The 144179-nt window shown below is 46.7% G+C and overlaps 3 protein-coding genes across 4 annotated transcripts; 1 reads left to right on the top strand and 2 right to left on the bottom strand.

Moving 5' to 3' along the window:
* Nucleotides 1-26759: 26759 nt before the first annotated feature.
* LOC135400585 (uncharacterized protein K02A2.6-like) lies at nt 26760-28310 on the bottom strand. The gene has a single exon (XM_064632420.1). It carries the CDS (start codon nt 28308-28310, stop codon nt 26760-26762), a length of 1551 nt encoding a protein of 516 aa, XP_064488490.1.
* A 435-nt stretch (nt 28311-28745) lies between these two features.
* Nucleotides 28746-29744, bottom strand: LOC135400584 (uncharacterized protein K02A2.6-like). The gene has a single exon (XM_064632419.1). The coding sequence runs from the start codon at nt 29742-29744 to the stop codon at nt 28746-28748; it is 999 nt and encodes a 332-aa protein (XP_064488489.1).
* Nucleotides 29745-52303: 22559 nt separating this feature from the next.
* Nucleotides 52304-143681, top strand: LOC135400930 (protein henna-like). 2 transcript variants are annotated; one of them, XM_064632949.1, is made up of 13 exons: nt 52304-52427; nt 111989-112108; nt 114068-114248; nt 126382-126476; nt 126553-126620; nt 126695-126745; nt 128117-128262; nt 128790-128925; nt 129003-129129; nt 131090-131185; nt 131387-131520; nt 131611-131726; nt 143499-143681. In XM_064632949.1, the coding sequence occupies exons 1-13, from the start codon at nt 52374-52376 to the stop codon at nt 143537-143539; spliced, it is 1365 nt and encodes a 454-aa protein (XP_064489019.1). In that variant the 5' UTR covers nt 52304-52373; the 3' UTR covers nt 143540-143681. The 2 variants fall into 2 exon arrangements, with proteins under 2 accessions (XP_064489019.1, XP_064489020.1); XM_064632950.1 differs by lacking the exon at nt 52304-52427 and adding an exon at nt 52460-52564.
* The last annotated feature ends 498 nt before the right edge of the window (nt 143682-144179 follow it).

Raw genomic sequence — 144179 nt, 5'->3', positions numbered from 1 at the left:
TGCCAGGCGATATTTGAAAGAGATGCATAGCTGCGTCCATGCGCTTCGCATCTTATGCAAATATCGCCTGGCCCCATATCATCGTCATCATGTATTTCTCTCTCTCTCTCTCCTTGCGCTTCCTCGTTTCAAAGCAGACTAACTAAATTGCTGGCAGTTGGAATAAACGCCTCCACTAATGTACGATGGAATATCATAACAGGTTATATAATTAACAGTTTCAATAGGAACGACAAAACCGAGCAACCATGACTCTCCTACCTCAGAGGGATTATTCACAAACATACGAAATTGCACGAACTAGTTTCCAACACGGACGACATATCACTCTCTGCGGCCCGTCAGTTCTTGCTTCATGTTCATCCGACAGGGAAATATCCTTCAGCATTTCTTTTAATACTGAAGAGAATTTCGTGAGAAAGTCAGTCCTGTATGAATCACGCTGTTTTCTCATAGAAATCACAAGGCCAGACCCCGAATTCTCCCACAGGATATTTTCTCATTGGTGTGCCTGCGAGGATATGTCTACGAATCTGCATCGTCTGTAGGAAATTCTGAGAGGCGAGGACGCTTCTGTAAGAAATTCTGAGAGAATGCTATGTTTCTATGAGATTTTCTGACGTATTTTTCAATAGTGTGTACTGAACCGCGATAAGGAAACCTCTCCAAGCAATGTGACGCGACACCGACACCGAGGCCCCAGAACTGCGTTAAAGAAATGCTGTCGCATTTAAAAGTAGAGAAACATCGCCATGTCTCGAACAGAAGGGTGCTCGAAGTGCAATAATAATAATATTTTTAAAAATCGGCATTCTGTTCGAAATATCGACTCTCGACGACGATCCCGACGACGGATTATCCCTTGTTGATTTGCAGTATACTTCTTTCTCTGTTGCAGTTTTGTTAGTGTCGAAATCAACTTCGTAAGCCGAAGCTCTTTCAAAAATAAAACACCAAGCGCATGCTAGGTACGTTTCTATCGCTGTTGATACAGCGCGCTTTCACACAAGTGCTTTGCCCTTGCTCTTAAATGGGAGGGAGAAAAAACAGCTGTTCTTGTTCGTGTTCGGAAATCAATAGCAAGAAAGAAAGTGCACGTGTGGAGGAAGAAACACAAAAACCACTGGCGTATGGGGGGGGGGGAGGAGGGAGGGAAGGACACATTTCTACGCGTGACATTAGCGCCATCCTCTTTGTGCATCACTGCGCCAAAAGGAAGCGGTGTTGCCATAGCGGCCGAAATTCTATCGTTCATGACTTAATTTGTTCATATTTGATCAGAGCACCGTCCCAGGAAGTTGCTAGCGCTATCATGAGGTAGGTCACTAGAATATACCGTCGTTTGGTATAATTGAAACGAATGACATTTCCCTACGTTATGAGAACTCGTCCACGTAAACAAGTAAAAATGATCGAGACAGTGAACTAGATCATTAGTAGGTTATTACAAGTTAAGGGACACAATTGTAGGGTTACATGTCTAAAGCGGTACAAGTGGAGTCCCCGCGTTTGCGCAAGCTCCGCCTTCCCCAAACCGGAACGTCGACAGCATTTTTAACACACTCTCCTTTTAACTTCTTTAATAAGTTACTAACGTTTAAAATTATTGTAAACTTCCGCTTCGAGCTGGCTCCTTCATCATTACGCATTGTATTATATGAGCGGTCGTCTGAGCTCCTTCCTCGCATTCTAATGATTCTATTACATACAGGTGTTTCACTTAAACTGACAAAAAATTCTAACTGGCGACGTACTCGCCAGAGGATTGTGGGACTTTCGGCAATTACCTTCTGGATGCTTTTCCCGCCATTTAAATGGTTTTGACAATTTTTTATTGAGATAATTTTTTTTCTCAGTCGAACGTTGAAAATTGCCAAGCCAATCTCACTTTTTTTTTGTTTTCTTTTTTTTTTTACAGAAACTGAAACCCTCCACGGATAACCGCAGACCCAACGAAAACTATGCACAGTATAGCAACAGAAATAGTAAAATAAAATTTGTGAAAGTGCTGCTTTATACCCCTGTCAGACGTACTAATTTAGTGTCACTTAGTTGAAGTGCACTCCGTCCCGTAATGTCACTTTCACTACGCTCCTGCTACACGGTATAAGTAAGTGTCACTAAGCAGTCATGGTGATGACGATGGGCGAGCTTGAACTCCCACCAGACATCGGGGAGTGCACCATACTTTCTCGGTAAAATCGTTTTTCTTACGTTAAGAGACATTTCATAAAGATTTTCTTCGCAGTTGAAGTCGATTTAATGTCATAAATATAATTGTTGGGAACCAACACAAGTATATTTATTTGACAAATTTTCAATCTTCTTCTTCATCTCTTTGGTGGTCTTTACCTCTATGGTCTTTACTATGTCTTGCGCGTGCAACTGGCCCGTGATGTCAGCACACTTTCGCGTTTCGCTTGGTCCTCCCATGTTCTGATAGCATGGGTTTCTATCTCAGACCATGACGCCCTGTCTTTTTTGTCTTCCGCTATTCAGTGCTTCACTGCGGGTATTTCGCGATTTCGCCGGAAACACTTAACCACCGTGCAATGTCAACAAATATGGCTGCCGCGAAGTGGATTACGAACTCTACTGGGCAGTCTGTGAACGAGAGTACCCGTAAATCACGCCAAAAATCCTTACGTCTTTCTGATATAAATCAGCGCTGTCTTAACAAACTTGTCCAAATATAAATTCCGGTTGGGTTGTTTCTTTCCTTTTCCAAAAATAAGCATTTGTCACGCAATTCCTGCCGTGGAGGCTACGTACTTGATTGTTGCAGGCAAAGTGAAGTGAGTTTGGCGAACTCACTTCATCGTAAGTGTACTTTGCATCTAGTGTCACTAAAAGATGCTGTGTGACTCGTAAAGAATGATACTTATTGCAAGTGTACTCGCTGAAAGTGACACTAAATTAGTACGTCTGACAGGGGTCTTAGCCCCGTGTGCTTGATTGTCGTAAAAAAGCGAGGGCGAAAGGTGCGGCGATAGGAGGAAGTGTCCCCGTCTTCTTTTGTTTTGCTGATTTTAGCACTTTGACCTTGGTTCCGCGGACAGCACTTTTATCGGAAGTAGCGTTCCAGATAAATGCCCTTTTTTGGTTGTGACTGCAAATGTGAATGAAACAGGGACTTATCTCGTGAGTTCTTTGTGATAAGACGGTCGTCACCAGCATCAAGGTCAAAACGGGGAAAAAGGTGTGCGTGTGTGTGTGTGTGGGGGGGGGGGGGTAATGGCAGGATAGGCTCGCCGTTGTTGGCCACACAGAAGTAGGCGTCATCACGACTATAGCCAAAAAAGAAAGAAAAAGAACGCAAAGCAAAACAAAACACAAGGGAAGGACGGACGGTTGGAGGATAGAGGAGGTTGAAGGATAAGGATGCGGTGAGGTGCACGAGTTCATCGGGGAGAGACGAGGACACTTGCTCCTATCGCCGCATCTTTCGCGCGCGCTTTTTTGCGACAATCAAGCAGGCGGGGCTAAAGCAGCAGTTTCACCATTTTTTTTTCTCGACTATTTCTGTTGGTGTACTTTGCATAGTTTTTGTTGGGTGTGCGGTTACCCGTGGAGGACTTTAGATATCTGTTCTGGGAGGTTGGCTTGGCACTATTCAAAGTAAATTCAAAATTCAAAATAAGTAAATTCAAAAAATAATTTTTTCTCAGTTAAAAATTGTCCAGAGCCTTCCTAAATGGCGACAAAAGTTTCCAGAAGGGAGAGCTGTACGTAACACGTTACAAGGAATGCGTTACTGGGTAACGCGTTACTGTTTTTGGTAACTAAGTAGCAACGTAGTTACTTTGTAAAAAAATTAACTAATAACGTACTTAGTTACAAAAGTTGGTAACGCGTTACTGCAAGTTACTCACGCCTGTTTTTACTATCCTCACTGTCACCAACCACGACCGCCAGTTGTGGTTTTTGGTTGCGCCAGAGAGCAACGCCTTTCTCTTTGCTCTAGTGTCCACAGTGTTCCAGAACACTCAGTGCGTTCTTTGCGTTCCTCCTTACAAAGATGCATTGTGCTCAGGACGTTTAGCGCTTTGTCTCTCTGTCCCCTACTCGGGAACTCATGTCAGCCAGCTTTGACTACCAGTTGCTACTGAAGTGCAATTCATCACAAACGAGCTAAAAAAACATGAAAAAAAAAAACGAAAGGCGATGTTTTCGTATTTCTGCTGTCTAGTATGCAAATGTAACGTATAGAAGTAACTCCTTACTGCCAAGTAACGAGAACGAGTTCCTTTTATTTGGCAGTAACAAGGTAACGTATTTAGTTGCTATTTTTTCGAAGCAACGATTAATGTATTCAGTTCATTTTGTCCGAGTAACGTGTACAGCTCTGCCAGAAGGTAATTGCCGAAAGTCCCACAACCTTCCGGCGAGTACGTCGCCAGTTAGAATTTTTATCACTTTAGGTGTCTGAGACAGACGATTGCCACCGTGATCATCGTATCATCGTATCCCGCACGCTCGCTCGTTCCCGTTACTGCAAGTTCCCGGATCAATCCCAATAAACAGTTTTTGTGTGAATAAACATATACCCCCCCCCCCTCAATAACAGTTTCCCCGTTACCTGCTTCCTTGCCACATTTGGTGGAGGTGCGTTCCCTGCCTACAACCCAACCCTGGAGCTTCGTTCTGGCCGCTCCCTAGCGAGAATGTCAACTGACACCATCGCTGGGGACGTTCGTCCCGTGGCAAGGAAACGAGTAACGAAGATACTGTTTACTGGTATTGATCCTGGAACTTGCAGTGACGGGAGCGAGCGAGCGTGCGAGATACGATGATCACGATGGGAATCGTCTGTCTCACAGGTGAGACACCCTGTATATACAGAGTGATCTGGAAAACGTGCCATTGAATTATAATACGTCACCTAGAATCATTCGGTCAACGGTATTTGTTTTTACTGTTGTTTTGCCATGCACTTCCTGATGTGAATGTCATGTAACGTAAGTCTTATTATGTAAATTTTTGCGAACTGAACTCGGAAATTTGCAAAGTAAAGGTGACTTTTTTACCCCACCACTGTGAAGAGCGTGCCGAATTTACTCAAATTCATGATACTTGACAGGGATATTGATGAGCTATATCCCATCGAAAAAAAAAATAAAAAATACCCGAACGTCATGCTTTTCGGAGCACCCAGAGCACAGCGCTCGACGACTTTTGAGCGCAATCGTTGCTAGTCCTACGAAAGGAGGTAGCAAACCCAGTCCACATAAGGGTAGTAAACAAAGCGACAATTCTTGAACTAGGGAGAGGGAAGGCATGATCCCAGCGGAAACCGGATGCGGTAAGTCATACCTATGTGTTATCTCTTTATACTATCCGTGTGTGGGCTGGGTTTCCAACGTCCTTTCGTCGGATTGACAACGATTGCGCTGAAGAATTCGTCGCGCGCTATGCACTGGGTGCTCCGTAAAGCAAGATGTTCGGCTATTGTTTCCGATGTGATAGCTCCTCAATCCCTATCAATTATCATGAATTCGAGTAAGTTCGGCACGCTCTTCACACTGGTGGGGCAAAAAAGTGACCTTTACTTGGCAAATTTCAAAGTTCAGTAAATCTACATAATGAAACTTACGTTATATGACATTCACATCAGGAGGTGGCAAAAACATAGTGAGAACGAATGCCGTTGACCGCATGATTCTAGGTGGCGTAGTTTTTTCATTGCATTTCGATTACACGTTTTCTGGAGCACCCTGTGTACGAGTATGTACTGCTTGCGACATACTTGTCTGAAATCGGCAGCTCGCGGTTTATCCTGTCTGAAACCTACACGTGTTGCAGGTTTGTGTCTTCTGACTAATAAACTCGTACGGCATACTGCCCACCAGGGTTGCGGAGTTCCCACTCCGAAGGTGGAATGATTCCGGAATCATTCCAGATTTAGCAGAGCAGGAATGGAATGGAATGGCGGAAACTGTCCTAGGAATGGGAATGGAATGGTCTGGGTGCCCCGGTGGTTGTTTTGGTTTCAACGTGCTGGTTTCTGCCTTCGCACCCTTTGCACAGCGCCTGATCACGGTCAAGAGTGAAATAACCTTGTCTTTGTGTTTTTTGCGTGCATGGTAATGTCAATCTCCTCTAGCTGGACTTGCCACCATGGTTACCGGGCCTTTTCTTTTATTGAGGGAATTAACGGAATGGAATTGGGTTGCAAAGCCATTCCAGGAGTGAGAACTGACCATGCCTTTTCATTCCGAGGAATTGAAAGGAATGGAATTGGAACGGAATGGGAGACCCCCATTTCGCTGCCCACCTTGAGACGGACAGTAATGGTGCAGCCCCTTCAGGGTCGTTCAAGTCAATACGGGCAGCTGTACCTTTGAATGAAGATTTCAGATAAGTGTGTCGCAGGCAGTACAAATATTGTGAGGGCGAATCACTGTCGCCATCTTGAGGACGCGCCGGATTCAAGCTTCTATAAGAACAGTAATTTAGCAGTTATCCTTCAGGTTATAAAGCACATCCTGCAGCTTCCCCTATACTCTCATTATTTTAAGCCTAGGGTTTCCCGCCTTCGGCATTTATGGAAATTCACCGATAAACGTACGCCAATAAATTTTTACGCGACCGGCGAAGATAGTTTCTTTCTTTTTAATGCTGTTACGCTACATCGGCTTGCGTCATAGCTATAGATCGATAATCACCAGAACGGGCACTTGAGATTGTGTGTTGTATAAAAGTATCTGTTGAAAATGAAGCTCCTGCTTATAGCGTTTGGACCGCTCATGCAAAGCCTTGGCCGGCGCTTTCTGCTACAGCACTCAACTTGTAGTAGACCCCAAAGTTGTTTGTGCTATCAATCACCGTAACAAGTGCTATAGAGCAAGCATTTTCGACATTGTTGCAACGAAACCGATATTGCAAACGAATTGTTGCAATAAAACGATCGGTGTGATGTCGCTTGAATCTCTCAACAAATGCCTGGCAGAATATTACCAGTTCACTTTTGAGCATTTAGTACTGTAACAAAACAAAACAAAAAGAAACTAACACGCGTTGGCTGCATAGTAAACGCCGGTTTTGTTTCTCGACAATCTTCAACGAGTGTCTTCACGTTTAAAATATTTCTATCCGAAACAGCCGATTCGTGGTGAGCGAAGGAACCACCGAATTTCTGCAAAATTAAACACCATGAAACGGAATCCCCATTCATGTCTTTTATCATGTATATCGGATGTTCTCGCAATAGACCTCTCCCAGTTTGTAAACAAACGACGTCATAGTGTTCGACAGCGCCAGCAATTTGGTAGAGACGAACGACGCTCGAAGCTACGGGCGAACAAGGTCGCGCCCGAAAGCCACGGTCTTGAGGGGATTACGATAGTCCCTGAAAAAGGTCCTCCGGTCCTACTTTTCTTTCCGTATGAGACAGGAAACAAGTTCCCATGGGTTGAACCCAGCCCTCCACTTCGGATTTGTTTCGGTTTCAGTCTGTCTACCAACGTCATGATGACGTTTCTCGGGTAGAAGTCTATTGAACACACATTATTCCCGTCTCGTATGCAGGCGGTCCGCTATTTAATCAACCGACGCCTGTTGTACGGTTGGTGTGACGGAGAGCCATATACAGCGTGCCCTTCCTGACCAAAATTACGCATTCCTTCCAATTTAGATGCGCAGCGAGGAAGGTTTGCCAGACTTTATTAAATTCCTTGCCAGATTTACAGAAAGCTTTTACTCGCCCCGTTAGATGGAGTCATTACTTTCCAAGTTGCATTGTGCTGTCAAAGGCGCAGCAAATAGCTCTCCCCCAAGTTTTGACGTGCGCCAGTGAAGCAGTCTAGGAAATTCCATCTTGCGTGCCTTCCATGGAATCTTCTGGCGGGCATTATATCTGTGTCTTCTTTAATGAGCCATATTCACGCACATTCACGCACACAGGCTATTTACTCCGCTGTTTGCCGTGCAGCTGGTGCTAAATTATGCGAAAACATCCTAAACTCAGGATGGGATTTTCTTACGCGGGATATTTGAAATGATGCACTGACTGTACTTAAAAGAGGATGGGAGTACCCCGAACATATATTTTGTTTCCCGCGTTAATGTTCAATAGTAGCGGAACGAAGTGCCGCAATGCTGGATTAGCAGTGCCGACTTTACATGTTGCCGCTCCAGGCTTGACGCGTTCAATATGCTTTTAACTATGAGATGGGACGGATCCAGAATTTTCCGAATCCGAATCCACGAATATTACGAATCTCGAATCTGTCGAATCCTTTCTTTAAAAAGTTTAAAAAGCCAGGGGAAAAAACAATTCTACCGAAAAGTGCTTTGAATCAGAATATAAATCTTTAATGAAAAACAAACTAAATCGTAATTCAATTTCAGGAGAAAACATACCCATATACTTCTCCTTAAATGTAATTTATTTAACATGTTGCTCATCGACTGCAGGAAATACATAAACTCTCGAGTCTGAATTCTTTCCATAAAACTAAGAAACAATCAAATGCCAGCCAAACACTTGGCTTCATTATACGCAATTATTCAAAGGCACCCTGCGACTTAAAACGGCAGCTTTATGTTACATTAGTCCGCCCAAAATTGGAATACGCATCATCTATTTGGGACCCGCACCAGGATTCTCTCATTAACAAATTAGAAGGCTTACAAAATCGAGCAGTTCGCTTTATATTTTCCGACTACTCCCGACACTCTAGCGTAACGCTACTCAAGAAACAAGCCTCCCTTCCCCTTCTTTCTGTTCGTCGCAAAATAGCTCGCCTCACATTGCTTCACAAGTTTTACTACCACAACATTCTGCCCAGGTACCTCCTGCTCTCACCACCCCATCATATTTCCAACTACCTCGACCACTCAGAGAAACTACTTGTTCCATTTAGTCGCACAAATCACTTCGCCAATTCATTTGTTCCCAGAACAGCGAACGACTGGAACCATCTTCCCGCCTCCACCGTCATCGTCCGGGACCCTAACAGCTTCCGCAAGCTGCTGGACCAATTACTTTGTATGTAAATTCGTTGTATGTTCCTTTATTTTGCCACTCCCCTCTGTAATTCTCTGACCTGAGGGTAAATAAAGAAAGAAAGAAAGAAAGAAAGAAAGAAAAGCAAAACCATGTTACCTCTAAACTTGTAATGGAAGTGCTCCTGCATGAAATCTTTCAGTCCAGAGCAACGTAAACAAGCGCGAACCCCCACCCCCCCCCACCCCGCCCCGGTGGTGGTGACGAACCGGCTTGCCGTTGTTGGCCTCACATATGTGGGCTCTGTACGACTGTACACGACTGTAGCCAGCATGCGGTGATATTGTGTGATAACAGATAAAGGAGTGATGACGGCCGAAATTGAAGATTTAGGGCTGTCACTGCAGAGTTGCCGAGATGTCCGAGCAGTACTTATTGCTTTTGAGCGAGGCCAGATTCCTGGAGAAAGTAGACGAGGCTGCGAATTTTGGAGTGTCTTTTCCTGAAAGAGCCTTTGGGATGTAGGACATCATCCACCGTACAGTTCCTGCAATGGCCAAGGTATTTCTCCCGCACCGCAGCATATGCACAGCTCGATAGTTTCAATTTGTTGACAATGTATGCAGTTTGCGTTGTCTAGAGAGCGAATCTTGAATAATTGTGATTTTTTTTAAGCACTTCTTGTCCCCCCCCCCCCCCACCACCACCACCACCACCACCACCACCACCACCACACGCCCACACACAATCAGGCTTTCGGCGAACTCCGGAGGCGCCACACAAACGAGGCGACAAAAAGGAACAAACAAACGTGGTTGGTGGATTCGAAAGATTCGATTCGCCGTTTTGGGCACTGGGATTCGCATTCCAGAATCTCGAATCCCTGCCTAGGATTCGAGCATTCGGTTGGCCCATCCCTACTTTTACGATAGCATTGGTGCTAGCTTCAAGTGTTCATTTTTCTCAGCCTCATGCAGTTCACATAAAGTATTAACAGAGGCCGTGCGAATTTGCGCGTTTGGATCTGTGCCTCCTCAATGATGGGTCACCAACATTCATTCAGGCAATGCGCCTGTTTTCGTGCTTGGACCTTACGGCAGTGTCTTCATCTATAGCGCGACGCGTCTCGTGGCAAGTTGGTGCAGAACTCCTTGGCAGCGATCACCTCCCTGTGCTGATTAATATTCGTGGCGCGCAGCACTCTCCGTTTACACGCTGCATCAAGAGCTCCGACTGGAACGCCTATCGGTCCACCCTTGAGTCGGCCTTCAGAGACCAGCAGCTGGAGCATCTGACTTCTTCCTCCTTTGCTGAAGTCGTAACCGATGCGATATCTCGCACCACAACGGCGCGCCGTGTCCCCATCGCCTTATCAGCTATTGATGCAGAGTATGAACGGTTGCGTGCTATTCGTCGTCGGGCTGAACGGAGAGCTCGTCGTTCCGGTCTCCCGTGTCACATCGCTGAAGCACGACGCATTCAGAAGGCCATACAGAGACACCTGGCCACCCTTGAAAGAAACCACTGTCGGTGCTTTGCGAGCTCTTTGTCTCCGCGGACCCCACTTTCCAGAATATGGAGCATACTCAGGGCACTCTCCACACTTTGCTCAACGGCCCCCTTTTCAAGCACTGCGCCAGCAACCTCACGCTCGGAAATCGACGTTGCAAACGACTACTGTGCCCGTCTAACGACAGCTTCGATGTCGCAGGGATCGTCAGCTCGTGCCATTCCGGTCGTCCTGGAATCCTCGCAGGAGCAATGTCTGGATGTTCCGTTCTCCTTCATGGAGTTGGAGGCTGGCCTAAGGAAATCACCCCCTCACACCTCTCTTGGGCCTGATTGTATTACGTACAAGGCCCTCCAAAATCTACCCCTATGGCGGACACGCACTCCTTAGGCTCTACAATAATTGTTGGCGGGATGGTGTTTTCCCAGCAGAATGGAAGAATGCAATGATAGTGCCGCTCCTGAAGCCGGGCAAGTCTCCACACGCCAATGCTGCCTTTCGCCCAATTGCCCTCGCCAGCTGTGTCAGGAAGGTTATGGAACGGATGATATCCGCACGATTGAACTGGTATTTTGAGAGCACCCGATTCTTTCCTGAAGCTATGGCTGGTTTCCGGCAAGCGCGGTCCGCGATTGACAATGTCATCGATCTCGTCTCCTCCATCCAGCAAGCAAAGTCTGATCGGCTCTTAACGGCCGCAGTCTTTCTGGATGTAGCGACAGCATACGAAAGTGTTCTCCATAATGTTGTTGTCGCGTCGCTTCAAGACGCTGGTGTGGGCGGCTGTACCCTTGCTTGGTTGCAAGCCTTCCTCTCTGACAGGTCTCTGTTCGTACGCACAGCAGATGGTGACAGTGCCAACTACTTTGTGCATTGTGGAGTCCCACAGGGGAGCGACCTCAGCCCGCTCCTGTTTAATGTCATCCTGGCGCATCTCCCTTCTCTTCTTCCCAAGCATACCCATATCACTATCTATGCCGATGACATTTGCATATTGACCTCTGCAGCGCGCCGTGATGCCATTCAGCGTCGTTTGCAACATGCCTTAGACCTTATTGTGGCGCATCTTGCTGACCGTGGGTTGTCTGTCTCGCCGGCTAAGACAGTAGTTATGGCATTCACGCGCCGCTCCTTCACCAAATACCCCCTATACTGCTAGCTGGCTCTAAACTGAACTACGTCTGCATCATCGGTATTTAGGCATCATCATTGATAGGGGACTGACATGGTTGCGGCGGATCAACTCCCTTTCTGCTAGGGCACGCAACTACTGTAATGTGCTCCGGCACCTCTGTGGATCCTCTGTGACATTGCGCAACGTTATCCCGCATCTGCATTCGGTCAAGCTATTTGCCGTTTACGAAGCAACATCCCCTCAACCTCCGTCCGGGCCTCCTTTGCGCCACCCATGTGGACACTTCACTACCCCACTGTACAAACGTCCATTCCGGGCCTTAGGAAAAAGAATGTTGTGGCCTGCCAACTGACCTTGTACTACATCAACAGTCACCACCGGCATCGAACCCAAGTATACACCGATGCTTCAGTTTCTCAAGTTGGGTCGTCTGCATGCTGCCTTCTGCATCCCAGAGGATGGAGCTGAGCACGGCTTCAAGCTCCCTCTTATGTCATCTGCTGAGGCCGAGGCATTCGCACTACTGGCCGCTTTGAGACATGTCCCCTCGTGTGCGCCCAGGGCGTGGACGATCCTCACCGACAGTAAAGTGGCTCTGGAGGCACTGGCCTCTTACTCTGCCGCAGTCATCAGTGACACCTGCACCACGATCATCGCCCTTCACTCTGAACTTGTATCGCTGGGACAAAAAGTGGTGTTCCAATGGACTCCGAGCCATGTCGGAATTTCAGGCAATGATCGTGCTGACGCTCTTGCTCGGCAAGCCCACGACACTGAGCAACCAACTGTCTTTCCCCTTGCGCACTCTATGTGCCAGCTGAACATTCGACGCTTCACTGCCAACCGCACACAGCTCTTTCAGCAAGAAGTTGTGCGAACCAATGCCTTCCTTAAATCCATTGACCCTTTAATGACATATGCTGTGCCTGGCCGCATCCCGCGCATCGAGGAATCGTTGCTTCATCGGCTGCGGCTGAATGTGGCACGAACTCCTCTCCTCCTATTTAAGATGAATCAGCACCCATCACCTCTTTGCCCAACGTGCAACGTAGAAGCTGATGCGTTAAACATCCTGATTGCCTGCCAGCGGTACGAAGATCACCGATCGAGTCTCCGGCGCCGCCTTGCTCATCTAGGCTAGAGGCGAGAGCTCCCCCCCCCCCCCTCGCTGTGCTACTTGGCCCTACCCAGTACGCTGAAGTCACGACTGCGCTGACACGATTCCTTCGGGAATCTAAACTCCTGGGCATTCTCCGATACGTCCTATGCGCAACGATTAGTGAAGGAGCTGTTTCTTCTGTATTTTTTCATAATTTTCTGTATCTCAGCTGCTTGTATCTTCTTTTGTTTGCTTGAAACCTTTAGGGAATAGCAAGCCCACATCGTGGCTAACCTTTCCCTTTTCTTTTTTTTACTTTGCATTAAACATATCCCCACCCCCCGTGCGAATTGGTAGCTGTGGGTCAGAACTGCTTGGATCCGGAAAATATAACACCTCTACCACTGTTGCGCTGGTTTAACCAGTTGTTCCTAATGCATTTCAGCAATGAACAGGATCCAAAACAAAATAGAGGGCGCGAAGAACCAGCTAGATGCTGGTAGACAATGCTCAGGATTTGCAAACAATGGCATTGTTTTCGGTTAATGGAGTTGCTATCGGAGATAACGGCAATGACTTTGAATCCTAACAACTGTAGTTTAACAAGATTTTCAAGCTTATTAGTTTTAACTAACAAGCTTTTAGTTACCAGGGTTTTTACTAACAAGCATTTAGTTACAAAAACCAGGGTTCCACTGAAATGTCAGGTCCATGAACCTCAGCATCACTTGAGAGGGTTGCTCTACACAAAACGTTAACACGGGTACTACCGCACTAACAAACTGGTTCAATATGTGCGGATTCTACCTTACTGTTTGTTAGTGCAGCAGCACCCGAGTTAAAGTTTTGTGTAGATCAACCCTCTCAAGGGATGCTGAGGTTTCTGGACCTGACATTTCAGTGTAACCCTGGTTTTTGTTGGTCATATGGAAAGGAAAACTCCCTACTCAAGCGCGCATTCTAAACTTGTCAAGTTTTGTGTTTGTTCATCCCTCTCGAATGCCGCAAAGAAGAACAGCTGTTTTCATTTGGTCGGGAGTATTTTGTGGAAGCAATATGAGAGACTCCCGCAGGCCGGGTATGCCAGCCACAGCCAATTGATTGCAAAGAGGGCCATGAAATCGCTTGAAAGTTCACCGCGTAGACCATGCAATGATGTAAACAATCGTAATGTGGTTGTAGTTCGCTATTTCCACGCAGTTGCACACAACATCCTTGCTGTTGCTAAGTTCTATCACTGCACTTGTTCTATCACTGCACATCGTTGCACTTTCCATATTGGACCAATATTGGCAATCCAGATTCCCAATATTTGTCCATCTTGGTGTGCTGCCTGGGGGTGCATCATCCGCCATTCCACTCAAATTTCTAAGGTTACTCTTGCCGAGCCGTGTATGTTCGGCGCAATTTGCAATACACTTTCAATATTTTGCTATTTAAAAACACCGGCATAGAAAATCAGCTTTTCCACTTTGTCAGTGGGTTTTTTGAAACTCTTGTCTATAGGCAGTAACAACATAAGTCATACATTTGGCCCCGCCCCCACACAAGAATCGCTCCGCGCGCGCGAATGTAGTGCGGCACGGCGAAATGGGGACTGGACGGACTGGAGGAGGGAGAGCCGGCACTATATCGCGAAGCGTGGGTGTCGTGCAAAGGCTTGTAGCCAATCGCAGGAGCCTACCACGGAAGAGTGGGCAGTCCCAATTGTAGGACTTAAGTTGTCACTGACTATAGGTAGAATCACCGTTGCCGACAAGCCCTCTCAACAGTTAGACAGTTCATGCCGTGAAATTGTGTTGTCCACAAAATCCTCTGTGTCGGGCGCAGTCGGGCACAAGGTACCCTGCATTTGGGAACAACAACAACAACAACATATATATTCTGACGATGAAGTGCGATACTATACTATCGAAATTCCGATTCACTCGATAGCTGGACAATCGATAGTCAAATACTATCGATAGTATCTAATGTTTCGATAGTATCGCCCATCACTACCGGCCAGTGCAGCTGTGGTGGTCGCAGGTTCAGACGTGTCAGCGTGGTCGCGCCATGGGTTATGAAAGCAGTGCGTAGGCGCTAGACCTGTGCGCCGCTGACTCGCGCCGCCTTCGCCGCCGATTTGCCTCACGCCGGCACCGCCGCTGGTGCCAGTCCGGCGCGCCGATGCGCTCAATCCAGTTGGAAGGTTCTGCATACTAAAGCAATCCAGTAGCTTAATCCAGTTGGAGAGTTCTGTACTTGTGGCAGCGTGTCAATAGATGTGGACGACGTGCCTTGAGAGAAAAAAAAAAGTCTCACAACAACAACAGATATATTCTGATGATGAAGTGTGGAGGTTTTCCACCCTAGGAGTGAAACGCTACCCCATAGCTAGGGTGTCTAATATGAGTGGTGACAATGATGAGTGATGACGATGAGAGATGACGGGAATGATCGGAGCGGCGATGGCGATGCTGAACGCGATCGTGATGGTGGAAATGTCCGAGAGCGCTGCTGGGGTCGTAATGAGTCCTTTATGCCTGTCGCCTCAAAGAAGCCAACCGCATGACGTAAGGCCGCCCTGGAGTGGGCCGCGGTCTCCCAAGGGCCGAGGATGGACAAGTTGAAGTGGCGGCAGCCAAGGGTGGCGAGCTGTGACTGCAGTGTACGCCTCTCGTCGACATAGGTCCTGCAGCGGAGGAGTATGTGTTCTACGTTGGCAAGTACACCACACTCGTTGCACATATGGCTAGCATCACAGCCTAGCTGGTAGCGATAGAACGGAGTGAAGGCCACATTCAGACGTAGCCTGTGGGTGAGCGACTTCAAAGGACGAGGAAGCTTTGCAGGCAGCCGGTAGGACAGCGTTGGGTCTACACTTCCTAAAGAGGACCCAGTTGGAATGTCGTGTTCCCACTGTAGCGTAGACCAGGAATCGGACAAATGGGAAACAAATGCATTTGGGAAACAAATATCGTGGCTCAAAGGAAAGCCCAAGAACGGTGTGCAGAACGGAACGCTGTCACTACATAAGTACTGGTAGGTTCATGACTACGGTGTTGATTTTGGAAAGCCCAACTGATCGAGCTTGAGAGCAACGTGACCAGGGAGGCTAAGTTCCTTACCTTAATGAGTCGAGAAAAATAATCGGAACGCGTCTACTGATGGCGGTGGTGCTGCTGCTGAAAGAGCATGCCGTTGTCGGCCCAGAGAGGTGGCCAGCGTTATGACTAACGCTCTGGACATCTGGCAACACCGTGCGCGACGCTGTCCAATGGCGCGTTCCGATTACTTGTGTCGAAGCATCAAGTTACCTCTATACACTAAACGAACTTAGCCTCCCTGAAGGGTTGAAATGCAACTACAGCTTGCTGCAAATAGAAACGACAGACTGCTCAATTCGTGTCCGAAAAGTGTTGATTCACAATGGCATATTTTCGTCTGCTCTTGGGATGAGGAAATTGGGGATTACTGTAAAACTCCTGTTTATTTTTTATTTTTTTCATGGCATCAAATTTTCCCGAATCTGACAGAAGGCATATTTGCCGTAGGGTCTGACTTTTTCGGGGCATATTTTTCAGCAACATCGGGGGCTAAATACGGGGTTATATTTTGTTTCAATTATTCGGGTGTAATCGCGATGAACTGAACCTGATTCACCCAATTCTGGTTGAATCAGGTTTAAATCTTCGGTTTACTTGGCATAACACAACAGTAGACATGGAGTATCAATATGTAGTCCAGGCACATAAGAGGCAGCAGGGTCTCTGTTTTGACAGTTTTTTCCCCCGAGTTGTTTGAATTGACAGCTTGTATGAGCATATTTATGCATTCACAACACAGTTTCTAAAGTTCTGTTTTCAGTTGTGGTAACTTCGGTCCCCTTGGTCTAGCAGTTTTCCGGCAAATATCGGGTTACACCATGTTTTTGCTGATTTGAATCGGGGGGGGGGGGGTAAATATCGGGCGTACTCGGGTACAACCCTAAAAAGTTGGGCCCATATTAGCGACCACTAACATTCGCGTATTCTTCACGCCACGTTGTACATCCGTATGCGACGTCTCTTCAGCGAAATTTTCGAGTGCCCTCGAAGTTCACAAATTTTAGAGTTTGTCAACATTTGTTTGTTAAATTGCTATTAAATTGTTCCAAATTGACAGTATGATACGATAGTCCGGTTAAGCATTTTATTTTTCGATCGAATACACACACGCACGCACTTCCTTGTTTGGCTTTTCTTTTCATATGGATGTTTCTTCCCTGTGGACCTTCTTTCTCGTTTGGATTTTCTTTCCCTATGAGTGTTTCTTCCGTGGGGATCTTCTTTCGCTATGGATGTTTCTTCCGTGTGGATCTTTCTACCCTTTGGATCTTTCCCTCCGTCACGTGACCCCATTGGATGTTCTTTCTCGATTAATCTTTCTTCCACAAGCGCTCGCAGCTGAAATACAGCGACAGCATTGCTACGCATTGTGGGCACACTATAACACAATACTTTCTGTGTGTTTGAGATTTCTTAACATATACAATGTTAATATTTCCAAAATATATCTTACAAATGCACTACAACTGGAATCCTGTTCAGATGTTTAGGAATCTTCGCAATCTTTACTGAGCGTGTCAATCTTTTCGCGAGACAACTGCGCTCATGAGCGACGCCAGATTCGTCGACCTGTGCATTAATTTTTCCCGCCTGGGAGTTCTGTAACGTGCGCTGAAATCTCAACACATGGCACACCGTACTGAACGTCTCTCGCAAAACGTGTGTTCAAAGCGTACCGCGGACCAACCGCGGAATCCAATTTTCTGAAGTGATCTTGGAGCGTTGCGCCGAAGAGCCAATAAAATACTCTCAAAGAAAGCTCCATTTCGAGTAACGTCCACACGGCAGACACATCCACAATGGTGTTCTCCGGCACGGAAACGCCGACAAGGATGATCAGATTTACGTTAGTACGAAACTCTACCTCTTGATGGATCAGAGGCTGAAACCGGAATGGTTGCTATACAGTAGAAAAGGGGGGGGGGGAAGAAACGAGAAATTGTCGAAATATATAGACAACGCGATTTCTTAGCGGCACTTTGATCTTCGTTAGTGGATTGGCGCCCGCTTCCACATGTGCAGCCTGAGAACAGAAAGAAAAAAAAAAAAAAGAGAGGAAGTTCAGCCGCAAGCATTCGTCCCTCTCGGGACCACATGACAGTTTGTGCGAAGTTCGGAGACTATTTGCTGGGGAGTAGACTTCAGGGTCAGGTTAGGACATACAATCTAGGGGACTAAAAGCTGTAGTTGCTCCTACAAATATAACGCGCACTAAAGAAACAAGGGAAAGGGTGCAGGCTAGCTGGTATAGATCCATGAAGAAGACCGAGAGACACGGACACAGAAGACGACACACGTAGAGAACCTACGTGTGTCGTCTTCTGTGTCCGTGTCTCGCGGTCTTCTTCATGTAACGCGCACAGTCTAAGAAAAAAGTGGCAAAGTAACCCATTTTCCCTTATACGCGGTATATTTGTGTTGATTCTATTAGACCAGGCGCTTTCAAACTACATGCACACATGCAACTTATGACGTCAATCCCTCTAATAAAAGCGTCTAAGAGGAACGTTTACGGGGAGATGTGTCCTAAGAATATGGGAGCTATCTTTCCGCCATCGAACTTCTCATTTGCTGTAACTATGAAGGAGCAATGTAAGTAAAAAATAAAAAAAGAAATGATACAGCTGGTACCGAAGGGTGAAGCTGTCAGCAAACTCTTATTTTAGTGCTCGCAACAGACTGTTTCATAAAGGCTAAAGCATATTCATGACTTCGAATACAGTTTCAAGAAAGCTACCAAAGCATTTACGAAATGTAGCAGTACAAAAAAGAAAAGAAAACTAGGGGACTCCCCCTCGCTGCAGATGTCTGCGACGTTTTGGACCTACAATGTGCGTTGGTAACTTTCAATTTTTAGTTTATGAAGTAAACTAGTTAATGACTATGTTAATTACATGTTTAATTGATTAAACCCTGCACCAAACCGTATAACGCCAAAATATTACATCAAATTTCTTAAGTGTCAGTCACATAAATGATCACGAACACGTAAACCCTACGTCAAGAAAGAAGTAACTTAAAGCCATATTTTCCATTTATTTAAAGCCCACCAGAAGTATTTGAGTGTTGTGAAAATCCGTGCACTCAAACACTTCTGCTGGACCGGTGTTTAGTGTTCCTGCATGGTAGTGCCATGTACCCGTCGGTTACCGCAACCATGAGCAACACTGTTGTCTCCTCACACAGCAGGTTACGTCCACGTCGCACGTCGTCGTTATTTCAACACGTCGGAACTTGTTAAAGAAGAAAAAATCGGAAGTGTAAAAATGGCGCTACAGCTGGAAACACACGGCCATTGGGACGACAGAACAATAAGGCCGAAACAGCTGTCCAGTACTGACATGGCGACGTTTGACTTACATATATATCTATGGGTCGAGGGAAGTACAAAAAACCGAACGGCCACGAAGTTTTACAGGTGTGGAAGGAAAAAGACGCGGACAACAGATTTTAGGGAAGTTAGGAACACTAGTTCATTTAAAGGGACGGTAAAGTGATGAATAACCCCCATATTTTTGCCCACTATACCGTGCACAACATCATTGTTTGATAACACACAGAAAGCATTACTTCTCAATTCGGCATATTTTTTATGCATAAATATTTTGAAGATTGCCGGAACATAGACGGTGCTGCGAACGAACGGCGAAAAAGAGCAACTTGGGGTTTCGGGTCCAGGGCTCCCGGGGATTGGTCAACCCTTACCACGTGAGAGTTAATTTTGTAGAGAAGAAAGTTGACGCACATTATCTTACATTTAAACGCCATTTTAAAAATGACGCTCACTTCCATAGTTTCTACTTCGATCCGCCGCGCCATTTGCGAGGCCGTCTGTGTGTTATCGCGTTCATTGTCTACGTCGTGGGTGGTCATGTTGGTCGCGCGAAGCAGAGAATGGAAGTGAATGACATGTCTGTGGCTGCTGTGTCACGTATTCGAGAGACCTACATATTCCTGGTGTAGTTTTGGTGTTCGGGGATGCAAAAATCATCTTCGTTCATCTTCGACGACGGGCGTTTTCTACCACAAGATTCCACAGGAGAGTGCGCGAAAACGAATGTGGTTCGAAGCACTCGGCTCTTAGAAACAGCAGTCATGTCGTGTGTGCTGAGCTCATTTTACTGCCGATCACTACGAAGATGCCGTAGATGGCGAATTGCGAAGACGTCCGAAGCGAGCTGCCGTTCAGTAACCAGTGATTTTGCTTCACCGAGGTGAGGAGAGTTCAACACAACGTCTTAGGTATGTACAGGTGTCACACATGTATAAACTATAATATAGCGATGACATATTCCATTTAACTCATGTTGTCCTACTTGTCCCGTACTGAACAATGTCAACATCAACAAATTTAATTTTAGGGGCCTTCCAGTGTTGAAGTGATGCCGACTGCTCCGTGTGTGTGTGATCCAGGCGTTCCAAGTGACATGACAGAAATAGCTGAAAGCATGTATGCAAAGTCCACAAATGGAAGCACTATATTTGTTACGTGTTGCAGACTTTGTGACATTTTTTGAGTCTTTGGACAGGTGCAGAACATTAGCATGACGTCAACAGTAGGAGAAGAAACCGATGAGAACTACTAGCTTGTTTGAAGGGTAGAGGAATAATTCAAGTTGAGGTATCTTTATGACCAAGGAACGCTAATTATTTTTCTAGAGATGCATCCTCTACACTTGAATGCCCAGTGAAACAGCGAAAGTTCATTGTCGTTGAAGCCCCACTACTGGAATTGTTCAAAGTGTGTCACAGCTGCAGTGAGCCATGCAAGGTTACCACATCATATTGGTCCTAAATTTGCAGAGTTGCCCTATCTCGGACACAACGGTCGTTTCTCTTTATTGCTCTCCCGATCCTACCTTCTCAGAGATTAATGTGGTTCTCCATGCGTTGCATGGGCACTGCCTTTTTCTACTCTTGCTTTCGGTTTCTTATTCTGTTGAATAAATCTTTAATTGAGAGTTTGCAGCCATCACGCTGTCTACTGTGTTTGCCCCTCATCTATATTGATGTGCTATAAGAGTATAGCACATCAACATGCTGACAACCTACCAACAACAACCAAACAACCTTGCCTAGTCCTACTTTTGGATGGAAACTACACGATGTGGTGACATCCACATATATAAAATTTTAGTCGATGGAGATTTGTTGTTTTTGTACAACCTTCGTTGTACATTTCTTTTCTCTCACTTAGCACACGCGAAGAAAAGTTCTTATTTTCATCAAGATGACAGGTCATTGTTGGATCTATCTGCAGCGTTATTGTTCCTGTAATTTTCTCTTGAACAGAGAATACAAAAGTGCACAAATGGTAAAATATAACTTGCTTGTTAGATCCAAAAGGGAAAGACATAACTGTTTATACCTTTCTTGTTTATTTTGTTGCAAGTTTTACAACTCTATCAGGTACGTCAAAACATCAGAGGGCAGGAAGGCCTACTCTGTTTCCAAAATCCCTGGACAATAAAAAAGAAAGATATAGTTTGAGTTGTGACAAAATGTTGCTTCTGCTCTTATATTATATTTCAATTAAATGTTAAGATGCCTTTGTCGTAGTACGCTGAAGCCAGTTTCAATTTGCAGGACAGTCAAAAGTACTTTACAAAACTACGTCTCAATTACAGTAACAGAAAACTTATGCAATAAATAATTTAGCCATTTTGGTGTACTATTGCCCACACCAATGCTGCATGGTTAACTTTGAACCCAGATCAAGGGTTGCTAATACTTGAAGTCAGCCCTCAAGTCCTCCTTTACAAATGTTAGTTGGCGACATGATAATGGATCAGTTACAAGTACTCATTTTAGCAAAACAGAGTTAACTAAGTGTTAAATCCCAATCTCGGTTCAAATATTAATTGGCATTTGGAAACCTGGTCAATAAGAAGTACATTAAAAGGTTATGAACACAGTTCAGATGAATGACACTGATGAAAATTATCGTATTTACTCCTCATATATACAAGACACGAGTATAATCTACAAATACAGATATGCCCCCAGGTTACTTAACCCTCCAGGAACAAACTAATAATTATAATATGCTGTGACTGCAAAGAACAAGCAATGAGAAAACCTTGCAGCAAGCAGGAAATGAAAATTAGCTGATATCAATGTATACATTTCTACAAGTCTGCACATTGATTGGGAAAGCATTCCAATAGCATGCACGACGCAAGCAGGACCCCCCCCCCCCTTTTTTTTTTCACTGAACTTTTAATTTCGGCCCATTAAATGAACTAGTGTTCCTAACTTCCCTAAAATCTGTTGTCCGTGTCTTTTTCCTTCCACAACTATATCTATATACAGGGTGTCTTTTTTTAGGCTATACAGATTTTTCATCAAAACACTATAAGTGCTATTGACATGCTGTTTTCCCTTCTATCATCTCTGGACCGGCTGACGATCTCGGCCATATATTGCTCGACCGTCAAATGACTAATTACCCAAAAACCGTTAATTAGCTTTTTAATTATAAAAGCTACGAAGTTGTCCCAATGTGAACATCTGTTCCTTTCATGACCTGATATTGTGGCCGTTTTCAGAACAAAAATCCGTTCGGTAGATCGTCCGCAAAACATTCATAAAGGAACACCATTTTTTTCTTTATTTTGTTCATTGCGCATCTTCGGAGACACGTCTTTCCTTTTCCGTCTGACCTTCTGTTTGTTGTTTTAATTTCGCGACTCCAAAAAATCCGAGCATTCCTGCAGGGCACGATTTTTTCGAACAGGAAGGCTAAGAAGTTAATAAAAGAAAAAAGAGAAAAAAGTAGTTTTTATGTTCAGGAACAACATGCAAAGTTTCGCTCTTAGTTCTGCATGAACCGTTATTTGAACCGGGTACCCGTATTTTTCTAACGGTTCAGTTCCGGTTCCGCTCCAAGATGGCGTCGACTGTTTCGGTTCGGTTCTGTTCCGGTTCGGCCAAAAAATAACCGTTATTAACGGTTTTCGGGTCACGTTCGAGTTCGGTTCGACTCTCTGGCTCCGTACACATCAGAATGCCCGGTCGAGCACATCTACGTACGTCATAAAGCATGGCTGCGCCCATGTGTGTTTCCGAATGAATTATCTGTTTTCTTTTTGTGTTTTTTTTTTCTTTTCTCTCTCTCTCTCTTTCACGTGAGAAGGCACCGAACTGGGAGAACGCTGTGCATTTTGGGGAGAGTTCGATGTGGACTTTCACAACAACACAACCGTTTCAGTTGCTTAGGATACCGCCGCAGCTTACCTTTAAGGCTTCTCTGTCGCATTTATAGCTTGATGCGCTGGATTTAGAAGCAACAAGCTTTTACCTTACGCCGTCAACATAAACTGCCTGTCTGCTGTTTTACGGTGCCTTTAAGAATACAGCGTTCAGCGTACAGCGGCGCCCCAGGCGGTGCCGGCAATACGCTGCCGCTTTTGGATTTTAACACTGTGGATTCTTAACTGTTGCATTCCGGGCGATTGCATACTGAGGCGAGACAAAGACATAAAACTACACAATGAAGTCGCAACTTTCAAACTTTACTATTTCGTGGAACGCTGCATTGTTGTCTAATTGCATGCGTCATTACGGATACATATGGGCTATGCTTACTTTCACGGTTAACTCGCTGGCTGACCGAATTCCCTGTATGCTCAGCATCAAAGTAAATAACTGCGACTACAACAGTAATTATCAATACAAACCACTCTATGCAGGGGAAAAACCGCTCCACCACGACGACAGACGCACACACCACAGCGCTGCACCACATGGTGTGCGCCTTTTCTTTTGTTTCTTGCGCTCTGGAGAAGTACAGAGATTCCCAATGACGCACTCTTTTTATATGGAGACTAAGTGCTCGTGATAAACGTTAAGAAGCGACAAATTGATGGCAATATCCGAAATATCTCAGGTTCCGAGCAGTGGGGTAGAGTATCGCCTCTGGCGATGAAATTGGAAAAGTGGAAAAAGCTGTATGTATGTGTATGTGCTGGTGAAGCCTCACCAAGGCAGAAACTTACGTGGAGACGTAAAGGGGAGATAGGAGGATAAATGGAAATGAAGGTAAATGATATGCGATTGAAGTAGTTGAAAGCGAGTAAAAGTGAGATTTAAGACTAATTAAAGGTAATTAAACGTAATTCAAGTAACAAATTTGGGTTTAAAGGTAATGAATGTAAGATATATGTAATTAACAGAAAGATGAAACCATATATTACAGAAAGTAACCGCGGGTTACCGGAGGTAATTATATGTAATTAAAGATAATTAACATCAGTTAAAGGGAAATTGAGAGTAATTAAAGCAAGTAAACGTAGGGAATTACATGAAATTCAAAATTACTTGCGGTTCCCTTCGGTAATTAGAGGGTACATGAAAGTAATTGGGGCTAATTAAAGGTTAATTACATGGACCTACATGTGGTAATTGAAAGTGTCGAACCGGAACGCACTTCTCTCGCGTTTACCACTACATCGCCACTGAATTTTTATGATAATGACAGGCTGAGCGTTGCACTTGCGACAGCGCCTATCAGCGTCGACGGCCGTCTAGGTCCGTCCGTAACAGTTGTGGAGAGAGTAAATGAAGAAGTTACAAAGATACCTCCGCACTATCGCATCGAAACGCGTTTGAGTGCCAAAGGAGCCTTTGTATTTTTTTTTTTTTTCAATCGCTAGGTTTACAGGGCCCACCAACATTGACAGTCGTGTAGGTGCGTCTGTAACAGTTGTGGAAAGAGACGAAAAGAAGTTACAATGGCACCGCAACAAGTGGAGGCGCACGAAGCTCAGCATCGGTTGTTTATGGGCACCTGACGAAACATAAATTTATTATTATTATTATTGGAAGATGACCACATAATGCTGCCGGATTCAAACGCCTGTGGCAGAATGCCCAAAGAGGCAGGCCATTTTCAAATGAGATTGCGTTTCTGTAATGCACATTTGGAGCCTCGGTGTCCGCGTCGCGTCACGCTGCTCCCCCTCGTTTGCTCCATTATCCCGGCACACGCTTCCGTATAGGCAGATTTAGAAGGATTGGAAGGATTAGGAGAGATTGGAAGGTTTTCACGACAACGGTTTCGAAAATATGATACGGCAAGCACCTATAATTCCTTTGAAGTGGGCTGGCATCACGTTGATGTTGGTCCTGGATTTAACACCTTCCGATGTGCTAACACTCCCTAATGTGGGCTTCTTTTTGAATCCGCATTAGAGCCACAAAGCAACCATGGGTATATGAGCGGCGTACACACGTGGACAAATGGAGAAAGTACAGCAGGAAGGAGCGGGGCAGGGGGAGGTGGAGCGCGTCCTGGGCCGACTTCAGGGGAAAGTGGGGGAACCAGCTTCCCTGCACCCTCTCCCTTCTTTCTTTAGGGGGAACTGTGCCAACATTCGTCTGGAAACTCTGCCGGAAAACCGAGGGGAAACCTTTGAGAGCACACTCGCTGGTATGGATTCGAACCCACCACCTCCTAACCTTCCACCAACGGGCGGACACTATTACCCACACGGCCATACCGGCAGTCGCTCAGTGTTTGCACAGCGCGTCTCACGTGATGTCATGTACGTCGTCTGGCAACACGAACATCGCGGAGTTACAGCGTAGGCGGTGTGCTGCGGAGTATTCGCCCAAGTACAGAGTTCGCAGATGCGCCGGAGATTCTCTACTCAATACTTTTTGGCGACAAGTATTTTTAATGTATTTGAAATACTTTTTTCGGTATTTGCTACTCAGTACTCAAAATACTTTCCTTCCTCGTCAAGCCATATCCAGCACGCTTCCCGCCGTGCCGAGATTTTCAGCTCACTGGAATTTAACCCCCTTTTTCTTCTTTTCCCTTTTCCGGGAATTCGCGAATCTGTCATTTCTCCTCTTATACAATAGGCTGGTCCCAAGCCTGGCCTTGCTTGTCAATAGAGAACTTCGTCAGAAAACCGTTCCTATTCGTATTGCGGGGTGAATCACCAGGGGATTAGGTACAAGATAATCCCGGCATTTATTTCCTTCGTCATCAAAGCAATAAACATGTGCCAGAGGTTGAAAGACACGAACCGACATACAGGAGGGATTACGAAGTTTTGGGTCGGAACATATCAACAAAGTTTACTTGGGTTCACCAACATTACTTGACACCAAGACGTTGCAAATGAAAGATATGCATGACTGATGAAGTTTATTCCCTTCATTTGTAAGGCCACGTTCAGAATACGCGTTTCACTTACTGCTAATACTAAAGTACTTTAAAGAGTATCTTAAATACTTCTTAGAGTATTTATTACTCTACTTAAATTACTTTCAGTTTTGAGTATTTTGTACTCTATTTTAAATACTTTTTCCGTAGAGTATTTAGTATCTTATTTTAAATACTTTTGCGCAGTATTTTGTACAAGTCTGCTGAGTCTCATCACGTACAAGTGGCACTGGGGCAGCGCCCAGCCTGCTGGCCGGCATCAGCCCCATCTCATCACCGTATCTCTATTTGTGTGTGTGTGTGCTTCATCCCCAAGGAACACTCTAGTGGAAGAACAAGAGAAAAGTTCTCACCGGGCAAACGTTTCGCCGCGTATTATATTGAGCACTCGCGCCGTGCCGGAATATCGACTTTGCGTTCGAATGCGTCTTTTCTTGTGGTCTGCTACGAAATATCTTCTTGCTGCGCGCCATGATACTTTTCGCCGTTAGCAGTGCACTAGAAAATTTAACGTTCAGCGGGGGAGGGGGGGGGGGTCGAGGTAGCTTGCCGTTGTTGGCCGCACTCAAGTGGGCATCGTCACGACTATAGCCAAAAAAAGGGAAGTGGGAGAGGGGAGTGGAGGACTTCAAATTGATGCATAGGCAGGATAACCGATACTGATTGGACGGAGGCACACTGTAGGTGAGAGGTGCACTAGAGTGGTCTTTCCGCTAGGCCCGTTTCTTGCGTTCAGCACTTGTACTTACGCTGCAGCTAAAACCAATAAGGTTTTTTTCATGTCCAGTTGGGTTCGTTACAACACTCATGCTATGACAGAGAACGTCTCCGTTCGTGACGCTCGAACCGACTGACTCCAAGCCGCCGGTAAGTGCCGGCGCAAAGTCCAGTCAGAGTTCAAAGCCATGAAACGGCGATCCTCACGTTTCTTCCGTCTCACACTGCCTTGCTTGGGCTGGCAGCCCAGACCAATACACAACAATCCCTTCCCACCAGAGTGAGGAATGGGGCATCCGTAAAAGAATGTTGGATGCCGCTCTCTGCTTGATCGGCGTAGCGGTGGCGGTGCGTCTTCAATTGTAGTTGTCGATGCTCCCAGAGAACCCGCATGTGAAGGGGGCAGTGGTAGGAAGTCGTCCGCAGAATCTGTTTGACGAGGTCCAACTCCGCTCGTTTGACGGCGGCGTATCGGATTCACGTGTACTCGGTGTTCTAATCCATCGCTGCGTCGCACTCTGTAGATACAGCTGCCCTCTGTTGCCGTAATCGTCGCGGAACACCATTTGTCTGCCCCTCTGTAACTTCGTACGAACACCGTGTCACCTCTGCTAAACCTTCGCGCCGCCATAGGCAACTTTAGGTCCTGTTGTCTGTCGTTAGCAGGTCGCAGCGGGTCAAGTCGAACTCGAAGGCGGCGCCCGAACATGATCTCCGCTGGTGTCTTTCCGGTTGTGGCACTCGGGGTGGACCGCAAGGAAAATAGCAGCCTTGACAGTCTACATTCCCAGTCGCTCCTTTGCAGTCTTGAAAGACCAGACTTGACGGTCTGTACCATGCGTTCTGCAGAGCCGTTAGAAGCTGGATGGTAGACAGGCGTGAAGACGTGTTGAATCCCATTTAGTTTCGTGAATTCTCGCATCTCGGCTGACGCGAGGCTTGTGCCATTGTCTGTGACAATCACTTCGGGAAGTCCGTGAGTAGCGAACATCCGTCGCAAATGTTTGATGAGCTCTGTTGCTGAGAGCGATGACACCTGTGTGACCTCCGGCCACCGTGAGTAAGTGTCCACTCCCACCAGGAAGTTTCGTCCATAGAAAGGTCCTGCGTAGTCGAGATGATCCCGTGACCAAGGTCTGGACGGCGGAATCCATGGGTGCGGAGCTTCTCGTGGCGGCATGTTGCGCGTCATCTGGCGGGACCGGCACCTGCTGACCGTGTTTTCAATATCGCTGTCAATACCTGGCCACCACACGTAACTCCTTGCTAAAGCCTTCGTTCTCATTATTCCGGCATGCCCTGCGTGAAGCGCACTCATAACGCTTGCCTGCAATGTCGGTGGTATAACTACTCTGTTCCCCCACAGGATGCAACCTTTCATGAGTGACAGCTCGTTCCTCCGAACTTGAAACGGTTGAAATGATTGGTCGTTTATTGCTGACTCAGGCCATCCTTTCTCTGTCCAGTTGAGTACCTTGCCGTGAATGGCGTCCTTTTCTGTTTCTAGTGCAATCTGTTCCGCACGGATAGGTGCGTCCTGTACCGCCTCTAGCAGCAGGACTTCAGGCGGATTCGGGTCAGGATTGTCATCCGAACCTGCCTCGAGGGGTAGTCTGCTTATGACATCTGCGTTCCCCATTTGTGCTCCCCTTCGGTATTGCAACATATAGTCATAGGATCCTAACAACAGAGTCCAGCGTAGCATTCTTGGTGAGAGGACTGCAGGCGTTTGTCGACCTTGTCCCAGTATGCCCAGCAGCGGCTTGTGATCCGTGTATATTACGAACCTCCTTCCCATACGGTATTGTCGGAACTTGGTAATGCCAAAAATGATAGCTAGAGCTTCTCTGTCCAGTTGTGCGTAGTTCCTTTCGCTGGTGTGGAGCGTCCTTGAACTGAAAGAAATGGGTGCTTCTTGTCCGTTTGGCTGAACGTGGGAAATCACAGCACCCACGCCATAAGGAGAAGCATCACAAACAAGACTAACCGGCTTAGTTGGATCGTAGTGCGTCAGAATTAGATTTTCGGACAGGGCACTCTTGATCTTCTTGAATGTCACTGCGTGCTGGCTGGTCTAGTCCCACTTCGCATTTTTGTCGAGAAGTCGGTTTAGTGGTTCGAGTAGCGTGGCCTTGTTCTGTAGGAACCGTTCATAAAAATTCACCAGCCCCAAGAAAGCCTGTAGTTCTTTTTTGTTCGTAGGCTCTGGAGCATTGTGAATCGCCGCAACTTTGCTTTTTGAAGGCTGGATCCCTTTAGCATTGATGTGGAAACCGAGGAACTCTAGCTCATCTTTAGCAAACAGCGTCTTGCGGTGGTTTACTCGCAAGCCTGCTTGACGCAGCTTGTCAAGTACTGCTTGAACACGTTGGTCATGTTCGTGGGGTGTCGAACCGGATATTATGACGTCGTCCAAAAATGTTGCTACGCCGGGAATCCCTTTCAGCATCGTGTCCATCACGCGTTGAAAAATTCCGGGTGCTGCCGAAACGCCGAAAGGCAGACGCTTTACTCTGAACAAACCTCGAGGCTTATTGAGTGTCAGGATATTTGATGAGTTCTCGTCTAGGGGCAGTTGCAGGTAAGCCTGGTTAAGGTCCAGCTTCGTGAACAACTTGCCGTTTGATAATATGGCGAAGATTTCTGTGGCTGTAGGTAACGAATAGGTATCCGGTGAACTCCCCGTGTTCACCGTGCATTTGTAATCACCGCAGATCCGAATAGTTCCATCCCGTTTGCATACAGGCACAGTCGGTGTTGCCCATTTTGAGTATGCAACCGGCTCCAAAACTCCGTCCTGTACCATTTTGTCAATCGCTGCATCCACTTTTTCTTTAAGTGCGAACGGTACAGGTCGGAACTTCTTGAAAATGGGAATGGCATCTGGAGTGATATCAACCGACACCGGAGGTCCTGTGAACTGCCCTAGTCCTTCTTGGAAAACCTTGTGGTTTAGCCACTTTGTCGCAGAGTCCGAAAACGAGTGAATGCCTTGCATTCCGATTCCCAAGTCGTCAAACCAAGATCTGCCAAGGAGACAAGGTCCTGTACCTTGTTCGACGAGCAGAGGCATTGCTCGTCGAATATGCTGCAAAGCTACATTGCATGCGCCTGGGTTTAAACTTTTAAAACGAAGTAAGTTATGGCTACGTGCCAGCCACGTAGCCATCAGGAGCAGCAAATCAGTGGGGAACATAGATCAGTGTTGCTTGACGAATTGAGAATATGTCCCACGAGAGGTCGCGCCGAGCCGTTTTACCGCAACTTTGCTAGCAGTTTGAAATTATTAAGCGTTCTCTGTCACATGTATAACTTGTGCCGGGTTTACAAGAAGCAAGAGTTCAGTTCCCACATATAGCGATTTGCTACACAGCACTATAAAATAGCGCTATGTTTTCCTCCTCCCAGTGGTACGTCAACTTTTCCAGCGCTATTTTGAGCGCTACGCCGTCAACATAAGCTGCTTGCCCGGCGTTGCTTGCTACAATCCTACAGTGCGGCGATGTACGCTGGAGAAGAGCAGCCGAGAAAGTGGAAAACCCTGCCCCTCACAGGTGTTACAACAACTCAAAAGCGCGGGTAAACCCCTAGAATAAGGACATTTTACAAGGCGCAATAGTCACAATATGAGATGAGTTCCGTTAAAGCGTGTAACCAGTGTCCATTCGAAAGTCCAATGATTTTAGACCACGTGCTGATTGCAACGTCGCAATTTGGAACGCAGTTGAGCAACAGGATGGTGGTCGATACGACACGATATACTTTGGACTCACATGCACAGACCGTAGCTCAGCTATATCAAATATAAATGATCGTGTGTTGTAAATAAAAAAAAAGTTGGCACGTTTTCTCATTTCGATGCTGCAGGGAAGGCAATTGCAGGTGTCACGCGCACACAATAGTTCCCAAATCTAGCGCACACCTCGACTACCACGTCTGGTAATTTGCTTGTCGTTTCCTCGCCTGCATTACACGATACAGAAAAATCTCGTGAAGAAACCATTAGTCGAGCATACGTGCTTAATCTCCTGGGCTACCGCTTTCACTATGAACCCGCTAAATAAAAATATAGAAAGAACGTTGGCCTCTCTGAACTGCTTTGATGGCACGAACTCATAAGTGGGGATTTTGTTTCTCTTAGAGCTCCCGAAACGCTGCGAAAAATGAACGCACAACCATATTACAGGTAAAGAATTCGAATTGGCTTGCAACATATTGAGATGAGAGGATGATTCGTCTTTGTCGCCGATTTTCGCTCCACCTCGTATTATACCTCGGGAAATGTAATCGCCAAAAATGAGAAACACTAACGAGGCTCTGCACATGGCATGGGGCCATCTATCTTCTCTTCTCCAATAAGTTAGCAAATGCTTGTGCATGAGAAACCAGAAAACGAGAGAAAGAAACATAAATTTGGGCAGATTTACACGGATGTTGAGTCAACCTACCAAGTCAACCTACCAAGTTGACCGTGCGGCGAGATGGTGCAAGCGCCGCTTGCGAGGACAACCGAATTTCGATTATTATTTTTTTTTTTCTTCTTCTTCCTTTTTTTGCCTGCGGCGGAAATTTCCGACTAGACATGTGCGCCGCCGAGAGTTTACCACACGCACGATGCACGTCCGGCGCGCCGATATGTTTGCGCGTGTTCATGGTTCATGTACAGACGCATGTCAACTTTCGGTTTTGAGCTCCTAGGGAGGTCACTTTTGAGGCCGACCGTGACATCGTCCGAGGACCTGACCGTATAGTCTCTGTTTGTGAAAAGATGTGCTTGTTTTCTATTGCTACGACTTCACATTCGTCACAGAAAACGAGCGCAGTGCTCAGTATTACACTGGCGCTCAAATTTTGCAAGATGGAGAGAAAAGGGAAAAATCGCTGTTATTTGTTTTGGGAAGAGTGCATGCCAAGAAGAAAGGTGGAGACAAATCCTTTTGGCTGCGAAATATGAAGTGAGTTATGGCGACTGTTTACAAGGGGCCAAGACGCCGCTGTGCATCAGTTATTCTCATGACGATTTTTTATTATTCCTTCTGTAGTCCGTGTTCTTTTACTGCGTTACACCACCGTGCACATGATGTACCAACTACCCCGCGTCCACCAAGACATTGCTTCCCCACTCCGCATGCTTCGTGAGGAGAAACACGTAGTTCTGTATCAAAAGAACAAAAACAAAAGAGAACAGCTTATAGCATAATGTAAAAACCCCGAGACTAGGGAACACGAAGGGACAGACACAAACACGAATTACGCTTATAGCGCCTGTCGACGACGACGAACGATGGGTGGCTACATCTAGTCACGCGCAAGCCACGTCCCACCCTACGCGTCAACGACAGCCCCACACAGTTTTTGTTTTTCGGACCTAAAGACCTGCACCCACGTCTTCGTATGTCGTGATGCTCTCCGCAAGCCCCTTCAGCCCCCTTACGATGGCCCTTTTTGAGGTCCACTCCCGCCACGAAAAATACTTCCGCCCGCCCTCTCGGCGAGTCTACCCTGCGCCTCCCTTCTCGACGCTGGTCCTGCAGTCACGCCTTCAACGCTCACACCACGTCCGCGCCACGTCACTTTCTCTGTCCCCTGACTCATGACTCCCCTGACTCCCGACACTGCTGCCCCGGATTCCACGGTTCGGCGCCATAGCCACGTCTCTGGGGTCGGATTCACAAAGAGCTCGTGCGACGGAATTTGTCGTAACTCCGTCGTACGGGAAAGTTACGACGAAGTGTAGATTCACGAAGGGCGTGCGTCGCAAAATCTTCGCAGCTTACAGCGGAATCCTGCGAGAGCTCCCGAGCAGTCTTACGAAGGAAGATGGCGGCGTTATTTGGCAGCGGTGGATTTGAAGACGGCAAACATAGACTCCATAATACGCGCCAACGCATTGCACTTTGCCACAGAACCTTCGAGACCATCCCCGAAGTGACATTGAGGCACTTTTTTGCTTGGTAACCTTCAACAAATGCTTTAACTTTTCGCTCCGTAAAATCGGGTCGCAGGGATTTTTCAAGCATCCCCTACACCCCGCTAAGACACACCCAACACCCTCAAAATTGTCTGCAAGAAAGTCTAAAGAAGCCATAAAAGATGCAAAACTGAGTGCAACACACCGCTTACAAAACACCCTCACCCACCCCCTACCCGAAACGAGCATACTGGGAATATATTTGCTGTGTCATCGAACGCGTTTCGCCAGTGATTGCATGGCATCCATTATGGCTACGGAAAGACCGAGAGCACGTGCAGTAACAAAACATTTGGGGACGAACAACTTCGTCTTCTTCTAATGGGACGACTCCTATTGGTGCGATTAAAAATTTTCGCGATCGTTACCATAGCGAAAACATAGTCTCGCACCCTTTGGCTGTTTCTCTCCGAGCTGCACGTGACAGGAAGCGAGCAACTTCCTCTTCCTCGTCAAAGGGGGTACCCTCTCCACCACGATAGCTTTGTGAATCGCGCTTACGACGCCGTCGTACGCGCGTCGCAAGCTACGACGTCTTAGCGCATCTTAGCGTAGCTTACGATCGCGTTTGTGAATCCGACCCCTGAAGAGGGGTAGCCTATAGCGTCTGTCGATGACGACGAACGATGTTTGCGCACTGTGCGGGAACGTGAAGGGCGCTTTTGATTTCAGCGGTAGTTCGGTTTTCTGCCTCGGCCGGATAGCGCCATTAAAGACAATTATTTCAGAACTCATTCATTACCCTATTCATTACATGTGGTTAGTGTGGTTAGATAACGGGGCTTAGATAGTGCCCATGCAGTATGAGTGATTTTGCCTTATTGTTCGCGCCGCCTCACAGCCGGTGGCAAAACCAGTATGACGCCGACGCCGCCGGCCACAATGCCATCGGCGTACATGTCTATCTCCGACACACGGTGCTGGAAGCAATGCCTATTGCAATGTCTGTATGGGAATGAACAAATTGACAGGACGCTTACCGTTGTGCATCGCGAATTTCAGCGACAGGTGTTGTGGGGCACTTTTATTGCTGATCTATGGAGAACTACTTCAGAGTGACGAGTACTACCTTGTGATCTGTGAAGTGAGTGGTGATGTGGTCGATATTCTTGACGGGGTCTCGGTTCTGGAAGACCAAATCAATGCAGGTCTTTTTCAATGTTGTTACGGCTCGTGTTCCGGTGGCGAGTTGCAACATCAGCGCTTCTTGTGCACAGGTAATGTAGTTGGTGGTCTTTCCGTCGATGTTAAAGTCTCCCAGCAGCACGCAGTCCGCACGTTGGCATCCTGACTTCGCACACTTTTGTTTGTGGCCTCGGCTGCACGACTAGCTGGGTTTGCGCGAGCTCCGCGCATCCGTTCGCGTTCTCGCGCCCGCCGCAAAGCTTGCGGAGCGTCAGCAGGACACGGTATCTCCATGGCGTCTGAAGCCGAATCACTAAAGGTGTTTCCGGTAAACTGTTTCGTCGTCGTGCTAACACTGTCCTCCTCGTCGTCAATAATACTGTGTTTCCTTCTAAATAATGATGTAGTGCATTAATAGTGCAGGATACAAAGCGCCCTCTACGCCGAACGTGAAGGTAACGAGGAGGTAAACGTCCTTCCTTCTGCGGACGCCGACGTCGCGCGATCTCGGGAAACGGGGCAGTAACAGCTACCGCTGTAAAAGGTATTCTCACATGAAGCTTAACCAGTTTCACAGAACGGTACTTATATGATAGGGAAGCTGGAATTATACGAGGCACACGGAGGCACTCACTATCATAGTCTACGATTGCTTTTCTATCGGTCAGCGTAACTTAGAGGCAAACTTAAAGAGAGCTTGTAGTTTCTCTCCATAGGTGGTGCTTCCCATCACCGTTTTCCGCGTGCTCGTCTCCAGCAACTTCATCTTCCCAAGTTTGCAGAGCATTGTCGGAAAGGGAAAAGGTCACGTCCCTTAAGGACGTATCATAGACTGATCTAAGTTCAGGCGTCACAGGGTAAGAACTTAGTCAACTTTTATTAGTCATCTGAGAAACTGAAAGCAAACTACCCAGGAAACTTGATAATGTTCAGTCCAACCAGCTTCAACAGTTCAATCGCCCGCAGAGGGAAAGTCAGCGTTCACACGCTGGGCGGTGAAGCGTTATTTATCTGTTGCAGTCTGCAACGGATAAAGGAGACGTGATTAATATGGTGCCAAATGCCGGTAGGGTGGGTGGGACCATGATATATAGTAAGTGTCTCGGTGTGCCTCGTATATTTTTTTTTTATTCCGCGTTAGCGCTGTGAAGCAAAGGTGGCTATGAGCGGCGTACAGATGTGTACAGGTGGAGAGAGGACAGCAGGAAGGAATGGGGGACAGGGGAGTTAGTGTGCGTCCTGGGCCGTCCCTCACGGGGAACTGTGCCGAGATTCGTGTGGAAAGGAAAACCCAGGGAAACCCTCAGACAGCACAGCCGGTGGTAGGATTCGAACCCGCCACCTGCCAGTCTTCAGCACGACCTTGGCTACCACCAACGAGCGGGACGCCTGAACCCGTTCGACCATGCCGCTGGTCCTCGTATCATTCCAGCTGCCCTATCAGGTAAGTACCGTTCTGTGAAACTGGTAATTATACTTCGGCCCCCGTCGACACTTACTACCATGGTTTACGATTGCGTATTCAAAGCTAGAACATTCCGTCCAAAGTCGGCACGAGGGTTAGACGGCCTATAGGGCTGTTGCACTGAAGTTTGCACAGCGCCATTTCTGGCCCAAGCGGCCTCGGATCCAAACAGTAAGGAGTTTCATCAGCGAGTTTTGCATGGTGTTTCAAACGGTATGGTGCCAAGGAAAGCTACAAAACCTGTAGGAAATCCACAGAAAAAGCTGTGCTACTTGAAAACTGCGAACAACTCGGGACCGTGTGTGTGAAAGTGCCGCGTCGTCTGCTAAACTAGGGAGTGTTGCATAATTTGGGGCGCTGATGTTGCTGCTCACTTGAGCCACCTGGCTCAGAGCAACAGGTCTATTGTAAAACCGATTGAACGTGGAGGTGGATGTCCAGCCCGCCACTTCGAGAATTTGGTCAACTGTACCGCCCAGTTGAGCCGCTTTGGATGTGGAGGCACCTCGCGTCGAGTGTGCTGAGAAGTAGGTAGTAAGTAGTGTCGATGCCAGCTTGTGCCAAGGTGCGTTTAATCCAAATAGCAATTGTGTTTTTGAACGCCCCTCGAAACGTTTTCTGTGTTGTGATGAACGAACGAGACGTATTCGACCGAAGGGAGGTTTTCTGGAGGTCAGCCACGGCACACTGGATCGGACATATAAGCGCATTATAAGGAAAGGAGCGTGGAACTCTACCTAAGAGCTTCCACGGCTTTCGCTTGCTTCAGAATCCTGTCAAGAACGCCATCGACGAACAGGGAATGCCGCTAGAGTATGGCACCGCCGCCCGGCTCCTGAGGTATTACAGACCGCAAGCGGGTAGGTAGTTCGGAGCCGAGGAAGCGTCGGCGTTCTTCGGAGAGGAGGTCAAACGTATGTTCCAGATGCGCGACTGCTGCTGCCACCCTATCAGCTACTTCCTTTCTTGCATCAACGCCTGGTTCACCAGATGAAGCAATCCATTCCCGGAGGGCTCGAGATGACACCCGGGAAACACGGGTCTAAAATGTTGATGAGCGAGGCCATTATCCAGGTTAAGGTGCCTTTGACATCCCTGAGACCTGTGTCCCGACGTCCCGCCGGAACTAAGCCCGTATCCATTAACTCCGTGTTAAGTTTGGGCACTTGGAGACATGCCAAGTCGGGCCATTTGAACAGTTCCCTGACTCGTCTTTGACGTTCGGCTCAAGTCTCCCCGACCCCATTACTGTGGATGAACTATTCAACTGCTCAGGAACACTGCCGCTGAGCAGAGTCCGAAGTTACACCCAACCAACTTGATGTAAATGTGTCATCTGCTGGGAAGGAGATAGGAGCTGAGTCAGGGGGGGTTCCCCAGCGGTATTGTAGCTGCATGGACGGAGATCCCCGAATGAGGGCCTTATGTACTTAATGGGTTGGGCTCCTCCCTGACTCGACTACTCCACCTCGAAGTGGGGATCCCATTCGGATAGGGATAGCCCCAGGATGAATACTCCGGTCTCCCTTGTTTCCGAAATCGTAATTTCCGTCTCCGCCCACGGAGGCAAATGTTCCAGGACCTGATTAACAATGAGGTGAGTTCGGCCAGGATGGCATCTAAGGCCATGAGCCGCTCCTCAAGGGTCATCATAGCCTATAGAGGTCGTAATCTAGAGGGGATCACGACGAGCAATGAAGAATTGGATTAATTAGATTAGTAACTATATTTCCAGTAAATGCCGTACAATAGGTCGTACATAAAAACGTCTGTATGAGAAACGGCCCACCGGAAGCACTGTGAGCTGCCCCATACAACTCCATTGATTGGTCTCTCATATCAATTTGAACCTAGCCCCCGACAGACCTGAGGGTTTTAGGCCCCGATGGACTTGCCGGTTTTAGGTCACAAACGACCTAGGAGTGCTTGGCCAATACGGACCTGAGGGTTCTAGGACACGACGGACTTGAGAATTTTTAGGCCACGACGGACCTGAGAGTTTTAGGCCACAACGGACCTGAGGGTGTTCGGCCACGACGGACCTGAGAGTTTTAGGCCACGACGGATCTGAGGGTATTAGGCCACAAAAGACATAAGTGTTTTTGGCACAACGGATCTCAAGGAATTAGGCCACAAAGGACCTAAGTGTTTTGGGCCACAACGGACCTGAGTGTGTTAGTCGACAACAGACCTGAGTGTTTTAGGCCACGACAGACCTCAGGCTTTTAGACCACGAACTGAAGTCGTAGATTAAGGTGGTGAATAAACCTAATAACAGATGGAAAAGATATAACTTACCTGGTAAAACAAAAAGCCAAGGAGAGAGAGAGAGATGTTGGATTCAGCGGACGAAAACCACGTTGCCAGTCCTCGTCCTCGTCAGTCCTCGCCAGTCCTCGTCCAAAACCAAGAGTCTCGTACCCCGTGCCTCTCTCATAAAGTGTACCATTCGATTGCCCTTTGCTGAAAATGGAATGCTCCAAATTTACTCGACAAAGCACCTCACGGTTATTAAATAGTCAACGTAAATTGAAAAAGATTACAGAGTATGCCGCGATCCGTTTTGGCAACAATAAGAACGGCTACGTTGCATTGCGCGAAAGTCCGTGAGGATACGGAAATCGTCTGCTTTTGCGCGCGCTAGTGCACCGGCGTGAGAAGACTTTCAGAAGTGACTGGGGACCGCGGCAACGCTCGTACATTTTCTTTCAGTTCTCCGGCGAAAAATGCACATTCTAAGAAGTGGTTTAAAACAACCACAAATCTGAAGTCGCCGGCCATCGGCGCGCGCGGTCGTATTACAGCTGCGACCAAAAATATATTACTCGCGCTTCCATTACACTCCCGTTGCACACTGATCATGTTTCGAAACGAAGTGTCGCTGATGACGTACGTGGAGAAGGAGTGCGTGTTTACTTAAAAAACGCATTAAATTCTCGCGGAAAGAAAACACGTGACATAGCTTCCACGCACCCCGATTATGCCCCACAGTCAATAGCCGACCTGCGCTTCGCTAGAGGCGCCACTAGTTATTGTGCTACAGCGCCACTCGCGGAAAGCGTGCTGTAGAGTGACGAGGCGAGTGTGTTGTGTTTCCGCTTAGGTATGGCTGAAATCTTCTATGCTGTAGTTCTTTCTTTTCTTTTTTTTTCTTTTTGCTTGGATTAATTGACACACTAATAATAATTCGGAAATTTACACGTAAGGGGGGTCTGCAGCATGGCTAGCTACACGCTGCACGTGTAGCCAGTTATAGGACTGCGGACAATTTTGAGCACCTGGGGTGCTCAGCAAAAGCCTACACGCTACTACGTGAGCTACCGAGACCGGCAGTGCACGAAATGGAAAAATCCATATCATGCAGTGTTCCGCATATTGGGCATCTGTCATACTAACAACTCCTATTCCCTCCACTAAAATACTAAACAAAAATATTGCTTTAGCACAAGGCTAAGCAAATTCATCAGCACAGAACACATGTCGAATATGTCGCCCCTGTAGGGCACAATTGTGACCAGAATTCCGTATATTTACTTGTATTTACGTATTTTTTATACGTATTATTACTTGTGATATATGGCACGCCAGGTCCATGGTATCTTTACTAAATTGAGGTGCCCCACTAAGAGGGGCGTTCATTGACGGCGGATGATCAATGACTACATGTCTGCATGTGTCCCCAGAAATCCTCGTCACTGAGAATTACATCGCCTTTTTTGCACATGCTTCAGGAAGCCAGAGTTCATAATGACTTAGAAATATGTAGCCTTGGTATAATATGTAGCCAATGATGTGCTTCTCAGTATGCATCAGGAGAGGCCGTGGGTATATAAAAAGGGCTATTTGCAAAATCGCTCGTCTTGTTACCGACACACTGCATACGACAGTTCTCTTCGTTGGCACCCACTTTTCACTTGGCTGCAACACGGGTTTAAAAGCTTGTACTCTCCTCACCGTGAAATAAAATGTGCCGCACATTGTAAATGAATGCGTAGATGAACTTATTCAATTCAATGAACTGTTGTGATCCGACGTCCTCTCTTATCCTTCCCGTGTGACTTTCTGAGAAACGGGTTACACGAGGCTTGGATATCATCGCGTATCCATTGTTGTTGTGCAGCAACAGTTGCCTCTCGACGACCATCGATTAGGACTTTCGTTTTCCATGGCACAACATACGAAGAATTCGACAAACAGAGAATGCAGTAGACATGACAGCTAACGAGCCAGCGAAACAGAAGAGACTTATCGCCGCCGCGACAACAGATATACGCGCGCTCTCACCACTGCGTGGCGTTCGCGTCTCTCCAAAGCTCTAGCTAAGCTCCGCTGGCGGAGATGTTTGTCTGACTGTCCCCATTTCGAGAGCAAAGGGGATGACTCAACCCAAGGTCCTTCAAGAGGTTCCAATTACCATGACAACGGCGACGTGCCCGCTGGTCGACGTCATGCGTGACGTTGCATGAGAATGGAGCGCAGGTTTCGTCGTCTGCTGTTACGGCACGTTTCGACAAATTCCTCGAAAAGGAAATGGTTATTCTGAATAAAACTTTAACGGTTGTATGTGTACAGTACTCGTGAAGATAGTTTAGCTAAGTTTTGGAATCGCCCCGGCTGTACGAGACCGTCCCTTTAAGCCACGCAAACGAGGGTAGATGAAGTTGCCAGAGACGAGTACGCGGACTATGGTACGCGGACTGGTATGGGAAGCACCATCTATGGAGAGAGTCTAGAATGTTGAATTTCAGATTCGGAGCGCTTTCGGAGCTAGTTATGCTGCTCCGACGGGAGCAAGGGCGCGTTTTTTTATTCAACCCGAGTAACCCACGAATTCGGTATGACGTAGCACCACGTGACCCTGGAGTGGCCACCTCCGCCAAAATAGGCAAATTCAACCGGAACTCTCCGTGACGTATCACTTGTCGCACGCGCTTCCCATTTCCTGTCTCTTGTTCGCTAACATGGCCGCTTCGCAATGCGTCTCCGCCGTGACTCGTATTTTGCGTCGTACGTTGGTGATTTTGCTTCTTGAAGAAAGCGGTGAGTCACGCATTACCAGGGCAACGTTGGGAGATTAGGAGGACTTTCATGTCGCAAAACATGGTGTTGTAGTGGAACATGAGTACCTTCTTCTTCTTCTTCCTCGGTCTCTGGCCGTCATCCACGAAGGGAGAGTGGCCAGGGCTAAATTCAAAGTTGGGCTAAATTCAAATCGTATATCATGATAGTAAGTGCCGACGGGGGCCGAACTATAATTTTACACAACGAACCTTGTCATCTTAATGAACTAACTGATCCGCTAATTATAGTTGCATGTCCGCTCGTCCCCTATCTCGTGTTCGCATATAAATTCGTTGGTTCACTCCCACTCTGCAGAATAATGCTGCCAGTTTTTCCTTTCATTTTTGCCTCCCCCTTATACGTCCAGCAAAGACTACACAGAGTTGTATAGTGAGATACACGATGCGCCGCTGACGCAAATAAATGATAGGGCACGAGCCACCCCTTCACTGCAACAACAACAAGAACAACAACTAAATCATGACTATGGCCTGGGGTGATTCACCGCTTGAGAGCAGTACACTACCCCATTACACGAGAAGCATGAGATGTGAAATATGAAAATGAAGTTATGTGCAAGTACAACTCTTGAACTCCCGTCCTCTGGTTGCGCAACGCTATGCCACACAAAAGGAAGAAGCACATGAAAGAAGCGCCAATGGTCCTTGAGATGCAGGGGAGGACCCTACAGCGTCTGGAGCAAGCCGGTAGCCAAGAGGAACTCCAAGAACATCAGAAGTCCTCGACGGTGTTGGACATGGCTCTGACATGGGCCAAGAATTGCAGCCAGGTTCAACGTCTGTCGGCTAGCACCACTCAGCTGAGCACAGAGTTGTCGCCTCTCCGTTTCGTAGAGCTTACATTCTATTAGGACGTGCTCAATGTTCGCTACAACGCCATATCTGGAGCATAGGCAGCTGTCACAGTATCGGATTCGGCACTTGAATTGGGGAGTGAAGGCTACGTTGAGACGAAGCCTGTGCAGGAGGGACGTAAAATAGCGTGGTAAACGGTCAGGAACTGAGAAGGACATAGTGGGATCCACCGAATACATGAGAGACCTGTCAGTGATGTTCCGACTCCACTGCTGGCGAGCTAGTGGCTGAATGAGCTCATTCAGAAGTGGTCTCCTGTCTCCTCTTGATAACACCGTTGGTACAACAGTCCGAGACTGTTGGGCAGCCGTTGCCGCTCTGTCGGCTTCTTCGTTTCCGCTCAAACCACAGTGACCCGGGACCCACTGCAGGGATATATGATGACCGTGATCTCTTAGACGCTGAACCTGATGGAGGATATCAGTGACAACTGGGGCTAGCGATCCACGTATTCCCATGTTGGCTATACATTGAAGAGCAGCCTTTGAATCTGAGTAGATGATCCAGGCCCGCGTATCGTCACAGGACGTCTTACGTAGAAACAACAGGATAGCATATAACTCAGCCGACGTTGATGATGTGCGGTGTGAAAGACGGTATCCATGTGACACACCGTCAGTTGGTATAACAAATGCAGACGATGAACATTCATGACTGGAGGATCCGTCAGTGAAAACTGCAGTGTGGTCAGAATATCGACTGTGCATCATATCCGCTGCAAGCTGTTTCAGAACTGATGTAGGCACTTGGTTGCGTTTGACATTAAGACCAGGAATTGACAATGTGATCGATGGTACTGGAAGCGACCACGGAGGCATCGTGGACTCCACTGATCTTGCAGAAAACGGGGGAACCTTAACAGTTGTATGCGTTACATTGCTTCCGGCGACAAACTTTTGCTATTAGTGGATGGCGGCGGTGGTGTGCTCTGAGGCGCAAGTAATGGCGAATGGTCTCCCTCAGCCGTAAGACTTCAATGGGTATTTCGCGGGCTTCTGCTATCACCATCCGCGTTTCCGCAGCTCTCGGGACGCCAAGACATACCCTTAAGCTCCGTGCTAGAATACACCGCAGTCGTTGTTCTTACGTCTGTGAAATTCCGTGGAAGACTGGTAGGCTATATAGCAGAGTCCCTCGGACTAGGGCTTTGTGGATGGCCAGAAGAGACTTCTCATTCATTCCCCACTTCGCCCCTGCAAAGTGGCGAATGACGGAAATCCCACTGTAGTGCAGCGTCCTTATGAGATCATAATAACTCACCCTCCACTGCAGGCACGAGAGGAATGCGCCCCGCAGCGCCAGACAGAAGATCCACAAGTGCCTGTTCAATGTATCTGGCTTCGTTTTGCGAAACTTGTTTCATGGGTGTTTGAAATACTGAAATACTGCAGCCGTGGAAAAAAAAAAGGAAAGCGGAAGGAACCCAAGCATGAATCTATTGCTTGCCGGTGAAATGCGAGAGCCAGTGGCGGTTCTTGAGCCCACGCCTCTGTGACTGCTATTGAAAAAAAAAAAAAGAACGAAAGAAAAAACACCAGAAACACTCTAGCGTTTTACTGCCAACTGTAGTATGGAACAAGCGCAATGTCTGCCCATATTACATTCCAAAAATAGTACTGCTCTCGCATTGAGAACGATTGTTATTGTGATCTATTGTAAACTGTAGGATGGGCTGTGATTTGGGACATTTCTGGTGTTTTCTTCTCGGATGTTGACATCAGAATTCCCTGGTGTTCCTAGTGTCTTGTCTGTGATGTTGCACACCAGGGTCTGCTCTCATAAAAGTTGAGTAAAAGTTGAGTACGAGTCTCAGACTCATTCTCAGTCTCAGATGCATTGGCTGAAGATTTTTAACACGATATTTAAAACGTCAGGTGAAAGATCCTTCATAAGCAACAAGCACATGCCAAGAACGTTTCCGAATTTTTCCTATTCTGAGCTTCCTATTCCGATTTCTGCATGTTTGCGCTGTGTCCTCTCTGCGTTCTCGCTTTGACGTTCGTCTCTCACTTTTACATTATTTTCTACTTTTTTTACAGTATCTTGTAAACTCCGACATACTGCAACCTCCGCAAGCTGTCTTACAGGCCACAATGCAAGGAGAAGCCATTGCGGGTCAAATCCGTGCTGGGTTTGAACACATACTCTTTGACTCATTCATATGTAAACGAACTCAAGGGAATACGATACGGGATCCGATAAAAATCTACAAATAGATTCGCTATCAACTGCCGAAGTTCTCTCCCGCATTCCGCTCACAATGGAAACCACTCAGCAGCTCCCGGGACTTTGCAAGGCGCAGAAATGCGACTCCCCTTCTCGAGATCCAGGTGCGCGAGCATTTCGCTGACCACGAGTTCGTTATCGTGCTAATTCGTCTTTTGTGGGACGCCCTCCGATAATTCCGTGACTCCAATCGATACCTGACACCCACATTTGCGTCACGTTTCCCTTACCCCCTACTGCCCACGCAAGCACAAGGATGGCTAGATGGGCGAATGGATGCTGATGTGTCCTTTCTCTTTGTAGCGGGTGGTATAGCCTGCACCGCCTAAGTATCTTATTCCCCTGGCTAGAACTCATTTGAGGCGGAGTCCTTTATAAGGACCCTGAATAACCCCTAATTGAAAAGGGGGCCCGGGAACACTACCACCCAACAATGCCAAAGTTTGTAATTAGCAGAGTAGAGCAATTTTTTGGACCTGTTGGTTCGAACTCATGATAAATGCGCTAAAATACGAAGAAAGGGACGGACAGAAAGCTTTCTGTCCGTCCCTTTCATCGTATTTTACCGCTTTTATCATGAGCTGTAATTAGCAGCCAGAAGTCCCTCAAAAGTTAAAAAAAAAACTCGCATTAGGCGTAATGGGGCTCTGAAAAGTTTACGAACTATTCATAAAAAAATGAAGCTAATATGTGTTTCAGTCTCACATATTCGATGGGTGTAAATCATCAGCTGGCTCTGCGTTCCATCGAAAGGAGCAGTAGGGCAATGACAAGCAAAGTGCAATTTGGGCAGTTACCGTAATTTCACGCGTATAAGCCAGACCGCAGATAAGCAGCAGGACCCGCTTTTAGGAACGTTTTGAAAATTTTCGTGGAGGTAAGCCGCACTCGCAGATAAGCCGCGGACAATACGACGCGATTTATTTGGACGCGACTGATGGACGCGACTGATTTTGCAAGGAGACCATATGAGAAGGCCATAAACCCTGTGGTCCATACTCCAGGGTCGGCATGGTGTACAACAAAGGAGGGCAGTTCTAGTGTTCTACCATGATCGGATTGTGCCCTTGATGCGTGTTTTTCATGGATCGACCTGTCAGTGGCCTTCCAGAAGACACGAACCGCTGTCACCACTTTCGTTAAAGCTGCTTGGGGGAAGTCACCAGGAAGGTCAGTTGAACGCGCCCCTGCTACGCATTGTTCGTGCATTGGCAGGGCGGTGCTGTTCCAGAGACACTGTCGGCCCTTTCGTTAAAACCGGTGTATGGGGAAAATTCCAGAGCAAAATAGTCATCAGATAAGCCGCACCGGTAGATAAGCCGCAGAGCTCCCGTGAGAAAACAAAATCGCACATAAGCCGCGGCTAATACGCGTGAAATTACGGTACTTGTGCATTTAGATAATCATATTAATAAATTCTTCTGAACAAGCTGGTGCATGACTACAAAAGGACAGCACCTGAGACAAGGAGAGAGACAACGCACAGAAAATTATCATTATTATCATTATTATAAAAATCACATTTTGTTTAGCACCAAAAGTTCAACACACAAAAATAAAGAGGAATCGCATTCGAACACTTTCGATTTTGTCATTAGCTCGCCCGACTTGGTGGCCAGGAACAATGTTGCCTGTGTAGTTAGATAGCTAGTTAACAGAGACTAGCCGTTTCATTAGATGCTTGCAGGGAAGTGTGAGATAGCAGAATTGAAGGCAGTCATCATTTGAAGCGACTCACACATTGAGATATTCATTGCCAAATTCTGCTCTGCAAATGAGCCGATAGCGAAATCATGCACATTAGGAGCGCAGGAAAGGACTCGACTTTGGCCTTCAGGAGCTCATCTGGGCCACAAAGCGGTTTATCTGGCCGGCAGTTCAGCGTTTATACTCCAGTCAGTTTCATCCCTCCAAATCTTATGGCCCCTGCTCTCCTCGCGAGCTGAGACGCGTTTCGTTTCGGTTTCGGCTCAGTTACATGGCAAAACTCCGTAATGGATATCTTTATGTGCGTGGGCGTTTCAGGATTTTAAAGAAAGAGAGTTGCTTCAAATAATAATTGTCTCCAATTTTGCTCTCTCACATTTCCCTGAAAGCATCAAAATAGAATGTTCATCAAAGTATATCCGTTAATTAGCCACCTCACTGCACAAGCAACGTTATTCCAATGGCAACCAAGTCGGGTAAGCTAATGACAAAATTGAAAATGTCCTAATGCGATTCTTCTTCTCTTGAAAATTTGGTGCTGCTAAAAAAAAACACTCCTGTATATTCAAAAGCCTCCGAAGCGGGGGAAGAGGAACGTGAGAGGGCTTGCTAACGCACTTACGCTGCGTTCGAGGCTACTCCTCATCAGTTGCCAAAAAGATAGCAAGCGACCCAGGTCAACGCCACCTAGATATATACAGAAGGCCTGCTTATTGCCTCCTCTCAATCCTTCGCAACGTGGACATATAAATTCATAATTCAACAACAACACATTGCAGAATTCGTCTGCTATTGTGAATCGCCGTTCTGCAAATTCAAGAACTCGCAAATAATGATTAAAGCTAACTCGGAACCTGTAGACCTGAATCTGTAGACAAAAAGTGCAACACGCTTTTTAGAAAATCAGTCTCCAGAAAGATATGGGACTGTTTTGCCCCATTTTCCCATTTAGTGCGTGGGGACGTTCCATCACTACTCGCAGACGACGGTGGTTCGTCTCCATGACTACGACCGCTGAAAGCAAATACAAACAAGGTTTTGGCTGTTGATTGTTTCTTGGTTTTGTGGAAAAAATTCAGACTAGAGAGTTTATGTATGTAGTCGATGAACAATATGTTAAATAAATTACATTTAAGAAGAAATATATGGGTATGTTTTCTCCTGAAAGTGAGCTATTCATTGATGTGTTTTTCATTACAGAAATATATCAAATTCTGATTCAAAACACTTTTCAATAGAAGTGTTTTTCCCCAGGGCTGGCTTTTTCAACTCTTTGTTGAGAAAGGATTGGAAAGTTTCGAGATTCGTAAGTTTCGTGGATTCCCAGAACCTTCCTTGAATTTGGACTCGGGAAATTCTGGATTCGTCCCATCTCTACATTATACATTTTTCTTCGTCCGAAGCCACGAAAATATCTGACATGTGCATATGCGCCCCATTTTGAACTTCAATGCGCTGGCCCAACTCCAAAACTAACTGAAAGCGTTGTGCTTGGGCTTCCTTCTGTGGTTTTTGTTATATTGTTAGCTCACTTAAAAGTATCCCAAGCCCTGGTAGCGTAACCATCGTAACCAGTCTATCGTAAATAAGGCTCACACCTATTCAAGAGGGCGCAAAAATTTCTCCTCGCGGAATTAAAGATACCGTTACCTTGACACTAACACAAAAGGAACAGCATCGTGATTTATGAGCGAAGGAAACTGCTATATATATATATTTTCGTTCTCCTTCTGAAGAAGGCCGACATTGTGGAGCAGGCTGTCATTGGTCACCTCAAATGCTTCGTCCAATCATCGCGGAAGATCATTTGAGGAGACCAATGGGAGGACTCTCCGCATTGTCGCGCATCTTGAGAAGGAGAGGGAGAGAAAAGGTGTAAATTGCGGCTTCTTTCGCTCATAAGGTACGAACGACACAACCGATTAATTCTGTTCCATTTGTGTCGCCGGTGTCAAGGTAACGTCATTTTTCATCCCGGGAGGTTTAAGTTTTGCACGGAAGTGCCCATCACGTACAATGTAGATAACGTACGTAATTATCCATAGCATGAGACGATTCTTAAAGGGAGACTCCGCACCAAAAACGTGTTGAAGTAACAGCGCGACATCAATCCATAGCGCGTATTTTAGTGAACGCAATTTCTCACCCCAGGTGGCGCAGATAATTAGAAAGCGAATATGTTCCTTTGAGTGATTCGGCACTCCTGCACGGAGGAGCAGTCCAGCAACACCGGGTTCCACCTGACCGATATTCTTCGCGTACGCCTTCCTGTATGTCCCTTTCTACCAGTAGCGATTACTTTACAACGAAATCGAGGAAGCAGATCACTCGCCATCGATGCCACACGAAGAACTTAAAAAGCGCGTGCCCAAAATTTATGTAGACAGCCGACGGCCAGCACGAAACTACCTCTGATGCCCATGCATGGTACAGGAGGCCGGAGAGGGAGCAGGAGTTTCGGTTCCGATATAAGCTTCCCAGCTTTTTTGGGAACTAACGAGTGCACGACCGCCAAACCAACTTTGTTTCTCATTTCTGAAGAATGTACCCAACTTGTTTACACAACCATTTTAAGAGCGTTCAAAAAACAGCACTTAAGCTTTCTAAGTTTATTCTATACGAGCGTTCGCGTGGAGGGCCACGCTCCTTCAGGTATAGGAACTTGAAGAAGCGTGGCCTTCCACGCGAAAGCTCATAAAATAAACTTGGAAAGCTTCAGTGTTGTTTTTGAATGTTCGTGAAGCCATCCCAGGACTCTACAATTTCTGCCACATTTCCTAACTATAAGAATTTCGAATTGTCCCGGAGTCTCCCTTTAAAATTGCACAGAACTCATTTTGAACACTCTGTTTTCTATCTGTAAAAGTGTTGAGCAGGCCAGTAAAATGCACCATGCTAAGTAATTCACCCCACAGAGTCATAATTATCGCGGAAATGGAATTTAAAGTGCGCCGCAAAAAACGACCATGCGCGACAGTGGTGGAGAACAGTACCATCATCTGACCATGCGCTGACGTTATACTGTCAGCGCTCGCCGATTGGTTCAGAAAAATGTCGTCTGCTAGTCAGCTGTTCAGGGCACTGAAGAAGCATTGCTCCCAACGAAACTCTGGCGGGACAATGAAATCCTCCATGCGCACGGTCACCCTTTCAATCCCGAATCCCTCTGACGGAACAGGTTTACCGGCTATAAAAGGAGAATGAACGGGAACACGCTGACATTATGCCGTCATCGGTCACGTGTGCATCGTCCTTCTCCTCCTCGTTACACCCCCGGGGCAAGTACAGAGTGAACGCGCAGGGTTGTGTTTGTGTAAGTTTTTTTTTTTTTTTTCTAGGATTGTAGTATATACGTAGAAGAGCAATGTGCAAGTTCAACCTCTCCGTATTATTTTTAGTCCGTCCAACTCCAACTCCAAGAGCAATGTGCAGGTATCCGGCGATAGAAAGGGATTAAAGAATGCCCTCGGCATCCCAGTCTTTGCACGAAACGACGCTGTGTAGGCGGAGGCCCCTGCCCCGCCCCTTCTTCCGCTGGTCACTGAACAACTCTTCGAGCACCTCACACGACTCCACAAGACCGTCACTGGTAAATCCCTCATCGCCAGAGTGCAGAGCCGCACACACTCTCGCATTGCGGCCACCACACGCACCTTCGCAGAGTTGGTGCCCACATCCCCTGCAATGCTTCGCAAGGACCTGCCCCTCCCCCCCTGGATCTATACTGAAATTCGTGAAGAACTATGCTGAGCCGATGTGAAGAAGAACAGTCAGATTTCTCACACGGTCGTCCAGCACCTCGCTGCGGAGTCCCCCCTCCCCCCCCAACAATTAATTACACAGACGCCAGTGTAGACAAACACGCAGGAATAAGTGCCACCGCATACTGCATCTCCTCGCTCAAGCTCAACTAGGCAGAAAGTCTATTCGGGAATCTAACATCGACAGACGCGGAATTGCTGGCAATAATAGAAGCGCTGAGGGCTGCAGAAGACTGGAACCTAACCAACACTGCCATCATCACGGGCTCACGGGGCGCTATTTCTCGCATCAAATACCACTACGCAAGATGCTGCTTCGTAGGAAAGGCCCGGCTGGACATAGAACAGCTTAAATCCCAGAGCTCTGCGGTATCGCTACAGTGCATGCCTTCCCATAAGGGCCTAGCAGGCAATGACCACGCTGACGCTCCTACTAGAACAACTGCGAAAAACCAGGCCGAAAGTAAAAGCTCCCCCAAGCAATTTATCCTGCACGAGAGACGGATCTGCACCACCACTCTGCGCAACTGGTGGCCTCTCCAGGGCCGAGGCTTCGCTCCTTCTTCGCCACCGTTCCCGCAGTGTGTACACACGCGCCCACGTCTTCAAGTTGAGCCGTTCCCGGAGCCCTGGATGCACACACTGATGGGAAAGAGAAAACGAGGAGCACATTATTATTGACTGCCCAGCCACATCGGATGCAAGACGCAGGCTGCAGCAAGCTGTGCAGCCCACCGGCACACCTGAACTCGAGGAGATTGTCTATCCTTGTGGCAACTTCCATGGTCGGAAGCTCGTCCAAAGAGCTCGTCTGTTCAAGGTCGTCGACCCACAAGTATGACTATAGGAACACAAGCTGCTTACCAGTAAATAATTTAACGATCCTCTCCTTCCCATTCCTCCCGTTTCCCTCTCCCCCGATCAAAGTGCCGCCAGCCTAGGCAGGCAGACCGCTCGTCTACCCAACCTTACCCCCTCTCCCACGGGCGATGGAGATTCATGACAGAAAGAAGGCGGTTGAGGGCATCTAAATTTTAATGAGACGAGACTTTCGTGCTTCTATATTAAAATTTGGATGCTCTCGACCGTCTTCTTTCTTTCTTTTTTCTTTTTTGAAAAAGTTGCATACATCAAAGCCTTCTGTGCTATCCGGCAAATTGAGGCACATACTTTCATCACACGTCTTAAACTGAAAATATTTTGGATTGCCCTCTGTTCTCCTTTGCATAAAGGGCATGAAAAAATCACCATAGTTTCAAGCATCTTTCATACCCCTACACAGCGTCTGGAAAGCTGGCTCTATAGACAAGCTGGCGACCTGTCATCCGAGCTCTGTCGGGTGAGAAGATAACAAGCCAAGCATGATGAAACTTGACGGTTCAGTTACTTGATGCCGGAAATACGATGAAACTCTTGACGCTAAGCACATATTAGCTGTCAACGTTGTTACCCTGGTGGTCTCTATGACTAAGGATAAGAATGCGGCAGCTCCAAATTAGTTACCAAACATAAACACCAAGCTCTAAGTCACCAAGTACATGTTAGAATGTGAGTGATAAGACTTCCTGCAGAATTCTGTGCTCCTCCTGTGCACCGTCCTAATCATTGGCATGGTACTTGAAGGGTCAGGGATGGCGTACCAAAGGGTTCATGGGTATTATAGATTAACACCGTGCGTGCGTGCGTGGACGGGAGAAAAATCATCTTGGCGTGTACGACTGAAGTGAACAACCTTATACAGACACACTTCGATTTGTAAACAAGAGGGTGCATCTGCGCATGCGCATAGAGCAGACGTCGCTGGTGGGCAAAGGGGAGCAGGAAACCGCATGGTGTGTACTGCGTGTTTAGACTTTCTGCACCGCGAAGCACACTCAATAGCTAGACCACTTTGCGGTATGCCTTAAATAACGACCGAACACACCCAGTGACTGGATGATGGCGCAAGCTTTGCACACCAAACAGGACAGCAGCGCCGCCGCATCGCTGTGACGTCACGCAGTGAAGTGAGTCTATTCGCCTCTCCAGCAGGCTGCTTGCCACCTAGCAGACCCCAACAGAAGCACTCAATGAATGATAGTAACAGCAGACGACAGGTATACTTCGCGCTGACCCGAAACTGCCGCAACTTCCCTTCGTGTGCTATGGAGTGTCCCGGCTTACAGAACTCAAAGAGCAACAGAACTGCTCAATTTCGCGGTGCAAAACTGCTGCGGAGAAGAATATTCAATGTCGGGAAGAGGAAGAGGAAAAAGATACTATCAAAGGAGCGGCGTGAACGAAAACAACGAAGACAGCAGGAAACCACGCGCGAGTTATGTTATCTGGACAATTTTTGAAGCGTGTCTCGTGGAAGAAGGCATGAAGTATGGCGGGCTAGAAGGACATTCTAGCCCGCCATACATGAAGCAGGGCGGTTTGTTCGTCGGCAATCATTCTTCTCTGCTCCATCTTGAGGACGACGCGAGCGCCTCTATAGGTAGTTGGAGAGGCGAATAGGTCGTCGAATGTGATTCAATTTTGCTTTCACATGATATATTTAAGCTTGCGGGTAGTGAGATTGAACTTCGTTGACTATTGCCTTGTTGAGTTGTCCCATTGCACGGCGGGGGGGAGGAGGGGGGGGCTCCGAGTGTCGTGTTTGTCGCCGGCGTTTGTTATATTTCCACCTGCCAGAGGTGGCAATGTCGTACGCACACACAGCTGGTAAAACCCTCGTGAACGAGGATATCGTCCTCTCTTTAAATCAATATGTGGTTCCTTTGGAGAATGTGCGATATATGTAATCTAGGTCAACACAAGGAAAATCCGCTATCCGCTGACGGTAAACAGAGAGGGGAACAATATTTCAATACCCAATACCCATAACTGTTCTCGCAGAACAACAGTCTTGATGAATTATTGCGCTGCACAAGATCGCGAAGACGGATATATGCGAATGCAGGGAATGACATTAAATATCTTAGCTGCAGGTTGGTGGTGGTAGTTGCAGCTGGGCTCATGCAGACAGTGCCATGACTGTAGCCACTAGCCAGGTTGTGGTGCACGTTGGCTAACCGAACGAGTTAAATAGACAAGGGTACATTGCGGAAAAGCACATGCGTTACTTTTATTCGGTAGCGGTATCGTGTTACGTCTCCCAATTCGTAGCGACGCTAGTGTCCCGCCACTTTTGAGTGGAGTAGCTGGTAGCGATATACTCCATGACCTAGTTCCTGGCAACGGGTACCACATTGGACTACACTCCGCACAAACCTTGGACTGCTACCGTATACTGTCGGTGGACACTTCTCTCACGGCGTGGCTCCAAAACGGCATAGTCTGCCATCTTATCGCCGAAGTCGACGGCGACGGGGAGGTGCAACCATGTGACGACCGAACAAGGTCACGATAGTTACCGCGAGTCTTGCAGCCAAGACTGGCCCCGATAGGATCGCCGTCATGTCGTTAGAGCTGATAGAGAAGTCGCGCATCCCAGACAGGGTTTGTCTGCGTCCCAGTTCGCTTGACGATGTTCCAAGGAGTGGCGAACGCCAACGTTGATAAGGATGCCTCCGCTACAGCAGTGAGTACAACTATTGTTCGGTTTTATGGAGATAGATAACCTATTTTGTTATGCGTGGGTGTCATAAATAAGAGTGTGTGTGTCGCAGAGGTACGATACAGAGTCAACCAGCTCACTCCACTTTCTACCTGCATTGGGTGAGTGTTTGTGGTAGTGGAAGTATAACGAATTTGTAACGCGAAAGTGCAACACGAAATGTTTTGTGCGTGTGTGTGTCTGTGTACGGTTTTAGCGTAATTCTGTAATGTAATGTATTGCAAAAAGAAACTAGGAAATTTAGCCTATACTCGATAGCATTTCTGCGTGCAGCACGCTAATGGTAGTCAACTAAAAACCTCTCGGTTTTAGTCGAAATCATGTGATATAGCCTAGGCGCTATGGCTTACAGCAATAACGAGAAACTCAGAATGAACGAAATAAGATATCAAATTAAACTATGTATATTAATGGGAACAGTTTGGTCCAATATAAGTGCCAGACATATTTCTGCTGTTACGAAGCACGACCTGCATGCCTTTCGCAATGTGTTTTTCCTAAAAATGTACTAGAGCCAGAAACTACCTAAGGAACCTTTCTCCACATAACGTGCCAACAGTGGAATTCCTTGGTTGGTTGGAGAGGGAAAATAGGGAAACCGTTACAGTGATCCACGCGCTCTCGACAACAGTACGTGTTCGTAAGAAGGGATGTCCCTCTCTATTTCTTGTTGATTTATTGATTGATTGATATAGAAAAATATTCTTGTTTTTACTGCATTACGTGCATGGTTATGCACTTCAAACGAAGCTGTTCTTCCCGTTTCAAGCTTCTAACAAACATGATAGCTTTCGACCTGCTCCGCGGCATGCAAGCGCTGTTCCTTGCTCAAAGTTCCATAAGGGAGGCGACATTATACGATACTATCTTGCCGAGCGTCCTCGACGGCCTTGGCATTGAGTCGGTAGAGATTTTCGTCGTGTTGTCGCCTCTGTGGTAATAATATAACATTTGCGCGAACGGGAAGTCAGCCAATGAATACGACGACACTCGCAATATATAAGAGAGGCTGCATTCCAGCTGTCACTTAACACCAGAAGAGATGTCCGACACGCAGCCAGCCCTGACCTCTGGATAATTGTTTGTCTGTCCTCACTCCTCAGGGAGAGAATCTGAGGCACGTGCTCCCGACGGAACATGTGATGTCTTTACATAGTACACTGGAAATCCAATTATATGAGTCTTGTGAACGTTTCGTGCTGTTGGCTATAACTGTCGAGGTATAGGATTTGGTTTGTTTCCCTCCTGTAACGTCAACTTGGCATATGTCAGGAATGTTTCGAAGAAGCAGAGCCTTCCAGCTCTCCTATTCCCTAATGTACACCGGTGGCCGTGGGTAAAACGAACTGACCTTTGTGGAGGTCCTATTCTGCTGGTAGAGAAAAACAAACAAACAAAACAAAAGAGAAACGGAGTGTCGTTCGGTGTATACAGTACGCAATTTTACACATTTCCGCGTGCGAGAGATTTTTTTTTTTTCTTTAAATAAACACCCATTTTCATTCCGCGGGCTCGACCAAAAGGGGCAGTGACAGTGGTGGAAAAGATGCTAACATGACGCCCAACTGAAAAAAAAAAAGTATTTCAAAAAGAGCATACGCGCCCCCGAAACGGTGATTTAGGTAGTATACGCAGGTGGTGATTTGTGCAAAAAAGCTTCAGGAAGAGCAACACCAAAAATATACATCTCCCTGTTTACAAACAAATGACGGCAGGTGGTACAGCAGCGCCACCAACTTGGTAGACTGGAACTACTATATAAAAAAAACCAATAAGTCACAAGAAAGCCACGTTTAAATGTGGCTTCTGGTATTGTAAGATATCTTGTAATTCCTTACATATCTTCTTCTTCTTTGCAAGGGGTAAGAGTTGTCAGCCACAGTCAAGTGGCTTGCTACTCTTTAATACTTGCTACTTACTTAATGCTTGCTACTCTTACATATCGTATTAGTTGTATGGCCTTGTTCTGCTCCATTCTACCGGTAGCCCTTTCTGTAAAGATGGCTACAGCGGGCTCTTCCATCTTCTGGGGCCTGATGGGTACGACTTTCTCTCGGAGTGTGTGTGTACGTGGTATCTCTATACAAAGCACGCACGAACTAAGTCGTAATAGCAAGCCACGTTCCGCCCAGGATTACGACATTGACTTTCAGACGATGCAACTCTTGGGGTGATGCCTTCTTTTCTTTCCGCTGTGACTGGGGCCGTGAATGAAGACACGAAAGCTACTAAAAACATGACCTCATTTGTGATTACCACTAATACAAAGAAGCCGCCCGTTACATTCGTGAAGCAACACGGCTTTGTGCAACGGCGGTGTTCCACCCGCGCTGTCCCGGTTTCGGTCATCATTACGTCATGGTGACGTTTCTTCGATAGACAGTGGGGGCTCTCTCCACGGGAGGTTCTCGGTGCAGAACTCACTCCAGTGACTTTTAATTTAATTTATTCGATAAATTTGATCTCATTAACAGAATTAACAATTAAATAGGAATTGGAACTCTGACTAATTGCACTAGTTTAATTGGTTTAGTCCTACACCAAACCGTAACGTAACCAAATTCCACGTCTTCTGGGGTGTGTCCTAAGATCTCCTACAGAGACTCTGACGTGGGAAAGTGCGGGGACAGATGGAATCTCTGACAGATTTTTGAGACGTTACGAAGTCTGGCTAATTCTGCCATTTGCAAATTACGACAGGTGCTTCTCGAGGAGCGGGGCAAAGTTTACTTTCTAAAGTTACAGTGCGTGTATACCTATTTGCGATATGATTTATTAGGTGTAGTTTTGTCTCAACAGACAGCGTGCCAGTCTAATGGTTTAAATTATGGAGTTGTGAAGTATAGAGCCTTGATGACTGTAATACGCATAGATGGAAACCGCGGCGAGCTTCTGTGGTGCAGTACAGAAGGAACAAAAACTTAACGTATGCGTGCGTCCGGCAGAGTTCCGTTTACACGACTGCGTTCATTACACTAATTAGGCTCATTAAGACTTTCGTCCGCTGTTAAAGCATCATTACGTCTGTCTAAGTAGGGCATCTCGCAAATAGGAACCTGCAGAGCAATGTTCGAGCGTTAAATGAAGTATTAATTTAGGGACATTTTAGCCCGCTTCACGAGTAGCATATCGATTCATTCTGCCAAATAGACTTACGCCAACACGAACTGTAAGCTTGCAAATGTGAGCGCCGTTGATGTCGACAAAATTGATGTTGGCAAAAAGAAAAAGTTGAGCCCCGGAGCAAAAGCCGCAAAATGCATGGCATTGCAACCTACGAGCCAATCTTGTTAATATTCATTTCATGTAAGCCTCTTGTGCATTCCATGCAGTTTATTGGAAAGTCGTGACATTCTATTAAACTCTCAATACCTGTATCGCAAAGGCTTTCCTGCAGTCACACAGCTAGCTTAGGTTGTACCTCATCCCATCGTCATTCAAGTAGTTGTTGTTTAACATGACGATGCATTAACAATCAATGATTCACGCAAATATATGCAGTGTTTTTAGAGTTCCGCATTTTTTTCTTCTTCTTTGTTTCGTTTCTCTACTGTCTCTCTTATTTACGAGTGGAGGAGTGGGCCTCGCATCTCCGTATTTTTCTTTCCTGTTTTCTTTTTTCTTTTTTTTATCAATGAAGCCGCAAAGCGTTCGGCAAAGTTTCCTTTTGGAAGCACGTACAAAAGATTACACTTATTTTTAATAATGAAACGCTCGTGGGATTGCTCTCGGTTATCTGCGCAACCCATGCAGCGCAGTCTGTGCGATTACAATATTAATTCTGTACAGATTGAGGAGTGTTCCGCAGGGCCGCACCCGTTATTCTTCATTTTGTATTAGCGATACATGCGGAGCTGTATATAGACGACCTGCTGTTTGCAAACAATCTACGTCACAACGCCAGATGTTGCGACCCGTCGTCGGCCAAACAAGTCACGTGCGTCGGAAGCCGCCGATCACATGCGTTGTTTTGATGGTTGTTTCCGACACGGTTGGCTACCGGAAACGGAAACGAGAAACGGTAATTACCGAAATTCAACAGCAAACGAAAATGTAAACGGAAACAAACTTTTTTTAGTTTCCACTACCAGAAACCGAAACGGACACGAAATTCAAAAGTGGTAACGTTAATGGAAACCAAATTCGCAGGACGTTTCCCTCAGTGTTTTCGCGTTACTATAAAAATTATATATATCCGCACTATTCTTCCAGTCATCATTCATTCATTCATTCGTTTATTTTCGGGACTTCCTTTCGTCTTGAGCCCACTGCGCAGCAAGATAGACGCGAAAGTTTTGGATGACGTGTTATTTTGGCGCACGAACAGAGACTTTTGAAACTTAAAGGCATGTATTTCCGTTACCTAGAGAGGCATCTACTTGTCGTGTATAAGATTCGTACGAACTTTGCATTAAAGTATTGTGTGTGTGTAAAGTATGTTAATGTGTTTGTGTTTGGTGTGGCTGTCCTTTTGCATCCATTATGTAACTATGAGGGGCGTTCAAGTCAAACCGGGACTTTTCATTTTTCACAAAAGTAAAATGAACTTACAGGCGAGAAATTAGTTTTATTTTTCAACGTAATCTCCAGCTGCACTAATGCACTTGTCCCAGCGTTTCACGAGGGCTTGGATGCCAGCAGCGTAGAAATCCTTACCGACGCGTAGCAGCCATGATCGGACCGCATTCTTGACCTCGTCGTCGCAGCTGAAGTGGCGGTCCCCAAGGAACGCCTTCAGTGGCACGAAGAGATGGAAATCGCTGGGGGCGAGGTCTGGACTGTAAGGGGGATGTGGCAGCAACTCCCAGCCAAGTTCCTGTAAGGCGCTGAAGCAAAAGCGGCGGAGCCTCATCACCAAAGGAGTCCTCCTCCTACAGGACAATGCACGCCCGCATACCGCGCATCTCACGACACGCACCTTACAGGGCTTGGCTAGGAGTTGCTGTCACATCCCCCTTACAGTCCAGACCTCGCCCCCAGGGATTTCCATCTCTTCGGGCCACTGAAGGCGTTCCTTGGGAGCCACCACTTCAGCAGCGACGACGAGGTCAAGAATGCGGTCCGATCATGGCTGCTACGCGCCGGTAAGGATTTCTACGCTGCTGGCATCCAAGCCCTCGTGAAATGCTGGGACAAGGGGACTAGTGCAGCTGGAGATTACGTTGAAAAATAAAACTAATTTCTCGCCTGTAAGTTCATTTTACTTTTGCGAAAAATGAAAAGTCCCGGTTTGACTTGAACGCCCCTCGTAATTGTAGCTTCTAGTCCCCTAGACTGGAGTGGGACTGGAGTGGGACCTAGACTAGGAGTGGGATCGGTGAGAGAAGGAATCAAAGAAATTCTTTGATTCCTTCTCTCACCGATTTTACTCCTTATATAAGCAATGTTTTAACTGCTTCTTTTGTCCGAAGGGCAGGCTCTGCCCGAAAGCTCACGTATTAAATAGTTACTCTGACTTCGTGCTTCATTCTTTCGCTATTTTTCTTGACGACGTTTCAACAAGCTGGACTGTGTATTATTTTACCCTCTTTACCTCTATAGGAACATTGTAACTTCAAAACGAATTCCGCGTTTCGATTTCCTTCGTTTGTTTTTCTTGTTTCTTTGTAAGGTAACCTGTATAAAAGGTACTGCTCAAAAGCCACTGTGTTCTCGTTCAAGCCGCACAATCATTCTGTATGAGAGTTTCGGATCAGTGTTGGTTACGTTATTGTGTCTCTGGGTCTGTACGAACTGCGGATCGTGTTCAGAATTGTGAAGAAAGCACAGGGTTGAAGTGATGGAACTTTATCAGGATATTTCTACGGTATGTTCACTACAAAGTTTTCGTAGTGTAGAGGAGGTGGAGTTCCTCTGGTGGAGGCGATGATGGTCGCCTATCTCCATGGCCGCGCCGGTGGAACTGAGGCCGGTGCTCCAGGCGGCGTGGCCATCTTCGTTGTTGTCCACGGCCCGCTCCAGTGCTCCCCCCTCAGACGCGGAGCGGCGATAAGAAAGGTCGAAGAATCACGTCGACACAGGAGGGAGAGAGCAAGCGCGACCGTGGATGACGCGCACTACTGGACATGTCCATCGCACGGCACAGCACACGTGGCAGGAAGAGGTCGATGAGGGGCGAAGTCGTTGAAGTCGTGGACGAGCGCTGGTGTCGTCTGGGGTGCCGCAACCGGCACGGGAGCGATAGCTCGTAGGGGCTCCCAGGAATAGCGAGGCGGCGCTAGCCGGGTTGGCTGCCGAGACGCCGGCTGAAAACGGGCCGTGGCGTCGGCTGCCGCGACTGCCGAAACCGGCAGGCGTGCATGTCACTCTGGTGTCGCGGCGGGCAGCGGATGAACGGCGAGATGCGTGAAATGAAGCGGTGGGTCGTGAGTATGCCGGTGGCCGTAGATAGCGCAGGTCGGTCCCTGGAAGCCGTGAAGCGGTGGTCGGTGGGCGGATGCGATAATCAGTGAGCGGTCGGGTCGTTGCGGGTTGGTCGGTCGGGTCGGTAGCGGATCGCAAGCGTGAACGGAAGCGGGACGGGAGCGGTCGCCGTGTTGTTCGAGAGACGAACAGCGGTCGTGATGTCGTCGTGATGCCACCGAGTAATGGCGGTGGCTTCCAGGGAGAGCGTGCCGTGGTAGTGCTAGTCGATGGTGTCATCAGAAATTTGGGATGGTGAAGGGCCGAATTGCTGCGAACTTGATGTTCATCGTTCGGCTAACCAAATGTAGAGGAGGTGGAGTTCCTCTACATGAGCCCCGACCGGCGATGGTACGCCACGAAGATCACTGATCACTCAGATCACTTGCTTTTCACCATTGGATGCCCTTAGATGACTTACATATATTATAGCTATATGTTGCGAATGACAAGTCTGCGTTCTGCACTGATGAGAGCTCATTTTGAGCACCATTTGTTCTGTAGCGTCTGTGAAGAGGCGGGCGTCTTAGAGACAGCCATCCCTGGCAAAACTAACTTTTACGTCGGTGTGGCGGTTAGGGGACAGTAACCTCTATTTATAGATGATCTGTGTAACGTTTATCGAGGGTATTGCCCATAGGCTAGAGGGTAACTTCTGAAATAGAGGGTAAAAATTTTGAAATTTTTACCCTTTACTACAAGGTACCAGATTTAGAGTGTACTGTTGCTTAGACAACACTACGTTTTAATAACCTTTCAGTCCGGAAACGTGGAACATTTATTAATGAACATTTGGGATGACGAATACCGTGATAGCTCACCATATTGTAAGCGTGTACGTTTTTTCTGCGCGGTTCGCCTTCGATGCCTCTTCTAGAGCTCTGCACGGGCCGACTTTTCCAGGCCCGACCCGGCCCGAGCCTTTATGCAGCCAGGCCCGATAGCCCAGTGAGTAGAGCCTGGCCTGGCCCGGTGACTCACTGAATAGAGCCCTGCCCGGCCCGCTAACTCAGCTAATAGAGCGCTGCCTAGCATTTCAAGCCGTGATTTGCGCGTTTCTAGTGCTTATGAAACAAGCGTATACGTAAATTTATAAGAAGGGGAGAGAAAGCTACAAACATACAAGAACTGACGATTTAACGGGGGGGGGGACGTTTTCTCCGGGGGCGTTTTTTCCGGGGACCTTTTCTCCGGGGACCTTTTTTCCTCCACCCGAACTCTACATTGAAAGAAAAGCCTTGAGCGTGAGCACACGAAAAACGCGGCACAACCACGGTCGGCTCGACAGACACAAACACAGAATGTCATTGTTCTTGAAGCCACGTTGAGGCTTGTTCTCGGTTTTTCTTTGCATGTTGTTGTTTACCAGCTGGCATGATTTTATGCAAACTCGCGCCATCATCACCATGCGAACTCTATAAATAATGAAAGACGTGACTAAGGCGAGTGTCAATGAGGCGATCACATGCAGACCTCGTAAACTCTGCTTCACTATCGCAAGAAGTGGATGTGCTATATCGCAACGTTGTGGCTGGCGATGCGGATGATTTCAAGGTTTCCATGACAACTTATTTACAAATCACAGAGAGAGCGTATCGCTTACAACGGTATATGAAAACACTCCATGCGGAATGAACGGAGAGAGGGCACGACGTCCCGCGAACAACCTAATCGGAGAATTGAGAATGGCCATGCGGGTCATTCCGCCAGTTGAGACAGCACTTTCCAAGATCAAAGGATAAGGTGGCGACCCCAACTGTACCGCATTTTCCCATCCGTACTCATACTGCATAATCCTTTAATTTGCATTTCTCTGGATCTATGTGCACCGCTGAATACAAAGTAACAGTTACTCCAGTCTTTCTGAATATTCGTGAGCTGTTTTTGTGGCGAAATCCAATCGAGCCGTCCACGTTCCTAACCTTTGCTCGCCGACGCCTGACACACGCCCTCTAAACACGTAGGAACACATACAGACAACACGAGAACTGCCGCACCGTCCGTGTGTACATCCACGTGTCGCGGGGCTTTGGTCTTTGTAACCACTTACCATCAGCCAGCCTGCATTTCGTGTTCATCCTATCGCCGACGCTCACTGGATAGCCATTTGCACACGGCTTTACACTGTTTCTCGGTTTCTCTGCACGGCGCAGAAAGGTAATCCCCTCTATGGAGGCTTACCCGCTCTGCTCAGCCTGTGCTGAAGGAGAGTCTGGTTTTGAACGAAAATATGAAGCAAAAAAACGACAAGCAAAGATCGCGCTCACTTATCAAATTGTTTCCCTGTGTGCGTATGTGTCGCACGAGCATTACCAAGGCTATAGAGGCTGCGGGGTCTAGCCTCCCACCAGAGTCGTATATTAAAAGGGAGTCTGGCGATTGGGAAGAGTTACAAAAAGAGGCTCGACCTGTCAATCACAGTTTCGCTCCACTGATTGGTTTGCTTTTTATCGAGGGGGTTGACATGACACCTCACTGCCACCCAAAATGGCGACGAAAACAAATACAGTGAAGCGGGGATTTCGTAACAAAAAATGTTCACAGACTACACTGATTTTACGCTGCAACAACAACAACAAATATATTAATGAGAATGAATGGGGAAATTCGCCACGTAAGGTGCGGTCCATTACCCGGCACGGCTCGGCCCTTTACGTTGCAAATGTACATCCTCATATACGTTTGTCGGAAATCAGTTTCAACTGATGCTCACCCATCGATATCTAACCGAAAATAACACGTCTTGTCGCCGGTGTTAAGCCTAGTGAACACGGCGATCACAACGAAATCATAGCAAAAAACGGTACTGTGCTCTACAATCTTATTGAATTGCTGGATTTCATGGATATAAACATTATTGCCTTTTATATTCCAAGTATTCATGCAGGTCTGTAAAATCGTACCGACGACAGTATGTGTCCCCAGCAGACGACAATTCTCGGCGTGCCCAACGCACCCTGTGGCGTAAATCAAATTTGCACAAAAAATCCACTAGTTTTGCAGATTGCGAGAGGTATCCATTTCAATCCTATCCAATCCACTTGCCACCCAGAATGGCGCTGCCCATGTCGGATAGGGGGACAAAGAGTGAGGATAGGGTGATTGATAGCGTCCCATATTTCCACACTCCATTGGTCGGAAAGCTGAAAAAGTGGGTGGAGCTTCAGGTATAGGCATAACCCATCAATGGCCAGACTCCCTTTTAATATACGGCTCTGCTTGCGAGCGCCACGACGCGGCCGCAAGACGTTCGAGGAATTAGGGACCATAGTTCTCCGGATTAGACGTAAAGAGATCCATCGAGTCAAGAGATCCACACATATCCACAGATGGATCACTTGACTCGGAGGATCTCTTGATCTGTTGGATCTCTTGACTCGTCTGAGAGTTCGCAGGCTTGGATATTTTGACCCCTTTGTGTTACATCGTTAAGTCTAACATCGCTAAGCAGAAATTACTCGTATCGAAATACGAGGGACTCGGTTGACGTGCGGTATAAATAGAATACAAATGCAGGTGGCAAATCAACATCTCATTTTTATTAACTTAGTTACTTACTTTGTAACATATAGCGCAGTCAAAGAAAAGCCGACAGTTCTCTTATGTCATTTGTGTTAAAAACAGGTGGTTGCATTGCAAGACCAACCTGTTTGTAACACAGGATTTATAGGAGTTCTGTCTTTTTTTTTTTTTTGACAGCGCTTCGTGTTAGAGATCGTGGGCTACGTACACTCACGTTGGGTGGGCCGGCTACTGTTTCAAACACGTTGATTATTCAAACACTTCTCGTATCACAGCAGGCTCGTAGTCGAAGAGCCAAGTCGCTGTTGTGGACAGACGTTCTACATGGCGGAACCGCCTGACTGACAATGGACTCTCTCAGGGTACTAAAGACAGCTTCATATGCCCGAACACATGTTTTTTATTTATTTACTTTTTTGTGTTTTCTTATCAAGTTTTTTCTTAATTTTTCCCGCCGTCCACAAAAGAACAAAGACAAAGCACTTTGCGGCTGTGCCCATTATAATTGTTAACAAACTTCAGTTCTGGCATAACGTGGGGACGGCTGCGTCAATGGACACAAAAGTACAAAGGCAACTCTGAGTCCAGCAGTATCAGAGCAAGCGTTTGGGCTGGTTGGTTCATATTGGATTAAAAAACAATTAAGAAAACCCAGTGCTGGGTAGGACGAGGACAGAGAATAAAGACCTCAGTGCCGGTCCTTGTCCTTTTTTATCCTCTGTCCTCGTCCTACCCAGCACTGGGGGGGTTTAATTGTTTCTTAATCCAGCAGTATACCCTGCATTTTGGGGTTGAGGTCAATGAACGTGGCAGGTCAATGTTGATTGGAAAGCACAGTCAGACAGTATTTTCCCGCACGGTCAGTAAAAGAATAGAATAACGTGATAAGGGTGGGGGCCAATGAAAAGAACGCGACAAGGATGCGGCCTACGATTCTTTGTAACTTTAGCTCAATATTCTTGGTAACGAACATCCGTTCTGGCATAGCGTGGTACGGCGCTAGGGGCAGTGAACATAAACGTGCAAAGGCAAAGGGGTGACTCGCCGCCGTAACCTACAGCACAACCTCAGGATTTTCTCGCTTACTTTTTTTTGTTTGTGTGCGTGTGTGGTAAGAAGAGAGAAAACACCGAAAAGTTTCACTGTTACCGGGCATATTACTTCCTAACTTAATACTACGTACAGCGCAATCGTTCTGCAACGAACATTGTAAGGGATATACTTTCTTTTCTGTCGGGAATCCTGACCAGTATGACGCTTTGACAGGTTGGATCTCTTGACTCGCCTGTCACGTGACCGGTGGGATCTCCTGACTCGATGGATCTCTTGACTCGGTGGATCTCTTGACCGGAAGCGCTTCTCCTCAGTAATTGCCAGCAGCTGTGGCGAGGAGACGGAAATCGACCTTCGAGGAGTAATGTTGGCAGACGCGTGGCAGGTTGAGCTCTGCTCTATGACGTCATAACTTTCAAAAATATAAATTAATTTTATGACACGTCCGCGTTGAATACAGAAACGGTATTTTTGGGACAACATAGTGTGATACCCCTGCCAGACGGGCGGTCTCCAATGGTCATTGAACATGTGTTTAGCGCCACCAAGCGTGTAAGGTGTAAACTTGTCATGTAGCATTGGATCTAATGCTTTTTGAGAAGTTGACACCATACACCCTGGGTGGCGATACGCGCATGTTCAATGGCCATTGGCGTCAATGAGCACTGAAGAGTATACCCGTGTGACAGGTACATAGAGAAACGTGAACTGTAATGACGCCAATTCGGTAGGATTCTGAGGACACGAGATTTAGTCCGCAGTGGCACTTTAAGCGTAACGAATGTTGAACAATTTATTCCGGGGGTTCAGAGACATTTGCATGCTTCGCGCGTTCTGTTACTGTGTCCTGTGGGTGATGTGTCTTAATTTCCACGGGTGCAATTGCATCTCTGTATTTAGTCTTGTTACGAACATTTTGGTCCCTTCCTGCTTGACCGTTAACAGGCACTCGTAGTATGTCCAAATAAAAAAAGAAAACAAATTGGCGCCCGAAAGATGTAAACAGAAATTTCTATCGACTACACGCTCGGGTATATGTGTTGATCCAGAACATTGCTAAACAATTCTTGCGTCTGAACTTAGCTTTAGGGAGCGATTTCTATGTGCGCGAACACCAAACAGAAACCTTATTACAGCATGGAAGAAGAGATACTCTTACGTTTCCCCCGTGGAAAAAAAGGCATTTCTTGTGCAACACCTTTTCTCATATTATACAGCACCGAAGACAAGGACAGAACGGAACGATACTATACCGCCGGCACAATACACTATCGTTGGAAGCTTTATTTAGTCTTACGTGCCATCACGATGGCAAGCACAACGATGGCTAATAAGTGTAGCCTTTCTGTCTTACCCTATCTCTCTTCTGTTGCGATGTCCTCCCCGGGGCACATTTATGGAGGAATCTCGATCCCTGACATTGTGTGTGTCCTTGCTTATAACAAGTTTGGCTGATGCATCAAGAGACGACGACAGAGTAAATAAATTGTTACATGTTCATTGCGTGTATTTCGCCCTCTGGTATAGCTTGAAACAAATGAACGCGGCACTGGCGTATTTCTTCGTCGGAGCGGCCCCCTGCTAGCTGTCAGGAAGAGATCGAATAAGAAACGGATGACCGGCTGTTCTATCAATTTCTTAGTATGTGTGTCCGCTCCTGTTTGCTCCTACGGTGTGGCTGCAATGACGAAATGAGACGCCCCGGTGTTCCGTAAACCTTTGTCCCAAGCTGTATTTCCGCATTAAGCGAAGTAGGCGAACGTCAGCTGTTTGTTACAATTCTTGAGGGCGGTGCCCCACTGCCCTGGCGAATCAACAAACAAAAAGAACAGCCTTACAATACTAGAGCGCTGGTTAACCGGCGTATATATTTCCCAATATTCCAACCATAATTCATGTGCAGTGATTCAGTCTGTTCGAGTGGTATTCATGCACTGTGAATGAAAAATGATGCACAAGATAATATGACGAGACAAATGTCCGCATAATGAAGGAGCATTACCATTATTATCTACCTATCTACTTATTATTGTCTAATCCTCCTCCGCATTCACTTGCACATGAAAGGTCGTAGCTGTGTCTATATGGGGCTGAGAAACGAGACTCTTGGCACCTGTCGAGACTGGATACGTGTCTAGACGCGCCAAGAATACCTGTCTAATTGATAGAGTGCAGCATGGAAGTTAATTAGGCTGTGTTTTTTTTGGTAAATGTAAATTTGTAATTAATTAATTCATTCATTATCTAATAGTTAATTAATAAAGCTGTTTTTAATTGATTAAGCTGTGTTTTGGGGTTTCTGTTTCGTGGATAGGCATTTATGTGTAGTATTTTGTCTTTTATTGTTTACGTATCAGTGTTCATAGCAGCACTATATTAGTATTTGCGCAGCATTTTTATTCCTTACTGAGCTGTCTGCCCCAACGCTTGATTGGTGGAAATATAATTAAATGAAATGGAACGAGCTCGGACATTCGTGTTCCGATATCGTTGTAAGCGCCTGCGAACCTCTATGTTCCATTAGTGTCTGCAACTGGAGGAACCAGCGGGAGCCATGAATGTCTGGTTCCTCAACGTTTTACGAAGCCTTGTTAGCATCATATTTTTTAGATTGCCTTCTCTGCGTACAGTGTTCACAGCTCGGTTTCAAGGACACGTCTGGTCACGCTCCTAACGTTCGACGCACACCGTGATCACACACGCACACCACCCAATGGAACTCGGTCGGCAGAGACCACTTCCAAAACCAAGGACCAGGGATTGTTCCGCTACCCCTTCCTCCCTAACACACCGTGCACGCATTTTGAAATATAAGTACAGGGTGGCACCCTCTAAAAGTCTACCCGTAGTGCGCACTACCCGTGCCGATATCTCTAGCTCAGCCATTAATCAGTGCAGATGGGAACATTGTGTTGTCTACATATAAAGCTCGGAAAGAGGTCCTTCAAAATGGTTGTGCATCGTACAGCGCAAAGTTAAGGCCAGTTCACACATACGGCAACAGCGGACGGCGACCGTGGACGGCACGGCAAATCGCACCGTTTCCTCGCCGTTGTGAAGCCCTGATGGCCTCCGCGGCACGGCAAAAGGAAGTTGATACGAGACATGTCCAAATTCTGCCGTGCCGCGACCGCGCCCATTCTCCATCGACCAATGAGCGCTGCGCATGAAAACTGCCGGACAGGTATGCGAGGCGCACTTTTTTTTAATGCATCGTGATACGTTACCGACGGTCAACGTCTTCAGAAAATTGTTGTCGCAAGAAAGTAAATAATGCCTACAAACCGACTGAATATTCAGTTCACTGCACTCTTTCGCCCTCATGCCCCGCTCTGCGATGTCCTGGCGACATAGCGACACGTCATTTTGACGTCGCGCATCATCAGCCATTTAGAATGCGGGACGCTGATACATTAATTTTGTTGTAATATCGAGAAGTGGGGTCAATTCTAAACATATTCCTATTTGTCAAATCCAAGATAGCCAGTTCAAACCGTACCAAAAACCCTCAATATTCTATTTCACGTGCGTACTATGTTTTCGATGATATATTGCTCCGCGATGTTCCCGCAACCGGTTCCCTCGCAAGCTGCAGCTTGTCTCAGTGGGGTCCGTCATTGGCTAGGAGAGCGAGACCCCCACCTCCAGCGCCTAGAATTCGGTGTTGCTCAACTTGCTATACGTTGGAACATGGTGACGTGACCCGGATCCAAGGACAATGAGAGACTCACGCGGATTATGCTCTTAGAATACTCTGCTGCTCTTGTACACTCGCTAGAAGCAAAGGAATTTCATACTTGGGTATCGTGAGCTATGTTTTTCATTGAGAATAATTATTAGAGAATGTTCAACGACATGTCTTTGTGCCCCTTTAACCATACGAGAGAAGACAGGGAAGGATATGCGATAATAGAGAGTTCTAGTACATCGTACGGTACCGCCTTTGCGTACCTAACAGATAGCGTTGGTGGGTCTGCGCACTGCGCGAAGCTCTCTTTCTGTTATGGGCATGCGCAGTACCACCACGCTATCCCTTACGTACGCAAAGGCGATAACGTACGATGCACTAAAAGTCACTAATGAAAGAACCCGTCTTGTTCGGGAAAGCAGGCGACGACGGCGGGAAAAGAGACAGTGTAAATAAGGGCGACGTCAATACGAAAGCTAGAGGTATATATTTCGCTAAGCACTTTATCCCATCAAACTATATCCGTTAAGCACAAACTTTTCCATTAGGCATTTTCAGCAGATGGCGTGACGTTCACGATGAAGTCTCCGGAAAAACGACAAGCGCCTGTCATAACCATTTGATGCGATTGGCATCACATTTGTCAGCCTGGATTTGGCAGCTTCCTTTATGGCATCCATTTATTTGCGCGCCTCCGGTCAAATGAAGCTAGCCTTTTTGCCTCATAGACCTGTTGCGCTGGGCCAGGTGGCGCAGCAAACCTTGTGTGTCAGCGCCGCTAGTGGCGACCTTTTCAACACACGGCCGCTCCCTAGCGGACGACACTCAGTCTACGCTGGCTAACTTGGTGTGGCGTTATCGTTTATCATCTGTTTTCCGGATACAAAAAAGTCAAAAGGATCGACAAATTCTTTCTAAAAAAAAGTAGCTGAAACATGTGTACAATGCGCGGCACGATGTACATATGCAGAACGCGTGTATGTCGCGAATGACGCTGTTTGTTAGGGTGTTTGGTGTGCTTCTCTGGTGCACTGGGGGTACCAAAGTATAAATTTCATTCTGAGAAAAATCAGGCTTAACAAGAACGTGGCAAGGATTAATTCGCAGGGTGCTCATCGAATTCAATGGAGACTTACCTTACTTCAACGCTCGCCGTTATAATTGAAGATAGTTGAGCAATGTTAACGGGACATCTAAAAGAAACAAGCTGTTTTGTGGTTCAACACCCAAATCGTTGCTCTTTCCTGGGACCTCTGGTTATGTTCTCCGCGTGCGGAATGTTCACGACGCTACCATGAACACAGAATAAACAGCCATTGGGCAACGCAGTACCGACGATTTCGGAGACTTTTCTGCGCAGGCATGGAGCGTCAGCAAAATTCTCGACTATTTACATTTGGAATCAGCTATCATATGTCCGCTTCGGTTCAAACAGACGTCTAACTTTTTCGTAAATATGGGTACGGAAACAAAGGTTGTGCACATATACACGCGGCTATATATTGTATATGTATACAGGGTGTCCCAGAAAACGTGTCATTGAATTATAATAAAAAAACTACGCCACCTAGAATCATGCGGTCAACGGCATTTGTTCTTATTAGGTTTTTGCCACCTTGTAAAGTTAATGTCATGTACCCCAAGTTTAATTATGCAAATATTTACAAACTGAACTCACAAATTTGCCAAGGGAAGGTCACTTTTTTACGCCACCAATATGAAGAGCGCACCGAATTCACTCAAATTCATGATAATTGACAGTGATATTCACAAGCTATCCCATCGGAAAAAATAGCCGAACATCATGCTTTCCGGAGCACCGGACCATAACGCGCGATGTCTTTCTGAGCGCAATCGCTCGCAGTCCGACGAAAGGAGGTTCCGAAGCCAGCCCACAGAGTGATAGTAGAAAAAGTAACAGTTCCTAAAATTGGGAGAGGGAAAGCATTATCCCAGCGAAAGTCGGACGTGATAAGCCATGCCTGCGTTATCTCTTTCTGCGATGCCGGGGTGGGCTGGGTTTCCAACCTCCTTTCGTCGGGCTGACACGGATTGCGCTGAAAAATTCATCGTGCGCTATGCTGTGCGACCTCCGTAGAGCATGATATTCGGCTATTTTTTCCGATGGGATAGCTCCTGAATATCCCTGTCAACTATGATTAATTTGAGTAAATTCGTCACGCTCTTCACATTTGTGGGGTAAAAAAGTGACCTTCACCAGGCAAATTTCCGACTTAAGCTCGCAAAAATTTACATAATTAAACTTACGTTACACGACATTCACATGAGGAGGTGGCAAAAACCCAGTAAGAACAAATACCGTTGACCGCATGACTCTAGGTGTTGTAGTATTTTTATTATAATTCAATGACACGTTTTCTGGGACACCCTGTATGTTTGTAAGAGCTCCAAAGAGCTCCAGCTATATTTTTTCCTTGTATATATACAGTTCCTTTGCTTGTTCCATTGCTTGTTGCGGCTCGTCGGCCCTGGGTAGCTGCGCATCGTTCCGAATTGGCAAACCAGGGGTCACTCAGCGAGCGATATACACCTGGGAGGGTGACTGAGCAGGCGGGGCAGCTACCCAGGGCCGACGAGCCGCAAACACGGCGAAACACGTGTCCTCTGGTGCTGCCGCATCGTTCCATGAGTATCTGTTTCTCTGCGTGCAGCCATAGAATCCATGTTCATCTGTAAGTTTGAATTTCAAACACGTCTAGTATCATTTATTTGTTTCTTTAATGGCTTTTTTCCTGCATTACAATTCACTGGCTTGCACTGTGGCATTGAGGAGTGCTCAGTCACCCTCCCAGGTGTATATCGCTCGCTGAGTGACCCCTGGTTTGCCAATTCGGAACGATGCGCAGCTACCCAGGGCCGACGAGCCGCAAACACGGCGAAACACGTGTCCTCTGGTGCTGCCGCATCGTTCCATGAGTATCTGCTTCTCTGCGTGCAGCCATAGAAGCCATGTTAATCTGTAAGTTTGAATTTCAAACACGTCTAGTATCATTTATTTGTTTCTTTAATGGCTTTTTTCCTGCATTACAATTCACTGGCTTGCACTCTGGCATTGAGGAGTGCTCAGTCACCCTCCCAGGTGTATATCGCTCGCTGAGTGACCCCTGGTTTGCCAATTCGGAACGATGCGCAGCTACGATATATATATATATATATATATATATATATGGAGTTTCTGGTGGCGACGACCCAATGAAAGAATTGATAAAAACAAGTGAGCTGGTGAGTGTAATTCATGACAGTAAGACCCGGAGACTATAGGGTTCGACGAAAACAGACACATACAGATGTCTCCAAACTCTGTCTGCGTGTGTCGGTTTTCGTCGTCCCTAGACTCGAGATCTTACTGTCACACAGCGACAATTATCCGAAGCATCGGCTGCATAGTCAACAACAACAACAACAATAAATGAAGAAGTGATGATGGCATGGGATGTTTCCCCGTGGTAGCCACAGGACCCTACCCCACTTCACAGTGGTTAATATGAGAGGATGCATTATGGTGAGATTGAAGCGACGAAAGGTCGCAGTTCTGTTTTGAGCTCTTCGAGGAGTCCAGTGGCTTGCATGAAAGCAAAAAGGGAGCGAATAGCCCGGCACTGGTGCGCAGGGGAGCTCCATGGGCCAAGTACTTTGAACAGGCTGAATGGTCTATGGTCGAGGAGTTCCAAGTTGTCGTCGAAGTTCCCCAACGTTCACACGTGTACCGCTCACAGTCCTCGATGATATGGGGGATCGTAGCTGGGGTGCGGCAAGCTAGGCACAGCGCCCTGTTACTGTAACCCAGCTTAACACGGAACACAGGGGTGAAGGCGACGTTGTGTCGTAGACGCCGCAGGAGTGTCGTAAAGCTGCGAGGGAAGCCACCTGGCATCCTAAATGACAATGACGGGTCCAGTGCATGGAGGAGTGACCATTGAGTGATGTCATGCAGCCATTGCTGGCGGGCCAAGGGTGACACCAACGCAGACAAGTAGGAGCGCCTATCTCCGTTGGAGAGGATAATGGGCACGGCTCTGGAGATACGGTGGGCTGCATAGTCAACTTTTAATATAAAAAGCAGAAAACTGCAAAGCAAATACAGGAAAACGAAAAGTATATCTGGTCAAAGATTTTCTCGAGACTTCGTGTTTGTGTCTGTCCCTTTGTGTTCCCTAGTCTCGGGGTAAACAGCGTAAACAGTAAACAGCGTAAACAGGGTAAACAGTAAAAAAACTCGGGCGCAACAGCCCTGTAGAGCTGTTGCGCTAAAGTTTGAGGAGGGTGACTGGAGCGCCACTCTGACCCCTACCGTCGGAATGCTACAACACGCGGCCGCTCACGCGTTGTATGCATAACTGATAGCAACGGGTAGGACGCGTCAAAGAGTTCGCCGTATCTTGTTTTTTTTTTTTTTTTTCAAATCGAACTCTACTCTACTTGAATCGAACTCTATCAAAAATTGCAAACTACTGTTGTGTCGTACAATGCCATAGCAGCAAGAAGGTGGCTCTTGCCCGCGCAAGAAATCTCCCCGGAAAAGGTGTCCCCGAAAGAAATGTCCCCGACTGGCAGCGTTATTCCGGCTGCTGGCGATATGCAGGCGGCGGTATTTTTGTTGTATTCAAGGGCTATCTAATTCCTGAAATATGAAGCCCTGAAATAATTATTCCTCACTACTGCCGTCGTTTACCATTTTCAGTCATAGACTTGCATTGCGGCTGTGTAATGTCCAAGTATAATTATTGCAATAGACAAATATCGGCATCCGTTCTAATGAAATAGAACACAAAAACTTAGACCATATATACATTTCGTTTTCTTGTATTTGCTTTGCATTTTTCTGCTTTTTATACTAAAAGTCGACTGTGCAGCCGATGCCTCGGATAATTGTCGCTGTGTGACAGTAACATCCCGAGTCTAAGGACGACGAAAACAGACACACACAGACAGAGCTTGGACATGCACATCTGTATGTGTCTGTTTTCGTCGTCCCTAGTCTCCGGGTCTTACAGTCATGAATTACATTCACCAGCTCACTTGTTTTAAGCAATTATTTCATTGGGTCACCCTCACCAGAAACCCCATACATATCACTTTTTGTTGTCTATAACTTTTTGTTAAATATCCGTACGGAACCAAAGCTTGTGCACATATACACGAGGCTGCATTGTATATGTATATATATAATAGCTGATTCCAAATTTAAATAGTCGAGAAGTTTCCTCAAGCTGCATGGCTGTGGCCGAAAACGATTCGAAATCATCAGTACTGCGTTGCCCAATGGCTGTTTATTCTGTGTTCATGGTAGAGTCGTGAACATTCCGCACGCGGAGAACATATAACCAGAGGTCCCAGGAAGGAGCAACTATTTGGGTGTTGAACCATAAAACAGTTTGCGTTTTATTTAGATGTCGTGTTATTATTGTTCAACTATCTTCAATTAATAACGGCGAACGTTGAAGTAAGGTAAGTCTCCATTGAATTCGATGAGCACCCTGCGAATTAATCCTTGCCACGTTCTTGTTAAGCCTGATTTTTCTCAGAATGAAATTTATACTTTGGCACCCCCAATGCACCACAGAAGCACACTAAACACTCTAACAAACAGCGTCATTCGCGACATACACGCGTTCTGCATATGTACATCGTGCTGCACATTGTACACGTGTTTCAGCAACTTTCTTTTAAAGAATTTGTCGATCCTTTTGACTTTTTCTATCCGCAAAGCAGATGATAAACGATAATGCCACACCAACTTAGATAGCGTAGACTGAGTGTCGTCTGCTAGGGAGCGGCCGTGTGTTGAAAAGGTCGCCACGAGCGGCGCTGACAAACAAGGTTTGCAGCGCCACCTGGCCCAGCTTAACAGGTCTATACTTCCATGCTGCCGAAGACGTTACCTCCGACACCGTATTACTTATCCATACACTTCGATTCCCGGATATGAAGGTCTGTTCTTAGAAGTGTGGGCCTGGAACGGGCCGCTCCGGGCTGTTTAACAACGTTTCTTGTCTCGTGCTTGTTTGACCGGAGAAATGTCTGAGAACACAAAACCGACGTTTTCGCTAGTGTACAAAGCTGGGTTAGTTCCTCGAAGTTCATTTTAAACGAAGAGCGGGGACAAGGTAAACAGCACAAGATAAGTGCAAACCTTTTCCGGTGCTGTTTATTGGGTCCGCGCCCTATGTTTAGAACCAAGAAACGTTCGGCAAGCGAACGGGTTCCTCACGAGAGTATTCAAGTTCTTTTTTTTTTTTTTCAAGTATCGAAGCTGTGCGAATCTGATACACCCGTCGACTCCCCCCCGCTAACGTCACCGACGACGTCACTTCAAGGTACACCCATGATTGGCCGACACCCCCTTGCGCGTGCCGTGTGCAAACCCAAACGTAAGGAGGGACTTGAGGACCGCGTTCGAACACTCTCACAACGAACCTTACCGCATAACATGCTTCGGGTTCCAGGAGTGAGCCGGGGGAGGGCGGGGGGCAGACGGCCTTCTGCGACAGCTGACACATCTGCATAGGTCCATGTTGGGATGGGATTTGTCGCCCACACGCAGAATAAAGTTATATTTACCGCAACAAAACTGTCCTAACCCCGTTTAAAGGTACTATAACGCAGTCGAGGTGCGACCTGATGTTTTGTGTGCCCTGAATTGTGTACGTCCTCAGGAGTAAAATGCCGCAAAATTTTCTCACATAGACGTTATAGCTCCCGAAAAAAATGCTAATTTAAATCTACTGACAACACTGTGGCGAAGCAGACCGACGAAACGCCAACTCCGCCAAGTACGGCGGCGAAAGTGTCTCATGCGACTCACACGACTCTGGGCCAAACAGAGCGACGTACGATAGCAGCGCCACGGTGCTGAAACAAGGCCCAGGTATAGATGTTTAGCTACTGAGTGCAAGATTCGGCTTTTGTGTATTTTCTTTCACACAAATTACATTTTCTCAAAAGGTAGTATTTGCAAATCCCAACAGGAAAGCCATCTGTTTATCGGTCTCCTTGTTTACAGGGTTGCTTGACAAACTGAGGAGTTCTTCCCACCAGGCGTCACCCCGATATTCTTGACTGCGTTTTTGTTTACCAATTAAAAATGCTTAGAGTAAACTCCTGCGCATATTACTTGTTGTGCTGAACCTTTGAGTCTAGCACTCTCACGTCATGCTGATTGCATAGGTTCCACCTCGACTGCTTTATAGTACCTTTAAGTATTTTTTCCCACCCACGTATACGGCAGTCACACTTGATCACAGTATGAAAATTCGCGAGTACAACGCTATAGGACTGACGTATTTAAATATTGTGTTTGTTTTCTTGTACTATATTCCAGACAACAGGCTTCCTGCCCAAAATTGTCCAACAACCAAGTGTTTCAATGTTTTTTGTTTTTTTTTTTGCAAAACTGGGTTCGGTTAGAGACAGTAAAAGCTAATATAGATATGTATGTACTGTCATCCATTCATCTATGTTGTTGTTGTTGTTGTGTTAAGGTGTACTAGTTATGTTCTGCATATATATGTTATGTGCCCCCTGCTGCATTGCCGCATGGCGATGTAGGCAAATTAATAAACAAATCAAAAAGTGCCACAAAACGGCGTACATCTCCCATTTTCAACAAATAGGTAAATAGAACGTTGCGTCGTTCACGATTTATGAGTGCAAGAACCTGCAATAATTTACATTTTCCCTCTCTTTCTCAAGAAACCCGACAATGCGGAGCGTGCTCTCATTGGCCTCCGCAAACGATTCGTCCAATCATTGCGGGAGGTCGTTTGAGGAGACCAATCAGAGGCCTCTCCACGTTGTCAGGCTTCTTGAGGAGGAGAGAGAAAGCGTACATTGTGGTTTCTTTCTGAGATGACCCAATACTTGCCAGCAGGAAGTGATAAAAGACTTAATGCAACGTAGGAGCAAAAGAGAGATGACCCGAAACAGCCGCTTCGAAGGAACCAAAAGCAAAAACAGAACTACGTGCACTCACGCACCTCTTCTTCTTCGCGGCTACTACATCCCTCCCTCTTCAGCTGTAGCCATAGCGTTCCGGGCTCTTCCGTGTGCGGGTGGGATAACGCCGGACAGCATTGTCTCCGGATCCAGCTATATGGGGTGGTGGCCGATGGTCGATACCGATACCGATGGCACCGTCATCCCTAGGGTGGTTCTCGTTCTCGGGCGCCCAGGATGCGGGTGCCTCCAGAAAAGGTAACGGCGGAGGGAACCGTTCACGCAGTCGAGAAACGCCAATAGAAATTGCCTGGTCCTCCCACGACTCCACAGAGTTTCGCCCTTTGATGTGGTCCTTGTGCACCCGATGCCGAAGCTGGTGCTCATCTTGGACTACATAAATGACCGATCCCTGCTTAGCCACAATGACACCGATTCTCCAGTGCGCCTTCTTACAAGGGTCCAACATCCAAACCTTTTGATTGATCTGAAAACTCCTGTCTCGTGTTTTTCTATTAAAGTTCGTCCTCTGGCGTGACGCGCGAACTTTCGCAGACACGAACGGCTGACCCGGGCAGATAAGGTCCAACATGTGGCGGTAATGTCGGCCGTTCAACATTTCACGGGGCGGACGTCCTGTTGTGACGTGCGGTGTTACTCGATACTTGAACAAGAAGTCGCGAAGAGCCGTTTTGAAAGTGCGAACGAAATTCTCTGCTAACCCGTTGGACCTGGGGTGGTAAGGCGGAGTAAGAATGTGTTTGATTCCATTCGCCTGAAGAAACCGGCTGAAATCTTTGCTGGTGAATGGCGGGCGATTATCGGTGACCAACACTTCCGGCAAGCCATTTCGAAGAAACATTTCACTGAAGGCAGTGGAGGTGTGCGCAGCCGTGGTGCTCGTTAGGTGCGCTATCTCAGGCCACTTGCTAAAAGCGTCGATCACGATCAGGTAACGCTTCCCGTCCAGATCTGCAAAATCAGCATGCAGACGTGCCCAAGGCTTTTCAGCAGGTTCCCATTGATGAAGCGGAACCGGGACTTCCTGTGCCGCAACAGTAGCCCATGGTCCACAGGACTTCACTTGCTCTTCAATGTCCCGATCTAGGCCGGGCAAACCATAGATAAGTGTGATGTTCCTAGGAAGTGAGGTTCCTAGAATAACTAAATGGGCTTTCCAGATGTGCCCACCGAGCAGGCCAGTCGTATACTTCTACGAGCATCTTCTTTGTGTGTGTATGAGCACCCCTGGAGTGACAGCGGCCGTTTGAAAGAATGGACAGCACGACATTGTTTGAACGCCCCCGCCCAGAGCCAAGTCAAATGTTGACGAACCAACGTCTAGCACGAAGATATAGTGCGGAGAAAACTCTCTTTTTAGCAATTTCCCTGTTTTCCCGACTCTTCCCAAAGCAGGGAATAGCCGTGGCCTGCGGAGGCTAGCAGGGCACGTAAACTGAAGCGACAGATGGGAAGAGGGAAGGCGATCACGACTTCACACGAAACCGCCGATTCCAGGAAGCCGTTTCATTACTTGGCCGGCTTTTCCCTAAGCAAGGGATGTGAGTGGGAACGGTGACCGGAGAGTCCATAAAGGGGGAGCAGCTCCATAACCAGGGGAGGAGAAGTGAGGGCGGACGACGAAGACTCGTCACAGAACCGCCTGCAGGAAGAAGTCATCGCTCGGACGGGGAACCCGGAACAACTGGTGTCGCAAGGCCCGAAAGGGACTTCAGACTGTGCAACCTCTCAACAAGCAGCTCGACAGCGTCCATCAACACTGTGCCGTCACAGATTGTGCCCCAAGGACAACGTCCAATTGTGGTCAGCCGGCAGCCTGTGCACAGATCTCTTGTGTTAGATTAAAGTGTGTGCCCATTATTTACTGGTGTTGGCCTCGTTCCTTCCACAAACTACTCCAAAGGTACCCCTATCTCGTGTGCTGTCGTTCCTACCGGGAGCGGTCATCACATTGGTGGCAGCGGTGGGATACCATTGCTTTGGGGCATTAACGGAGACCCTTACATAAGGACCCCTCCGTTAAAGTGCGTGGAAGGAGAGTGGCAAATATCGGGATATCTGGTACGTTCAGCCGGTCACAATGTCCTTAGAGGTGTCATCCAAAGGTCCGACAATGGGTCCTAGCATTCTTGCTTTCAGCCATCTCATTCCTAACTTCTCGGGAGATGGATCGGGCGTTAGAGATTTTCTGAATATGTTAGAGCAGGTTGCAAAGATGGGAGTCTGGAGCGATGAGCAAATTATTTGCATGTGCAAGTGTAAGATGACCGAATCAGCTAGGGAATTCATATGGAATGATGAGAAAGCTAAAACGGCCAAAACGTTCGAAGAGCTCAAAACTGTCTTGATTGAACGGTTCGACACGGAACCTTACAGTGTGCGCCTCCAAAAGTTCATGTGTGCCGCACAGCAGGTTGGAGAGGACGTTCGATCATTCGCTACACGCATTCAGGTTTTAGGCCATGCAACACTTAGTAAAGGAAGTGGTGTCACAAATGACACAGCGAGCGTCGCGAATCTATTGCTGAAGGAACAGATGCGGACAGAGTTCGTCAGTGGGTTGAGGGAACCAGTACGCAGATTCGTCCTTTCTCGAAATCCAAAAGATCTCAACGAGGCAGTCGATGTCGCGGCCCAAGAAGAGGCCAACGAAGTTCTCAGTAGTGGCGTAGCTCGCATTCGGGTAGTACAGGAGAGCACCAACAAGGACAAGGAGATCACAGACCTGAAGGAAAGACTAGCGACTTTAGAGAAACTGTTAGTCGCCCAACAACAAAGTTCCCAGACGTCCTCCCGTCCCTTCCGGCGTTCATATCCCAGGCGATGCTACAACTGTGGCGAGGCGGGTCATCTGATGCGGAATTGTCCGCATAACTCGCGAAGTGTGCCCGTGGTTCAAAAAAACGAGTAGAATCCCCCTTGGCAAACTGTTGCAAGGGGGGAAATGAAGCAAACGTAGTTGTATGCGGTGGAAAGAGTAGCGCAAGGAAAACTAGCGGGTACCGAAGACGCAAACGACACCGCAAACAAATCGCAGTGGTCATATATTCAGAGGAGACCAGCCCGATTGTTGAATGCACGGTACACGGATGTCGTCTCAGATTTGTTGTAGATACCGGGTCTCGAATAACGCTGATTAGCGAACGCACCTTGGAAAAACTGAAAGAAGAAAACGGGAGCGAATCAATTCCGGCGAGCAAATTTCGTCATAGTGGATTTATGGGGATATCAGGAGGGAGAGTGAACGTGAAGGGTTGCTACACGCTAAACTTCACTCTAGGTAAGTCTACGTTCTCCCATCCGTGTTACGTCATTGGAGACAGCGCAGCGGTACCCGTAGATGGAATACTGGGACAGGATGTAGTAGCCGCCCAGAATATCGATGTGCTAACCACGAGAAAAGCTATCCGACTGGCAGACACTGAGATCCCTATAGTTAACTGGCAGAAGCCCTTTGACTTAATTGCACCACCATATGCCTCAAGTGAGAATTGTACTCCCTTGTCAGTTCGACTGTGCAGCATTAGCAAGATACCGCCAATGTCTAAAATCATTTGCTGGGCGAAAATTGCAAAAAATGTGCCAGAGGGAGAGTTGGGCGTTCTGGAGATGACGAACATGTACACTCACGGCGTACAGGGGACTGACGCTTTAGTTCAGGTTTCTAAAAATTCCCGCGTTCCAGTATGCCTTGCTAATTTCACCCTCGCCGAACTCTCGCTGCCCAGAAACAAAACCGTCGGGTTGTTTCATAGCGCTACCGAAGATACACAGTACAGCGACATTAACATTGTGCAGGGAGAGAGAGAGGTACTATCTGACGAGGTCATAGATTCGCAGTTTGAGATCTCGCACGTGACCGATGCCGAGCGCGCAACTCTTAGAGACGTCATACGCCGCCACGCGGAGGCATTTTCGCAAGATAATCTTGACCTGGGAAAGTGTGGCGTTATAAAGCATAGAATCAACACTGGAGATGCGTCACCGGTTTATCAACGCGCTTACCGAATTCCCTACTCTTAGAGGGAGGAGATGGCTCGACAGGTAAATGAGATGATGAAGAAGGGGATAATAGAACATTCAAAGTCTCCCTGGGGATCTCCTGCCCTGCTGGTTGAAAAGTCAGATGGCACGTTTAGGTTCGTGGTTGATTATAGAAAGCTAAATAGTGTAACTAAAGTCGATCCCTACCCACTACCAAACATCCAAGAAACATTAGACCAATTGGGTTCCGCTAAGTACTTCTCAGTTGTTGACATGGCATCAGGATTCTGGCAAATTGAAATGGATCCCAATGATAAAGAAAAGACATCTTTCAATACGCCAAACGGACACTATCAGTGGAATCGTATGCCCATGGGTTTGGTTAACAGTCCAGCCGTGTGGCAACGCACCGCAGATGTGGTTTTAGATGGACTAGCAGGTAAAACATGCCACGTCTATATGGATGACATCATCATCTATAGTTCTACATTCGAAGATCACATTAGGAACATCGAGACCGTTCTAAAGAGGCTTAGTGGGGCAGGGCTAAAGTTGAAACCGAAAAAGTGTCAGTTCCTGACGTCCGAAGTCAAGTATTTAGGCCATATCGTGTCCGCTGAGGGTGTGCGACCTGATCCTGCGAAGGAAGAGGACGTTAGAAATTTTCCCAGACCAACGAATGTGCGCGGTGTCAGGGAATTCTTAGGTCTGGTTGGGTACTATCGTAGACATATGGCAGACTTTGCGAAAACGGCAAAACCACTGACACTCCTGACTTCAAAATACACTAAGTTCCAATGGTCTGAGGATGCAGAAAGAGCATTTCAATGCCTGAAAGACACGTTGGTAACAGCACCCCTTTTAAGGTATCCTGACTTCGCGAAACCTTTCACATTATCCACAGACGCATCTCAATACGCCGTCGGAGCAGTGCTATCTCAAAAATACGGAAATCGCGAATACCCTGTTGCTTTTGCAAGCCGACAACTTAACAAGGCAGAACAGAACTATAGTGCAACAGAAAAAGAATGCCTAGCGGTAATATGGGCCGTCCGTCATTTTCGGTGTTACCTTTATGGCCGAAAATTCACGATTGTAACTGATTGTCGGCCACTTAAATGGTTAATGAACATTAGAGATCCAAATTGTCGACTGGCCAGATGGAACCTGCAGTTGCAAGAGTACGAGTTTGATATAGAACATAAGGCTGGACGAGCACATACGAACGCCGACGCACTCAGTCGTTCCGCCTCGGCACAGATAAACATGATCACCGCGTACGTGCCAACTATTGACGGGGAGAAAATCAGGAAGGAGCAGCTCGATGACACGGAGGTGGCAGGCATTATAAGCGAAATCAGGGAATCAGGCTCCGTCACGGGGTATATTTTGAATGAGGCCGGCTTACTATGTAGACTTACGCGACATTCGGGTCGCAGTCGACAGGCAGTGGAAACCGGGCGGGTGGTGATTCCGAAAACACTCGTGCAGGATGTCTTGAGGGCCTTTCATGACGCTCCTTATTCGGGCCACTATGGGACAAAGAAGACCCGCCAGAGGATTGAAAAGAGGTACTTTTGGATAGGCATGAAAAAACAAATCGCCGAGTATTGTGCGCGTTCCAACTCTTGCCAACTTAGAAAAACCGCGAAGCACAAGAAGCGGGCACCTCTGCAGATATTCGACGAGGTGAGCCATCCGTTCGAAAGGACCGCAATGGACATTGTAGGGCCGTTACCGGTTACCACTGAGGGGAACAAGTATGTACTTGTCGTTGCGGATCACCTCAGCAAATATGCCGAAGCAATTCCCATTCGAGATCAGAAAGCAGAAACAGTTGCTAGAAGTTTCGTAGAAACAATAGCATTAAAGCACGGTATTCCAGAGCAGCTTCTCACAGATCAAGGCTCGAATTTCACCTCTAAAGTCATGTCAGAGGTATGTAGATTGTTGGGCATAAAAAAGTTGCGAACTACACCGTATCACCCGGAAGCAAACGGAAGCGTAGAGCGGCTGAATCAGACCATCAAAGGACTTCTGTCGCATTTTGTATCGCGAGATCAACGGGATTGGGACCTATGGATTCCGTACGTATTGTTCGCGTACAACTCGGCTACGCATGAGAGTACAAACGAGACTCCGTTCTATCTGCTATACGGGAGGGATCCCAACTTGCCACAGGAGGTTTTCGCATCGCCCCGAGTCGTGAACTATGGCACACTGGACGACTACAAAGCAGAACTGACACAGCGTTTGCAGGTAGCACATGATATCGCGAAGGAGACGCTAGCAAGGGCCGCGGACAATCGAAAGAAAATTCATGACGCAAAAGCCGAGGACCCAGAGTTCAATATTGGAGAGCGAGTTTACCTTCAAGTAGGTCATGTTGAAAGGGGCACCTCACGTAAACTACAGCCTAAGTGGGGGGGCCCCTACCGGGTCATGGAGGTCGTAACACCCGTCGTCTATCGGCTGCAAAGGGCGGGAAGGAGACAATCATCATTTACGGTGCATGCAAATCGGCTAAAGAGGGCTCACGGAGATGGTCCCTATCCCGATGACGAACTGCAAATGATATCGAATACGGCCGCCAATTCCGAGCAGGGTGATAAAGCGGCTGATTCTACAGAAGCGTGTAAACTCCAAAATGCTGACACGTCAGAAACGTGTGACATACTCCCGTCAGGTGTGGCATGGCCGGATCACTTTGCGGTGCTCGAATTGTGTGAGCGTATCTCTCAAACCGAGCAAGTGACAACAGATGTAGATATGCCGCTCCCGACGAAAAGAATCACAGAATGTAGATATCCCCTCCGAAGTCGGGGTATACAAGTTGTAAATATTTAACGAATACAAAATAGTTGAAATAATGTACATAGTTTCCCAAGTATCTAAGACTGTGCTGACCATGCCAGGTATCAGAAAGGGGCATGTAGTTGTGGACATCTGTGTACAGCTGTCTGGCACTTTTGTGAAAGACAGACTTTCAAATTACAAGACGCCAAGTGTGATGTAAAGACAAACAGATTGTATCGTTTGTCTTCAAAAAAAAGAAGGGGCGAATGTGATGTTCCTAGGAAGTGAGGTTCCTAGAATAACTAAATGGGCTCTCCAGATGTGCCCATCGAGCAGGCCAGTCGTATACTTCTACGAGCATCTTCTTTGTGTGTGTATGAGCACCCCTGGAGTGACAGCGGCCGTTTGAAAGAATGGACAGCACGACATTGTTTGAACGCCCCCGCCCAGAGCCAAGTCAAATGTTGACGAACCAACGTCTAGCACGAAGATATAGTGCGGAGAAAACTCTCTTTTGAGCAATTTCCCTGTTTTCCCGACTCTTCCCAAAGCAGGGAATAGCCGTGGCCTGCGGAGGCTAGCAGGGCCAATTATTTACTGGTGTTGGCCTCGTTCCTTCCACAAACTACTCCAAAGGTACCCCTATCTCGTGTGCTGTCGTTCCTACCGGGAGCGGTCATCACATAAGTCCTGGCTAGCATTTTCATTTTCGTCTGACTTACGTGCCCCTCATGCAGGATGCTCAAAAGAGAATTCTGGAACTTTGGCGGAATCACTGTTCGAAGACCCCAAAGCAGACACCCTTTGTGCAATGTCAACTCCGTGCGGCGCCCATGGTATGGCTTGACGTCTGCATCGCCGTTTGTTGGCCAGCCCTCGCTAACGGCTTCAGCCACCTTGGCCAGCAAGGTGTTTTGACGTGTAGCCTCCGCAATATCTTCTACCGTGATGGGCAAGATGGAAACAGTATGATCCAGGACAGCGTTCACTTCTGTGAGAAAGACGTCAAACACACCCTTCTCCATATCTGTGTCGAAAAGCTTGTCTGGGCCTTCCGGAAGTCTGGAGAGCCCGTCTGCTTTCCAAGCTTGGCCGTCGGTACGTACTCTATATCAAACGTATAATTTATGAGAATCAACGCCCAACGTTGCATTCGGCGTGCCGATGTCACAGGAACTCCCTTCTTCGAGCCAAAACTCATAGTAAGCGGTTTTTGATCAGTGTATAACGTAAATTTCCGGCCCCATAAGTACTGATGAAACTTTCTAACTCCAAAAATTATTGCGAGGGCCTCCCCCTCGATCTGGGCGTAATTAAGCTCAGCATCCGTAAGAGTTTTCGATGCTCGTGCTATTGGCCTTTCTTTGCCATCGATCTTGTGGTATATGACTGCTCAGAGTCCTCTAGATGACGCATCGGCGGCTAAGAAAATGGACTTTGCAGGGTCAAAGTGTGTCAATGTGTCCGCCGAAACCAGCATTTCCTTGCCCTTCTCAAACGCTTCTACACATGAACCGGTCCACTCCCAAGATGCTTCTTTCTTCAACAAATCGTTCAATGGTGAAATAACGTCCGAGAGTGACTTCAAATACTTGCCCTAATGTTGCACCATACCCAGAAAGGAACGTAGCTGAGAGACATTCGTCGGTGGTGGCATGTTGAGAACGGCAGACACCTTTTTTGGAGACGGCCGAAACCCACTTGCACTGACCACATGCCCTAGGTACTCCACTTCGGGTTGGACAAAAGCGCACTTTTCTCGTTTCAGCGTGAAGTCAAAATCTCGAAGCCTAGACAAAACACTGCGAAGGTTGTCCAGATGTTCAGCATCTGTCCTGCTGGTAACAATAATATCATCCAAGTAGCAGCCCACGAAAGGAATTCCTGCAATGACTTGCTCCATGGTACTCTGAAAAACTGCCCGGGCCGAGGCAATGCCAAAAGGCATGCGCGTGAACTGAAAAAGTCCCTTGTGCGTGTTGATCACCAGGACTTTAGTGGCCTCTTCATCCAATTCCATTTGGAGATAGGCTTCGGATAAATCCAACTTTGAAAAACGCTGTCCACCATTTAGTGTCGCCAGTAGCTCTTCTGGCCTGGGAAGTGGATACTGTGCTACGGACAGTTGGGGGTTTACAGTCACACTGAAATCGCCGCAAACTCGTACAGCGCCATTCCGTTTTGGCACAACAACGATTGGAGTCGCCCACTTTGACACCTCCACCGGTCGCAGAACACCGTTTGCGACTTGTCTTTTCAAGTCCGCTTCCACAGCCTGTCTGGTTGCGAATGGTATCGGGCGTGGCTTAAAAAATTTTGGTTGCGCATCCTCTTTAAAATACAGATGGACCTTCGTCTTGGAACACTTCCCCAGTCTTGCTTCGAACAACTCAGGAAACTGGGACAGTAACGATGCTAATGACTCCTTCGCCTCTGAGATGGTTCCCACGAATAGCCGGCTTAGATCCACACCCAACTCCCGAATCCAGTCTCGGCCAAGTAGGTTCGTATGTTCCATGTCAGTAAAGAAAACGTCCAACCTTTTCTTTCGGCCCCTATACGATACTTCCAGTTCAGTTTGCCCTCGAATCGGTATGTCGTCCTTGTTGAAAGATCGTAGACGAAGCCGTGAGGGAAAGAGCTTGGGCATTCCCAGCTTAGCATAAGTTGAAGTGTCCAGTAGTGTCGTGCCAGAACCAGTATCCACTTGGAGGAGTACGTTGCTGCCTGCTATTTGGCAAGTAACACTCCGACCTTCACATACGCCAGTCATGAAGACATTGGAAATGTGTTCGACGCTGTAGCTTTTCCTCCCTCTTGTCGGACGACCTTCACAGCACATTTTGGCGATATGCCCACCCTTGCCATAAGCATGACAGTTTTCATGTTTGAACCTACATTTTTGCGGATCGTGATTTAAATTTCCGCAGCGAGAGCATCGCAAACCATCAGGTCCACCCTCTAGCTTGTGCACGGCTTCGGCAGCGTATAGCTCTCGTGATTCATCTTCCGCCGTCAAGACATTCTCCGCCAAGGTGACAGCTTTATCCAGCGTCAGCTCCTTTTCTAGCACCAATCTTGCACGAACGCGTTGGTCACGCAAACCCACAATGAATGCTGTCAGCAATGACCAAGTACGAACATCCGTTTCAGTTTCGTATGCACAGTGTGCTATGGTGGCCGAAAGGCGTTGCACGAAATCCTTTACTGACTCCGTGTCGCCTTGCTTTGCCGAGAAAAGCTTGAGGCGTACAAACTCCTTAAACCTTTTGGGAGTATAGTGAACAGCAAGTCTGCTGGTCAGCTCTGAATACGCGACGGTCAAAATGTCGTGAGGTTGAAGAAGGTTGTACAAATGTTTGAAAACCTCGGGAGTCAGATGTTATTAACAGGCTGCATTTGTCCGCGCCTTCAGTGACCCTAGTCACCCGAAGAGCTGCTTCAAACCTTACTTGGTACATATTCCACTCTTCTTTCGAAGGATCGAACACTCCTGGGCTGCGAAACCTCCGAGTGCTGTCTTCAACAGCCACTGTTTGTTGGGTTAGCGCCGGTGGAGTCGCCATCCTCGTCGCCAGTTGAGATGACCCAAGACTTGCCAGTAGGAAGAGTGATAAAAGATCAACATAGGAGCAAAAGAGAGATGACCCGAAACAGCCGCTTCGGAGGAACCAAAAGCAAAAACAGAACTACGTGCACTCACGCACCTCTTCTTTTTCGCGGCTACTACACTTTCGATCACTCATAAATCACGAACCACGCAACGGATGTGTCCCGTTCCTTTTTTGTTGATGTTAAGGTAACGGAATCTTTCATTCGGTCAGGATTTTTTTGCACTGTAGTGTAGTTAACAATACAATGTAATACAAGAAGTAAAATGCAACGCAAATGTCCTAAATGTCCGCTGTGATTATACTGAGAGGAGGTAAAACGAGTTCGAATACACCCGTTTCACCCGTTTTTCCTTTCCTCTGTAGTGTAGTAGGTTAAAAGACAGCGCACTTTAACCGGGAAAAATTTCTGGTGTATGAGTTTCGTGGCAAACCGTTTTCGACAAACATATTGTCGGGTACGTATTTGAGAAATTTAGGCCCCTTTCCCAGTTTTTTTCCTTTTCGTCTAATAAACATATCCCCCCCCCCTTTAGGCTGACCTGTGTTCGGCACCAGGGCCCTAACCTTGAACACTGACATAGCAAACGTTGTCGTTATACAGGGTGTATTTTTTTAGCTTTTACTGAATGTTTATTTACAAAAAAAAACTATGAGAGCACCATAGATGTCGTTTTTTGCAGTTGAGTTATACGGCAAGGAGGAAGTCCTCTCGAAGAAAGTGTGTAATTACAAGACGAATAATTATATAAATTCATTAATTTCCTTTTTAATTAGGGGATTTCGGGCAAAAGCGAGATGGCAGATTGAGGGACTACCCTATAGTTGCACGCCATTTCACGTTTAACAAATCCCCAAACGCGCACGTGCGTTAAAATATCCATCCCCTAATTTCGATATGCAAATGAGCCGAAACTGAAACCGCGGCGACCGGGAACGCGGGGAGTTCAGCGCTCGTTTCACGTCAGGGGGCCATGTGATTTGGAATGATGAAGATGATTGGAGTAGGTGACGCCCAGCTGAGCAGATAAACCGCTTTCCAGCCCAGATATGCCTATGTGGGCGAAGGCGACGCGCTTTTCAGGCGCGCTTTTTCGGTTTCGGCTCATTTACGAGGGGTGTTCAAGTCAAACCGGGACTTTTCATTTTTCGCAAAAGTAAAATGAACTTAAGGGAGAGAAATTAGTTTAATTTTTCAACGTAATCTCCAGCTGCACTAGTGCACTTGTGCCAGCGTTTCACGAAGGCTTGGATGCCAGCAGCGTCGAAATCCTTACCGGCGCGTAGCAGCCATGCATGATCGGACCGCGTTCTTGACCTCGTCGTCGCAGCTGGAGTGGCGGCCCCCAAGGAGCGCCTTCAGTGTCCGGAAGAGATGGAAATCGCTGGGGGCGAGGTGTGGACTGTAAGGGGGATGTGGCAGCAACTCCCAGCCAAGTTCCTGTAAGGTGTGTGTCGTAAGATGCGTGGTATGCGGGCGTGCATTGTCCTGCAGGAGGATAACTCCCTGATGAGGCCCGGCCGCTTTTGCTTCAGCGCCTTATGCACATCCCTGTGAACCTGGCAGTAATATGCACTATTGACGGTGGTACCACTGGGCAGAAAATCAACATGAACAACGCCAGCCTTGTCCCAGAAAACAGTGGCCATGACCTTACCCGCAGATGGGGTGCTTCGGAACTTCTTGGGAGCTGGCGAGCCCGGATGCTTCCACTGTTTTGATGCGCGTTTAGACTCAGAAGTGAAATGGTGCACCCACGTTTCACCGCACGTGATTATGCGATCAAGGAACGGCTGTCCTTCAGTGTCGAAACGGTACCTTAGCTCTTGGGAGATTTCCAGTCTTCTCTGCCGGTCAAACAGGGAGAGCTGCCTCGGGACCCAACGGGCACTAACTTTCCGAAACTGGAGGTGTTCATGAATGATAGAGTTGAACGTTCTCACAGAAAGGTCTGTCTTTCGATCAGGTTCGAGACATGTTATCCGTCGGTCCTTGAGGATCAGGCGCTCCACAAGTTGGATGTCCTCAGGAACTCTGACACTGGGCTCTGAGCCGCCTCGACCGGGATCGTCCTGCACTGGTGACGGCCGTCTCGGAACCGTTTGCACCACTCAAACGCTTTGCTGCGGCTAAGTGTATCGTGGCCATACTGAGCCTGAAGTCTTCTGTGAATTTCAGATGACTTTACGCCTTCATTCACGAGAAACCTCATGACAATTCGCTGTTCGATGTGCGCGCTCACCTCGTTGTCGGCCATCTTGTCCAGCACGTGTCTTCTGTTTTGCACAAACTTTGGACCACCACGTGGTGAACGCGGAGGCTGGTCGCGTGTGAAAATGGCGAAAAAGAAGTAGCGCGAGCCATTTGTACACTCAAGAGACAGGAAGTCCCGGTTTGACTTGAACACCCCTCGTACATATCAAAATTCGGGGAATGCCGTTCAACGAGGATAGTCTCTCAGTCCGCTATCTCGCTTTTGGCCGAAATTCCTTAATTAAAGAGTTAATGAATGAATTGTAAGGTAATTAATCATCTTGTTGGTACATACTCTATTCCATTAGAGGATGTGCGCCTGGCCGTAGAACTCAACTGCAAAAACAACATTTATGCTGCTCTCATAGCTTTTTATAAAAATTCCGTAAAGGCTAATCGAAATATACCCGGTATTTAAAGTTCGCTCGCTCCAAATCCGTTTTGGTAGGGTAGCGCTAGAGCTCGTGACGAAACGTCCGAAGCAATTCAACGAATTCAAGGAAATTAGCGAATTTAACGCGCGTTATGCATGGGGATAAAGACAAGTTGAAGATCGGGCTACAGAACTAGTCGTGGGCTCCAGAACTAGTCGGAAGTCGACATTTTTTTTCCGTTGAATCTGTATCTGTATATGATACATGGGGAATTATGTCATTTGTATGTAACTGTGACATTCAAAGTCGTACATTTTCCTCTGTAACGTTGCTTCTACACGGCAGCATCGTAAGATTATAGTGTTGCGTCGTGCTGATTTGTTGCCTCGATTTTCAGCTGCAAACACGATCCCAGCGGCTATGTCGCTTTGCCACCCTGAGCAGGACGGTACTTGTCGGACTATCGTTGCATGACAGTAATTCTGCTTTTGTTCTGTACTGAATTTTATTGCAGACGAGAAGAGACAAACGAAATTACGAAAGCACATTCCGTAATTCCATTAAATATTATTAGCGATTAATAGATCACAAGATTCATGAAGATGTAATATACTTGCATTTCTCTGACATAATCGTCCTGTACTACTCTTTTTCAGCCTAGATTATGCTGCAATAAATCAGCCCCGTAGAAAGTGGAAACAACATAATGACACACTAATGGCAATACATCCGCAAAGTTCCGTTAATTGCACGTAATAGCACGGTCGTAGAGCGACGCAGCCTCGCGGTACCAAAAAGACGTAATTACATGATAGCGTCATACCGATGTGATGAAATTTCTGTCGGAAATTTCGAAGCGGCATGTTAAGCCCCTCATAGTAGCATGAAGCAGACTCACAGACCACTTACGGAATAAAGTTAGCGCTTCGGTTGCTTTCTGTATAACGGGCAAGATAACTACTTCGGTTTCTGCTTCGCGTCAAAGTACGGATAGATGTTTTACTATGTGCGTGATATCGTCTTAAAGCCGGCTAGCTTGTATAAAGCGTGCTCTGATCAGGTCAGCAGAACATGGGGGCTCTCGGCTTTACACGTAACATATATTTACGGTATGAAGTACATTATGGGTCGCCCGCCCGGCAAATGAACCGTAGCAAAAAGAAGTTTCTACACGGAAAATAGAGAAACATAAGAGGCATCGGTTACATCGGTTATAAACATATAAGGCAACATATGTGGCAGATGTTTCGGTTATTAAATGTATACTGCAGAGCAGCACGCTACCTCAGAAAATTGATGTATTCGATATAGCCCTCTGTATACTCTTACGTTACACACGGTTATCTCCGTGTTCAATAGATGGCGCTGAATTGAGAGCCGCTAGGATACGACGCGTATGTGAAAAAGGTCCATTGCTCTCATACTTTTTTTTTATTTGAACTGAAAACTACGGGCAACACTGTGTCGAAGTTGCCACCATTCACATTGCTCGTCAAGCAGGGCGGAAATACTACATTGCATGCACATAACACTTGGTCTAAATTTAAAACAAAAAGTCGACTGTGTAGCCATCAGGAGCACAGCAAATCATACTTGGGAAGTCGGGAGCATAAATCACTGTTGCCTGACGTACTGGGGACTATTTCCCACCAGACGTCGCCTCGAGGCCTTTTGCAGCAGTGCCAAGTATTAAAAGGGAGTCTGGCCATTAGGAGGAGTCTAAAAATCAGGTTCGACCTGTCAATCATACTTGGGCGCATTTCATTGGTTGCCGTTTTCCATGGTGGACGCCATGACACCAAAATTTCTCCAAAATGGAGGATGGTGCTACGGTGAAGCGGAGATTCTGTGACAAAAAATTTCGTGAACCACTCTAATTTCGTCTGTAAGTGTCCCAGAAAACGTGTCATTGAATTATAATAAAAAAAACTACACAACCTAGAGTCATGCGGTCAACGGCATTTCTGTTCACCCAGTTCTTACTGGGTTTTTGCCACCTCTGTGAATGTCGTGTAACGTAAGTTTAATTATGTAACTTTTGCGAGCTTAAGTCGGATATTTGCCAAGTAAAGGTCACTTTTTTACCCCAGCAATGTGAAGAGCGTAGAGCCCTATAGTCCGAGGGACTCTGCTGTATAGCCTACCAGTTTTGCACGGAATTTCACAGACAACGACTGCGGTGTATTCTAGCACGGAGCTTAAGGGTATGTCTTCGCGTCCCGAGATCTGCAGAAACGCGGATGGTGATAGCAGAAGCCCGTGAAATACCCATTGAAGTCTTACGGCAGAGGGAGATCCATTCGCCATTACTTGCGCCTCGGAGCTCACCACCGCCGCCATCCACTAATAGCAAAAGTTTGTCGCCGGAAGCAAAGTAACGCATACAACTGTTTCATGGAAGTGAAACCTAAGGTTCCCCCGTTTTCTGCAAGATCAGTGGAGTCCACGATGCCTCCGTGGTCGCTTCCAGTACCATCGATCGCATTGTCAATTCCTAGTCTTAACGTCAAACGAAACCAAGTGCCTACATCCGTTCTGAAACAGCTTGCAGCGGATATGATGCACAGTCGATATTTTGACCACACTGCAGTTTTCACTGACGGATCCACCATTCATGAATGAACCAGTCATGAATGTTCATCGTCTGCGTTTGTTATTCCAACTGACGGTGTGTCACATGGATACCATCTCTCGCACAGCACGTCATCAACGTCGGCTGAGCTATATGCTATCCTGTTGTTTCTACGTAAGTCGTCCTGTGACGATCCGCGGGCCTGGGTCATCTACTCAGATTCAAAGGCTGCTCTTCAATGTATAGCCAACATGGGGACTCGTGGACCGCTCACCCCAGTTGTCACAGGTATACTCCATCAAATTGAGCGTCTAAGCGATCACGGTCATCATATATCCCTGCAGTGGGTCCCGGGTCACTGTGGTTTGAGCGGAAACGAAGAGGCCGACAGAGCGGCAACGGCTGCCCAACAGTCACGGACTGTTGTACCGACGGTGTTATCAAGAGGAGACAGGAGATCACTTCTGAATGAGCTCATTCAGCCACTAGCTCGCCAGCAGTGGAGTCGGGACATCACTGACAGGTCTCTCATGTATTCGGTGGATACAACTATGTCCTTCTCAGTTCCTGACCGTTTACCACGCTATTTTACGTCCCTCCTGCACAGGCTTCGTCTCAATGTAGCCTTCACTCCCCAATTCAAGTACCGAATCGGATACTGTGACAGCAGCCTATGCTCCAAATGTGGCGTCGTAGCGAACATTGAGCACGTCCTAATAGAATGTAAGCTCTACGAAACGGAGAGGCGGCAACTCTCTGCTCAGCTGAGTGGTGCTAGCCGACAGACGTTCAACCTGGCTGCAATTCTGGGCCCACGTCAGAGCCATGTGCAACGCCGTCGAGGTCTTCTGATGTTCTTGGAGTTCCTCTTGGCTACCGCTGTAGGGTCCTCCCCTGCATCTCAAGGGCCATTGGCGCTTCTTTCATGTGTTTCTTTTTTCCTTTTGTGTGACGTAGCGCTGCGCAGCCAGTGGAGGGGAGTTCAAGAGTTGTACTTGCACATAACTTCATTTTCATATTTCACATCTCATGTTTCGCGTGTAATGGGGTAGTGTACTGTTCTCAAGCGCAGAATCACCCCAGGCCATAGTCATGATTTATTTGTTGTTGTTGTTGTATCTAATTTACTCAAATTAATGATAATTGACAGGGATATTCAGGAGCTATCCCATCGGGAAAAATAGCCGAACATCATGCTCTACGGAGCTCCCACAGGATAGCGCACGATGAATTCAGCTCAATCTTTGTCAGTCCTACGAAAGGAGGTTGGAAACCCAGCCCATCCCGGCATCGCAGAAAGAGATAACACAGGCATAGCTTATCGCGTCCGACTTTCGCTGGGCTAATGCTTTCCCTCTCCCAATTTTACGAACTGTTACTTTTTCTACTATAGGTCTGTTCGATTAGACTTGCACTCCCTGAACCACTTTCGGGCGGTGCAGGGCCAGTTCTGAACTTGCGCAGCACTAGGCCAGCTCCAGTTCAACGGTGCAACACTAGTGCCGCCGCGAAACGAATATCGAAGTGCAGCGCTAGTGCAGGCCTTCTGCTCTCCGCGATTCTTAACACCGGTACGGATTGTAAGAACGCGTGTGACATTTCAATCACATGTGCATTGCTGCTTTTTAATTTCGAACACAATGAACTGTTCAACAATTGTGCAAACAGCCATGGAACTTGTGGATTCTGACAGCGAGGACGAAGAATTCGACGACAACCGTGATAGCGTTGAATCTTCTGCGAACTGACAGGAACCGTGTACCAATGTACACCGAAACTGTAGTGAATCGTTATTTCGACTTCGAATTCAAACGTCTCTTCCGGCTCTCTCGGGATACGTTCGAGAATTTGGTTCGATAATATTATTTGCCTTGTGTCGTCTGCTGCCATTGCCGCCATTACTCTGCACTACCGTTGAACTGACACCTGCGGGAGTGCAGAGTTTCCTTACACTAGGGCTACACTTGGCCTGCACTGGTTTGAAACGAACGAGACGGTGCAGGGGGCGCTCGGCTGCACTGGCGAAACGAACGGGCGAGTGCAACACCACCGGAACTGGTTCAGGCAGTGCAGGCCTGATCGAACGTACCTTATCACTCTGTGGGCTGGCTTTGGAACCTCCTTTCGTCGCACTGAGAGCGATTGCTCTCAAAAGTCGTCGCGCGTTATGGTCCGTTGCTCCGAAAAGCATGATGTTCGGCTATTTTTTCCGATGGGATAGCTCGTTAATATCATTGTCAATTATCATGAATTTGAGTTAATTTGGCACGCTCTTCATATTGGTGGGGCAAAAAAGTGACCTTTACTTGGCAACTTTCCGAGTTGAGTTCGTAAAAATTTACATAATTAAACTTAGGTTATATGGCGTGCACATCAGTATGTGGCAAAAACCTAGTAAGAATAAATGCCGTTGACCGCATCATTCTAGGTGGCGTAGTTTTTTTATTATAATTCTATGACACGTTTTCTGGGACACCCTGTATACTCTCCTGTATCTATCCGCAAAATCAGCTTCAACTTTCGCTCCGGCATCATCATTTACGCTAAAATGACGCGTTCCGTCGCTAACGTTGTTAGACCTAGAGAAGACCGTGACTCCAAGAGAATAACAGCAAAGACATCACTGACGCGTAAGATTTTGCATTATATAATTGAATTTTTATTTATACATATATCTTTGTCGACTTTTGATTCCATCTGCTTATGTTAAGTGGTTTAAAAGTTCATACCGGCAGTCGTCTGTTAAGGCGAGGTCCCATAGCCTCGATTTGAGCAGCAGCAGCAGAGCAACAGCAGCGGAGCAGCAGAGCTGCAGCGACACGAGCGGTCCCATAGCACTGGGCGAGAGCAGCAGCGCTGCCGAACTGCAGAAGTTCCCTGCTGCTCCCGTATCCGAATTTTTGGTTGCTGTGCAGCCCTGTTGCTCTGCAGCCTGAGCAGCCGGTCTCGCAAGCCAATCAGGTGGCTCGTTGGTGTTGTTTTCATTCGACGGTGTTTAGGGTTAGCAGGGCGGTGACGGCTGAAGGCTTGTGTCTGGTTGTTTTGTGATTTGTTCCTGAAGAACTTAACACGCTTGTGATTACCAGTGGTTTGGAGTGAGTGTTCAACCATCGGTACCGCATGAAGTGCGCTTTCAGGACATAATTCAGTTCATTTAGTTTACTATTTGCAGCTAATAAAGTGTTCGACAAAACGTGCGTGAATATGTTGTGCCAGAGTTGCAGATAACATGTTCGCTTGTTTTGTGGTAAGTACTTGATTACCCGTGACCTGATAACGTTCAGGCAAATTAACGTCCATCTTGCGTGAAAACCATACCAACCACATTTCCTGTGGGGATCGACGACTTGCGAGGTTGTAAATTAAACTGACCCTTGAAAAGGGTTCGATAGAGATAGACAATGTTCAGGTTACAAAAAGGTTCGGTAGAGATAGACAATGAACCCGTTACCTTATGAAAACAGGCAGGAACTACTGGTGGCTAGCAGAAGAAGCCTTTGTTTTCGTTAGACAGCTTTATTTCACTAACAGCAATGTACGCATTTGGCGGTCACAATAAATCAAAATATCGAATACTAGTAACGAGGCGATATTTATACGACAAAATCCCGTAGAAGAGTCTCCGTACAACCGCAGCAGAGGCTGTTCTGCACAGCAGTGCGAAAGGACGGACCTACGTTGAATGTCACGAGACTTCCTACATATCAACGAAGTGTCAATTAGGTAATATGAGGCTCAGACCACCACCACAATCATTTCACAGTCCACTTGTGAGCTACAGATCCATAATATATCTCACACACGTCAGCCTTTCACCTAGAATTGCATTCCTACGTGTGTGTACTAAAAGGCTTAGCTACTGCGTAGCCTTCGGAATGTTCGAAACGTAAACAATGCCGTAGTTGTCAACACGTTTTGGACCTCCTACGCCGCTGCTGCCGCTAATTCAAAGCGAAGCTATGGGACGCCTCTAGCAGCAGAGCCGCGGCAGCAGAAAACCGCTCTGCTGCCATGTTGCCGTGTTGCTGCTGGTGCACCGCTGCTGCTTTGCTGCTGCTGCTTGCATAAAGGTATGGGACCCGGCCCTTACGAAGACGCCGTTCTGCCGCTCTCCTGGCCAATCACTTCTGCAAGCAACCATCTCCGCAGTTCTGAGTCTTCCCAACATGCCTCTCTCCGTGCAGATGGCGTTGATAAAAGTGGGCGCAAAGTCTGTCGTTTTGGTCTGTCACCAGTGATATCCGTTTCAATCCAAATCAATCAAGTTCCTCCAAAATGATGGCACCCAGTAAATAAAGGTGAGTTATAAGTACTGGATGGCCTGCAATAATAGGGAAGTGTTTTTCGACCTGTGAGTGGCTACATGCATCAAAAAGTGGGTGGAGCTCCAGGTATAGGCAGGTCCCATTAATGGCCAGACTCCCTTTGGCATACACGACACTGAGGAGGACCGGAGTGCTGGGCCATCAGTGGGGCGGGGCGGGAAAATTTTGTTGTCACGTGCCCTCTGAGTTTCATACGCGAGCGCGCTCTTCGCGTCTCTTATTATTATTATTTATTTATTTCATTTTTTTTTTTTGTGCGTGTAAAGGGGATTCCATGCACCGTCACGTGACTACTCTTGTCCTCTCCACGAAACCACAGAACGAAGGCGGGGGACGCCATGCTCACGCATGGTGTTCCCTGTCCACATGCCATACAGCTCAAAGCTGGATATGTGGGATAACTACAACCATTATACATGTTTCTTAGTAGACTTCTATCTGTTAAGCACGGTGGAGGTTGCCGTAGAGCCCGAATAGTACACGGTTTTCCCATACGTTTCTATGCGAAAGAGCACAAACGATGGGAACTAATGTCCCTCGATCGCTCCGAAAGCGCGAGCGATCGAGGGACTTTAATGGTAACACCAGCGCTGCGCCATCTCTTGCGAGGCGTCGGAAACTGTCTTTCTCCATCTCCGAAATTGAACAGGATGGAAAGTGGTGTTCTGAGGCTGGAACACAGAAGAAAGGACAACACACAAAGCTTCAAGTGCCTAAGAACAATGAAAGAAGGAAATTACTGAGAAGGTTAGGTGTCCTGCAGCTGGCTAACCTTTTCAGTGACTTCCCTCTTTCGTTCTTCTTTCACTTGCCGAAATTTACTCTATCTCGCGCCGCCGCTTGCTTCCGTGGGGAGTTTCACCTCTTGTCTTCCTTACTCCGTGGACAATTGTAAGCTTTTTCCGGTTCATTTTCGAAAAAAAATAATACACGTTCGATCGCTCAGGTTTATGCGCTATAGTTTGGGCGCACTGCTAGGTATATTGTACGTACCTAATGATTTTTTAGCACTGACCACTAAAGCAGTGGCGAGTGAGTGAGCGTAAAAGTAATATAGAAGAATTGGCTCCACCTACGTGTATGCCCGCTGCGGCACATCGCTCAGATAGCAAAGCTGAATAGCACTTATCAGCTTACCGTAACATAAGGAAGGAAATAAAAAGGATATGCAGCGGTAGCGAAGGAAATATCGGATGTTGTTCCGAAAGAGCAATGCTCATAACGTGGACACGAAGGGGATATGACAGCCGTCGCTAATGGGTCTAACGGCATACTCAATGTGCGGTGGAGATTTCGTCATTCGCGGAAGTGTCAGGGACGCAGGTAATAATCTGTGAAGGTATGCAGACCTTCTCTCCATACACAATACGTCGTCGACAGAACCGCCTCGTAGACGAGGACGAATAAAAGGGTACCTGGCACAACAAAGCGCTTGTGAGAATTTTGCGAACGGCGGAGCACACAAAAGGTGAGCAGATTCAATTTACGCTTTCGTACGAAGCCCAAACTTCACATCAACGGTGAGCAACCCTACTCATCTTTTGTATCATAATTCAAACGCATAATGCTTGCCAGAAATCAATGTTTTAACAGCAATACTTTAGTTCTGAGGTATTACAATACAGAAAACTTCTGTGTATTACGCAAGTAACACTAGTAGTAGTAATACGAGTAATACATTCATACTCAACCCGCGGGTTACGAAGAAAAGAAAAGCAGAAATATGCGCAATTTGTGTTGTACTTGAGGCCGCTTGTTTGTTTGTTTATAACGAAAAAAAAAATAGGAGAAATTGAGCTAGTCTCCCGACTTGTTCTGCTACTCCTAACATAAATTCTCACCGCACCCAACCCCACACTTCCCCAAAAATACATACACAAAGAGCTACACTAAAAGCTGCACTTGCTCGACTAGACTGCAGTGCCTTCAATATAGTGAAAGTGTTGGGACTTTGAGCACCGAACACGAGGGATGCTGCCTTGGCGGCACTTGTGAAATTTATTCAGAGCTGTGGGATAGACACCACTTTTTAGGATCCTCTGTGCATGATCTTGTGATAATTGTGAATAGTGGACTTCTAGTTAACATGTGAATAGTGGACTCCTAGTGAACATGAGAATAGTAGACTCCTAGTGAACATGAGAATAGTGGACTTCTGAATAGCAAACATGTGCATAGTTAATAGCGAACTTGCGAGTAGAGCACATGAGAAGTACTTGAGGCCGTCATTTTCCAACTACGTTATATTTTAGGCGCCTATAGTGGGTGCCTCGTTTGTGAACAAACGTCTGCGGGAGGACAGTTTGAGAAAATTACTGAAACTGGGAAAACTGTTAAAGTGCACCGGTCACAGTCGGGGGACACCTCAGGAAGTATTACGTCTTTTACAGTAATACATGTAATAATACATGTAATACTTCAGTTCTGGGTATTATAATAGTACATATAACTATCTTCAGATAATAAGCATGATAACACATACAAATAGTAAGAAGTACTACAGAAATAGTATTACAAAAGTATTTTACTATTGCTGCCCACCTCTGCTTCATTCTCTTTCATTTTCTTCAATCGCTTCATGCCTTACAAAAGACATGAAGACATAAACAAAGCCTTCATCATCCCTTTAAATTTATCTAACCGTCGAATATTTTGAGCTTCATCAGGGAAAGTCACCTCAAAGACGGAAATTTCACTACTCACAGAACGAGTTATCATGTGAACATGAGAACACCTCACTGCCCTGTACCATGACTTTCCGCGCGCGTGCGTGCGTGCGTGTGTGTGTGTGTGTGTTTTAAGCTCCTATATCTGTCTTTCGTGGGGTCAACTTGCCGCCTTTGTGGCCGGGTACACCGCCCGTTTTTTCTTTCGTTTCTATCTTTTTTTTCGTTCTTTTTTTTTTTCCACGTCACGTCGAATATTTTCTGTCTTATATGGCGATCCCACAATGTCATCGTATACCGAAAACGTGTGTCATATTTTCTCCACGTAAGCCCTGCTTTGCGATTCATACTCGACACCTCAGGAGCTAATCAATTCACATAAATAATTCTACCCTTCCGTTGCTTTGCCGTTCGCATTATACCCTGCTATTAATCATTCAGCTGTCTCGAAGACAAAGGCTTATCCCGTAAGTTCTGAATGCACATGTTATAGGCTCGGTTCGGCAAGATAATCATAGCCTCGAGCAACACAGCCTTGCACTGGCACAAGCGTCTGTTTGCTCTCCATCATCGTCCCTTTCTCATCCCTTCCGCAAGAGCAATGAGGCATGTACCGCCATAACGGCAGTGAGTGACCCACCACATCATCATCACATTTATGCGTGCGTGTGCGTGTGTGTTGCTTTCTTTCCATCTTGTGCTATGGCGTTAGTACGCAGTAGTAAAAGGTCGGTCCGCCTAAATACCAAACTTTCCATTCTGGCTTATTTAGAGCCATACGAAATGCACTCTTGATGCTATCGTTAGCACAGCCGATATAATGCCTCGTTCCAACGAGCCGCTTCGGAATACATAAAATCATCCAGCATGCTTTGCATACCCTAACTCTTAACATTTCCTTCTGTTCTTCTCATCTGTATATGTATTTGTTTTCCTTCACCATCCCAATCACTATCCACTTGATAACTTTTTTTTTTTTGTTTCGTAATACCTTTTGCTCAGCAGTTTTTATATTTCTCGATCGCTCATCTATTTGTGTTGAGTTCCTTTCATGATTTCATTAATTGTATGTATTTGCTTTACAGTATTAATTTCTTTTCTGTTTTTTATTTAATTATGTATGTGGGGTTTCTGTTTTCTCTGTGGGTTTCTGTTATCTCTGTACCCCTTATTAGATTAAATGAAATGACATTTCGCTTGCCTCCCTTCCGAGATTGCCCAGGCGTATAATGTTATGTTGTGACGCCGATGATTATCTGCCCTAAACAGTGACCTAGAATGCGATTATTTTATTTCTTTTCTTTTTTTACTGTCAACACAGACGACAACACGGTTATTAATCAGGTGGGAATTGCACCCACAAAACATTATCTTGCGCTGCCCTTTTTATTGGGCAAGATTATCGTCACATGCGCATGCGTCAAATTAGGGCAGAGAAAAGAGAGTCTTAGCCCACCTCGCAGTTCTAGAAGAATTTACCGCATTCGGCAATACAGGTAAGCTAGACTGCTCTTAGAGGCATGATAGTCGGCAGAAAAGTCCAAGTTTTCCTTCCCCAAAAATAAATCTCGAGGATGACTGAAACGTAATACAAGTAAGGTCTGACTTTTTCGGATAAAATGCTTTCCCCAGATACGGAGGGAAAAATCGTGCGCTATTTTTAAAACTATAATTTGGGATGAAATCGGGTGCGTTCGATGCATTACGATGTCATCGGGTTGCCCTTGTTCTTTCTGTCCAGCAATCGGCCCTCAGTTAGTCAAACATGCATTCCTCGAGGACTACAGTCAAAGAGCTAGAGATGAGTGCGGGTATGAAAATTCGTTCCCGCACCCGCACCGCACGGGCCGCACCCGCAGCAATGTCATTGGTGCGACCCGCATCCGCACGTCCCGACGCGTACCCGCATACCCGCAGACGTATGAGCAGTCTTTCGGTTGTCCCACGTGATCGTCACAGCGCGAAATGTTTTATTGATGGGGAACACTGTCGGCTTTTCCAACGTGCCAGACGCTGTACTACTGCTGGCAATTGTTGCCAGCTTACTAAAGCGAAGCGTACCAGTGGTGGTGCCGAAAGGTAGCCAGAATTAGCCCCATGCGGCAAACATAGTCAAAGAGTAAGCATAGAACGCAGTGCCAGCAAATGACGAAGCCGTCATCATCTCACTCACCACAGTATAGGTCTGGGTATGGGGGAAACCGAAGAACGTCTCAGGAACTTTTTAGGGTCGTGCACCAAAAGCCGACGGCTGGCTTTGTGCATGCGGGTATTGCGGGTATACCCGCGAAACTCGTGGAAGCAGTGTGGGTCTAACCGCTCATTACCCGCAATCCGCGATGACACCGAAGTGTGTACCCGCTAAGAACGAACTTGCGCGGGTATCCGCGGGTATACCCGTACCCGCACTCATATTTACAAATAAGCACCTCACGTTTTAATGCATCAAGTGTGTTTCGAGATTGTTGTTGCACTAAAACAGTATTTGGAGTTGGAGTTGGACTGACTAAAAATAATACGGAGAGGTTGAACTTGTCACCTGACAAGACAGTAAAACAGTATTTACATCAGACAAGCGTTCACATTGCTACTAAATAGTGGATAGTGATACGTGATACAATGTGATGTGTGATTACAATTCGAGGATAAACAGGCTCCCGAATTGGTCCGAAACTGATTCGGGGGGAGGGGGCCCGATGTTCCGCCAGACAATAATCAGGAGGAATTGGGTATAACCGGAAAAAGTGAGGCCCTAAATATGTGTCAACAAGGAATTGTAAGGAGGGCGGCGCTTATGTGGTATATAACTAAAGCAAAAGACTCCGCTAAGTTCCAGGTCCCGCCCACGCGAAGCTGTATTTGACATAAGTCTCACTTGAGATCGGTTGGTCAGGCATGCTTGACAGCAAAGTTGAATTCGCGCTTGGGTGCTTCCTCGTGTAGCGTTCGATTTTGAAACAGGTACCCATCGTATATAACGAGAGTTTCAGTTAAATGCCCAGGATAAATAATTCGCGAACACTTTCTTTCGCGAACGCTTTCTTTTTTACAGGTATCTGTCCGATACCACCTACAAGATGCGCAACGTGTGAATGAGTGGGAGGCGGTCATTATTTAAATAAAAATTCAAATGAGTTTCGTATAAAAAAAAACAACTTCTAATGCAGGGCGCTGTCGGCATTAAAATGGGTACTACTCCTTTTGGGACCTTCAGTGGACGCCTTTTAGAGAAAAATCTGCCACCGAAGCGGGTCATTTGTTCTTAAGTAGTTAGTTAATTAGCAGTAAGTTAATCAGTAATTAATTAGTTTTGGTTTACTGATTTTGTCGCGGCTGGTCGCAGTGAAGCGCAAAAGGACGCTCTTCCACTCTTATATCCACCAGTGAATTATGTCCTTACACCAATCAATTACGTCCTTTTGCGCTTCACCGAAACCAGCCGCGACAAAATATGTAAACCGAAACTAATTAATCACTGCAACAAATGACCCGCTTCGGTGGCAGATTTTCTCTAAGGGGTGTCCACTGAAGATCCCAAAAGGGGTAGTACCTTTTAATGCCGACAGCGCCCTGCTTTAGAAATTGTTTTTTACGAAACTCATTTGAATTTTTATTTAAATAATGAGGGCCTCCCACTCATTCACACGGTGCGCAGCTTGTAGGTGGTATCGGACAGATACTTGTAAAAACAAAATTTCGTCGATTGGTGCATCCGTTCGCGAATTATTTAGCCCGGGGATTTAACAGGGGAAACACCCGGTATATGGGTTCGCTATACTTGACAGTGACTGCTCGGCTTAGTTCACACGGACGATACCCTCTTGATCTGTCCCTTGCAGGGCAGTGAGTCGAATGGTGTGTAAATACCTCGGAAGTTGCCCGCGAGCTTGATTGTGCATTGCTCAATAAATGCTGTGTGGCCCTACTTATGTCCATTGTATGCGCGTATACCTGTAGCGCTCTATAGCCCATTCACTTTTAAAAATTTACGCGTGCTTCTAATGCGATGTATACGATATCCAATCGTGCCCGCGTCATGCAAAACAACAGAGCATACAAAGCTTATACGAAAGGATTACCTTAGAACCCGTCGAAGTTACGGAAATTTTCAATTGCCACACAGAACTCGTTCATTGAATTTTTTCAGAATTTACAGAATTTTTTCAGAATTTACAAACTTTCTCTACTCTATATATACCACCCTATTCAAAAGCGCAGCTTTGCGCGCCCTGTGCAAATCAAACGATGCTGTGTGAAAGCATTGTACAGCGATATTTGGCGTTGCCACTGAAAGGCAAAAGAGGACGACCCGTTACGGGAGGACCTCGATATTCCCAGTCGCGAAATCCCCCGATCTCGAAATTCACGTTCTCCAAACAAAGAAAATCAAAGAGAATGCTCGATTTGCTCCGTAAGATGATATGCCGTGTTTAAAAACGCGACATCACTATTTAACTACGTCAGATTAACGGGTTTTCGATGTCTATACAAGCCGTTTTAGCCAACGAAAGCCACATATTAGCAGCCGTTAGGCTTAGCAGGGCGGACACGACAGAACGTAACTAAGTTATTTTAACGTGTAACTGTAGCTGTAACTTGTTACTTTTCAACAAGATTAACTGTAACTGTAACATAGTATAACTAGTTTGGACAGTACATGCACTAAAGGAATTTTTTGTTACATTTATTTGGCTTTTTAAAATGTAACTGTAGAGTAACTAAGTTATTTTAATGTGTAACTGTAGCTGTAACTAATTACTTTTCAGCAAGAGTAACTATAACACACTATAACCAGCTTGGACAGTACATGCGCTGAAGGAATTTTCTTTACATTTATTTTACTTTTTAAAATGTAACTGTAAAGTAACTAAGTTATTTTAATGTGTCACTTTAGTGCAACTAGTTACTTTTCAACAAGAGTAACTGCAGCTGTAACACTGTATAACTAGCTTGGACAGTAGACGCGCTAAAGGAATTTTTTGTTACATTTATACATTTATTTGGCTTTTTAAAATGTAATTGCAAAGTAACTAAGTTACTTTAATGTGTAACTGCGACTGTAACTAGTTAGGTTTCAACAAGAGTAACTGTAAACCAGTTACTATTTTTGCAGGATAACTGTATCTGTAACTTCGTTACTTTTTCGAGTAACTTACCCATGCCTGATCCGAACTGTACATCACACCTCCATCATACTGCACTGGAAAAACTGGGCCATGGTGTAATTTCCAGTGTGAGGACGATCTCCAAATGGTTTATAATGCAGCCGTCTCCGTATCTTTATAAAAGTTACGCGTTTCGTACTGCTGGTGATACGAACGTACTTAATTTTTTGTCCATGCTTCGCCTTGTTTCCAGTGGGTAGTCAGAAAAAGAAGTTACTTGCATTTCCCTTCTGTGCTCCCAACGTACATTTCGCCCTGCAACTCCCGCGACGTTCCGCGAGCTTTGAAGTTGCCCCTCAGCTATAGTTCTCGATCTTCGAAATTTGCCCATTCAAACGGACTTTTATGCAAAGAGAAACAATTATTATTATTAGGTGGTGGTGGTGGTGATGGTGAAAGGGCTTGCCGCTGTCGGCCTCACGTATTATTATTAGTCCGTCCAACTCCAAAGAAACTCCGCCAATTGCACCAGAAGGTACAATTGGCGCGTGCTCCACTCGCTTTACGTCATTCTAAAGCCCCTGCATTGTTATTCCGTTATTTCGTGGAACCATAGGAAACGACTGCAGAATGAATTGGTTCGGACAGATGAAAGAAAAAAAGAAAAGGAAAATAGCAGTTATTGGTACAATCCCTGCTATGCTGACAAACAGACAAAAAAAAAGAGAGCTCATCCTAATGTGTCACCCGACCGATTGTCCACGGGGATGACGCTATTCCAAGAAAAGAAGTTATGCCGTAATCGATCCAGGTAATACGAACGACGACATTGATTTTCCTGACATGGATACCGCATCCTGTCCTCTTCTCCTGTTTCTTTCTTTTTTCCCCTGTTCTTGCTCTCTTTGATGAGAAAGAGCTAAGGATTCATGTATAACGCGGGTTAACTCCGCCCACAAAACTAAAGACGTCTGTGATTGGTTTAGCCAGGCACATGACGCCTCCGAGTCGCAACGTAGTGCGCCCACATGCTTCAAGCTGTTGGACTGAAATGTCAATTTTTCTTGTACATGCTCTCGGACACTTTGACTTTGTACACTTGGACACTTTGGACACTTTGTACTGCTCGTTTGTTTGTGTGTTCCTGCCACAGAATAGTTCCTTCTTGTTGAAGCTGTCGCTTGTGTACTGATCATGTTGCTCCCCCTTTCCTTTCCCCCGTTTTCCTTTATGCTTTATCCTGCTGCACCCACTCTACCCCTTTCTTGTTTCCTGTGTTTGGTTGTTTGTTTGTTTGTTCTTCTATTTTTCGTAGCTAACCTTTCTCTTTCTTTCTTTTTTCACCCACCCAACACGTTTTGGAGTAGCCAGTTCTGAATGGGTCGGGACTAACCTCTCCATTTTTTTCTTTCTTTTCTAATCCAATGTTGCTAAAACACCCGTCGGAGCCATTTGCATGCTTATTAAAGCAAGCATGCAGCGAATCGGCTTTCGTGTCTGCCTAGCCTCCATCTTGTCGTATGCCCCACTCTCAATAGGGTTGTTCGGCTGGGCCTCTGCAGAGGGCACTCCTGTTTACGGCAGTCAGTGCCACTTGTGGCGATTGTGCTAAGTTTTCCAAAGTAGCGTGTTCTCTTATCACGCACATGGTATGTGCTGTGTCAGAATGACCAAGTTGTGTTGCGCTTTTGAATAAGGCGAACGAGACCGAGGATTGTTTCCCCATCAAGTCGGAAGAAGGGAAACCGTCAACAGCGGCGCGTTTTTGGCGCGTGGCAGAATATTCTCGAACAGGCTCGAAATACGAGTAAAATGTGACTCCCAGGTGCCGTAGATCTACCAGCTCTGAGCGAAACCTGACTGAAGAATAAAGCAGGATGCATGCAGTTCGGTATCTCTGGTTTCAAATGTTTTACTCAGGTTTACAAAGAGGGTGTGAGAGCGGGTGGAGTAATGATTTATGAAATGAATGGAGCGAGCACTATGAATTTTTGTCTGCAGCCAGTAGTCGGCTCTTTTCATGAGCGTTACATTCTTTCTTTTCTCTCTTTGCTTACTCCAAACCAAGCTACCACTTGTCACATATCCGTGACTGTTTCGGAAGAGAAGAATATGGGAGTCAGATCAAAACGGCCATCAGAACAAGAATTTAGACGTCTTTGAGGCTCAGATTATTGAGTTTGAGACACTTGACTGTGCGTTGGAACTAACTTAATGAGAGACATGTCTCGAGTAGAAAACAACTTTCATAATCCAAGGACCAATTGCAATGGCTACCGGTGCATTCTGCGTAGGTATGATCATTTTGGGATTCACACGCACTCGCGACATCTCATACATCTCCTATGCTTGCCAAGCACTCGCTATCTAGGCATTTGTTCCACCTATATATGTAGAATATGTAACTAAGAATTTAAAAAAATAAATGCATATTCCACATTACTCATGATTTTCACATAGTACCACGCAGCCCCAGACATAGGTCTACGTCTATGACAGAACGACGTAGACGCAGGCAAGCTGGTGGACGAAATTAATTATGAAAAAAGCGTGGGGCACGAAGCAGATACCACGGCCGAACATCGCAAGTTTATAAGCTTGCAGAATCACACAGCCATCAGCCTGAGTTTGAATGTAAAAAACAGAAAAGAAAAACAGATATGATACAGGTACGCTCCGGTGTCCTATGTGTACTTCGTGCGTTTTATGACAGTAACGTTGCCCAGGCTTTTATTTTTCCCGTTCCACGGGCTGTACATTCTCTAAATGTTGCACGGAAACAGGTGGAAGATCGTGCGCAGCGTATGTAATCACAATTCTTCGCCTGACGACTCTACTTCGAAACTTTTCCTCCCTGTACCACAAGGGGAGAAAGGCGACAGTAAAATTCCTTCTTTCTGTAGGGAGGTCCGTGATGTGTTCAGGAAGTAGTGGGTGATCCCAATGACGTCTGACAAGCAAAAGCTCAACAGCAACAATGTTTAATTACACTATATACACAAGGCATGTACAAAGCAAAAGCTTATGAAACAAGAACTCGGCGGGGTGGCAGATGACGATGAGGTCCCAGACCTTCGGTGGCGAGAGTCCCCGCTCGAGCTGCCCGAAATTTGCATGCGCCCGCTTAAAAGGGCAAAAGATGACCTCTGCCCCTCACATGGCTGCTCCAATGAAAACACTCAAATGAAACAGAAACCAACTACTTAATTGGACAATTAACTGGGTTGGTCACGTGAAAATACCCGCCCAGGCTTGGTCTCAATCCCGTAATCCTGTCCGCCATCTTGAACATGTTTTAGTTTCCCCAGTGGTTTCGGCTTTAGAGATTAGCTCTGGCCTCTACAAAGGCTCTGGCTCCAAGTGGGTCACGGGCGCCGGACTTCCACGTAGTGCAGGTGGTGAATGTTACATACAAAAGCCATTCATGTCGCTCCCGCAGACGGAGATGCGAGATGGCCGTCGCTGTCTTTCCTTTACCCTTACAGCGACGCTAGTGTCGCGCTGCCAAACTCCAGGTGAAGGTCCTTCTCCTCTGGCGGAGATACACCTCTGTAACTGTGGCTCTTATGTTGTCTCAGAATATAGTCCGCTACCGCTGGGGTATATCGCACGCATCATATAAGCCGTTCTGCACTATAGGGCGTTCTAATATTCGAGTACGTACTCAGTACAAAATTGTGCAAGAGCTAGGGCAGTTTTGATTGTCAGCGGACACAGTCGTCTAAGATATATGTGCGTGTGGACCTCACATATTCTTGGATACCTCCTTCCCCGTTAGGACCTGGTTAGGAAACGCGCGCGCGAACAGCAAAACGAAAGCGGAGAAAAGCAACAAAGCGATATGGCAAAAACGGAGAGACAAAATGAGAGGGGACAGAGCCGTTCACGGAGGCTCTATGCGTATGCCTCTATAAACCGCTGTGAGAAGGGATGACCATGATGCGCACCTGGTGGCCGACCAGCATACCGACGCGCATACGTCTCTATGTCTTTGTCGTATCTACCGAGGAACGGGGCATGGAAGACATTCCCTGAACAGGAGGTAGCGCAACGCGATTTCGCCAAAATGTGCATTTCGTAATGTTTCCGCGCACATCTCGTATCATAACGTAATGGACAATATGACGTCGATCGTACACGATCAAAGATATATCAGAATCGATTTTAAGTCGTGTAGCAAAACGATACCGTATTGCCGCCCACCGCTACTGGGGGGGAGGGGGAAGAGACAGGGGTTAATGGGCTTCGGATTCTCCAAGGGCACAGGGGTGTCACCCTGGCCTCTGGTGTCTGTTTCCTACACTCGTGTTCAACTTAAGAAGGGAAAGATATCTAGTCCGTCAACTACATAGGCCGTTGGAGATAAGGAGACGTAATAGCGCGCCAGGAGAAATACTGCAGCGTCGTCACGCAGCGTAGTGTCATGTGGCCAGTCTTAACAGCCAATACGGCAGCAGAGTGAGTATGATAGATTACATTATCTGGCGGAGGAGCGATCGTGACCTCTCTGTGTCCGGCCATCCTATCTGCGGCACAGTGGTATTTTGAGAGCTGATGGACTAACTTCTTTTCCTTCTTAAGTTGAACACGTCCTCCGTCACATCGTCATGTCATGTGTACCAAAATTATTATTAGTAATAATAATAATAATAATAGTATTATTATTATCGATTAATAGTATTCTTCACCACTTGAGCAAGAGACACAAACGTAGTCACCGGTGCCACGCGTGATGTTTCCAGACATGTACAAAATACTGCGCAAAAGTATTTAGAATAATATACTAATACTCTACGTAAAAAGTATTTAAAATAGAGTATAAAATACTCAAAACTGAAAGTAATTTGAGTAGAGTATTAAATACTCTGAGAAGTATTTAAGATACTCCTTAAAGTACTTGAGTATTTAGCAGTAAGTGAAACGCGTATTCTGAACGTGGCCGTACAAATGAGAGGAATAAACTTCATCCGCCATACTTCAGTATATATTTTTCTTTTTTCTTTTTTTTTTTTGCACGGTCTTGGTGACAAGTAAATATTGTTGACTGATTAGTTGACTGACTAGTGAACTTTGGTGATATGTGCTGACTTCGTAATCCCTCCTGTATGTCAGCTCGGGTCTTTCAACTTCTGGCGCGTGTTTATTATTTTGAAAAAATGGCTAGGAAGCAAGCGAGCTAGTGAGGATGATGCATATTGTAAACCCCGCGACTAGGGAACACGAAAGGACAGGCACAACACGAAGTCTCAAACACAGCTGAAAATTTTACTTCACATACAAGAAATATATACAGAAACAGAGGGAAGAGAAACAACCAGTTCAGGACAAAATAGGAGGTCAGTTCGGGAGAACAAGTCTGCTAAAGGCCGGACCGAGGATTACGGATTGGTTGCTGACACTGTTTCCCCAAGAGGTTATGCATAGGGTCTCTCTCAAAAGCCTTCTGTGAGGGTCCACCTCAGAAGCCTTTACAATTGTTTCATCCCATAAAGGGAAGCAATCTGAGCATTCCTCAAAACGCTTTCCAAGCATTTGGAGGAATGCTCAGATTGCTTCCCTCTATGGGATGAAACAATTATATAGGCTTCTGAAGTGGACCCTCACAGAAGGCTTTATAAAGGGAAGCAATCTGAGCATTCCTCAAAATGCTTGGCAAGCATTTGGAGGAAGGCTCAGATTGCTTCCCTCTATAAGATGAAACAATTGTATAGGCTTCTGAAGTGGACCCTCACAGAAGGCTTTTGAGAGAGACCCTACACATAACCTCTTGTGGGATCTGTGTCAGCAACCCATCCGTAATGTGAAAGATGAAAGATGAAAGTCACTGAAAAGGTTAGCCAGCTGTAGGACTTGAACCCACATCTTCTGGATTACCGGTCCAGGGCTCTAGCAATTGAGCTGAGCTAACACGCCTCTTCAGCGACTTCCGGGGTGCGTCATCTGAAGGGACAAACCAGCCACTCTCTCTCAGTCATCCTCCTTTCACTCTTACATTTTTGTTCACTCATATACACATTCATACGACGGGATCGACGCAGGCAGCAACTGTTGAACATGAAATAACTGGTGTTCTGAGGCTGGAACAACATAGAAGGGATTTTGTATGTATTTGTCTCTTCTATGTTGTTCCAGCCTCAGAACATCAGTTCTTCCATCCGTAATCCTCGGTCCGGCCTTGCGCAGATTTCTCGTTCTCCCGAACTGGCCTCCTATTTTGTCCACAACTGGTTGTTTCTCTTCCCTCTGTTTGTGTACATATTTCTTGTATGTGAAGTAAAATTTTCAGCTGTGTTTGAGACTTCCTGTTTTGTCTGTCCTTCCGTGTTCCCTATAGTCGCGGGGTTTTACGTTATGCATTATTAATTTGTTGACCAAGGAGATAAATGCTGGGACTCTCCTGTATCTAATCCCCTGTGGATTCACCTGGCAATATGAATAGGCACCGTTTTCTGACGATTGGCTCCGGATATTGACAAGCAAGGCCAAGCGCTGGACCAGCCCATTGTACAGGAGGTAAAAAAAACACATGCGCGAATCCCCCAACTCCCCAACCACCACCACGATCACCATCACCACCACAAAAAAAAAAAAGAAAAAAAAAACAGAAGAAAAGGGGTCAAGTTCCAGTGGGCTGAAAATCTGGACACGGCCGGGAAGTGTACTGGATACGGTTTGCGAGGAAGGGAAGTATTTTGGGTACAGAGCAGCAAATACCGAAAAAGCATTTTAAATACTTCAAAAATATTTGTCGCAAAAAATATTGAGTAGAATACCAAAATACCGGAAAAAGTATTTAAAATACTGTATTTTGAGCACGTATGTTTCTAGTCCTCCGTACTGGTCCTGAAGACCGTAGGTGGTCTTGTAATAGAAAAGTAAATACACCGAAATAAAACTGCACGCGCGCTGATATCTAAACTGATATCTAAACGGTGAGACTACCACAACTCGCGTCGTCTGCTTTAGGAGCTGCCCTGCTCTTGGGGTCATGTGACCGGTCAGGTGGTAGGCAGGAGCATCCCAGAATGCATTGCGAAGGCTGGACCGCCGGTCCCAATGCGAAACGGTAGGAAGAGTCGCTCCTGTGTTTCCTTCCTAAATGGATTCTTCCCGAGGGAGTCATAGTTTTCCATATTTAGAAGAATAAAAGAGTGTGTCGGAGTCATTCTCTGTAATTTATATGGAATGCAGAGAGCATACGTTCAGCGCGTTTGATCTTTATTTCTAATTTGGCTTGAGTTGAATTGAATTGAGGGTATCCCCATAGGATGTTTCTAAGTGCTGACTGCCTGTTTTCTTGGAATTGTCTTACGTTCCGGGTGCTTCTTATCTCCGTCTCGGAAGGACTCGGTTTCTCCAACGTGTGTTTTGCGGCGTCTGTTAATCTTCCCAGCCGTGTCTTCTCACTTCGCCTAATGCTTTTTAGCGGATTATCTTGCCATCCCTTAGGAAGTTCACCAACTTCCAACTCAAGGGGGTCCCATTTGGCCTAATGTATGCTGCAGACAGTCCCACTTCGCCTACTGATCCCTGTCACGTGAGGAAAGAAGGCGGTCCACTGGCGTGCTACCAAAAGTCACTTTCGCATCTCCACATAACTTTACAACCTCGATGGTTTTATTCAAGCATAGCAATGCGTTAAATGCATTTTTTAATACTTCCTGAAAAGTAAATGCGAGAAATTTGTTATTCTTTGTCGGGAAGTCAAAGTGAATTACGCATCTCCACATAACAACTTTATCCCTTTGCTAGTTCTATATTCAAGCGCGCCGCCAGAAGTCACTTTACCTGTTATATTTCGTATCTGTGTGCTAAATTAATGAAGTCTGTCACAGGTCACGTGCACAGGGATCACGTCACGATCCCCACGGTCACGGTGTACCCTTCGGTGTACCCATGCCTTCGTGTTCCCTCCGCTCTTTTCACGAGTGGAGTTTTCTTTCTTTCTTTTTTTTTTTTTTTTTTTTGAAGTGGGCAAAAATAAAAAAAACGGCCTTTTTTTTTTCGTTCCAAGTCCAATTCCCTGAGCCGCACGAAAGACCTGTCTCCCTGCTAGTGATTTTGCAAAGTGGTAGGAGGCAGTGGTTTACCCAGAATTTCGTCCTTGCGGGGGTGTTGGGTTCTGCAAGGGGGTGCATTTACATGCTTTTCACTCAATATTGCGCAATCTCACAAGATTTTAGGGGGTCTCCTCCAGATTTTTTTTGGGGGGGGTGTAGGGGGGTCTGGATAAATCACAGGTAGCAGGTCCATTTCCGTGTCCAGTCTGTATGAAAACTTATCCCTTTTTTACGTCAAACATTCATTCATCTATCCATCCATTCATGAATCAACGAAAACGTTTTACTCGATAACAATCGATTCATTTTATTATTAGTGGTATCTCACACACCTTCGTTTGCAAATGTAAAGGTCCTTGTTTCAGACGACGTAAGGTTGTCGTCGGACGAGCGCATTCATTTCTTGCAAACGTCACAGTCGGGGCGGGGACTTGTCGACAGTCCCGTTTTGCCTAATGATATCGCACATCAGTCCCATTTCGCCTAACGCCAGTTACCCCTCCCGCCTCTTTAATCCGATAATTCGGATTAGGCGAAATGGGAATAGGCGAAATGGGATGTAACCTTCCCAGCTGCAGTTTCTTTCCCTCCCAATTCATCCCTCAGTCTTTGAACGCAAAGCTCTACAATCAAGGCACAATAATCCCAATAGTGAGCAGAACATAGCCATTCAAAACTTTTTTCCCATTCCATCGCCTGAAAGAACAGCCCCCCTAGGCAAAACAGCTAAATAAAAATGTGCGAAACCCATTCCAATGTACCCGCATCTCAGAGTCAAGGTTCTGCTCTGGGCCTCGGAAGTCGTAATGACATGGAACAGAAATGAACAGGACTACAATTTTTCAAAGAACCCGCTATGCATAAGCCTGCGTACGAATTATGATTGCGATTTACGACCTTGTGGGAAATACTTTCACAAGGGTGGTTCGACTGGTTTAGAGCGTTTTTTTAATTATTATTATTATTATCTTCAATGCTGACAGGCGATTACGAATGGAAATTTTGATTTCCTTCGAACGCGTTACGTTCAATAAGGAAAGGAGTGAGGTCTGCCTGCCCAGCTTAGGCGGGAAGGAAGCTGCTGCAAAGGAGTAAAAAATATGACCGACTTTATTATGATTTGATTCTATTTGCAGCCGACACGTGCTGGAGGCGGCTACATCATGGAAGCGAAGAACACCCGAAGTGCCAATTCCCTCATCTTCTCTTTGAAAGAAGAAGTTGGGGCTTTGGCTAAAGCACTGCAGATCTTCAAGGTAACTACACTTTAGCATCATCATCACAGATTCGCAGAAAAAGGAACTCATGGCGTGTTTGCGCTTTGGGGGCGAAGAAGGGGAGTCGCGAGACGGTTTGGTCAACCCCACGTATACCTCTGGACAAGTTAACTCCTACAGGTCAACCCCGCCCACAAAGCTAGAGATGTTTCTTATTGGCTTAGGCGAGCGCATGACACCTCCGAGTGACAAAGTGCTCGGATGCCTCGAGCTGTTGCTTGTTCACTCATGATGTTGCGAAAACACTCGCAGCTTACATGTTTGGCGTGATGGTTTTAATTGTACAGTTCAAATATTTCTAGTTTATTTTTATGAATATGTTTTTATAATATGTTTTAATGAAATCGGGCGAGACGCTTGGTGTGAGTCAAACTTCATGCTAGCGGGCAACACTGGTACTCATGAATCCAACTTTTTTTGTAGTGATTACGGTTCAAACGCGACCCGCCGTCAGACGTCGCTGCGTTGGACACTTTGTTATGCGCATGCAACGTAGTTTTGCCTCCGTACTTCACGGGCAAGGCGAAGTTTATGTCTACTTCGGCACACAGTTGCCCGCAAAATTTCGATTTTCAAAAAAGCTAGGAGTGCGATACGGATGAAAACTGTGAGGTTACAGTCCTGGGAGCTTATGCTATTGAATAAACACATTTTATTGGGTTGCGCCTCAGCTGCTGTACTGCATTTCTAGAGTAACCACTTCAAATATTCGCGTTAACAAACATGTCGATATGCTTCTCCGTCTGCGAGGCATCAGCCATCATCTTGCATGCCCCAGTCTGAATGTGCGAACTACATTGTTCGCTGGCGAGTGTATTCCTCTGTGACCGTAGCTCTTATGCTGTCTCGGAGTACAGATACTGAAGGTCTGCGTAATGGCTCCTCTCACTCCTTCGACACGTGGACGTAAGGTGGTGGTGTGCTATTTCCGACCGATCTGCCTGCCGTGACGTGGACATAAAAGTCGGAATGTCGTCGCTATGAGCCGCATGTGTAGTCACTTGCAGCCACAGAAATCCTGATTTTGAGGTCGTCTGTGGCGATTGGCTGAAGCAAACGACATAAAAAGTCGGGATGGTGGTGGCGGTGGTAGTGAAAGGGCTCGCCGTTGTCGGCCTCACAAAGGCGGGCAACATCACGACTAACGCCCTGGGGGAATGTGTGTCCTGGGCAGACTTCAAGGGCAAACTGTGCCGATATATGTCTGAAAGCGTCTGAAGCGACCGATGTGCCTGCCGGGACGTTGACGTAAAAGTCGGGATGTGGTGGTGGTGGTGATGGTGGAAGGGCTTGCCGTTGTCGGCCTCACGTATATGGGCAAAGTCACGACTGACGCCCTGGGGAAATGTGCGTCCTGGGCCGACTTCTAGGGGAACTGTGCCGACATATGTCTGAAAGCGTCTGAGGAAAACCCAGGAAAAACCCCAGACAGCACAGCCGGCACCGGGATTCGAACCCGGGTACCTCCCAGTCTCTACGAAAAGTCGGGATGTCGTCGCTATGAGCCCCACGGGTAGCCACTTGTAGCCACAGAAATCCTATGTTTGAAATCGTCTGCGGCAATTGGCTGGAGCAGACGACATAAGAAGTTGGGATGTCGTCGCTATAAGCCGCATGGGTAGCCACTTGTAGCCACAGCAATCCTGTGTTTGAAATCGTCTGCGGCAACTGGCTGAAGCAGACGACATAAAAAGTCGGGATGTCGTCTGCTTCAGCCAATCGCAGCGGACGATTTCGAACACAGGATTTCTGTGGCTACAAGTGGCTGCCCATGCGGCTCATTGCGGTTCGTCTGGCGGATGATGTGATTCTTCTTTTTCTTTTCTCTTCTTCTTTCCCTTTTCCTCCATCATCATCATCATCTCCTCCTCCTTCTTTGAGATCAGTTCAAACCCTGACGCGCTCGCCTGACGATCCAAACAAATTTTGCTCTTGCAGGACAACCATGTCAATCTCCTGCACATTGAATCGCGTTCTTCGATGAGGTTCAAAGACGGCTACGAGTTCATCGTCAACTTCGATCACGCAACGGGCAAAGTACATGATGCATTGGAAGAGATCAAAGATATATCTCTATACACGCAAGTGATCTCCAGAGACTTGCCCCCGAAGACCGACGGTAAGTCTTTGTGACGCGTGTGGGCTATAGGGCTGAATAGAGATGAATAATACATCCTGTCACTCAGCAAACTGAACGGCATTCCCAGCGAATGACATTCGCACCGAATGTCGCTCGTTTGCATCGAGCTACACGAACAAACAACAACTTTACTTTTAAGACGACGAATGAGCTACACGAAGAAGCAGAATGTCACTCGCAAATGATATCACTCTCGATAATTAAGATACCAGGGCCGAACATATGGAGCATTATACAGGTACATTAGTTACATTTCTATTTCTTTTTCTCGAAACTAGCGAGGCATTAGCTTATTTATTAGCTGCGTTTTCGACAGCACTCAATTGGCTATGTATCACAAGCAAAGACATAAGAAGCCTATCTGCACCACACTTTGCAACATGGCGACTGGGAACTAGGGTAGTTCTTTGGAGAACAGTGTTAAGCCTTCCTTCCTACGCAGCAGGTCCGAGAGGGAACAGCGAACGTCATTCGCATGTATTGCTATTTGGCTTCACCGTGTGACACGGAACGAATGTCATTCGCTCGAAATGAAATTCAATTTGCTGTGTGACACGGGTATTGTGCGGAATAGGAATATGGGTGGGATAGGTATAGGGACGTTCGCCTGGAGTTTGGCAGCGCGACACTAGCGCCGCGTTTCTCCCCTGGTGGTACGGGGAGGCAAAGTTTCAAAGTAGACTCGTCGGGCGACGAATGTGATTACATGCGCTGTGCACTACCTTCCACCTGCTTCCGTGCAATATCTGAGAATGTACAGCCCGTGGAACGGGAAAAATAAAAGCCGGGACCACGTTAGTGTTATAAAATGTACTGACTGCACAAAGAACACCGGAGCGTACCTGTATCATATCTGTTTTTCTGTTATTTTTTTGCATTCAAACTCAAGCTGATAGCTGTGTGATTCTGCAACCTTGTAAACTTGAGGGATCCTGGGAACAAAAGTTGAGCGCATTGGGAGCTACATTTACGGAACCATTCATTATTTTATTTGTTCATATCCTGCTTTCTGATGCGCCCTCCAGCCACTGTCTAGCAGCAATTACGTACGAAATGTGCTCTGACCGTTACATATATGGAAGCGGAGGCTAGCAATAAGATAAAACTCGTTGTCATTGCGCCATGAAACCCCTAATTATCATCATCATCATCAATATGGTAAAACTTGTTGCGTTGTGTGCCTCTATTTGCAACAATGCAGAGCTTCCACCCGCATGTAGCAGCAGCGTAGTCGAAAGAATGCTTTGCTTAATTGCATCCCTAGAAAGCACAAGGTACGCTGAGAGAACAGCATAAATCCGGGAAGGCGTTCACTCCGCGACTGAGTCTTAGAATATCGTAAAAATACAACAAGTAGGAAGCTGCGAATTATAGATCTCGATGGATATACCCGCAGCTCGCCAAGTGCACGCCGGTGGACTTGGCGACCATCGACCAAGTAAGAGAAGAAAAGTAGCAAGCGTAAGTGGCGTTCATATGAAGGACCGCAAAACGCTTGCCATAATCACAACAAACATATGCCAACAGCTCTTGGTATCAAAATAATGCACGTATACATAGCACAAAATGTACACTTACCCAGTGTATGAAGCGGTGTGAACCAGGGCTGCGGTGGATGACGTTCGTTTTAGGTTATATATTCTTTGCAATCTTCGCACTCACTACACCTTCCCCTGAGAACATAGAAAATATCCTTGCTTGGTAGCGATATTTCGCATTTCGGTTGTTCCTGACGATGCTATGATAAATGCGAGGAACATTAACGAGCAAAACCACCTTTGAAAACAGATTACACCTGTCAACGGACGCAAGTTTAGCGTTCGGCGTTTCAAGGAAACCGCTCTCAGCGCGGCTAGACCCTACGCAGCGAAATGGAAACTGTCGGAATTGCGGAAATCTTGGTAGTTGCGGGATTGGCAATGGTTTTCCACCCTGTAGAAAGAAACATGCTAACAGTATGCCAGACTGCAAACTTATAATCCGTGTTCATACATCATTGATAATATGTAGTCGACGCAGATGACGCTGAAACAGATATAAAATAAAAGCGTACATGTAGATTCCCAACTGTCGTCCCGAATGGGAGGCTGAAACGCGGCATTATGCTGCAAAACAGAAGGAAAATAAATGGCAAGAACCTAACAAAGAAATAGTCGTTGGGGATTTTGCTTAGAAGTTACAGTGTCGGAGTAATTGGGCATTTATAAGTTACAGCAAGTTGCTTTCGTTTTTTCCGAGATGTAACTTCTATTGCTATTGTAAAGACAATACTTTGGTCGCTTTTAACTTCTAAATATACGTTACAGTGGTGTAACCTATAAGAAATCTCGAAATCTACGTCTATATAGAAGTTACATGTTTCTAAAAGTTACAATAAAAGGTACGGGTTTAAGAGTGTATGTCTGGGGCTGCGTAGTACTATGTGAAAATTATGAGTAATGTGGATTACGCATTCATTTATTTATTTTTTATTTCTTAGTTACATCTTCTACATATATAGGTGGAACAAATTCCTAGGCAGCGAGTGCGTGGCAAGCATAGGAGAAGTATGAGATGTCACGAGCGCATGTAAATCCCAAAATAACCAGACTTGTGCAGGATCCACCGGGAGTCATTGGAATTGGTCATTGGATAATGAAAGTTGTATTGCACTCGAGACATGTCTCTCATTAAGTTAGTGCATCAAAGTCAATAACCTCAGCCACAAAGACATTTAACTTTTTGTTCTGATGACTGTTCTGATCTGACTCCCATATTCTTCTCTTTCGAAACAGTCACGGATATACGATAAGTGGTAGCATGGCTTCGAGCAAGCAAAGAGGGAATGTAACGCTCATAAAAAGACCCTACTGGCTACTGACAAATATGCATTGTGCTCGCTCCGTTCATTTTATAAATCATTACTCCACCGGCTCTCACACTTTCTTCGTAAACCCGAGTAAAACATTGGAAACCAGAGATATCCAACTGTATGCATTCATGCTTTATTCTTCAGTTAGGTTTCGCACAGAGCTAGTAGATCTACGGCACCTGCATGGGGAGCACCGGCATTTTACTCGTATTTCGAGCCTGTCCGATAATATTCTGCCACGCGCCAAAAACGCGCCGCTATTGACGGTTTCCTTTCTTCTGACTTGATGGGGAAACAATCCCCGGTCTCTTTTGCCTTATAAAAGTCGCAACACAGCTTGGCCATTTTGACACAGCACATACCATAGCTACAAAAACGACTTCACTTTTAAAATAAAACACTCTCTTAACTGTAATTCATATAATGTATGCTACATAATCTTCTGCACCAAATGTCACGTTCAGTGTGTCGGAGAAACGTCTAATTCCATGCGGGAACGTTTTTAGGGACACAAAAGAGACATTGTTCATCAGCGACCAACCCCTGTTTCCCTGCATTTTAACCTTCCTGAGCACGACTTTAACACACACTTAAACATCGTCATCTTAGAATCGGGCTTTCCTGACAACAACAAACGCAAAAACCGAGAGTCATTTTTAATTGCTAAATTCCAGTCCTTGACTCCCCATGGTCTCAATGTTTTTTCTGGCCCACTTTATCATCTTGTTTCTCCGATTTTCCCGAAGGTTCCAAAACATTGCCTGTCTTCTAAACATAAAAACTCTCGACCTGCTTTTCACCTACTGCAGGAGACCACGTGTGTATTGGTCACTTGACCACCTGAAGCAATCCCCTTTAGTATTGTATTATGCATCCACCCTTTTTTGACCAACTCCAGGGCCCTCTGTCTTTAAACGATGGTACATACACCTTGTGTTCTCAACAGCCATGTCACAAGTTCTCCAGATTTTACTTTTCTTTGCTTATTACTTCTTATCACTTTTGCAAAACTCCTAATAACCGATAGCCTTTTCTCAGCTTCTGTACGTTAGAATGCAGGCTAAACACGAGTGCTGCCATTGTTTATCTTTTCTCAAACCCCAGCAGTGTAATATTTCTTCCAGCGGTCTTCTTTACGATGTTCGCTCACCTGAGATCTCTCAACGGTTTTTTGTCTCCGGTAACGCTCCTACTGTACATTGCTGTCTTTTGTATTTTCTTTTTCGCGCCCTCAGTCCTCTCTAATAAGAATTTGTATTTGCTGCTCACCACCTTCGTTGTCCCCTTTCTCTGATGTACGTGAGTATAAATATCTCTACCAAGTGCTCAATTCATCGCACCTGATGAAGGACGGACTCCGTCCGAAAGCTTGTTTTTCAGTGAAATAAATGTTTCAATCTTTTTAAATACTTATCTTATCTACTTGCGAGTGCTAGACTTCTCCCATTTTTGCCTGTTAGTTACATTACAATTACTATGAAAAAGTAATGACATTACAAAGTCATTACTTTGCCATTATTGGCATACATGTTCCCGAGTCTTGTGGAAGGCACAAGGGACAAAAACACAAAAGTTGACGTAACTTGCTTTCCCCGACATTCGGGGAAATGTATGCTGACAATGTAACAACAGTTAGCTTGTACTCTTCTATTTGTCTCTTCTACATGTCAGGCTAACGTGCCAGGTATGACGTATCGTTCCACAATGTAGAGACGAAGGTGACACAAAGTATCAGGACAACAGGGAAGATTGTCTGGAAGACGGGCCCGCAAACAATGATTCTCTAAGGCCACAAATCGTTGATCTGAAGAACATTTGTTTGTGGGTGCCCAAACTAAGGCAACTGGCTCATCGAAGGGAACTCACGTTCCCCGTGCCCATTGAGTGCACGTCACCGTTCATAGTGGGCGTTGGAATTCTTTTAACTCGCCGGTCCCCAACTCTCTGCCAAGTGCAAACATAGAACACACACTCGATTATTTTGTAAAAGGTAATGAGTAATGTCATTAAAATTACTGCCAAAGTGTAGCTAAATTACATTACAAATTACATAATGTAAAAAGTTGCATAATGCATTACATTACAAATTACCAGGAAAAGTAATTCTTTACAGTAATTTCATTACAGTAATGACATTACTACCCAGGTATGTTCCAGATTCGTGCCTCGTGACCGTTCTACTTCCAACGGAAAAGATAACGAGTAACAATACAAAACAAAGTACAAGCACAGAAGAAACAAAATCGTCGCAGTCGTTAACTGTCACCCGATACAAGCGATCACTCGAAGATCCTTCCCAGAAGATTGTGTACACTAGCGGACGACGATGGAGAATCCCCTTTGAGTATCGGGCTTTCTCTGAAGAGGAGCTCGTTCGTTCGTTTATAGGCTTTCGGATAGACCAGCCAGATGGATCAGCGTGATCGACCATCTCCTTGGCGACTGAGGAGCTTCGAACGGCGAGCCATAAGGTGAACTGTTGCTTACGAGCACATAAAACTACAACGAATTCGCTTAAAAACTGTATTAGTTGTTACGGTTTCTAAACACGTAGGAGCCCGGTCACGCCTCAAATGGGGGACTTTTAATTCAGTACTCTCGTCTTCGGTATCCACCACGTTTCTGCCACGACGCTGGGCCTTCTTTTTGAACCTCGCTATCAGATGTGCCGCGGCAGGCAGACCGCTACAAAACATGACAAAAGTTTCCGGAACACGCGAGCGACGTACTTTTTCTTCCGCACGACACCCTAGCGGCGAGCGGAAGCAGGATGGTTCGCTCGTTCAGAGGGGTGAGCGAATGCGTTGTTTGCAACAACAGTGGCTAGAAGGGGATATACAGTCATGTCCCGATTATCCGGACACCCCTGGAGCCGTCCCTTTTCATCCGGATAACGAATTTCCGAATAACCGAATCAAGCAAACTTTTGGGAAACCAAAAAAATTGGAATGCCTTTTTTATAGCTTCAGAAAAGAAAACAAGGAAAAGATCGTTACTTCGAACATTCATGCAAAGTGAGCTGCTTGAAATTAGTAGCACGCGTACGTGTTACAGAATTTTCGTCACAGCCACGGCACCCGCTGCGTCACCCTGCTGTTCAAAGAAGGCTATTGTCTCAGGAAGCTGGTCCCACACACATGTTTTTTTTGTTTTGGCAAATGTATTTTGCATAGCGCAAAAGACAGGCGATGCTTCAGGACGGCCTGGACATAGGGTTGCCACCTTTCGGAGTGAAAAATACCGGCTGCGGGTGAGGAGGTGGAATAGAGGGAAAGGAGGAAATGCTCGTGGGAAAGGGAAAGTGGGTGAGGAACGTTCTAGCTGGCTCGACACAACCACCAACAGCTTTGCACAACCACTGCTCTTGTCCCCTCCGAACACAAGACGTAATGAATAACAATGATAATAATAATAACAATGAATAATCATGATAATGAATAACTAAGAAAACGACTGGAGACTGCGGAGTTAGGTCTGTGCTCCAGATTTATTCAAGCTGTAGTGGAACGTTGAAGGAAAAACCCCGTAAAAGCCCTTATGAAAGGTCTTGAGCCACAAATACCGGCAAAAGGCTGCTGGTATCCCCTTCTTACCGGCTACCGGCAGAGCGCGCAAATGACCGGCCGTGCCGGTATAATACCGGCCTGGTGGCAACCCTACCTGGACATTGACATTCACGTGTGGATTTCCCTGCGCCCCGTGGATACAGAGCACCCCTTCCGCTTATCGTCTTCCATGTTCCATCTCTACGGTGCGCCCGCACACACCAAAACGGAGTGACCTCTGAACAAAGGGGAGTCAGATAGTACAGAATGCGCTGGTGAGATGTGACCCTTTTCCGAAATAATGCGAACTCAGCACATGCCACGGACAAAGGACGTTGACACTTTTCCGGATAAGCGAATCAGAATGACCTGGTCCTGGAAGATTGGTCCCAGTACTTGCTGTCCGGATACGGATAACGAATTCCGGATGACCGAGACAAAATCCAATGGTAGCGGGCTCGTTCCCGGTAATGTCGTCCGTACAACGGTTTCCCTTTTATCTGAACTCCAGATAAGCGAGACATCCCTTAATTATAGAGAATATCCTTAAGGGGATATATCCCCGTATAGGCACTGTAGTGGCGACGCGACACACCGCGGTAGTTTCGGTATCGCACGAATGTGCTCGCGAAGTGATTTGGATTGGTGTCGCTACCGGCTACGCCGCTCGCAAGTTCTGTAAACTTTTGCCGGGACCTGTACCGCGGACATACGAATAGAACGAAGGATTGCACGCAGTGATTTATCCCGACCCCCAAATATGTGGCGACACTCCCCCCTCTCCCCGAATTTTTTTACCTATAAACACGTATAGGGCGGGGGGCCTGCTATTTCAGCTGTAATGACATTTCGGGAATGATACATTGAGCTGCTATGACGTAAATGGCGCCCCCCCTCCCAATTATTTGCAACCCTCCCGTGCTTGGGACGCTGGATAGGCCACTTATTACATGGATAATAAAACTATACCCAGTGGACAAGCAATGTAACCTCCTCCCCATCTTCCACTCGATACGAGATAAATAAATGAATAATTCCATCTCAGGTTAAACCAACCGATGGCCTGCTTACTCATTATCGAACCGGTAAAGCTGTGCTGTCCACGACACGGCTATCTACAACCTCCAGCTCATCTCCTACCGGCGTTGTCGAGCACGATGAAGTACCCTTCCTTCTTTTTCGTGAATGCACCCCTTATGAAAATTTGTTCAAGCATCGGCCTGTACCCTGATACCTTTCGACATGCAAAGTCAAGCGTCCACATGGGATTCCTTTGGTATACTGAGTGAGTCCTTTTCTCCTTGCTTTGTCGCCATAAAATGTGGAAGCCTTTGGTCAGTGTTTATTACCGCTCGACCTTTCTTTTTTTTCCTTCGTATTATCCGGAGTAAGATGGAGCTGCTCTGAGTCCTCGCATCTTATGAAACAAATTACTTTTCTTTTCTTTTTAGCGTTTAGTGAACTCATGTGACGCACACAGCTTCAGGACGCCAATAGACGAGTTCAGGAATCCCACAGTGCTTAGCGCCGCTTTGAACTGTGGGAGTTTACTAATACGAAAGGAACGAGTGGCCTCCATACTGTTCCGCTTTCTCCCCTACCGATCCATTGTCCACGACGTGTCAAGGTCAGCGTAAGCGAAATGTGAAGGATTATTCTCCTTGTGAAGCGCGCTTGTGAAGCGCGCACAGACAGTCTATTCTTAAGAACGAACAAGTGAACAAGTTTACATGACCATGTCCTTTCGTTGCGTGCAATATGTCGAGTAGTCTCAGCGAAGCAACAACAACAACTTTATTGTGAGACCATGAATGGGGAGTTTCATCGCCTGGGGCGATACCCTGCCCCATTGCTGGTGGCGATGCGGGGAATGAAATAATGAGCCCCTTCACAATAAGGATCGAAGTCCTATGGTATACAGAAAGGTCAAGAGAGCTTTCACGGCAGAGGGCTCGTGGTCTGAATGTGGCCAGGCGAAGCAAAGCACGTACGCTGCACGCTTATTTTCGTTCCTCCATGATAGGCAAGCCTGAGCGATGGGCAAGACACGTAAAAAACACAACACGGAGGCTCAAAACACAGCGTCCACAGTGCATGAAGATGTGGAATCGGAAGGGACGAAGACGACACTGAGGTAAAATCCAAAGTGGTAAAGCCTGGTTGAGGGAAGGTCATAGATAGAATGGCGTAGATGCAGGCTAGCTGGTGGATAGACTCCATGATAGGCAAGCCTGAGCGATGGGCAAGACACGTAAACAACACAAGCAGGCCTTCCCTCAAGCAGGCTTTACCATCTTTGAGTTTATCTCAGTTGGTCGCAAATATTCTGGCTACTCGCCATATATATCCTAAAGGCGGTGAAAATCCTGCGAGAAGGAGAATTTCGCATTTTTTTCTGGGCTACATCGCTGGGAGCTTCACTTAGAATCATGCGGGCAAAGGCATTTCTTCTTACTAGCTTTTTGCCACCTCCTGACGTGAATGTAACGTAAGTCTAATTATGTAAATATTTGCGAACTGACTCGGAAATTTGCCAAGTAAAGGTCACTTTTTTACCCCACAAATATGTAGAGCATACCGAATTTACTCAAATTCATCATAATTGACAGGGATGTTGAGGAGCTATCCCATCGTAAAAAATAGCCGACACATCATGCTTTTCGGAGCACCCGAGCGTAACGTGCGACGGCTTTTTGAGCGCAATCGCTGTCAGTCCGACGAAAGGAGGTTGCAAACCCAGCCCACAGAGTGATAGTATAAAAAGTGTTCCTGAAATTGGGAGAGGGAAGGTATGACCCCAGCGGAAGCCTGGCACGATAAGTCATGCCTGTGTTACCTCTTTCTACGATGCCGGTGTGGGCTGGGTTTCCAAGCTCCTTCCGTCGGATTGACAACGATTGTGCTGAAAAATTCGTCGCGCGCTATCCTCTGGGAGCTTCGTAGAGCATGAAGTTCGGCTATATTTTGCGATGGGATAGCTCCTCAATATCCCTGTCAGTTATTAATTTGAGTAAATTCGGCACGCTCTTCACATTGGTGGGGTAAAAAAGTGACATTTACTTGGCAAATTTCCGAGCTCAGTTCGCAAAAATTTACATAATTAAACTTACGTTACACGACATTCATCAGGAAGTGGCAAAAACCTAATAAGAATAAATGCCCTGACCGGGATCTGGGTGGTGTAGTTTTCTTATTATAATTCCATGACACGTTTTCTGGGACACCCTGTATACGCGGTGCTGATTATTCGAAGTTCATAAAAGCATCTTTCTGGAGACACGCGAAGGATATAAGAGACAGGCACTTGTGCCACTTTTACGTCGGTGCCGGTGATATTATTGTGGTAATATTGAGTGGAGTAGTGTCGTCATGCTACTTAAATGGACGGTCGCATGCAGAAATTAAATATGAAACCGATCCCACCATGTTCGGCATCGACCGACGTAGATATTAAATAAACAAATTTTAAAGGTCAGCGCTGCTTCAGCGACCGCAGAAGCTCCGACCGCGTGACGTCACTCCCTAAACGGAGGAGTGAGAGCGCGGCGCTCAGAGTCGGAAAGGCGCCGTCCAGACACCCGGTAACTCTATGAGACGCTCGCACGGCCGCGGCATTCCTTTTCTCAAGGTCGCGCCCTCATTGGTTCTTGGGGAGTGACGTCTTCGCGTTTGTCCAGAGAGAGAATTCCGCAATACTCTCAGCATCCGCCGTCTGCTCTTGCTATGTATTCCATCGCAAAAAAGTCAAACTACGCCAGTATTTCGCGTGTTGTTTCGAAACCGTGGTCAGTGGTCCAGCCCCCCCCCCCCCCCAATCTTCAACTTTCACATTGGGATCGTCATAGTTATATTTTAAAGTCCGCGCGCTCAAAATCCACTGTGATAGGCTCGCGCAAGCGCTCGTGGCGAATCATGGGCCGAACTGATGCATTTAACCCGCGTTAGGGATAACGACAAGTTGAAGATCTTAAACTTGTCGTAGAAATGACTATGGCCCGTTTTCACCAACGCTTGCTAACTCTGAACCGAGATGAAGGGTTGCTAAAACTTGACGTTAATACCTCATTCTTTTTGCAAACGTTAGTTAATGACGTGATGAATGCTTCGGTGACAATAACTCCCTTTAGTGAAGCAGGGTTAAGCGTTAAATTCAAGCTAAGGGAAGGTTGGTCTCGGTTCAAATGTTAATCGGCATTGGTGAAACGAATTTCTCGTGAATACGACATTCTCGAGAATGTCGCATAAAAAGGAATAAAATGACACTATAGTTTCGAAATCGGCTGGAACAGATACGACCGTCCCTTTAAATTCTGTAGGCACGTACACTAATTTTCAAGCCGGAAGACCGGCCGTGTGAATTACCCGCAGACTGTGCGCAATCTTGTGAGAATATGCGAGCGCTCTCCTTTCGAACTCCTTAATCAAGTCTTCAGAAACGACCTGTGAATCTTCCGGGGTCAGTGACATGAGGTCGCTTAGGTGACTTCCTGCGTTTGTATCGTACATATGTTTAAATTTAATTGTGCTGGACGATTCGAAGGCCTCTGCACATGTTTATTCTAGACGGTGCGCTTAGTATGCGGAAACCGCGTATGAGGTTTCTGCGTGCTGGTGTCTGCCGTCGTTCTGTGATATATTTCGCAACGGTGTGCAGAAGACTAGTATCTATTTATGAACACGTTTGGGTGGGTATGGTCTAATCACTTATGTAAATCATTGTAAGGTACGGAAACTGATATTAATTGGTGCTTACTTTAGCGCGTTTGATGATTTAGTAACATGTCTGCCCACTGGTGTTAAAGGAACACTAAAATGCAAAAACAACTTGTTCAACAAGTTGTTACTGAAAAATGGACTTTCATTCGATGATCGAATGAAAGTCCCTTTTTCAGTTACTATATAATGCAAGCAAAATTAGTTCACACAGCGCTACTGTTTAGAAGAAAAACGCAATGAAAACAGAGCCGTCTTTGGCGGCAACCAATGGGATCTTGTCACAGTAAGCAAAGATTGGCGGCATCCAATCAGACAGCAGGAGAAGCGCGCGCATGCCTATCGTATGCGTGTGGATTTGGAACAGGTCTGGTCGTAGTGTTGTGTACATGAGCGGCATGATGCGCACTGCTGCATTGTTCAAGACCGATTTACTGAGTTGTACCCCACAACAGGGATCACAGCTGTTCTATTGATAACAATTATGTTCACGTCCTTCGGACAGCAACACCAGTCCGCTTCGTAGGTGGCACTGTTTTTCGCCGGAACAGCTCCATGGCGTGGCACTTAAAGCACACGATCTAAACCCGATGCACGAGCTGAAGCGACGTTCACTGCATAGTGCCGAGGCAAGAAAGAGTCCGGTATAATTCTGACTGTAGCTTCGTAACAAAATCAAAGTTTTGAATTACGACGACAAGTGCGAAATGAACATAGCGTGTAACGTAATTTTAAGTGAACTTGTGTGAACATTTTAGTGCCACTTTAATTCGGTTGCTACTTCAATAAAAGCTAAAAAATTGTGTCGTCAATATTTTTCTGATATCCGCCTGCACGAGATGAAGCGAAAAGTTAGAACTACGTATTTTCTAACTAGACTACTATTTTCCCGAGTTGATTTTGTGTGTACTGCCGAAATGGTTTAAAACAGGACTGTCTCGTGCCTGTTTAACTCTGCACTAATATATTAATTTAGTGATAATCTCCCTTTGCTCGCTTTCAGACGCCGTTCCTTGGTTCCCGCGAAAGATCAAAGATCTGGACATTTTTGCCAACCACATCCTCAGCTACGGCAGCGACCTCGACGCGGACCACCCTGTGAGTGGCATCGAACGTTACTTCTCAAGGATGTGTTAACCATTTCTGTTTCACTGGAAGTTCATCTCTGTTGCAGGGTTTCACAGACAAGACGTACCGAGAAAGAAGGAAGTATTTCGCTGATATTGCGTATGAGTACAAGCAGTAAGTATTGTACCGGTCTTTGGCAAACCTGGTAAAAATTAGTTTTATGGAACGGCATGTGATGATGTTTGCAGTGGACACCCCATTCCAAGGGTCGAGTATACAAAAGAGGAAACCCAAACATGGTAAGAAGTATTTTCAATGTACGGCCCATTGCTTCCTTTGAGTGACCAGAGAGCGTTTTTTCTCTTTTTTTCTTTTTTTTTTCGAATCGGTGATCTCTACACTACGTGGTCTGCGCATCCAGCGCTCTCCTCAGAGGAGACGAATGAAGCCGCTTTCTAGTTGCGGAAGTTTCTGCCAATTGGTCGACAGCACGGTGACGTCACATCCTGATGTACATGTCGCCTGCTTTGTTTTCGTAGTTCTTAGTCAACAACACTTAGAATAAAAAAAGCCTTATCTCCTAAACAACGTGACGTAACAATTAAGAGTCCGCGGATGACGGCCGTGCTTTTGGAGTCCGTAGCTATGGAGACCAGCCCCCACAAGCCGCATGGGCGGCCACTGGTAGCCACGAAACGCCTGTGTTTGAAATCGTCTGCGGCGATTGGCAGACACCCTGACCTTATATGTCTTATATGTCGCTAATTACTTGTGTTTGTAACATTGTTTTTCTTTTTTACCTTACCTTTTCCTTTGTTGATGTTATTATTATTACCGCGCATGTGTTGCTGTGTTACTGTTACTTTACACTGTTTCAATTCGCCGACATTTATCTTTCACTTGTATGTACCTAGTGTTCCCTCCCTCATGTAACGCCCTTTGGGCCCTTGAGGTATCATCATAAATAAATAAATATGTCTGCGTGCAAAAGAGTGAGGTGAGGCATTATGCAGGCCTTCTGTGTCCAGGTGGCGTTGGCCTAGACTATGCCGAACCTTGTGATTTGCAATACGCTGCGCAAGTAGGTCAGCTGTCTGCGCAATTACCCAGTTTCCCTCTCTTCCCTATTGCCCGTAGAGCGACTTCATTGGTTCTTCTCACAAATAATGGGACAACTTCTCAGGGTCGATGCGCATGTGGTTTCTCCTGTGGATACACGACGGTCTACGAGTACCCCATTATTGCTGCTTTGTGAGTGGGCAGATATTCCACGTGGTTCGTACCAAGGGAGTTGACGACAACTACTCCACCCGAAGCCCACACACTCATACGCCCGTCAATAGTGTTGGCGTCGCCCAATTGATGCGCAGTCCACGTAGTATCGAGGAGACTGTTTCGAATGGCGGCAAGTGGTGATTACACGTGGCGTACTGCGATATCGTCCCTCAGTCAGAACCCGTTCGTGACGCAAGGAACGTTCATAGTTCTTTACAAGCGTTCCTCCATAGTCGTTACAACAAATTTACAACAAATAACACGCGTGTGTTACAATGTGCGATTGTCGCGGGCTGGAACTGCTGAAGCAGTTTTTACATGAGTACAAAAAGACCAAGTTGAGATATTAAGATAGTCAAGATAACATCCAGTATTGCAACTTTGTTCTTCCTCAGGGCCACAGTATTCCGAGAACTGATGAAACTCTACAAGACGCACGCTTGCCGTGAACACAACCACATCTTCCCCTTGCTTATGGAGAACTGTGGTTACAGAGAGGATAATATCCCGCAGCTAGAAGACGTCTCAAACTTCCTTAAGGGTAACGATGTTCAGCCTACGTCATGCGAAACAACTGTACACCCGCCGCCAGACTTAGCCATGACGCGTAACTCGCGCACCCACGAGCGCCTCGGAGCGGTGCCACACGGGTTTGAGATAAGGTACCAGCACCCATGCAGCGCATTCAGTGGTGAGCTTGATTGCAAAGCAGAGGCTGATTGTAGACGCGATGTCCGCGCAGCACTAGTAACTGAGCCTCGAACACACTCGTGGACGTCTTGACACACGTCTTGGACGCACTCTCAAACCTAGAGGCTAACGCTCCGCAGCCCTGGCGTCTGCACAGGCAACGCGCTCGCGTGTTACAGTGAAGTCTGACGCCGGCTGTACTATGAGTTATTTATGTTGTGATTCAGGGTTTTTCGCTGAATTCTATCTGCATTGGTTGCCTCCCATTTCCTTCTTTTATACCGATGAAAAATTTGGCAATCTTGTTTATTTCGAATAATCATTGTTCTTCGCCTGCGTACTATCATCACTAAGCATAATATTCATCTCACACAACAGATTGCACAGGATTCAGCCTGAGGCCCGTTGCTGGACTCCTGTCTTCGAGAGACTTCTTGGCTGGTCTTGCGTTCCGCGTGTTCCACTCGACTCAGTACATACGACATCCTTCACAGCCGCTCTACACCCCCGAACCGTAAGCATTACAGAAGTCTCGCCAAGTGACTCCCGATCCACAGGCACCTGTCCTTCATATATGTATGGTCCTTCCAGAGACGTCTGCCATGAGCTGCTGGGACACGCACCACTTTTTGCAGACCCTAGCTTCGCAAAGTTTTCTCAGGAAATCGGACTTGCTTCTCTTGGAGCTCCCGACGAATACATCGAGAGGTTGGCTACGGTAAGGATTTAAATGATGCACTCGATGTGCCTCAATGCAACTAGCTTGACTGCAGGAAGACGATGTTACGCGAAACGGTCAGAGCTATCTTTCAGGATGCTTCAAATAACGCTGTCACATGGGCATTTCAATATAGTCGTTGAAATGAACGCCGAGTGGATTTCACCCCTGATTTAATCACTATGCAGTCCCCACTTTCATGTTATTGTTGAGTCAAACTTGCTCATTTTAGGCTAAAAATACAGCATTCGTCTTGTTTACGTTAGTCTTTAACAACTTATTTGACGTCCAGTATTTGGTCCGTTATTTGGTAGTGTTAGTACTATAATGTTATGTAGTAGTGCAGCAGTACAGTATAGTAGTTTTACTATTATAGGCTAGTACGTTATATATTTCAGTCACGACGTTTCGCGTTTTTGCGCGCTGGGAAAGAGACTGACTCTGAACGAAAGGGCGCCGGCTGTAGTGGCCTATACACTCACATTGTATCGCGAAGGTGTTGGAGTGATAGGGCAAGAGAGTCGGAATGAGAGTGTGCAGATGTAGCGACCGACACGAATCCTGCATAGCGCCGCAGAAACGAAACCTAATCTACGTTAGCAATAACAGAATGTATTGAAAGTTAGAGCACCATGAACGCACCAGGCTTCTCGGCCACAGCCAATGCCCGTGCTCTCTAAAAGCGAAGGGGCTTCCGCGCCATCGATACAACAAGATGGAGCGCGTGTTTTTTTTTTTGTTTTTTTTTTGTGTGTGTCAGCACCGCGAAGCAACTGTGCCTGTGAGCGGCGTACACACGTGGACAGATGGAGAGAGGACAGCAGGAAGGAGCGGAGCAACAGGGGCTTAATATGCGTCCTGGGCCGACTTCAGGGGGAACTGTGCAGACATTTGTCTGGAATGTATGCCCGAAAACCCAGGGAAAACCACAGACATTACAGCCGGTGCCGGGATTCGAACCCGTGTCACCTCCTAGTCTCGGCGTGGAAGGCGATCATTATAACCACCTATGCCACGCGAGCTGGTATGAGCGCGTGTTACATATAGGCTCGTCAGTGCCTAGAATCTGCTACAATTGGCGAATTCGGGTGGTCATTTCATGGCAACACGGCCTGGCACTCGGAAATGAACCTTTTTCACACTCGCGTCATATCCTAGCGGCTGCCCAGCGAAACACGATCGGCGCCCGCCAAAGCATAGCCGGCTATAGGATACATCGATACTTGCGCCCTCTTTGTAAAGAGGGCGCAAGTAGCACAAGTATCGAGGCAATCTACAACCGGCGCCGTATTGGCGCCATCTATTGAATAGGGAACCTTCTTCGACACCGTTAGGGTCTCTTTTCTTTTTTTTTATTTATTATTATTTCTTATTTCTGGAATAGCAAGCCGACGTCCCGTTTGGCTGACCTTTCCCCGTTTTTTTTTCCCTTTTCGTCTAATAAACATATCCCCCCCCCCCCCCGTTAGGGTCACAGAGCACGCGCAGAAGCGCTGCGAAAAAGGTCCATTGCTAGGTCTGCGCCAGAGCTGGATCACGTGACTGTTGCCACTTGAACATGAGTGCCAGGAATCTCGCGGTTTTAGTCACTGGGATCACGCTAGTGGCGTCGCGGTCGCACGTCTTCGGGTTCCGTCGTCTGCTAAACCACGTGAACCCCGATGTGCGGGCCAGTGAGGGCACCCGCCACCGTTGCAGTGCGGGTGTGACGACACCGGGTCTTGCGCCGTCCAGATACAGATACGTTTCGACGCCAGGCGAAAAAAGTGCTAGCTGGCAAACTCGGGGCGCTCGGAAAGCGCCACGCGAACATGCGAGATTGCTTCGCTTTGACCAAGCGAACATGACTGCTCGGGATCTGGCAAAAAAAAATTTGCCACGAAATGACCACCCGAATTCGCCATATGTGTGGCCGGGTGAATACTCGATACACTGATATATATTCTCTTCTTCATTGCAGTGCTACTGGTTCACAGTGGAGTTCGGCATATGCAAGCAAAATGGTCAGCTGAAAGCGTATGGAGCCGGATTGTTGTCATCTTTCGGGGAACTGGAGGTAAACTTTTGGTTTAAATAAGAACAAATTACGGAAGGCATACGTAAAATCCATTATTTTTATAGCGTAACTCGAAGAAACCTTCAGTAACATTTCGGAGCAACACTGAACCACAAGCAATACGTCGTGCTGTCAGGACACGTACAGCCATCTTGTTTTGAGTCATTCGCGTAACGTTCTCCTTTTGCTTTGTCCACAAAGTACTGCCTGAGCGACAAGCCAGTTACGAAGCCTTTCGATCCTTCCGTCACTGGAGAACAGAAATACCCGATCACAGAGTACCAGCCAATCTACTTTGTTGCTGAAAGTTTCCTGGACGCCCAGAAGAAAATGAGGTATACATTCTCTTCATTGATGAGGTGCATGGAGGGCGCTGCAGGCCCAGCTGGGAACTGACCTCATTTATACAATGCGCAATTTGCCAGGGAATACGCCATGTCCATCCCAAGGCCATTTACAGTTCGCTACAACCCGTACACTCAGCATGTGGAGATTTTGGACACCAACATCCAAGTTCAGAACCTGTCCAATGATATTCAGTGTAAGCATTTTCTTGTTGAACCGATATCTTACCTGCTGCATGTGGGAGGGATCGAATCGCTACCGTTGGTGGCAACCTTTGTGTTCGAAGGCTGTTTTTCTGTAGAGTCACTAAATAAGCTTCGCTTCAGAGTATCGACACTGAGGTGCAAGGGAGAGCAGGAGCGCCATCTTGTTTCCGCACCACACTGGTACCATCCCCAGTTGAGGATCAAGGACGACTAACATAATGCTCGCTGTGGCATAGAGAAGCGTGTATGATTGTTGTGCGATAATCCATGTATCGTCCACCAGGGCGTCCCGAAGATGTCAAGGTGAGCTCAAGGCCGTCAACTGCTGCTTGTAAACGAAAGGAACATTTCACCCGCGCACGATAGATGGCAACGTGCGCTAAAGTGCGCGTGCGCATGCGCGTGGGTAGCGTGACGCGAAAACAAGATGGCGCATGCTCGCTCTTGGAACACAGTGTTGATACTCTGAAGCGTAGCTTATTTTAGTGACTTGAACCGGTACCATCCCCAGTTGAGGATCAAAGACAGTTAACATAATGCTCCCTGTGGGATAGAGAAGCGTGTATGATTGTTGTGCTAGAATCCATGCATTGTCCACCAGAAAGTCCCGAGGATGTCAAGGTGAGCTCAAGGCCGGCAACTTTGATGAGTTGCTTGCAAGAGAAAGGAACATTTCACCCGCGCACGATTGACGTCATCATTGACGTTGGTAGCGTGGCGCGGAAACAAGATGGCGCATGCTCGCTCTTGGAACTCAGTGTCGATACTCTGAAGCGTAGCTTATTTAGTGACTCTATTTTTCTCCTATTTGCCTTTTGATTCCATTGCCGCACCTTGTGGCCGCGCGGGTACTCAAGAACTAAAGTGAGTACTACAAGTGAGCAACGTGAGTCACAGTTCCCAGAGTACTTTAACACTCTAGAAACAGCTACAGTGTAACAAAAAGCAGCTCTGCATTTTGACCATATTGGAGCAAAGCCTCAAAAGCGGAGAAAATACATGCATGGAGGGAAACATTGTGCACGCTCTCTTTGGTTTCTGCGTCTACAAAAAGTGTTAAGAAAAAAAAATGGTGAAACTCCTCAAATAAACATGGACATACTGTAATGGAGTGTACAACCTGCCGTGTCATAAAGGCGAACCCCAAAATTGTTTGTTTGTTTTTCGCTGCGGCGTGTGCAAGGAATAAAGCGAGCTCCTGCAAAAGAACGACGAGTACAGGTGACCTAGAGAGCACGCGCGAGGCCTCTCTTCCGCCTCACCACCTTCAAAAAAATCCTCTCGTGAAAAGAGCGTATCGGAGAACGAGGGAACGTCGTGACGTAACGCAGCCCCAGGGCGCGTGACTCGTGACGTGAGCGGCACAGCTGAAGCGGCGCGTGAGCTGAGAAGAGAGACACAAAGAAAACGAAAAAAATGCACGGGGGGAGGGGGAACTTCCCTACGTCAGCGAGGATCGTGTCGGCCGTCCGCGGCTGCTTCCTCCGACTGTTTTTGTAAATTTGATTGCGCAGTTATAACACACCGCAGAGCGAAAATATTTTGCACGGTGACTCCTGATGACAGCTTGACGAATGATTTATTTTTATTTATAAATTATTAAATTGTATGAATTTACTTGTTTATTTACTTGTTTATACGTCAAAGACACAGAGAGGGCATTTCATGTCGGAGGTGGCACATAATACGTAGCGCACGCTGTAGCACACAAGATATAAACAGTACGTTCAGTTTTAAATACATATACACCAGCAGTACAAGACATGAAGAATGAAAATGCAACAAAAGACATCAAGCAAAAACTATGGTCGTGCTGAAATGTAGTCCGTCAGCTTTCAAAATATTACCGCGTCGCGGATAGGATGGCTGGACACAGTGAGGTCACGCTGCCGCCTTGCGCCAGATAACGTAATCCATCTTACTCATTCTGCTTCCGTATTGTCTGTTAAGACTGACAGCGTGACACTAAACTGAGGCAGAAAGTGTGCTCCCCCAATGATGGCACATGGTGGCGCTGCAGTATTTCTCCTGGCGCGCTATTGCGTCTCCTTATCTTGACAAGGATGCAACCCGAGACAGGGAAATAAACAACAGACAACAAATGTCTCGGGTTGCATCCTTGTCATCATGAACCAGCTTGTCTGCGCCCTCTCTCTGTTGTCGATTCTCCTTATCTTCAATGGCGTATATAGTTGACGGACTATATTTCTTTTCCATCTTAAGTCGAACGCGACTATAGCATTACATGCATGTCATGAATGTGTACAGTATATACGGCACCTGGTTTATTCATCGGAGATGAGCAATAAAAAAAAAACAGCCCTGTGATAGCGTTTTTAAAGTTGATTGGGTCCCGAAGGACAGCTATGCTCTGGGGAAGACCGTTCTAAAGTCACTAAATAGGTAGCAGAGTAGCGACACTGAGCCACGCCGGCGAGCGAGCCCGACCTCTTGAGTCAGGCGCGGCTGCGTCGCCTAGCAATGGGACGTCAATCTCCTTCTTCTCCGGTGGAGAACAACCCGCAGTCGAGCCAGCTCGCAACCCAGGAAACCAGTTTTGGATGGAGGTGACGCAACATGGTCGGCGAGTTCTTGGAAGGAGAAACCACGTGACACGATCAGCCCAATCGCAGACACCGATCGACGGCTCCCGCGCGGAAAAGGAATGCGATACTCTGTACCCCTATTTAGTGACTCTATACCTTTCCAGCCCTTAGTTACGCGACAAAAGAAATAATCGTGCTTGCAGTGACTAAGCTCGACCTTGAAAGCTTTATAATCGAAACGTCTTCGTGTTTTATTTAAAATGTTCTATTAAGCTGTAAGTTAAGCGTTGTATGACCTATTATAGTCTCATTGCGAAGCAAGATAATACAGTAAAACTGAAAATGGAAACGAGTAGCGTAAACGTAAATAGGCAATTTTTGCTTACCATAAAGAGCGAACCCGTACACATCAGTCTCAACCGATGCGTGAATCGTTCAGAGTCGAAGCGGAGATTTAATTGTTTTTTTACTAAATTACTGTTTGTCACCTTTTCTTACTGTCACTAAATACCGTTTTCCACTTCGTCTGTCGCTATATATGGCGTATTTTATTCTTTTTTCTCTCTCTCTCTTGACAGAAGGGGTGTTCACGAATACACAGCCGAAGTTTTACGTTCAATTTCTCAGGAGTTAATTTAAACGAAGTAGGGAACTTTTACGTTCGGTTTCTGACGAGATATTATAAACGAAGTAGGGGAATTATACGAAGTGACGCGCTGTGAGGAGAAACTTTCCGCTGCTTGCCACTGTGCCACGTGCCAGTGATGGCAATTAGTTAACTACATGTACTTAAGCTACTGCACAGTAGTTAAAAAGTAGGTAGAAACTATCTACAGTAGTTAGGTTACTGCGGGCTACGACCTCTTCACATTTTATGACTGTCTCCAATCTGCTTCGCAGCTTTCCCCGCGACTGTAAACAAAGTAACCACGGTACAGTGGCGTGCTGGCATTTTTTTTCCTTCGACACATATGTACGCACCTTATGTTCATCCGGGTACACGGCGGATCATAACAAAAGGGCCTCAGTCCCCTTTCCTCTCAGCCGTGTCGCCCGGTATGGTTGTTCAGGCAACAGGCATGTTCCGACGATGCACGCTGACGACGGGCACAAGAGACGAAGACTAACGCCCCTTTGAAATGTCCAGTTGTACTAGAAATTTATTTTAGCAAAGTGGCCTTTGGGCTTGTTGGCACTCCATAACTAGGGTTGCCACCTGTCCGGATTTCGCCCGAACAGTTCGGAAATTCAAAGGCTTGCGTTCGGTGTCCGGGTGAAGGTGTAATCCGGACATAAAATGTTCGGGAATTGATCAAGTCGCAACAAAAACCTTACGACTTCGAGTTTTTCGTTTGCGTCATCGTCACCAAAGATTGAGCTATAGCTAAAATAAGCAGTTAAAGCTACATTGATCCACATGAAGGTACTGTAGAGAAGCTATTATTAGAACCCTCAGCGCCCAGTGCACAGCTTATAAAACTCAAGAATTTAATAAGGTCCTTCGCCATCCACTTCGTCCCATCCAAGACTGGGCAAAAAATGGAGGGCGACGTGGCAATAACAGCAGAACGCCCCCGTAGAACGCGTAGTTTCAGATAGTTCACACAGCACTGGGCACAATGCAATTGAAATTGACAGGACCAATAAGATGCAACGCTATACATTCCAGCCACCCAATAAAAGGCATTCCTGCTTATCTCGCCTTTCAGCGTGACTGGGCTGACATCGACTTAATACCCCACCGCAACATAATAATGGTTTCCGTGACCTAGCGTTTTCCTAGGCGGTCATCTCGACCTCTTGAGGATTCACCGCCCGGGTTTGTTTCCAATCTGTTTTCCAATTTGTTTCCGATCTCCTTGTTCTATGCGTGACCTAAGCACTAAAATAAGCATCGAACCGAGGTCTTACGGAGTCGTCTTTTTGAATGAGCAGCTAGTTGCAGTGCTGACGACAAGATGGGACGCAGCGAAAGCTGCTCTGCGACTACGTCAAGGAGTCCCCTGATTTCGAGGGGGGGGGGGGGGGGGCTTTGCCGTCTTCGCCCTGCGCCCTGCCTCCCAGAAGGACACGCAGATGGCCCGTCGCGCGGACTTCGATGTGGATATGTTAATATCGGAGGTTTCAAGGAGGCCACCCGTTTGGAACGTCAAACTTGTTCAGTATAAGGACATCAACTTAAAATGGAGGTGCCAAGGTGTGTGCAAGGCGAAGGTGACTAAATGAAACATCAATTTATTATTTGTGGCACATGGCAAATCGGAAATGTGTGAGATAACGATAACAAAAATGCAGTCTGATATTTCTTTAGTGAGCATTGCTAGAAACACTCATAAGCCCAACATTATCTTCGTATCTCAAAATTTCTGGTAAACACCTGATTTCTAGTTGTTATTAGCACCGTACTTTTTCAAGAACCCCTAAAATATCATTTATGTTACTAAACAATGCGTACAGCAGTTTACTACAATAAGCATTGCCACATCGCGTGCAACAAGCGGTGGTAAACGCTAGGCCGACGCTTCACCATGACAACCTAAACGTGGACATTCTGCTCCATGCGGTTGCATAGCTTCGATACCGTTCCGTTCACGCTGAGTTGGCGCTCCGTTGGCCGATTCAGTTGGCAAAAGTTGCTCCATGCGGTTGCCGCCTTACGCTCTCTAGGTGGCGCTCATCAAATTCACACCAAAAATCCACTAGTTCTGCAGATTGCGAGAGGTATCCATTTGAATCCCATCCAATCCACTTGCCACCCAAAGTGGCGCTGCCCATGTTGGATAGGGGGACAAATAGTGAGGATAGGTTGATAGCGCCCCATAATTCAAGACTCCATTGGTTAGAAAGCTGAAAAAGTGGGTAGAGCTTCAGGTATAGGCATGACCCATTAATGGCCAGACTCCCTTTTAATATACGGCTCTGCGACAAAGTACAAAGTGCGCCATCTGGTGAACATGACGGAAAGTGAGTGCTGTGAGGCTGGAACATACAAAGGGACAAACACAACACAAGCCTCAAGTTGCCTGAGGACATGAACAGTTGAATTGTCAACTGTTGAATCAACCGTTCATATCCCCAGGCAACTTTAAGCTTGTGTTGTGTTTGTTCCTTTTTATGTTCCAGTCTCAGAACAATAATTAGTGTGTGTGTGTGTGTGTGTGTGTGTGTGTGCAGAGGAAGGTAGTGTTGATGCACCCTACCCACTTAGGGCGCTTCCGTTTCTTCCTTGCTCTATGGTAAGTAGGCACCAGGAAGCGAGAGGAGGGACAGGAGAGGGAGGAACAACGCGGAGGGGATGTCCAGAGGCGATTCCAACTAAGGGTCGTAAAGAACGCCGCACTGTAGCAGGAAAACATTTCCGTTTGACGCGGGCTTGGATGCCAGCAGCGTAGAAATCCTTACCGCCGCGTAGCAGCCATGATCGAACCGCATTCTTGACCTCGTCGTCGCAGCTGATTGTTGCACAAAAAAACGAGAAAACTACAAGGCGTTGGATGCACACAAGCACAGACCAATCGAACGCACACCCAGCGACGCCGGACGGCCGCCCAGTGTTGCTTGCAACACATCCTTCCAGCGGCGGCTCGGAGTGACCGCTTCTCACATTTCAAAAATCATTTTTGTTAGTAACTGCGTTCGAAACTTGTCAATAATCGTAAAAGTAACGGAAGCTTGCAGTCGATTTTCTTCCCAAGTCTCCTTTTAATGACGTGTGTAAAGGGCCTCTCTACTTTAAGCTGAATGGTTTACTGAAATAATGTTGCAACCACGTCAAGTCTCGATGGACATGGTGAAGTTATTTTGCCGTCACTTGGAAAAGAACGCAAGAAACGTGCCGAAGTCGAGTTGCTGAGATACGAAGGGATTTTTATTTTATTTTTTGCTTCTTACACGTTCCTTTTTGCTTCTACCAGAGTTGTTCATTAAAATGGCCTTTCGAAACCACGCTGCAACGTGTTTGTCACAAACTGCTCTTTTTCTCTTACACTTTTTGCCGCATGGCGGAGAGCTGCTGTTAATGGTTATCAGGTACTCGTTGCTACTGGTCATACTTTAAAGAGCATTCTTCAGTTGTTTTTTTACGTCCTTTGCTTTCTGACCGTAAGGATGACGTCTTTCACATGACAGCATTGTTACTACGAGTGGTAGACAGATACAGATTTAGGCGGGAAGAAAAGCGAAGCACAGCTTGGAACGTTCAGCAGCCATTAAAGGCGCTACCTGCTCCATTGTCAGGGAAGCATATCCGCAACACACTCCGGGACGAGAACGATATAGAAGAAACGTGTCACGTGTTCTACGCAGTTTGTGCACATAATCAGTGCAAGGGCAGTTAACTTCTATTGTTCACAGTCCGCATAGAAAGCATTCCAAAACTAATGATGTCCCTATCCGTTACACACAAAGAAAAATAATATAGTCTGTTCATGACATCGTGACGCGCCTCGAAGAGTTCCATTCTCATTCTACTCTCATTCCACTAGGCGGGTAGCTCGCTCTAACTGAAATGAACGTACGAGGGTGGTTCCATAAGTTTCCGGCCCGACCAACTTTTAATAGTCATAGAGACGAAACAAGTGTATCACTTTTCGACATAGTCACCCTTAACTTCGATGCACTTTTGACACCTTTCAACCAGCATTCTTATACCCTTGAAAAAATAGTCCAAAGTTTTAATTGTCCGCAAAATGCTGGAAAACTGCCTCTTGCACCTCACTATCGTTTTGAAATCTCCGTCCTCTGAGATCCCTCTTCAAGTTTGAGAACAGGAAGTAGTCACTCGGTGCCGAGTCTGGACTGTAGGGTGGGTGGTGGATTTCTTCGAAGCCGCACTCCTTCAGTGCAGCCTTGGCAACAGAAGCCGTGTGGACAGGGGCATTGTCCTGGAGCAACCAGACACCTCGACTCAACCTGCCGCGCCTCTTTTCCTTGATGGCGTCTCGCAGTCGGTGCAGGAGTGAAGCATAATAAGTCGCATTCACTGTGGTGTTCCTCTCTTTGAAGTCGGTGAGGAGGATCCCGTGACAATCCCAAAATATTGTTGCCATGATCTTCTTTGTGGATTGTGTGACCTTGGCTTTTCTTGGGGGTGCTTCTCCTGGTTTGCGCCGTTCCATCGACTCCTTTTTCGAAAAGGGACATCAGAGCTGTCATCGCTCCGCCCACTTGGCCAGGATGAAAGGAGAGCCGCGGCGGCGCGGGTGGGGGGGGGGGGGATTTCAAGGCTCTACCTCTGCTACAAAATGGCAGTATGGGAGAGCTCAAGGCGATAGCTGTGATCCAAAATGGTGCCACTGGCCTTGGCGCCGCCCATCGTGTGACGTCAAATGGCGCGCTTTGAGACAGGCTCCTCCCAGTGGTCAAACTCTCCTGGCTCTGGCTCAATGGATGAGAACTCCCTCGGAGCGTCACGGTGTTGTCACATGACGTCGCGCTTTCGTCCCTTTGCGCGGGAATTCCAAATCGCTTGGATTCACGTGCCATGCGGTGCCGATACTAAAGTACAGGATCGCGTGAATCGTCGTGCGCCGCCGGAAGTTTGTACAGTATGCAGGGAACGCGAAAATGTGGGGCTACTTTATCTGCACCCACCCTGTATATACCGTACAACTTCACGCAAAGTAACGTAAAACGTTGGTAAAGTAGGAAATTTACTACCCTTTCCAACAAAAAGTGCACGATCTGATCCATCCATAGCTAAGCTTTACAGACGTTTAGTCAAAACTGGTGGTGTAGATATCTTGTAAATCTCTGTCCCAGCAGTAAAAAAAACGAGGTTCCCATTCGAGGTCGTCAGTAGTCTGTACTATCCTTCAAGGAATAAAAACAGAATGAGAATGAAGCTCGTGGCAAGGACATGAAAAGTGATGTCGTCATTCTATCAGTCTTCCTAATCGTATTTTTTCAGCGGGAACCTTGGAACAGCTCATCCACACCGGTCTCTATCGATCTGCTACGTCCACGAACTATTTGGAAAATGTTTGATCCGCCGAAGAAATTCTTCTACAGCAAAGCATGTTGTGCCAGAACCAAAATGTGTTCCTTTATTTCAAGAGTGTCACTACGGGCAACAAAAATAAACAAATTACATATCGTATAAAAAATCAACCACGCTCATACTCGGGACGTAAAATTTAAATGCCGACCGTGAACACGACGCGTTTTCATGAATTTTGCAAAGAACTCACAAAACTGCATAGTTTCGGATTCTCCGACAGTTCATGACGTCACCGTGAGCTCTAGCGTCTGTCTCCTAGCAACAGCCCATGCTCCTTCCGTGTCTCCACCCCACGTTGGAAGACAGCCAGCAGCAGTGGTGAGGAGATGGAAATCGACCTCCAAGGTGCAATGCTGTCAAACGCAGTGGCAGATTGCGTGCCCTGTGACGTCATACTGTGACGACGAGAATGAGGACTCACCGCACGCGACTCATGTCACGCGCATTATCATTCTGTCATTAAATCATTACCATCCTGACGCTGTGCCTCTCGCAACATTTGGTGGAGGTGCTGGCTCGTCCCGACCGACCTGCTGCTGCCATGGCCATCGACACCCCAGCCCCGACCTGCCGACAGAACTATGAGACCCAAGACGACCCGACCCGACCAGAAGCCCCCAGCCCCGTTGAGAAGCGACGCCCGTGACAACAGCACCCAGTGATGGCTCACCTCCCGCCCTCGGAGCACCGACCTTCCAGCGAGCAGCACAGCGTCCCCATCGCCCCATCACCCCAACGTCCACATCATTGCCGAACATCGTTGCAAAACACTGTGCTTTGTTGTCCATGTCGCCACCATCTTTCAACCCGTTAGCATCCGCGCCGCCGACTCCATCTTCCACCACTGTCTCTTGACCATTGTTCATCTCCGTTGTCACGTCACCTTCCACCGTGCCCGGGAGGTCACGACTTCGGGAGGGGGGGTATTGTGACGACGAGAATGAGGACTCACCGCACGCGACTCATGTCACGCGCATTATCATTCTGTCATTAAATCATTACCATCCTGACGCTGTGCCTCTCGCAACAATACTTCTCAAAACTAGCAATTAATTTTGTGACACTTCCCGTCTCCCAGAGTAACATTATTTTCGGAGAAAATGAAGTGGGAAACGCGTGTATTACAATCGCATAAATTCGGAAGGATTCTGAAGGAACGAGATTGATACTCCCTCGGTTGCGCTTTAAATACAAAAGAATTTACACGCCCCGGCACTTATCACACGCGGCAAGATCGTTGGCGGGAAAAGCAACCCTTATCTCTAACGAGACACAACACAAAATATGGGAGGGATTGTTGAGCGTCCTGATGGGACAACTTACCGCCGAACGACCTCGCTCCGAGATCGAGCAGTGTCTGCGCGCTGCAGAGAAACGATGAACTACCATTGTGTGGACGCGTCGTCGGCTTTTACACGTTTATTCAGTGTTTACTGCAGTAGGTGGAGCCTTGGAGAACCGGACAGTATCGTACCAGTGATCTCCCGGTGAATATATACTACAATTACGGAAAAGAACTATCAACTCCGAAGAACTCCCACACTAGAAGGGTGACAGTTTCGCCCCCTATAGGTCGATCTCGCAGCGAATAGCGTACGATGCACTAAAACTCCCCGATGTGGAAGTCTAATCATCCCTCATCTGGCAAGATGGTACTCGTCCATAAGCCCCGCTTCAAACTCTTTCATCCTTGTAGTCTGTTCGACTTATCGTTGAGGCTTCTGTCATCGTCATCGGCCGTACACAACCTAGTTGTTCAGCTCCAAGCCCAGTTACCGTCATGTCGTACCACTTGCATTCCCGTGCATTCTGGGGAAAGCACCTGTGGTTACCTAAACGCGCATCCCTTCGGGGCTCTAAAGAGAGCTCGTTTGGCACAACAGATCCCGCATCCGCGCTCTAATTGTGCGCCTGCCAGTTCCGTTTACGCTCTTATCAATCCCCAGTACTAATGATGACACGAAAGAAAAAAAAATTTCCCGCTTAATATAAGTCCAGCGAAGTTTCCGAGGGACAGTCATGTTCCGTGCACGTAAAGTCGTGACAAGACGTGAAGCATAATGTTTCATTACATTCCTTTTACATCTGCATGTAAGCAAAAATGACAACTTAAAGAAAAACGGCGTAATGCACGCTTCGGGAAATCGAAAGTTCGAAATTCTATGCATCATTATTCGGTCATTGTTACTGTTTGTCGTTACGCCCGGTCCCTTCGCCTTTAATTCACGGGGAACAAGGTGACGGTGTATCGCACACAATCCAAGAAGGTCGGCGTGGAAACCCCTTAGAGTTAGCTCGAGCATACTGTACATCTCAAAGCAAAACACAGGGCATGAGTGTGTGGGAGGTGGGGTATTGACAGTGAAAACGGAAGAAAGCAAGAACGAAAAACATTTGGACTCACGGACGTTTTTGTGTTGGTCTGTACCTGACTCGCGAACCTCGAGTGCGAGTGCTGAACGATGTCATGCAACGCGGCCCCGATGTGCAACAGTCCAGAAAAGACGCAACAGCACGTTTGACAAAGAGCTGCGGTTGTTTACTCAGTTGAACGAAAGAAAGAACGAAGAGAGAAAGCATGCTTGTTTCTGGAGAACTTCGTTGAAACCACACGAGCACGTTTTTCGATTTCAAAACAACGATGCAAGGTTGCCACAAGAGCACGCACACGACGTTCAGAAGCACGCTAAGTACAGCGAAACATGGGTTTTCGTTCCACCCGTCACCGTAGGAAAGAAGATTCATGTGCGTAGCAAATGGGGGGGGGGGGGGGGTAATGTATTCTATTCTGTGCAAGAAAATGCTTTTATGGCATGTTTAACAAAAAAGAAAAAGAAAAAAAGAGTATGATGCGTCTGAGGAGTCATTATAGCGTTGGTTTCTTTTCCTCGGTGCACACTGATTCCGAAAGTATTCACCATCCACAAAACCTACAATTGTCTTCTTTTCTTTCGTTTTTTTTTTTTTTTCTTAATGGTTGTGCACGGCGCAGTTTACGTTCTGCGCTCGGCAATGCAAATAGAAAGCACAAAAATGCATAACGTTGAACGCTCGCGCGCACGTGACGACAGCAGAAAGCTATGACGTTTTTCGCATGTTCCGCTGGGGTATCCTTGAAAATGTCGCTGGTGTGAGCACACTGATACCGACCAGTATACTGACTGTTCTTACGTGATGGTATCAGACATTATACTCAATGTGTGTCATTTTCTTTTCAGCTGAGATGACTCTCCTTGCGGACGCCCTCAAGAAAATCTAAACGTCACCGGAAGAGCACTTGTCCACATCATTACACGTGTTGACGAGGGCATGCTGCAACACTTATAAAGCTCGATTCTCTATATTTCTTTATGTAGGATGTGCCGTACAGTACAAGTGTCAATAAATATATCCCGTATGGACTAGCAGAGTTCGTCGTTATACAGCGTTGAAAGCAGTTCACAGTGCAGAAACGGCTAAACTATATAGAGTTATCTAACAAGGACTATTTACATGCACGACAAGTGGATGCACAAAAAAGTACTTTCTACAGGGGTAAAAAATAATAACTAACAGTCATTCTTTATCAGAGCTTTATCCGGCGTCGATCTGTTGCTCGGAGACTTGTTTGAAGCTCTGATGCGCTTGTGAACCGGAACGACACACTTTTCAATTATTTTCGAGTGTGATTCCAGCGAGCCCACGACAGGATACGGACTCCGTTCCAGGTAGCAGGACACTTCCCGGATTCCTGCGTGTTCAGTTTTTTTTAAATCAGATAAGGTAACCGCGGGACAAATAGGAACCATTCTGGGTTGACTCGTATTTTCGTGCTTCTGAGGTTTGGAAACTGTTAAAGGCATCGGAAAGCAGTAGGACTTTTTTTCTTTTTTAGTATTCTGTGTTAGCGCCGCAAAGCA

Source organism: Ornithodoros turicata, chromosome 7, assembly GCF_037126465.1.
Source record: "Ornithodoros turicata isolate Travis chromosome 7, ASM3712646v1, whole genome shotgun sequence".
NCBI classification, from domain to species: Eukaryota; Metazoa; Arthropoda; class Arachnida; order Ixodida; family Argasidae; genus Ornithodoros; species Ornithodoros turicata.
Note: the sequence above shows the minus strand (reverse complement) of the source record. Positions and strands in the feature narration are given on the sequence as shown.

Coding starts and splice junctions, on each gene's coding strand:
- LOC135400585 (XM_064632420.1), bottom strand. CDS start 28,310: ATGGGGAACGCAGATGTCATAAGCAGACTACCCCTCGAGGCAGGTTCG.
- LOC135400584 (XM_064632419.1), bottom strand. CDS start 29,744: ATGCCTCTGCTCGTCGAACAAGGTACAGGACCTTGTCTCCTTGGCAGA.
- LOC135400930 (XM_064632949.1), top strand. CDS start 52,374: ATGTTCCAAGGAGTGGCGAACGCCAACGTTGATAAGGATGCCTCCGCT. Junction 126,477..126,552: donor ACCTCGACGCGGACCACCCT/GTGAGTGGCATC, acceptor TCTCTGTTGCAG/GGTTTCACAGACAAGACGTA. Junction 128,926..129,002: donor CCGCTCTACACCCCCGAACC/GTAAGCATTACA, acceptor TGGTCCTTCCAG/AGACGTCTGCCATGAGCTGC.